The 137,960-nt window shown below is 42.7% G+C and overlaps 6 protein-coding genes across 16 annotated transcripts; 1 reads left to right on the top strand and 5 right to left on the bottom strand.

Moving 5' to 3' along the window:
* Window positions 1-2,105: 2,105 nt before the first annotated feature.
* On the bottom strand, window positions 2,106-19,349 carry adam19b (ADAM metallopeptidase domain 19b). 2 transcript variants are annotated; one of them, XM_085290154.1, is made up of 23 exons: window positions 19,061-19,349; window positions 18,712-18,824; window positions 17,129-17,199; window positions 10,882-10,960; window positions 10,615-10,691; window positions 8,554-8,755; window positions 8,409-8,474; window positions 7,986-8,057; window positions 7,723-7,889; window positions 7,511-7,595; window positions 7,250-7,389; window positions 6,952-7,129; window positions 6,775-6,864; window positions 6,452-6,647; window positions 5,313-5,421; window positions 4,993-5,209; window positions 4,683-4,760; window positions 4,184-4,292; window positions 3,950-4,079; window positions 3,767-3,869; window positions 3,338-3,664; window positions 3,160-3,251; window positions 2,106-3,059 (listed from the first exon to the last, which is right to left on the bottom strand). In XM_085290154.1, the coding sequence occupies exons 1-23, from the start codon at window positions 19,194-19,196 to the stop codon at window positions 3,053-3,055; spliced, it is 2,844 nt and encodes a 947-aa protein (XP_085146280.1). In that variant the 5' UTR covers window positions 19,197-19,349; the 3' UTR covers window positions 2,106-3,052. The 2 variants fall into 2 exon arrangements, with proteins under 2 accessions (XP_085146280.1, XP_085146282.1); XM_085290156.1 differs by lacking the exon at window positions 17,129-17,199 and having other exon boundaries at window positions 2,107-3,059; window positions 19,061-19,196.
* Window positions 19,350-23,417: 4,068 nt separating this feature from the next.
* Window positions 23,418-29,248, bottom strand: thg1l (tRNA-histidine guanylyltransferase 1-like). Of its 5 annotated transcripts, none has more exons than XM_085290140.1 (7): window positions 29,118-29,248; window positions 28,180-28,377; window positions 27,916-28,092; window positions 27,649-27,818; window positions 27,477-27,565; window positions 25,701-25,808; window positions 23,418-23,761 (listed from the first exon to the last, which is right to left on the bottom strand). In XM_085290140.1, exons 2-7 carry the CDS (start codon window positions 28,365-28,367, stop codon window positions 23,600-23,602), a joined length of 894 nt encoding a protein of 297 aa, XP_085146266.1. In that variant the 5' UTR covers window positions 28,368-28,377; window positions 29,118-29,248; the 3' UTR covers window positions 23,418-23,599. The 5 variants fall into 5 exon arrangements, with proteins under 5 accessions (XP_085146266.1, XP_085146271.1, XP_085146252.1 ...); XM_085290145.1 differs by having other exon boundaries at window positions 28,180-28,293; window positions 29,118-29,246; XM_085290126.1 differs by lacking the exon at window positions 29,118-29,248 and adding an exon at window positions 28,597-28,650.
* On the top strand, window positions 28,899-30,996 carry lsm11 (LSM11, U7 small nuclear RNA associated). The gene is made up of 4 exons (XM_085290117.1): window positions 28,899-29,399; window positions 29,851-29,990; window positions 30,065-30,148; window positions 30,467-30,996. The coding sequence occupies exons 1-4, from the start codon at window positions 28,946-28,948 to the stop codon at window positions 30,791-30,793; spliced, it is 1,005 nt and encodes a 334-aa protein (XP_085146243.1). The 5' UTR covers window positions 28,899-28,945; the 3' UTR covers window positions 30,794-30,996.
* A 2,118-nt stretch (window positions 30,997-33,114) lies between these two features.
* On the bottom strand, window positions 33,115-45,202 carry clint1a (clathrin interactor 1a). 2 transcript variants are annotated; one of them, XM_085290109.1, is made up of 12 exons: window positions 44,996-45,202; window positions 41,134-41,238; window positions 40,327-40,423; window positions 39,784-39,892; window positions 39,257-39,421; window positions 38,937-39,111; window positions 38,539-38,755; window positions 38,318-38,408; window positions 37,693-37,752; window positions 36,812-37,116; window positions 35,616-35,826; window positions 33,115-35,509 (listed from the first exon to the last, which is right to left on the bottom strand). In XM_085290109.1, the coding sequence occupies exons 1-12, from the start codon at window positions 45,034-45,036 to the stop codon at window positions 35,166-35,168; spliced, it is 1,920 nt and encodes a 639-aa protein (XP_085146235.1). In that variant the 5' UTR covers window positions 45,037-45,202; the 3' UTR covers window positions 33,115-35,165. The 2 variants fall into 2 exon arrangements, with proteins under 2 accessions (XP_085146235.1, XP_085146227.1); XM_085290101.1 differs by having other exon boundaries at window positions 36,812-37,119; window positions 44,996-45,201.
* A 14,616-nt stretch (window positions 45,203-59,818) lies between these two features.
* On the bottom strand, window positions 59,819-62,805 carry LOC146582026 (uncharacterized). The gene has a single exon (XM_085290089.1). It carries the CDS (start codon window positions 62,687-62,689, stop codon window positions 61,994-61,996), a length of 696 nt encoding a protein of 231 aa, XP_085146215.1. The 5' UTR covers window positions 62,690-62,805; the 3' UTR covers window positions 59,819-61,993.
* Window positions 62,806-76,465: 13,660 nt separating this feature from the next.
* LOC146582025 (transcription factor COE1-like) lies at window positions 76,466-132,023 on the bottom strand. 5 transcript variants are annotated; one of them, XM_085290011.1, is made up of 17 exons: window positions 131,099-132,022; window positions 130,020-130,176; window positions 128,708-128,771; window positions 127,948-128,003; window positions 126,539-126,612; window positions 125,022-125,090; window positions 102,408-102,489; window positions 100,376-100,517; window positions 97,875-98,005; window positions 95,783-95,909; window positions 88,668-88,756; window positions 85,241-85,306; window positions 84,499-84,661; window positions 82,779-82,958; window positions 80,989-81,186; window positions 80,678-80,746; window positions 76,466-79,484 (listed from the first exon to the last, which is right to left on the bottom strand). In XM_085290011.1, exons 1-16 carry the CDS (start codon window positions 131,230-131,232, stop codon window positions 80,679-80,681), a joined length of 1,800 nt encoding a protein of 599 aa, XP_085146137.1. In that variant the 5' UTR covers window positions 131,233-132,022; the 3' UTR covers window positions 76,466-79,484; window position 80,678. The 5 variants fall into 5 exon arrangements, with proteins under 5 accessions (XP_085146137.1, XP_085146128.1, XP_085146145.1 ...); XM_085290002.1 differs by having other exon boundaries at window positions 76,466-79,481; XM_085290019.1 differs by lacking the exon at window positions 80,678-80,746.
* Window positions 132,024-137,960: the final 5,937 nt, after the last annotated feature.

Here is a 137,960-nt window from a genome sequence, read left to right as displayed (position 1 = left end):
TTTTCTTCCATGAGAGAATGGAGACACTTACTGCATGCAATGAAGAGACTGGCTGTAAACGCGTGCTGATGTGAAGTGACTGCCATTGTCATAGCACAAATTAGCCTCTCGGCGATAATAACCCACATTTCTGTTACACAATGGATAACCACAAAGAAACGGTTTGCGTTCACTCTGATATCAGTGTGCTGATCTACGGTCTTACACCGCATAAACCAAGAGGCAGCTCAACATTATGCTGCAGTGGGGGAAACTGCGATTGCCTCCCAGTGTCTGCTCCTTTATTTCACAAACTGTAATATTTGATAAACTCAGGTGTTACTAATGACATTAATAAAGATTCTCATCTAGGTATAGAGCCTTCATTAATTTGATTAGTAGTACCTGTGTTTGCCTGTTAGTGTATGCCATTTTTGGCATTAAATAGTTCATCCTGAATTCAGCCTATTTACTTTTGAAAGAAAGTAAGCAATAAAAAAGCATCGGTGTGTCAGTGTTGAATAATAAATGTGAAATAGCTTGATAACAGAGTCAGGACAAAGAGGAATTTTCAGGCCGACTGGCGAAAAGTGAATTTTTGTGTGTGTTAAATGATCAACATGACAAGTGGCAAAACAACTTGGGTTTAATGAGGTCATTATACAAGGCAGGGGAGCATCCAGCAGGAGAGATCCTCTCTTTACTGGCCTCCTGGCTGTGTCCCTCTCCCACTGTGAGGGGAGGCGGGGGTGTCACCCCCGCGTTTCATCCCACAGCCAATCATCATCTCTAATAAATGAACCTCCACAGGAAGTGACATGGTAGCGAACACTAATTACGCTCAGCAGGGGAGGCTGGCTGCAATTAAGCCACATGCTAAAACCTTTGCCTACCAATGCCTGTGGAAGATCACCTGGCTCTTCAGTCCACAGAGAGTCAACTACTGTGTATGTGTCTATATGTGTGTGCATGCGATAGGCTGTCTTTGTGTTGGAGATAGATTGGTTTGGGGGGTCTGGCCCTGGTATTTAATGGTCTTTTAATTAGAATAAATCAAAGCGCTTTCATCTCAGTGAATGATGCAGAGATCTAAAGGGCAGGTAGACACCTTTCAGCATTTCTAGCCCTACTAAGAGGGGATGCCATTTACACTTATACAAACACTGGTGACAGGTGAGTGACAGGAAAGCAGAGGGAAATGTACAAAAAACAGTTCAACTCCAATTTAGCACAGTGGATTGTCTCAGCACAGAACTGGTAAGGGAGACGGGGGTAAAAAGAGCCTTTTTCTTTTTTAACTCGTGATATCCAAGATACGGGAAAATGAGTAAGTTGTACAATGAAAATGTGCTGCTGTACAATGTAAACTGGACTGTTGACTCAATTTGCCCCACAGCATTTGCCTCAAATGATCTCTAAATAACAAACATAAAAATATTTGAGACCTGGATACAGTTGCTTTGATGGAGCTGCCAAAAACAGTTAAAAAAATAAGTTCATTATATTTCATGGCTGTCAGTGCACAGAACATGGATAAACGTAGCCACTGGCTCATCTTATTCCACTCTGCTCCTACTACCAAGTTGTTTTCAGGAAGAACAGGATGTGAAAAATCAAACATGGACGACTATTTTTAGTGTAATATGTTCAAAAAACATCCTTCTATGAGGAGAACACGCGACGACAGCATTGAGATTAGACTAAATGAGTTAACTGGTAGTCGGGTGGTCATCAGTTCCCCAAAGAAATACTAATGATGATCCCTTCACTGTAAGACTATAAGCCTTGGCTGTGAAGTTTCTATTTTGGTCATGTGATAATGTGTCAGTGTTGATTCCAGCATGTTGTGCTGCCACCTGGTGGCCAAAGTATGAATGTAAACGCTAAAATTAAGAGTTTATTTTTCTTCTGCAAATGCAGTCTGAACCACTTTAAGAGAATTGTGAACAGGGTGAATAAAGGTGTTTCCAGTTTACTGTAAGAATGCACAGGAAAATAATTTACAATCCCTCAGAGTTGCTATTTATTGAAGTTTTCTATGATGCAGTCATGTTCAAATCTATGGTTTAAAAGTACCTCTAGAGCTGTTTTTGTACATAGCACTTACAATGGCAGCTGTATTGGCGAAAGCTAGGAAGAAAAAGCTGAAAAAACAACAACCTGTTAAAATGTTCAATATCTTTTTATTTACCCATGTGTTCATTTGAATTTCAGTTTCAGACACAGTGTTACACAAGCCCTGTGTTTGCATAGGTCTGATAATGAGGTAAAACATGGGAGTTGGCATTCTGCATTTCCCTTTTACAGATTACAATTCCCCAAGCAGTCACAATATGACACAATATTTAGAAGCACCTAACAGTAATGCCAAATTATTACTGCTCCAAAGCCTGCGGTTACACGACCACCTTTTAAACCCTTCAGGGCATGAGAACTCAAAAAGACAATTAAAAAAAATTAAATTAAAGAAATTAAAAACTAAAGAAATGGAAAAAAGTCCCTCACAGCTCCTGCTACATATCAGACATGCACTTTTCACCATAAGAATAAACTTACAGGCATGCAGGTCTTTCTCTGGTTACTATCAGTCCAGTTAAAACCCATTATTATTCACAGATAAGAACTTCATTACTGGCATCTTTTCTTAATATAAGACATCCCTTTATGGCTAATTCGCTTTGAGAGGCATCACGTTTGGTACAATGGTTTCTCTGTAAACATTCATTTCTCATTGATTTTGTGAATAAATACTTCTTCATTTATAATTCTACCAACATAAGTAAAAGAAACTAAACGCGGTTCAATTCAGAGCTCTAGCTTCAAAGTTGATAAAGCAGACACATGTAATACACAAAGCACTCATTGTTAAGCCTAAATCTTAGGCTTAAAACATCTCTACTTTATAACTTGCTGTAATTATATAATTTTCCACATATTGCACACCAGTGTACAGCGTCAAGTATTCCTCGCTTATCACCTTTTTTACGACCTGGCACCGCACTGAAAATATATTGTGAGGCAGTCTGTCACTGGATGTAAGCAGTGGTCCCCAATGCCTCCCTGAGCTTGTAGATTAGGCTCTAGAGAGAAGAAGTGCAAGAAAATTTTAATAAAATATAGGACGGTATTAAGATCTGTTTATTCCTACAGAGAGACATTTGAGAACACAAGACCACTTACCTGTTTGGCATTTTCTGTCCAGCAGATGGAGCCAAACCAGGTTTTCCTCGTTGCAAGGCATTGGTGGTAACCTGTGGGCCTTTCACAGGGTCCTGCAAGACAAACGAGACGTTCAGCATTTATTTCACTGTTGCAAAAGTACACACTTTACTTATTAATGCAGAAGAGAAGGATTTACCCCTGATTGTTTTTTGATAGGGCAAGGCGGTGGAGGTCTGTTTGGGGGGTTTGGTCTATTTTTGGGTACTGCTGAAAGCTGTGACGAGTTTTTGGCATCCAGGGAGCGTAAAGGTGGAGGTCTTGTAGGCAGTGCAGAAGCCTGGTTGGGTTTCTGTCCTGGAGGGACAGGGGGAGTGCAGCCCTGAGGAGAGATCACTCTCTGGGGCTGTGGTGTCTGCTTTCGCTGCTCTCCTGCACACATTGGTACAGGGGGAGGCTTCCCTGCAGGATATACAATACCATTCCTGGGTAGAGGTGGGGCAGACGGGCTCGGATGCGGAGAAGGCTTCCCATGTGGAAAAGCACAAAGATGACAAGTATTTTCAACATTTTTTATGGTATTACATGACAGACATTACTTAGGTGGTCAAAGAGTGGGCTTATTTACCGAATTCTTTAGCAAGAATGTTGGGTTGGCATGACCGTTGGCACGACTTTCCGGATTAAGAGGCTTGACGTCAGGTGGCTCGGAAGTGTGGATTTCATTCATTCTGGATGTTCGCACAACACAAAGGAAAAACGTTATCTGCAAAGTACGTTTTTAGTGTTTAGCAACTTCAGAACTACATACTTTGGCACTGGTGGTGGAGCAGAAGGCTTCAGCGAGGGGAGCTTATGTCTGCCGAAGCGCCAAAAAGCAAAAACAGCCAAACCCACCAAGAGAAGCAGAAAGGAAGTAAGGAGGGCTGTACCAACGCTTCCTGTTGGAATATAAAATAGACAAGAGTCAGAAAATAAACAAACACCAAAAAAATTGTTTTAACTTTAATTAACTGCACATAAATGATTGGTGCATGGGTCTCACTGCGGTTGATGACAGGCCCGCTGTCCACACTGCCCCCTGATCCTTTCTGGTCGCAGAGAGGAGGAGCCCAGCCTGGATCACAGTGGCAGTTACGGTTGTTGTTGCACAGCTGGTAAGAGAATAAGTCACATTTTTTATGACTGAAGGAGAATCAGGGACAGGAAGTCAATGTTTTGTAACAAAATGTAGTAAAAAGGCTCTGCCGAAAAAAATTGTATAGTTTATGGAACATTTTACAGAGGTGACCATATTGCTGCATAATACAGCCGTGGTTTCCCATAAGTAAGATGCCTGAATGCCAAACCCTTACTTGTTTATGATATGTTTTTTTTATATTGTTGTGTTGCTACTTTTAATTAAGCAAAGGATCTGGACCGTTCCTGCAGCGCTGCTTAGGGCTGCCAGCTTTCAGTAATTGTAGGCTAGCTGCCAAATCTTTCTCAGAAGTCCAGAGAAATCCATCAAACCAGCATCTCTTCTGCGACACACTGAAACTTACTCCGTGTCCGTGGCACTTGGCGTTGCATTCCCCCGCTCTGAGAAAAGATGCATTGCGGCATAATCCGTTAAAGCAAATCTGTTCAAACAAAAGAAGCGTGAGGAGGAGCATTAGAGAAGCGCTTCGAGACAGGTTGCTTATCCCCTTTCAGGTGAAAACTGAAATCACAGATGATCCATTTTCTCTGTCTGATCGAAACAGTTTTGTCTGCTTTGTTTGTGACTTAAGATCGGGTGAAAAAAAAGTAGTACTGGTACATGCTCTTTACTACTACTGCAAACTCTGTTTAGTACATTTTCATAACTCTCACCAAGTCTTCGCCGCACTTGGTGCCCGTCATGACCAGACCTGGATCCAAAGTGTCACCCTGTGCCTCCTTTTCCTCCTTGTCAAGCTTGTACACATGTGTCCCCTTGCACATGATTCTTTTGTAGCCCTCAGTAACCGTGGTTTCTATGACAACCGCATTTTGCTCAATAGGCTTGGAGGCTGAAGCCAAACACTGGATTTTCCCACATTTAGCATTCCTGTAAACAGAACCCCCCACCCAAAACAACAAAGTTAGACTTCAGTTGAGGGAGAAGTAAATGAAAGTGTGATTAGTTTGTTGCTGAACGTTTTGGTTTTCACCTGTCACTACAGCTCCTGTAATTCCCAGACTCATCTTTGCCACAATTCCCATACATATTGCCAGCTTCATTTACCCTCTTAAAGCACAGGTCAGGGGCCGGACGACCATCTGTGGTTTAACAAAAAACAACAACAAAAAAATGCACAGAAACATATTTAAAAGTGTGAGCTCACGCAAACACAATAACACACATGCAGGCATACAGTCAGGTTGTGTTATTTGACCGTCTGATGAAGACCAGATGGCATCCCTTACTGTTCAATGTGGCTCCTGTGGTACTACAAAGGCTCTGTCACCACATGAACATGGACACTGTCCAATAACAATCCCTAGTCCTGTGACCCATCAAGGACTCATCTTTAAATACACTGAGCCTGACTGGATATTTATCTCTTTAACATTCATTTCTTTAATTAAAAAAAGTCCAGAAACTTGGTATGACTCAAACCCCTCAAAGCCCTACGGATGAAAAGAAAAGAGATATTATTTGTGCAGTCACTTCCTTAAAAAGTAGTGAGCTATTGTTCCTGTGGTTTTGGTATTTAAAATAATACCAAGACCATTTTAAAGTTCAAAGCATGAGTGCATGCACCTTCAAACCATGTACAGTTTGTAAAATTTGACTGTTTCAGTTTTATTTTTGTTAAGTTATTGTTCACTAAAAATACTGATTTAAAGTTAGTCTATAAGATATATGTATATAAACTTTAATAATCCTTTAATAATAAAGACCATTTTTAGAAGCAAAACCACCTTTAGCAGAAATAAGTTGAAGTAGTTATTTTCAGTATGAGTTCATCAGTTTCAACATTTTGTGGAGGAGTTTTGGACGACTCTTTGTTACAATGTTGCTTCCGTTCACTGAGGTTTGTTTGAATTTGTTTATGCAAAATTCTCTTAAGTTCCCACCACATTTCATTCGGACTGAGTTCTGGACTTTGCCTGGACTATTCCAACACCTTGATTACTTTCTTGATTGTAGGATTATGTTAAAACACACCTGCATGTTCCAGACCAGCAAACTGCCAAAACCTCTGCTTTTATGAGGTGCTGAGACTTGTTGATGATCAATTAACCAAGTGCGTTTAAGTGAGGATAAACAGCAGTTAGCTATAGATGGAGAGTCCGCTTTACCCACCTTTTCCCCAAAGTGAGCGACACTGTTGCTCAAGGGTCAGACACATGCCGGTGTAACAATAGGCCTTCCCGCCTGCACATGATGTGCCATCTACTAAATAAAAATCTGCAGGACAAGACTCTGTTTTGCCATCACAGAACTCAGGAAGATCACATGACCCCGAGAGAGCACGGCACAGCACACCCGGGCTCTTCAGCTTCACAGTGAAAGACAAAAGAGTAATGACATAAATAAAGTTAGAAGAGTAGAACATTTATTCTGTACTAGTGAGAATAAGGGTTGGTGATTTCCCATTTAAATAGTATGTACACTAATAAATGTACCTTGCAGTTCTGACAGCAGACTCCGTGGGCACACTCAGCTCCAGCTTTCAGGGTACAGTTGTTGGCATTACAGCATGGACTTGTGCACTCCTGGGCAAAACGTGTTGTAGAGTTATGAAGCCTGGCAAAACCATCAAAAGAAAAACCTGCAGTGCATACACAGAAACACCCACTGACCTCTTCTTCTCCACAGTCGCATTCTTCTCCGTCTTCCAGGTAACCGTTACCACAGCGATGCCCTCCATACATTGTCCTGGTGTTGGGCAGGTTAAAGAGACACTTTCCTCCTCCAGAGCTCAGGTAGCTCTTCAGCTCCTTTATGTTGCAATCATTAAACACTCGAGGAAAAGGATCCCTGAGCACGAGGTAAGGAAGAAATCAGGTTCAATTTTTTCTTTCATATTCTATCATTTATCCCCTTTCTCCTGGTTTAATGAATGCAATTTTTTGTATTGTGGCAAGCTGAATTTCATACCCAGTAGCAGCAGCCATGATACAGCCTCCGTCTTCTGCTTTCGCCTGGCAACAACCTGGAATGTCGTGGCTCATACCAAAGTTGTGTCCCATCTCGTGCGCCATCGTGGCAGCAACGCCGACTGATAAATCTGAGTGGTCCTGTTCGACACAGCACGAGAATTTTAAGATCAGCAGAAATCAACGTGTGATTCTTTGACTTGATGCATGCTGATGTAGCGTAGCATCATCAAATTTAAATCTAAACACACTCGTCCCTCACCATGTTTACTCCGCCGGACTGGTATTCGGAGCACATGGCTTTGAGAGGTGCCAGCCCGATGGTCGTGCCCCGGAATGACTTCCCCCTGGAGACAAAAGAGAGCACTTGAAATTAGTTCCAAGTCAAGAGCATCCCGCTGGACTGCAACCGGTGTTTATTACTGTCTTGCGCAATGATTATGAAATGTACTAGAGTGAATGAGAAACACTGACGTGACCAACTGAGCATTGTCGTTGGGGAGACTGCGTAGCTGTTTCTGTCTCCAAGACAGGAACGCTGCCAGGGTGCTGTGCGGGTTATCGGAGACGCTGATCATGTCCTGGCTGGTCCACACCTCCAGACCAATTAGTGCCACACGGATATTTAAAGCTTTGTAGTACTATCGGTGTCGGCATAAGGAATAAAAATAGGCATGTTAAACTCCAGTATCTGGGGTTTTTTTCTTTTTTTTTTCTGGTTTCAAATCAGATGTTACCTTGTCAACTAGGTTGGCTGCTTCCACTAATTTCTGTTTCGTCTTGTCAAGATCAGAGTTGTGCTTCTCAAACTGCAACGACCATAAACCACAATGAACACACAGAAATAGAAACTCAACGTCTACACATCTGTTAAAATATCTTTCCCATAAAGGGTACATCTCACACTTGAAATAAAACAGGAAGTGAACCTTTTTTTTTTTTTGCAAGCGTTCTCCACAATTGGGTTTACCTGCAACTGCATGAAGTGGGAAGCTATACATAATGCAAACTTTACAGGTCATAAATAATAATGATGGCACACACCTAATCCCACATACGAAAAGCCACACTCCCCGCTACCACATCTTAATGGTTCACTGCAAACCCCCCCCCCAGTGTGGTTGCAAAAGTCACCCAATCTGAGTACACTGTTTTCTCACCTCAGTCTTGTCTGCAACTATGAGCAGCTCTACGTACTTCATATTCTGACTCACTTCCCTTTTTTCCTGACGAGAAAGACAACATAATCATGTTTTAATAAATCTCAAAGAATGTCATCGATGAGGTTACTGCTACTGAGCTCACCCTCAAACCCTGTGGTGACATCATTCCCTTGATAAAGTCATTAAGCCCCTCCTCATGCTCCACTTTGCCATGGTGATGCTGGCAGTGACCCCCGGGGAGACGAACACTCTCGGCTCGGAACACAGCGTGCCGATCAGCATCCGTAGAAACGGGAAGAGGCTCTATCAGGTAGCTGATGCTCGTGTTCAGGGAAATTAGTCCCCTAGGAGGGAAAAACAGTCATATTCAGAAAATCAGCGATGTCTTAATATTTGTGCGACAGAAGGTCACGCTTCTCTCTTTCTCCGTTGTTGTGTAAATAAAGATCAGCTGACATAAACAATCCTCTTCAAAAAGCCACTGATCATAACAGACACCTATACTCAAACACACACGAGTGCATGCAGAGCAGCGGGCCGTGCAGCTGCAGAAAACATCTGGAGAAGTCAGACGCCCACACGTCAACATCCCTTTATGCTGTATTTGCATTCCCTTGCAGAATCTACATTAGCAGGAAGATGTTATTCGCTCATCCTCCAGATGCAGAACATTAACCCAGAAAGAAATCACACACGCACGACTAAGATGTTTGTCAGCCCTCACTAGTTCCCCCTCTGCTGCCTGCCTCTCCTCTCTCTCTCTCTCTGAGTGTCTCCAGCAGGAAGCAGCAGCTGCTCTGGAGGTGCATCAGGAGAACACACAAGATCTCCAGTACCGAGCTGTACTCAATGAACCAGCACTGAAGCCAGTGACCTAATAAACTTGGAGACTACATCGGACAGTACACAGGGCTGTTTCCTGTAACATTATTTATTGAGGCACAGCTTGATCACAAGCTGAAGAAAGTCAAATTCATACATCTTTTACTCCCACTGCCCAGCTGTCGAATTCTCAGCACGTCTCTCAGCACGTATATAAAACAGAAATACGTACATGTTTTAGACAGGAAGTTTGAGAAACTTGTTTCTAGCAGGGTTTTTTTAAAAGCAAGCAACTTATTGCTACTATAGATAAGCAAATGAATGAGCTGAGCAACCAGCTGATCAATATAATCTCTGCACAATCTAGTCGGTATCAAACAATTTCCTGTTTGTATAAGCACAGCTCTTTCCCCTGCCATCACGTCTTTTAGCTCTTACCTCTGCTTTTTCAGAAAATGTTGACTTTACAGAAACATCCTCTTTTTTGTCCTTTCAGCTCTTTTCCTTGCCGGATAAATTTAAAGATTTTATCTATGGATGGAACATGTAGCTTTAAATGGTGTTTTTTCAAACAAACTTGAGAAACTTTTCTCTTACTCTGAGCCATCTACATCCATCCATACTTGAGTTGGACTTAAATATATGTTACTGTAAAGTTTTATTACTTTTTATATTCTAAATCTGTTCGGATGCATGGTTTCCCCTGTCTTAAATCAACTTAATTTGACTTATATGGCGCCAAATCAGAACAATAAACACCTCAAAAATGCTGCCTTAATACAGAGCAAATTCCAACAATCAGATGACACTGTACGAGCAAGCACTTGGTGACAGTGGGAAGGAAAAACTCCCTTTTAACAGGAAGAAACCTCTGCTCCAACCAGAATCAGAGAGGGGAAAACAGAGATTAATTATAAATAATGATACCTAATGATTAAATGCACACGGAGTAAAAAGAGGTGACTGAAGAAGAAACAGTGCATCATGGGAAGCCGAACAGCGCAGGCCTGTTGGAGCATAACTAAGCAAGGGTTTAAAGTCACATGTTCCAGCCCTAACTATATGCTTTGTAAAAATGAAAATGAAACTTTTAAGCCTAATCTTAAATATAGAGAGACTGTCTGTCTCCTGAATCCAAACTGGGAGCCAGTTCCACAGACAAGGGGCCTAAAAGCTGAAGGCTCTGGATCCCATTCTACTTTTTTTACCCTAAGAACCTCAAGTAAGCCTGCAGTCTGAGAGCAAAGTGCTCTAATTGGGTGATACGATACTATGAGTTCCTAAAGATAGGATGGGACTGATAATTCAAGACCAATGTAATTTAATGAAAGGCTTGCTCATTGGAGGGATTTAATGAATAATAAGAAATATTTTTTATTACCTGAGCCCTGAACAAGTGCTGACAGCAACGCTGGAGCCTTCCATGCCCTGAACCTCGCCATGGTAGAAACAGTGTCCCTGAAAAACAACATTTTCATTCATCACACACTGACCTTTTAATGTAAACAGAAGTAGTAGTATTTATGCCAAAACCTGTCACTAACTGTTTATTACCCTCCTCCCACTTGACTTGATCAACTACACTGATGTTTATCAGCTAAGACTCCCCTCCGCAGCCTAAGAGCATGAAACTATCTCGCAGACTCACAGTGCTGGGTCGAGAAGAGGACTTGCGCGCTCCATTGGGTGTGTACCATATTTCCTGATATCCAGGGGCCAACAGCTGCCTGGGTAAAAAAAAACAAATTCAGGGACAACAAAATATTCTGTATTTTGTGACAGTAATACAGTCTATGGAAACAACAATATTGTGAAAAGACGGTGAAATACAAAACTGCAGGAAGCTGAGAGGTTAGCAGAGGACAGACTCTCTGCAACAGCCCACAGCTCGTAAAACATTCACTCTAACACAGGCGCTCCCCAAAAAAAAAAAAGTGCTTTAAAGATTTAAACAAAGAGCCTATTGGTGACAAGAGAGCGCACAGGAGAATGTGGGAAACTGTAATCAAAGCCATATGTACCGTCCCCCAGTGATCCTTTTTACTTCTTGGCGAGTACTAGTCTATTGCTGAAGCAAGAGATGATAACTTCCCTATGCTGACAGCTTCAGTTGTTGGCATGTCCTGACTGCATTTGTTTGACAGATGGATTATTTACAAGTGCTCTTGAGCTTCTTTGCTATTTTTCAGGCTGTGAAGCAGAAACATGCATATGCATGACACCGAAAGCTTTCTTTGGATAAAGTATCATAATCCTCTTATTTTCTATTTATCTGTATCAGCACAATTAAGTCCAATGTTTATTGCAAACCATTCTTCCTGTTTTCAGTCAACTTTAAACTTTAAGTCATCTTCATCTTCTCCTCAGGCCAACTCAGCAACTGGCTGTAACTGCAGAGAAACTCAAGCACATCTACTGATGTTGTTTCCTGAAGCATTAAACTGCAGGAGTTTGACTCAAACAGACCAAAGATCTTAAAGATTTCCTTATTATCATTGCTTCTTCATTTATTTTTTAATCTGGTGGCTTTTAAGGGAAATAGAAAAATAAAAATGTAATCTTCTTGTAAATATGCCTCAGCCAAATTTGATTTCTTAAGTTAAATGAGAAGATCCTTATCACTGCCATATATTTCAATGAGGAACAAATGATTAAACTGCTGGAAATTATGTTCTGCCCAAAGGCAGGAAAAGACCATCTACCTCCCAGTCCAAAACCTTGGATCGGTATTGTACCTAAGGGATGTTTCTGAGTCACTTGATTTAGCCCTACCTATACCTATAAGCTTTATCGAGGATAAGAATGGCTTCTAATCTGACTATCTGACCAGGAAGGCAAATTAGCACAGATCCACCAGTGTTAAACTCATTGAAAGGATGATGCAAATTTTCTTTTTCATCCCTGTTCGATGCCAAGAAGGAAACAAGCCTCTTAAGACAATGACAGCCTGCTGATGAGAATTTGAAATAAAACAAGCAAAGACACAAAATGACTACTTTTAACAGATTAGGACTCACAGGAAGAAGGGGCTGGCTAACCACATAGACCAATAGGAACTCTAAAGGGGGACCTCAAAACGATCGGTGGGACGTATGATGTCAGCATGAACAGGGTCATGTTGTGATTTGAGCTAAATGTCATTTATATCTGTAATTCCACAAGTTTTCCAGCTTCCCTAACTTCCTGAAGACATTTCCCATCATCCTCTGTGTCAACTGTAGGCCAATTTTGTGGCAATTAATGACATTAGATGACTGAACTTTAGCCTGCTGCTGTTCCACAGTCATTTCTTCCATAATGGAACCACACAAGTACTCCACTTCTGTTCTCCCTTATCCTTAACTTGACAGTCAGCTGCAGTTTCTGAGCTGAATCTTGCTATTCCTTGGGGACTCATTTTAATGAAAGTTTTAATGAAAAGTCTAATCCCAGCAATGTATTTGTAAGTTACTTTGGTATCGTTGATGGTAGTCTATGCTTAAGAAATAGAAAAGACTTAAAACATGGCAAAATAACAACTAAAAATCTCACAATATGCTGCACGGTAGACAGATTTAGGACCCAATATTTGTGATGTTACATCTGATGTTGAAGCCCCGAGGCCTGTGTCGAGCAAAGGGGGCGTGTCCAAATGAAGCCTGTGTCGAGGCCCGTATCGTTCTGCAGCACGTGACCATTATGGGTCCACAAATTTGGGGGCATTTTACATAATATCTCCCAATAACAACATACATCTTCTCAAATCGATCTCAGAGCAGACGGTACAGAGGCTTCTGTGATATTACCTCTGCCTTGTGGTGAAGCAATTGGAAAGATTCAACACATTCATGGTGATTTATCACACCATGACTAACTACTGTGCAGGACTCCAGAGACAGTGGCTGAACTCAAAATAAGGAAATTCATCACTGGAATGCGCAAAAAAATTCAAAACAAAGCTGGGCTCCAGCCAAAAGGAAGTGAAATACACATGAGGTAATTAGGGAACCATTATACAGCTGAGGAAAATGAAACACGGGTGAACAGAATCTAAGTAACAAGACAAGGGGACCCAAAACTGAACACAATACACACAAGACTGGGACTGGCAAAATAAGACAGGAAGTAACAAAACATGAATACGCCTACACTGACGGAAACTTAGCTGGACACATGAGCACAGGGGAGGCTGATAAAAATAACAGGTGACAAAACCAAAATGCCCAAAATACTAATCGATAATACACTAGACTAGAACTTAATCATAACCACAAACATAGAACTCCAGAAATCTATAATTACAAGAACACTGAAAAACTCTTAACTGGGGACAAAAAACAATGAACTCAAAAGACAGAGTCAATGACTGAGCAATCGTGACATAAAAGTTGACTCTACAGCACTTCTAACTGTAAGATCTAAGGTGTGCATTAATGATGAGCGAGTTACAACCACAGAAACCAGAGAATAACAACCTGCGGGTGTGTCTGAGTTTCATTTCTAATCACCAACGTCTCCAGAAGTTGGAGCTCAGTGAGAGAAAGAAATGAAAATACTATACAGGGTTCAAGTAAATGGACAACCTGCAGGGTGGTGAAACATATTAGAATAACTGAAATAGAAAGATAAATATCACTTAGTTAGTCATTTGAAATTGAAATTAAATGAAATACTGCAGATAATTAAAAACTTTTACACCCTTTATTAAATCAGTAATAATTTGGCCAGATATGCAATTTAATGGCACCACAAAGCCCTGAGTCAACTGCCGTGAAACTCTCCAGCAACACTTTTGGAATACCCCAAAGCTTTATGTATTCTGCTGAATACTGTGACAGCTTTCAAGTAGAGACTGGAATAAAAAAAAAAAGCTTTGTCCAATGGCGGTCAGCAGCAGCGACTGGATGTCATCCAGCGCTTGGACAGATGCTGTGATTGAGGAGCCTGGCGATGCCTGAATCACGGCGGTCTGGCAGTGAAGCTGAGACAAAGGCCTGGTTCAGCCTCAAGAGGAGAAAGAAGGGATGGGGGAAGAGTAATGCTAATGTACTTGAGAGATAAAGAAGGGGGGAGCGAGAGGGAATTTGGGGTAATGCTTTAAGGGTCAGTGGGTCACATTCTCTCATAGTATCAGATGACATCACCACATAGAGCTGGAAGACGGGGAGGAGGGGGAAGGCTGATGCAAAGTCAAATTACCTCTCAGCAACAGATGATGAAGAGGCTTTTATTGCAGATGGAGGCTAACGTTCTGTGTGTGCGGAGCCTTGGTTGAACACACACACACAGGCTAACACAGAGGCCTAGATTAATGCATCTAAGCAAACAGGACGGCTGTGAAACTAAACATAGGCACAAGGGAAACAAGGACAAGCAAATCCATGAACCCACTCTCTGTTCAACAGACCTGCAATCCATCAGATCTGCGCTTTCAAGTCATGTTTGTGTTCTTTTTGGGGGTGCACAAATGTGTCTGCGAGTGTCGTCTGTCTGCGTGTGGCCGCAGACGCCCAAGCCTGACCGCAGGGAACATGTGGGAATGTATATTTGGATTAAAGCCCTGGGGGGATATCAGACGAGGTGAGAGAAGGGGGGAGAGAAGGAGAAAGAACGGGGTGCACATTTTTTAAGTTGGCCAGTGGAAAGACATATAAGGTGTGGGCATGATGGCAAGGGACAAGAGGGGAAAGGAAGGAGAGGAGAAACAGTATAGTGTGATCTTCCCATGAGAGTGCTTAATTCAGATTAATGCACTTAAGGGTGTGCAGGAAGGACATTAAAGAGGAGAACAGAGAAAGTCAGGCGGAGGAGGAAGCAAGAGTGTCGGCACATTCTGAACCAGAACTGACCAGAGAATCTGCTTTCCTCTTCTCATGACTTTCAACACCTCAAGCTCATCGTTCAGTTTCTTACTGTTTCCTGCCTCGCTCACTCTGTTTTTACATCCTTTTCCTGCTACCTGAGTCAGCACTCACTATGGCCCCTGCCTTGCTCTTAACTGAATTAACCCTCTGCTGGTGCACTACAGTCTTTCATTAAGATAAAAGCTCAGGCAGCCGCTTATACACAACCACACCAGTGAAGTATAAATGCTAAAGAGCCACACAGATACACACACATTCAAAAACATGACCAGGGAGGACAGAAATGGATTGAGTGTTGACTCGAGCCATGGGGAGGGGGCTGATGCCCACATAAACTCACAGTTATGCTTTCCCCTAAGATTTGAAGTGATTTAAGGAGGACAGCTGGAGCTCTCACATCGTTTTTTTTTTTTTTTTTTAAATTGAATTGAATTCTTGTCCGGTTTTAGGTGCAATGAGGACATAAGGGAGTAACCAGGACACAGGGTGGACACTGGTAGCATTTTCTCTGGCTTGTCTCCAAAATCAGACATTAATCTCCCTTGGCATAAACTGCTTTCTGCCTTAGCCCTGACTCAAGTCTCACATTAGACCAGCAAAGGATAAACAGAAACAGGGTAGGCTAATCCAGAATAGCATTCTCTGTGGGGCAACAGAGTTGGTGGGCAACACTGCTGAGCCTCAGCTAAACAATGAATCTACAAAAGAAGCTGCAAGCTTTCTTTGAACCTGCAGCACCGCTCATGCAGCGCACTGTACAGGAAATATGAGCTGAGGTGAATTGAAGCCTCGTTTTTTGTTTGTTGTTTTAACGAATGTTAAACTGTCTTCTGACTTCAATACCTACATCCACATAAGCAAAAACAGCAGACAATGGTTGCCTGGATGCATGGATGGAATATTTGCATCATTTGTTCAGCTCAATATAGCTCTCAGACACAGTACATTAAAGAATCAAAACATTCGGTTTTATACTAAAGTGTGTGCATCACAGGATACACTGCTTCAGTAACTAAATCCAGCTTTTCAGAAAAAAGTAAATATCTTTACAGAAATCTCCGTAACTCTGACTGCGGCAGAAAAAAACTGTTATGAGTTAATCCATTCTCACAGCTTCTCTGTTGCACAAAAAATGAGAAGTTTCACAAAAGAACACAAGTTTCACAATATTTTTTCCTGTCCTGAGTACCGAGCGGGGATTGTAGTTCCTCTTTCTTAGGAAAAAATTGTAACATATTTTATTTGCACCATTCAACACCTTGTTGAAGGGTTTTGTGGCGTATCTTCTTCAGTTACTCTCTTATCACACATGCGCAGGCGAAATACCTCACTCAGGAGGAAATGTAAGTGAGTGACCACCTGCTGGGTTTGGAGAACAGGGGGCAAGATCCCCTCAGGGGGCAGTCAGTCAGACACGGTGGAGTCGGGGCTTGTTAGTATTTGTGTGCCTACGAGTCAATGAATGACAGAGACGGTATGCAATCGAGGGTAAAAACGGACTTCATTCCTAATATTCCTAAAAGCTTCCCGGTCCACTTGTGCGCTGGCTCGAATCCAAAAGTGATAAACCGCAGCTCCGTTGTTACCACTGATATCTCAATGTTGCAACCCCCCCCCCCCCCAAACTAGTACACAGTCTATTAAACAGATGAGACACCAAGCTCCCTTCCTATTACCAATCCATTGTTATTGGACAGGAACCGCTCCATCAGATTAGAGGGCGTTAGATGCAGAGGCACAGTCCTCACTTCCTGATTGCCTCATCATGCCCTGGTTGAACGGATCGGGTGTCATCCCTCCAGTGTCCAAAAACCATCAGCCTGCTTTCCTCTGCTCATCCCCCTTCTCAGCACCCCCTCAAGGGGCGCTGACCTTATAAATGCGTCTATGTGACAGTTAACATCTGGCCAAATAAACAGAGGTATGGAAAGGGCATGTTGTGGAAGTCAAAGGAACAATGTCGATGAGTGATTTCATCGGCTCCTCTAAACTACTGCTTTACTGATTTTGCATGGAAAGATAAGGCTGGTGTTGAAAACTCAAGTTACTCACTCATTTTTCTCTAATAGTAGTCTGAGCTCCTGGCCCTCAGTTGTGATGAGAACCTGTGCCTCTGCTGGATGCTGGAAGCAAAACATTAAATGCATACTAATCAGTGAGAAGAAGTGACAGTGCCAAGGAAGTATTTCCCCTTTTCCTGATTTCTTAGTTGTTGGATTTTTGGTTTTGTTTTTTGCATATTTGTCACACTTGTATGTTTCAAATCATGAATTAATTGTGATTCAACACATGTTCTGGAAAGCTGAGTTCAATTTTATTAGCCACACTCTATAAGCCCCAATTACTGCTAGTACCTGTCTGAAAGAATGAAGTAGGCTAAAAGATCTCAAAAAGCAACAAACTGTAATCTAAAGAAACAGAGTCACTGACATTTATCAGTCTGGAAAGGGTTGCAAAGCCATTTCTAAGGCTTTAGGACTCCAGTGAATCATGGTGAGAGACATTGTATGGGTGAAATGGAGAAAACTTTGAAGTGGTGAACTTTCCCAGGAGTGACCAGCCTCCCGAATTTACCCCAAAAGCGCATACTTGACTCATCCAGGAGATCACAAAAGACCCCACAACAACATCTAAAGAACTGCAAGCCTCATTTTCCACAGTTAAGGTCAGCGATTATGATTTAACAATAAGAACTGGGTAAAACGGCACAATGGGGGAGTTCCAAACTGAAAACCACTGCCGACCACAAAGAACACAAAGGCTCGTCTCACTTTTGCCAAAGAATATTATAATGATCACCAAGACTTGTGGGAAAACATTCTGTGGACTGATGAGACAAAAGCAGAACTTTTTGGGAGGTTTGAGTCCAGTTACATCTGGTATGAAACTAACGCAGTAATTCATATTTCATAAAAAGAACATCACAGCAACCAGTCAAGCGTGGTGGTGGTAGTAGTGTGATGGTCTGGGGCTGCTTTGCTGCTTCGGGACGACTGCCCTCATTGATGGAACCATGAATTCTTTTCGCTACCAGAAAATCCTGAAGGAGGACGATCAGCCATCAGTTCGTGCCTTGAAGCTCAAACACACTCGAGTTATGCAGAAGGACACTCTACAAAACACTAGCAAGTCCACCTCTGAATGCCTAAAACAACTAAATGGTGGTTTTGGCGTGGGCTAGTTAAAGTCTGGACTTAAATTAGATGGATATGCTTTGACATGACCCTCCAATCTGGCTGAAATAAAACAATTCTGCAAAGTTGAGTGGGCAAAATTCCTCCACAGTGATGTTATTGCAAACGCTTGATTGCAGTTCTTGCAATCTGATGGTGCCACAACTAGTTATTAGTTTTAGGACCAGGTGGGCTTTGACAGCTTTATCTCTCAATAAGCGATCGTTTAAAATCATTTAAAACCTGCTTTTTTATTTACTCTGGTTATCTTTGCCTGATCCCTTTGTTGGATCTGAAACATTTAAGAGTGAGAAATATGCAAAAAATATAAGAACTCAAGAAGGGGGCAAGCACTTTTTCACAGCAGTGGTTTACACAAAGGTTTTATATGAAAGCTGGATGTGTGTCAGTGCGTCTAAAGCATTTTGTTAGTCAGAAGGACAAAGAGCTAGACAAATTCACCTCTTTGTTGTCAGACCTCTTGTGTCTGAGAGGATGCAGCCATATGGGATAAGTAATCTCATAACTCTCCACGTTCTCAAGGATGCTTTCCAGCGAAGCCTGTTTGGTGTCTCCTGATTAGAAACACATGGAACGGAGGGAAAGGTTGAAAATACCACAGAATAAGAGTTAGCGTCTTTTCTTTGCTGCTAGTTAAGAAACAACACTGGAGATCCACGTTGTCGTCTACATAACCGACACACACCTGATGCAACCATTTAAACAGGAATGCATCCCTGCGCAAAACAACAGTCGTCTATTCAAAGCAGGCATCCAGATTCTAGTCGTGCCGGGGAACACTTGGACTCACCATTGTAAACAGCGGCTTCAGACACAGCAGCAGTGACGGTACAGTAGAGGACAACTATGAGGCACACACACACACAGCACCGCGCGGCATAGGGAGGTGGTGATGGTGGTGGTGGAGGACGCGCTCCTGGACGCATTCTAAAAACAAACGGCTCCGGGTGAAGTCGCTCAGCAGAGGCATAAATGTGCGGTGATCCGGCCCGGTTGCTTCACATCACAGAGGCAAACCGTGAGATGCTGGCACACCATTTTGCCTAACCACTCCCCTTCGACAGACAGAGAGGACGATGAGCCGAGACGAGGCAGACTAGCAGCCAGGAACAAACGAGCGAGAAGGAAATCACGATCACAGCGCTTTTTTAAGTGAAAATCTATAAACGGGATTATTTAAAAAATATATCAATTTAGCGCATTTAATTTATTCTAGAAGTCTTGAAATGGTTATTTTAGCACTATTTGCACCACTTCAAAGGATATCCTACTGTACTTCCACAAATTTGAAAGACAAAGCCGTGGCAAAACTGACAGAAATACCAGATCATGTTTAATTCAACTCTGATTGATTTATATAGCCCCAAATCACAATAACACTTATATTGTAAGGTTACCCTAAAATAGTACAGAAAAGACCCCGACAATCAGACGACCCCTACGAGTAAGCACTTGGCGACGGTGGGAAGGAAAAACTTCATTTTAACACGAAGAAACCTTTACCAGAACCACGCCAGCCATCTGCGCCACCAGTTAAAGGTAAAAGGAGGAAGACAGGACAAAAGACATTAATAAGAATGTACTTCCCATTATTTGACTACTATTTTCATTTCTCACTTTCTTTTCCACCAAAACAATTTTTAATGGAGGCTTTCTGTTGTTCTCTTTTTATAACATGCTTATCCATTGCAGTGTCTCTCAGAACAAGTTATGGACCTTTAATGCCACCATAGGCTAGACAATGGACTGTTGCATTCATGTTATACATTGAAAATATATAAATGAAAAGATAAGTGTACATTAGCTGTGCTATATATGTTTTTCATAATTATTTAGAATAATTATGAACAATTATTATGAAATAATTAAAATTGGTAATGTACTTAGACTCCAATTTAAGACATTCCTGATGACATCACTAGGACATCTGCAGAGTCATGTTAGTTTCAAATGTAAAGCTTTTTGACAGCTGCTAAAGATTAAAAGCTACTGTCTACAACAGGGCTGTCAAATGTAAGGCCCGGGGACCAGAATCTCTGGACTGCTTTGGAAAATGTAAAGGAGGGTATAAATTTTGAACTTTTAACTGTATTTTCATAAGTTTTACAGCTTTTCCTACTAATGAAGACCTCTCTGATTACCATTCATACTACACCAAAGTAATTAGGTAATAAATAAACCATTAAATGACAAAAGTTAGATTTTTTTCACTATGCAATACAGAAATTTCTTTTGTTTTTCAGTTAATTAAAAAAAAAGCTTTCAGTGTTATAAGTAAAGGATAGTCTGGACAATGAGCTACTAGACCTTTTGAAAAATGCCATAAAATACCCACATGGGTCCAGTGGCTGTGTGTGTTTTCCTTTTTAAATGACCTAATGACTGTGTTTTAAATTTAGTTGGCGTTATCACACACCATCTGGCCATTTTACCAGTAGCTTAGTAACCTTATCAGAACTGAAGGACTAACCAAAAAAAAAAACCAAATAAACACAAGCTTACAATTTAGGTCACTCCTGAATTTATTGTCTAACTTAGTAGACCTGCGAGTAAATGTTTGGCATTGCATATGCTGTCTTTAAATAACTGCACCACTTGTTCTAACATGTTCTGCTATCTGAACTTTCTAGGCCACACGCTGAACCACTGGACGGACTGTTTGCCAATGACTCAGGCAGGCAGATTATATATGTTATTAAAGTAACATACAGTATAATATAGTATATGCTGATATTTTAATTACTATATAACTGTATCTGTATATAATTGTTCATGAAGTCATTCTAGATAATGACCGCTGTATATTTGAAACAAAAAGGCCTCCGTATTAGAATTTGCTCCACATCTGTGCTTAGAAAGTTAAATTCTAATTACATAAAATACAGTACAGCTAAATGCTTTTAACAAGGTCACAGAACCAAAAATATCAACTGCAACCGAGTCCACCTAAAGTAACAACATACAGTAGGCTCCTACTAGTTTACAGTGGGGCAAAAAAGTATTTAGTCAGCCACCGATTGTGCAAGTTCCCCCACCTAAAATGATGACAGAGGTCAGTAATTTGCACCAGAGGTACACTTCAACTGTGAGAGACAGAATGTGAAAAAAAAATCCATGAATCCACATGGTAGGATTTGTAAAGAATTTATTCGTAAATCAGGGTGGAAAATAAGTATTTGGTCAATAACAAAAATACAACTCAATACTTTGTAACATAACCTTTGTTGGCAATAACAGAGGTCAAACGTTTACTATAGGTCTTTACCAGGTTTGCACACACAGTAGCTGGTATTTTGGCCCAGTCCTCCATGCAGATCTTCTCGAGAGCAGTGATGTTTTGGGGCTGTCGCCGAGCAACACGGACTTTCAACTCCCGCCACAGATTTTCTATGGGGTTGAGGTCTGGAGACTGGCTAGGCCACTCCAGGACTTTCAAATGCTTCTTACGGAGCCACTCCTTTGTTGCCCGGGCGGTGTGTTTTGGATCATTGTCATGTTGGAAGACCCAGCCTCGTTTCATCTTCAAGGTTCTCACTGATGGAAGGAGGTTTTGGCTCAAAATCTCACGATACATGGCCCCATTCATTCTGTCCTTAACACGGATCAGTCGTCCTGTCCCCTTGGCAGAAAAACAGCCCCATAGCATGATGTTTCCACCCCCATGCTTCACAGTAGGTATGGTGTTCTTGGGATGCGACTCAGTATTCTTCGTTCTCCAAACACGACGAGTTGAGTTTATACCAAAAAGTTCTACTTTGGTTTCATCTGACCACATGACATTCTCCCAATCCTCTGCTGTATCATCCATGTGCTCTCTGGCAAACTTCAGACGGGCCTGGACATGCACTGGCTTCAGCAGCGGAACACGTCTGGCACTGCGGGATTTGATTCCCTGCCGTTGTAGTGTGTTACTGATGGTGACCTTTGTTACTTTGGTCCCAGCTCTCTGCAGGTCATTCACCAGGTCCCCCCGTGTGGTTCTGGGATCTTTGCTCACCGTTCTCATGATCATTTTGACCCCACGGGATGAGATCTTGCGTGGAGCCCCAGATCGAGGGAGATTATCAGTGGTCTTGTATGTCTTCCATTTTCTGATGATTGCTCCCACAGTTGATTTTTTCACACCAAGCTGCTTGCCTATTGTAGATTCACTCTTCCCAGTCTGGTGCAGGTCTACAATACTTTTCCTGGTGTCCTTCGAAAGCTCTTTGGTCTTGGCCATGGCGGAGTTTGGAGTCTGACTGTTTGAGGCTGTGGACAGGTGTCTTTCATACAGATGATGAGTTCAAACAGGTGCCATTCATACAGGTAACGAGTGGGGGACAGAAAAGCTTCTTACAGAAGACGTTACAGGTCTGTGAGAGCCAGAGATTTTCCTTGTTTGAGGTGACCAAATACTTATTTTCCACCCTAATTTACGAATAAATTCTTTACAAATCCTACCATGTGGATTCATGGATTTTTTTTTCACATTCTGTCTCTCACAGTTGAAGTGTACCTCTGGTGCAAATTACTGACCTCTGTCATCATTTTAAGTGGGGGAACTTGCACAATCGGTGGCTGACTAAATACTTTTTTGCCCCACTGTAGGCTTCCAGCAGCCATTCATACTGAGCCGGTCATTTATAAGTGTGATGATAACTACCCCACAGCGCACATGTCAAGGATAAAGTGTATGCAGGGTGTGTGAGGTATTCTTAGCTCCGATGACAGTGCAGCCCATTCACGTCTCTAAATGGTAAGCTGGCTTCAAGACAAGGCCGTGAGTTCCTGTCAAGGTATTGATTTCTGCTTTACTCTGCTTATTTCTTTTCTTACTGGACACTGCAAGGGAATGCTTTGCAGAAGTAGTATTAAAACTCAAGGATTAGAATTTTAAGGTAAAATAGATTTGACACATGCTGAATACCCCTGAGTAATAAGAGCAGGAGACCAAGAGAAAATATGTCAAACGTACTGAAAGATCAAGTGTTGGTAGTATTCTAAATGTCATTCATGGTATCAGATGAGGGCATATTTTAGGAAAGGCAACCTTAGGAGAGCCACATGCAGGAGTAAATAGATATCACACTATTAAAACACTCACATCTGCTTTTCTTTAAACATGACAGACATCATTATGCAGTCAAAGAAGGGAAGTTCCAACATATTAGGAACATTTTTATATATGAAAGTAAGAATACATTGGATCTTCATGGGTAACATGTCATTTGACACAAAGTCAATATAAAGCTGTAGCTCTGGAGTGGCTGCTTAAAAGGGTCCGCTTCCGACCACCTCCGAGGTCAGATGCGTTCAGAGTTGTTCTCCTTCAACAGGAAAGGTTCGGTTAGCAGTTGTCATCCTCCAGGATGTCTGGGTGCTCCTCCCAGAACTGCTCTCCTATAAGGTCACAATGGTAGGCCTCTACCCTCCTCCTGCTACGTGTGACGGGCATGTCCTTTTCCTCCCCATTTGGCAGCTTTGTGCGTTTAATGACAGTCTCATCTCGCTAGATAAGACAAATGAGAAAATTGATTAATATAAGTAGTTCAACATTTGGAGAATAGATAAGCAGTACATAATCAATCAGTCCGGTACCTAAACCCTGTAAAATTATTTTGTGGGATTTGGTTTTGAGTGCATTTAAAAAAAACCCCTCAGAGGAGCTGGTGCAGTGTGATGCAACCTAACTTAAATTTCTATGAAACCAGCGTTTCCTGCAGTTAGTGTCAGGACTACATCCAGTGCCACAGCAAGTTGCAGCCTGACACACTACACATTACAGTGATTTATACTTTGTTATTTATTTATACATTTGATCCTATGAAAATCTCTTCTTTCCTTTTCTTTGTTTTTGTGTGAGTTTAAATTTCCCTTTCACAACCAAGGAGCATCTAACTGCATAAATAAATGTCCTATTAAAGGAATTGCTACTATTACATGAAAAGGAAATTTCTAAAAATGGCTTCTTGCTATGTTAGTGGCAGAACTCTTTTCTCTTACACTCCATCCACAATGTGAGGTCATGTGCAATAAAAAAAGTGTATGCAGCTGCTGACATTTCTCTTTCATGTACAACAACAGAAATACCAATAAAGGGGAAAAAAGGCAGTGTGGTGATTTTAATGTTTCAATCTCAGACTTCACTGCTTCTAACAAGAAGAAAAACAGACACCATTTGAAAAAGCGAGCCGTTAGTGTGCTTAAACATGCAAAAACAACCACAGACTATATAAATATGGTCACACCCATGGCCCACTGGTTTGTGGACTACTGTTTTGAGTTTGAGAGAGAGGCATTTTGACTGGTGTTATAAATCCTGATCTAACTAGCGAGGGGTGGATGTGACGGAGAAGAAAACTGATGTTGCACCATACAATAGCAATCTATCAACCATAAGGCAGCCATTCTAAAATGCATACCCTGCTTTAACATCTATTTCACAGGAAATTTGGGAATAACTTAAAAAAATAAATAAAACAATGTGTATGTTAAGGTAGGACTTTCAAAGTTTCAAAAGGTGCGACTTTTACTTTGAAGGCTAATCTTCCCCCTATCCAATTTGCGTCACACTTTCTCAAGTTATTACTGTTACGCTAGTAGTTAGCAAAAGCTTGTGGACAAACAGGAAGAACCGCAGGCAACCTTGGAAACCTGCTAGCAACCAAAGCAATCACTATGAGCTTTTGGGTGCAGCATCTTCTTTGCAAATATTTCACCAAGGAAGATCCAGCAACCTCCAGGTACTCCACTGCCAACCAGTAGAAGAATACACATGTTTCCCTACTGGTCCAATATGGCAGACAAATCTTAAGCAATGTCTACGTGATGTGAATGAGAAACCTCATAACAAGGGAATTGATTTATGCAAGCACAAGAGTTGATCCTGCTGGCTATTTAAAAGAATTCAGGTTTTTAGGCATTTTTTTAAACCTTGGATTCAATTTCTGGACAACAACAAACTTCTATGTACAGGTTCTGACGTCACCTCAAACTGTTAAAAGGTTTTGCCCTAACTTTTTGACACAGAATTTGGTGCATTGCCGCAGGTGGAGCAATTCGTCTGGTTAATTCCAACAAAAAACTCTGACATATTAACTAGGTACTGAACCCCCATGCAGACTGAGTCCAATTTCTTACAGGGACAAGTGGCGTTCATGCACATTAGATTAAGCAATAATAGATTTCGTGCCATGGATGTCCAGGGCTGCACATGTACCGCACTGATTGGATCAGCGTGTCCCTGCACTTCACTGAGAGGCATACCTAACCTGATGAATGGAGGTGGGTGGACTGATCAAAATATCAATAGTATTGACACAAATGCCTGTATCGGTATCGGACTGATAATTGCGTGATAGGATCTATACTTTGTTTCTATCCTTTGAGTTTAGTAGATAGCCCACGGAATAGGGGAATAGATTTAAAACCCTTCTTGAGCACCTCACCTTTTCCCAGATGAGGGTGGTACCTTTCTTGTGGACGGCAGATTCATTGTTGTAGTTGATACCAAATTCTGTGAAGAGGATCTCATTTTTATCTCCAGCCAATGTTCCCTGAAAAAGGCAGAAATACTGTGAGACATCCAAACTTAGGTGTGTAGCTACACAATCCCTCACATGGTCTTTAGATAGTACAGTTTTATAAACAGCTACAACAAAAGCATGACAGGAACACCACCGCCCACCAAACCGCTGGTTATATATAGTGGCTGTTTCTTTTACTTTGGAATTAAAACTAGAAGAAAATCAACAAGAAATAAATAGTAAACCACTCTGTCATTTTTTTGTTATTATTTGTTGTTGTTATTATTACATAGGAATTATGAACCATGAATGTTGGATAAGGTATAAATAAATAACTCATGCTGCCTAAACATCCACCCAAAACCCATCAGCTGGTTCCAGACAGCCCCCACAAGAATGAGGTGATTTCCAGAGGACAGCTGCGTCAGTCTGTAGCAGCTGTCATAGCTAGTGACAGACCTGTTCCTGTACACACTATTTTAATGCACAGTAATAAATTGTTCACAATGACGTAGCTGAAAGCTTACATCTTTTAAATAACCTCTTTGTTTACTCGGATGAAATATCAGAAATAGTACCTTGAAACTTATCAGCCCCTAAAGCCAAGTGTTGTGTAAGTATATAAGTGATATTATTAAATGGAGAAGATGTTTGTTTTGTTTTTAAACTGAAATTATACTGATAGATGAATTTTTACAATTAAGACATTCTTAGCTAACGAATCAACCAATTTATTCATTTTCACAGTCCGGGTAGGTAAACTTATATATTTGGGTTTATTACTTTTTGCCAGGTCATGTAAGTTTGTGTTGATGGATAGCTCTACTTGTTTGTTATTGTGGTCTTGGCTCACTCATTTTATACTCTGATTTTTGGGAAATCTGTTGTTCAATAAATATAACACTAATACATAACTAAGAAGTTGTTCTTATGGCTACTTGGGACTCAGGGGAAGGGGATGCCTTTTTCATATTGTGCCAACTGGGGGCTCATCGCCTGTTTCCTCGCTTTTTGGTGGTCTGGTGAGTTATTTGTTTCTGGTTGGCAGTTTTCTATAGCGTGTGGGGAAATAATGGAAATAATCCCTTTCCTAATAGTTTTGGGACCTCACCTTCCTTCTAGGAAATGTTAAAAGGGCAGATTTGCTTACTGTGGCTAATTCACAATATTCAATACCCTAAATTAACCTTTTAATTTACAAGTAATAGATAATACATAACTATATCAGCACCAGCCATCACTGCCACTAGCTTGTTCCTGATGCTGTTTAGGAGACCAGATACTCGTAGTTGAAAAGCTTTATACCTACCATAACGTATCTGTAGCCAGAAAGAAAAAAATCACCAAGTATGGCAATCAATTATCCTTTATATGGCACATTTTGAGAGATGTGAGCATTCACTGTTGTTTTTTTCTGACACATGATCAGCTGATATGGATCTACAAAACATGCTGCTGGAATCTATTGGTAGGTAGAAGCCAGTGTGTCATTTGGGACATGGTACACTTTGAATACTGTGTGGATGACCTTGACTATAAGCGACAGTCTTTAACATATCGATGCTTACAACCTTAAATATGTGGGCATTACCTTAATATGATTTTTTGATGATACCTTTTTCAAATACTTATATCTGTTAATAAGCACTTGCAGCTGCCAATTTACACTCAAAAATACATTAATCAATTGTGTTTCACCTTTAAGCGATCCTCTGCCTGTGTTGTGCTGAGTCCTTTTCTTTGCACTAACATCCAAAACACTGTGTTGTACAAATTATTTATGTGACCTTAAAGAAACAGAGACACAATGTGACATATTTCCACCACGCCAAATGTGTGATTTACCATTCAGAGCATCATTTGCACTTACAGTCTGCCTGCCTCCAGCTAAGGTAGTCTCTAAGGTTACGATTGCTAGGATATAGGACCACCCGTCCGTCAAATCCCGGAGGGTACAGGAGGGGCTGATTCTCAAAAAACTCCTTCCAGTAAAACACGTACGAGGAGGAGAACTGGGAGGCCACGTGGGTCATGAGCTTACTGTAAGGAAAAGAGGGGACAAAATGAAGTCAGATAAAATGCTAGAAGATGTCTGTGTGAAAATTATGTTATTCAACATTATGTAAAACATCAGCACCTGGCTCTTCTTTTGAACCAGGTAGAAGACCGGTTGAAAACAAAGCTGAACTCATCACTTTGGCCATAGGCAACAACAATATCCTCCAGTTCTTCCATGACAGAGCGTGCACTCCTTGTCATCAGCCCCAAGGCCCTGTCGTCATTGGGCTTTGCAAACTTGTGCTGCTCTGCAAACCTGAAACACATAATGCATTAAGACGCCAAAACAACAATTTGGATTCAAATAGCTCCTGGTGTTTTAGCGCAAATGAAGAATACTCACTTGTGAAAATTGCGACCATCCAGTCTCACGACAATGTAGCAGTTCCGCAGACAGGTGTCATCTGTTTCGAAGTTGCGCACATACTCAAACTTACTTTTGGCCATGTTACTGGATCTGGAGAAAAGACGGACCGAAGGTGTAAGAGAACAGCACGAAACACCAAATCTGCTCGCTGTACTAATTAGCATTGGGATGATCCTGAAGAGAAAGCACAAGGAGCGAAAATTATATGTCAACAGTGGGAAAATATTCAGTCAAAACGGACAACTACTATGATATAAAAAACTAAATTCAATAACTTCAAATGATGGAAAGTGTTATTATTAAAATGATCTGTGTTATACGTATGTCAGTTCTCTATTTAGAGAATATATAAACTAAATATATCTAAATAATAAGAATAATTCTCTTCCGCACATTCAAACACGTTGGTTTGTATACGGTCCGCCCAGAAATTGTGTCGTAGAGGAACTACAATCACCCGGAACACAAATTTTCGGAGCTACGGTAGACTTAAAATAAAACGCAAATAATTTCCCGTTTCTTCAGCCACCTTAAAAATAATGCTTCAATTTTCAATTTTTTTGGATGCTTTGCGGAATTTTTTTTTAAGTTTTAAAGATTTTACGAAAGTAATTTGCTTTCTAGCGCCATCTTGTGCCTAAATAGAAACTAAACTAGATACTGTACATCTAGGAGGCTATGGGACTTGTAGTCCAGTTGATAAACACGACAAAATACCCAGAATTCCTCGGTTGTTTTGAACATGGAGGAGAGGGAAAAAAGAAGTGTAAATTCAGACAGTAAGGAGACGTTGTCAGCACCCTGCTCCAGCCCGGCCTCGGCGCCGGAGGCTGGCAGTAAAGCCGAGGACGATGGCGCAGATAAACTGGACGTCTGCTCGGATAAATTTGATCCACTCTTGGCCTTGTACTCACCGACAGTGCAGCTTCCCATCCCAAACATCAAGTGCTTCAACAACGTGGCCGAGTACGAGAGCTTTCTGAAGGGCGGCCGCGGGAGAGCTAAACCGGAGAACGTGGAGAAAAGGCAGCGTAAGGCGATGAAAGGCGTGATTGACCTGGAGCGCATCGAGAGGCTGAAGAAACTCATGGTGAACAACCCGGTATCTGAGTCAGAGGAGGGAGAAAGCAGCAGCGGCACGACGCGGAGGAAGAGGAGGCAGAAACCTGTGAAAAATGTCCTGACGAGAATGCCCCGTAGGTTCAACACTCATCATGTAATGTGTTGGAGACCTAGTCCCGCCTGGGCAGTTTCACTGAGCCGCTTTAAACTTTAGGAGGGACTAGAATACGCTATTTGTATTTATTAGAATACACTAAGAACTGACAGACTACCCCAAATAAACCGACAAATAAAATAAAATGTCCCAGTAAAATAGGACTACTGGAGTAATAAAAGACGCAGAATGGCTTGGTTGGCAGGTTCCTAGTTGTGGTTTACGTATAACCCCTTTGCCCCCAATAAAATGAAAACCACATTACAACATTACACACACACACATATATATATTTCATTTTTAAAATATTTTATTCATAATTTTAGCATTACTTGTTACTTTAAAGAAGCATCAGTTTTAGCTGAATTCCCTGTATCATTTATCATAATAGGCAGAAGCAGCTGTGCGACCTGCTTGTCTTGTGTTTTCAGTGTGTAAAGGCAGTCCTCTGGGGGAGCTGTACCGCTGCGTGGAGGAGAGGATAAGAGTCAAAGTTCACGTCAGGACTTTCAAAGGTCTGAGGGGAGTGTGCTCTGGCTTTGTCGTGGCCTTCGACAAGTTCTGGAACATGGTCAGTGATCTCATGTGGCATTCTTGAACTACGCAAATTTCGTATCTTAATCGTTGGTTATCTCTCGCTGTCAGGCGATGGTGGATGTGGATGAAACGTACAGAGAGCCTCTGTTTGGAGAGGCTTTCTATCATGAGAAAGCCCTCACCACTACACGGGTAATGGATGAGTTTTCATTCTATACATATATATATATATATATATATATATATATATATATATACACACACACACATGAGTAAAATTTTGTCCTTCGATTTTCTAAGGAAAGCTAGAAACATTTAGTTTCTAATGACTACTTCATAATAACAGCTATCTGTGCTTTGCTGATTAAATGCTTGCAAGCAAGCTGACAGTAGTATTGCTGGCTTAAATTGTAAAGGTCTTTTTACATATACATATAGAGCACACGGAGCGCTTTTATGTGGTTCAGTTGGATGAAAATCTTAAGAATGATCAAATCTTTGTATCTGCAGCTTTTTGAGAAGCTAAGTCTCCAGGAAACCTCTGAATGTGCTGAGTCGGTGAAGAAGCAGCCTGCAGATTCTCCCAAAGAGACTCCAGAAAGTCGTTCTTCTTCTCCTGCCGTTGGTGTGAGAGGAGACAGCAGGACAGCAGACTCAGATCTGTCAGGAGCTGCTGAAACCGAAAAGGATGCAAACAAAACACTGCTCGTGGTCCAAAGTCCACAGGCTCGCCAGAAGAAAGAAACCAAGACGTACGGCAAGGTCCATACGCGCCACATCAACCAGCTGTTCATCCGTGGCGAGAATGTCATCCTGGTTAACCCCCAGCCGCTCTGATTTTCACTCTTACATTGATCCCGGGCAACAATGCAGGGTTTTTTGGAGCATTCTGCGCTAACTAGTACTGACAAATTCTAGAGATTCAGATGGATCACAGACTGATGATTTCTATCATATTGATATGGAGGTTTGTCTTTGCCCACCAGAGAAATGATTTTGCTTTTGATAAATAAAAGCTTTCCAGTTGTAATTACAGAAAAGTGTGTTTGTGTGTGTTTTGTTTTTGCCTGTTTAGTTTATTTGACACCCTGTAAAGGAAACCCAGTGAAATGGCTGTCTCCCAGCAGGTGGCACCATAAACACACCAGAGCCATCGAACAGGCCATTGTCATCTCAAAGAGCTTGTCCCTTTATGTTGCATTTCCCCGCTAGTTTGAATGGGAATGACAGCGCAGTCTCAGCGGACTTCATAAATGCATTATGAATAATTGAGTTTGTGAAGCTCGAGATTGCAGATGGCACTCAAAAGCTGTCATTTGTCTTGACGTCTTAGATTGCTTTTACTCTTTAATGGGCACATTACCCATAAAAGCACGATTTACTGCATCTCTTAGAAGTTGTAAAGATGTTGCATTTTTTTTTTCCTTTTTAAATGACAGAGGTTAGTTTTGGATGATGAGTGGCACAGAACGACCGTCGCTGCAATGTTTCTGGGTCTGCGTCAGATTTCTTTCTGCATTTCAGCGTCTCTTAATTTGTTTAGAGACTGACCCTCTTTCCATATATTTTATGTCATAAGTGGGGCATGTTCTATGAGTAAGGTGAGCTTTTATTCATTTACTGTATATAACGTTACTTTTCATATAATGTATCAGAATATTATTAGTGTAGCCCATTTAAAAGGCCTCTCCAGAGAGGGAAAAAATGGGGTCAATTGTTTAATGCAAGCTGTGTTTGTCACAAAAGTGTGTTCCAACAATCCCTGATGCAGTGTGAGCAGAGCACAGTACTGATTGTGTGGTCTAATTGTGGCAACAACTGCAACATCTGTCTCTTGTGTGTGTTATACCAGAGTAATGAGGCCATCACTTGCACTGGGAGAGACTATAAATTTGACAAATAAAAGAATCCAGCGCTTCCTTAACTGTAACACCAAAAGGATTTTGTTGCATTCCTTAAGTCCCGATAGTCTGAAAGTGCAAAAGGTTCAAAGCATGTGTTGAGCTCAGGAGCTGCAGCTGGCTCGTTGCTTTCTTGATTTATTCTCTTGTGTTCTATAATCAGTGTTTTTTCAGCCTGGGCTACCTTTGCAGGACCCGGCGGGTAAATTGGAATTAGCTCAACTTATCAGAAAACAGAAGTAGTTAATTAAAGACCTACGTGGACCACAACTGGTTTCACAAGAAAAGTTACTTAATCAGCAATAATGGACAAGCTGAATGATCAAAAAGTGATAAACTCACTGGCTAAAATTAGAGCTAGAGTTATAACTGTTAAGTTTGGATTAACAATTGAAATACAGTCCTGTGCAAAAGTCTTGAGTCACCTCATTTCTTTATATATTGCTAAGAAACCTGGAAACAGGTTTATTCAAACGTGCAAACATACAGGGTTACAATATGCAAGGCAAATCAGAGTTTGCACAATTATAACAAGCGTTAAGGTAAATATTTGGTATGACCACTTCTACGCTTCAGAGGACTGCTTGCATAAGAGTTCAGACTTCTTTAGTTTTTAAGGACATGACTTTCAGATACTGTTAATCTATAGTTTAGTTCCACTCCTTTTGTCCTCCACTTGAGCAGTTTTCTCATTTTAAAATTTTTAAGGACACACTATGCTGCGATATGTCAGGTTTTCACCTATAGATCTGTGAAAATAACCTTGTTGGTGCAAAAAATAAATTCTCAAACTGTGTTTAAAAATTTAATTTTATACTGATTATTTGTGAAGTTGCTTGTTGACCACAAGAGGCAAAAATAACATTCCTCTGAAAATGGTCAGGTACTGGACTGAAAAGGAGTTGAAAAGCAGAAAAGCGTCCAGAGAAAAACTTTGAAAGACCTTTTTAAACATTATATCAGTGTTATAAGAGATCCATAATAAAGATTTGAAGTGGTACAGGAGTCCTTGTGACTGGCCGGCAAAAAGATAAAATGCTGGGGGATCTACCTGAGCTATAATGCATCTGGCAGCGCGTAACTTTTCTCTTTGATTTACAGACGGCCTTTTGAACACCGTCTCGTTACTGGCACAAATTAAACTCCCATCAAGTAAATGTAATTTCCAAGCCAAGTGCAGATGCTTCACTTTTGCTGCTTGAAGCAGTTTTGAATGAGGCTAATGACACAACACACCAAATAACACACACCATTAGCAAATTTCAATCAACTGTTTAATGTTGTAGATAAAGAATCTTGATGTGTAAATCAAATCAAAATGGGAATAATGCAAAATTTCATTTTCTAGAAGGATTTCCATGATCTTACATTTGCATATACTAGTGTTTCAACAATCCCATTTTTGAGAGGACCAAGAGGATTTAAAGTAGAAAAGAAAATGCGTAAAACAAACCTCTACGGATATATATATGTATATAATAGAAAAAAAAAACAAAACTAAAAACAGCAAACAGATTTTGGTCATTTTAATGCTTCAGACACCGATGCAAGGCTACTATGTGTTAGTGTGCTCAGCCTTATGAGCCCTTGAGAGGAGGGTTGAGAGTAGAAAAACACAACTTAAATCCTCCTGAGGCTGCAGAATCCACCGCCTTCTCCTGTGGTCAGTGAATTATTTATCTCAGCGTCGACACACCAAAAATGTCAGGCAGTCAAGATTCAATTTTGATTATCTATCACTCATCACAAGGATCAGGAGGCAACCACCGGCAGGCACTTGAACCACTGAAGTGCAATGTTGTGTACATCTATAGCATAACGAAACTGGCATACAGCTGGATGGGACTGTTCATGATGTGCTACCCGATGACACAAATGCAATCCAACCAACATGCTGATCTGAAACACGGCAGGTTAGTGCTTCCTCTCACACAATCGTCTGTACCTGATAAGTCACTAAACACACAGACTCGGACTGATGGTGGCTATGACAGAAAATCTTTTCAGGACTCCTGCTCCTGCTTTAATGTGCAACATTAATCAACATGGAAGGTGTCGTGTACCAAAATGCACTGATGAACATCTAACAGACAGCTGCATTTTACAATCTTAACAGTCTGAATCAACACTTGAGGTTTGAATGAATTTATCTTGGTGTCTTGTAGCTCTGAAGTTCTCACTGGCCTTAATAGATTGAAAACAAAAACAAACAAACAAGAAAAAAAAAGTTGAATCAGATGAACAAACAGAACTAGTGAAACAACTGCATCCGCCATCTGTACAGACAGTACACTTGGCTTGAGGCACAGGCATATTTGTACCAAGCACAAAAACTCCATCCTCGCAGCTATTTTCAACACTGCAGTCACATTGTCGCCTTCAAAGAGGTTGACTGAAGAGAAAAGGCAAAGGTCTTTCAGGCACTCTACTCCTGTATAAGGCTTTTCTACCTACTGATTATCTCATTTGGATGCTAACTGATTATAATTATCAGAAGAAAAATATAGCTATATACCAATAAGAAAGGCAAATTCATGGTCTTGCAGGTGCAACTCCTCAAATTCAATTGATAGCGTTCACTGCAAATAATTAATTACTCCAGCTGCAGGCACATTTGAAGTCTGGATACTTATGTACAAAGAGAAGGTGTCAATGTGCTTTGTTATAGTTCTTAATTCATATCAGATTTGGTCTACATGATACAATTCTTCACATTGTCACTGCCTCTCATATATGAGCTTCATAACTTATTGTTAGGGCTTCAGATTTCTATTTACACGTTGAAGGAAGAACGATGACATTAAAGAAAGAGGTAACCTGACATCCTTCAATGTTTGTTAGGAAGTTAAAATGGCAGATCAAGCTATCGAAATTCATGATTCATCAAGTTATCGACATTATATAGCAAAAGGAAAAAAGGAAAACAAACGCAGCTAGTTGTGTTTTTTTGCAATTCTGGTGATTTCATTTGATTGAGGTTATAAAGCAAATCCCCCTGACATTCTCTCAGTGGCACTTTCTTCTTTCTGCTCACTGATATACAACTAACCTACAAGGCACACCATCATCAGAGTGCCTGACCATGAACCCAGACCTGACAGATCATTCGTTCAAATGCACGCACACACTCATTCACTTAGATCCAAATCATATTACTATAAAAAAGAGATTGCAGGGTGTTGGTATTATGATAGTTGACATTATTGACATTCAAGTACTCTTTGTTTGCAGCTCTTAACAATCCTTCACCAGTGGACGGAGAGGGAGACTGCCACTGCTCCTCTTATAATCTTTGCTCTCCAGTTCCATCACTTTCCAAAATTTCCAAAGTCAGCAAAAGCATCTTGTTTGGGCTGCTGGGCCATCGCAGGGTTCATCCCCATCCCCATCCCACCAGGCATCCCCATGGTCATACCTCCCTGTGGCATCCCCATGTTCATCCCACCTTGATGCATCCCCATGTTCATCCCACCTTGATGCATCCCCATGTTCATCCCCATTCCCATCATGCCCTGATTGGGGGCCATGCCCATTCCCATCCCCATGCCAGCACCAGGGTGCATCATGGGATTAACAGGAGGTCGGGCAGCTGTAGGTCCCAGACTCATATTGGAAAATCCCTGGGAGAGCATGTTGCCGGGTGCCTGGTTGCCTGGAAATAACAAAAGAGAAATTCAAATTTTAAAAAGACTTAAGCCAGAACCTGGACTGTGAGGTTGTTGCCATTCATGTCAGATCTGAAGTACTAATCCTCTCACCTTGTTGGAGAGTGTTGAGACTGGGCTGGGCCTGTTTGGGGGGCTGCATTCCAGGGCCTAGGAAGTCCAGGCTGATGTTAACAGAGTGATCTGACCAGGTGGATGGAAGGGATGCTTTGGCTCCTGCACCTTGAGATGACACTCCCTGCTGAACAAGCTGGAGAGACTGCATGGGCTGTGGTTGAAGAGGACCCCCCATTGTCTGGAGGGGCTGGCACAGATAAACAAGCAGGCAAAATGTTAGAAAAAGAGCTCATTTGTGCCAAATTCATAAAAAAATTGAGATGCAGTTTTTACTTCATTATTCAAGCCTCTAAACCTTTAGCATGACCCACTTAACCTCGACAGAGGGAAATCTACCCGAGTCTCTTTCTTAACTCAATAAAAACATATCATTTAAAATAAATAGACGAAATGGAAGAGGTGAATGTCTTCCCCCCCTTTAAAGTAGGTCAACACCCTTTTTACATGAAGATACAGTCAACATATGTGAACTTTCCTTGGACTTTTAATGTTTTTGTGACTCAAATCTCATTTTTCTCATTCGGTGTCAGTAAAATGAGGAGTGGGTGGTTATGGAAAGGTCTCAGGGGAAGATGAGCATCTGGAGTGGCTGCACATTAACTCTCCACCATCCCGCTTGTCCTTTGTCTTTCAATCACATGAAGTATGTCTCCATCACACAAGGAGGTCAAGGTGCAATGTTAAAAAGTGGGAGTAAGAGGATAAATGGAAGTATTTGACCCTTAGTGATAATAGTTATCTAGCTTGTCACATCTGGAATTAATCTATTATAAACAGCATGTGAAAGAAATTTTGCACAGCATTTGAATTTGTAGGCCAAGAGCAAACAAGCATGTGGTACGATAAAAGGTACACATTTTGAATTCACAAAAACATGCTTAATTCAGATTCAGCATTGACAAGATCTAAAAATATTGCTGAGGAAAATCCAGATCTAATCACTCGAACTTACTATTGGAGCTAGCAATGTCTCATATCTCATGCTATGCTTTATATACCACACACTAATCCATATCTCTAGCTCTGTATCCATGAAGCCTAAGAGTCTGTGACCCAAGAGATTTTGATTCCACCTGTATTCTATTTACACCCGATAGGACTCTTGTAATGATGTGTAGAACAATCAATAATTTAACAAGGATGTGTGTATGAATGAGTGCAATCATGCATACCTGTGACTTAGACTGGGGTAGGACCGTGGTGCTCACACTCTGTGTGTTGCTCATGCTAAAGCTGAGGCTCTGAGAGGAGGTGAGAGACTGTGTTGGCCCCATCAAGTCAAACAGGTTTGCTGAGGCAAGACCAGAGCCTGAAGCTGGGGCCGGGGCAGCAGTTGGGGTGGCAACAGAAGGACCTGCATTCATGGGTGCAAAAAGGTCATTTCCACTCATGTTGCCAGTCTGAGCAGATGCTGGCATCTGACCTCCAGGAAAAGCATTCCATTCTCCAAAGTCTCCATTGGGGTTAGAGGGTTGTGCTGCTGCAACAAGAAAGGCAGAAAAACAACAAAAACAAAAAACAGACAGCTGCATGAGTGTCTTTATTTGCCATCGAAACAGTGATATTTGTACTGTGAGCCGTGCAAATATATGATTCAGCAAAATCACAAATCTGAGCCTGACAGTAAACAATAGAAAGCTAAAGAGGTTATGTTTTTGAGGACATTCTCAGTGACCACTGATGGCTCTTTTTAAATTTTTATTGAACTGGCCTGGCCTAATGTCTCTCTCCCTCTCTCAGTCTCTCTCATCTTTCTCCACCCCCACCAACTTCTTCCTCTGTCCCCATCTCCTTGTCATCCATAACAGGAGTTGATGTGTGTCTGTTCTTATTATGCAGAGCAGGTAGCAGGCTCCATATGGCCAGGGCTCCCTCCCAGAATCCCTCTGAATATTCTAGTGGTATGGTTGCAACAGGACAGCATAGACATGCACACACACACACACACACACACACACCAACAACACACACACACACACCAACAACACACACACACACACCAACAACACACACACACACACACACACACACTCCAAAAACTTTTAAAACCAACCCGAGGACAGTCCAGCAGAGGCAGCAGGTGAGGAGAAGTCGGCAAATCCACCGATCAGGCCTGCATTGAGAAACAGAAATAAATTTAAAACAAGTGAGCTCCAGGTGTCATTCCACCATAGTTAGCATTCCCTTAGTGTCAGAAGTGTAGGAGGGAGGGGAGGGGGAAGCAGTGAATAGGTGGAGGGGACCAAACATCTGTTCAGTGCTTCTGCCCTCTCCATTCCCTAGGGACTCCTCCAAAAACATCTGGTGCACTTAGTTCCTATACATCAACTCCCTCCTCCTGCTGTCCCCAAAAAATGGGAAGCTGCTATCAGCAGCTGGGCACCACACTTTCAGTAGAGTCTAGTGTGTTCGTGCAGCTACTCTGGAGTTTTTTTCTTTGTGGTACTGTAACGCTGAACTAAAACGGTTAGTCCTGGATTTACTGGTATGTCACAATTGCAGTGACTGGAAGGTATTTTTCATTTTGGGCAGAGACCATCAGTTTCTTTAAGGATCCTGTCCAATTTGTCTACTGGAATTTTTTTTTTTTTTTACTGATAATAGTCTCATCAATCTTCTCATAAGACAGGTTATAAGTGTGCTTCACAAAAGGTTTCTCAAACTTAGTGACATTATACCTGTGGCAGCAGGCTGACTAGGTGTTGTGTCCACCATCAGTAGATCAGCAAGGGCAGCATTGGTTGGCTGAGGGGCTGCGGCTGGCTGCATCTGGAATTAAAACAAACAACCAAAAAAATAAAATAAGAAAGCTAAAAACTCAAGATTCAGAGTAAACATAACCAGCCTCATATCAATAAAATCTTCTCTCATTTCATTTGTTGAAGAGCGCTATTGCTACCTGTTTGGCGGTGGTATCTGGGCTCTTGTCTCCTGTGTAATGGGCTGCGGCCCCAAGGTCTACTTTCTTGGATGGCCCTCCTCTCTTCCGTGTTGCTGTCGTCTCTGTTGCTTGGACAATCTGTAGACTTTTTGTGGTAACAGTCTCCTCTTCATCTTTGAACTCTTTTCTTTGCTGGCCATTTTGAGATGATCGACCCCTGTCCTCCTCGTTGTCACTAGGGACAAAAACAACATGAGAGGTAAGGTGACCAGACACAATCATTGTACACATTCTACCCATCAAGAAACACACAAAGCTCTGTGATCACATCTTCAAATGTCTTTGTCCTAAATAGCAACAAGAAACTTTCCTTTTGTGTTTAGTTTCCTTGCATCAGATCGGAGGCTGTATCCTACCTGAATCGATCTGGTGAGTCGTCTCTGTCCTTCTTTCTAAACTTGTTTATGGTGTCATCAATGGTGGTGCCAATTTTGTCACTGATTTCCCCCAGCTTATCACTGAAGGGGAATGGCCCTTTTTTCTCCCAGTCATCATCCCACTTTCTATCACCAGAGTCATACCTGTCCCCCGCTATTAGTGGAAAAAGAGAAGCAAACATGAGTTGGACATCATAGGATATCAGGTTATACTTCCGCACCAAAAAGTAATCACATCAGTTCCAGCTGCTCTTTTCCCAACACCTCTATTTACAAAATGTGCACATCTGTGGACTTACAGTAGCCTCTGTGTCCCATGCTGTCAGAGGATACACCAATGTATTTGTCTTTATTCTTCTTTGCCTTTTTCCGTTCTTCCCTAAGCCTGTCATCATCCTGAACAAACTCCACCATCTCCTTCACCTTCTGACGTACATTCACACCTTGGTCCTTCCCATTCTCATCTAAGGGTAGCAATTTAAGGAGAAAGAATAACAAAACTGATTAAATTACAACAGTAATACACAAAATCCAGACACAGACAAAGAATAATAATTATTGTGTCCTTCCTTCTAAACAAAGTCTAAAATACACACATGGTTTGGGCCACTGAAAGCAGCTTTACAGTAGTATGCTAAGAGTTTCTGGACTAAGCACTGCTTAGGGCCTCCTTCCTCCTTCCATTCATTGCAGCCCACATTAAAGCTGTTGTTGATACAGAACTTTTCACCTCATTACAACAACATTCAGCAAACAAAATGTCTAGCCATCTAAGATCTAAATTAAAAAAAAAAGAAAAAAAAAGAAGACCAGAATGATACCTTACCTACAAAATGGTAGCTTTCTAGTGATCTCAAGTCATACAGATGTTCTCTGGCACTAGTCACAACCCTTTCAGACCCGTTCCTGATGAGATGGGCTAGCAGTAATAGAGACTGAAGGGAAGGGGGGAAGAAAAAAACAAAATGGGAAATTAAAAAAAAGATTTAAGATTTTATTTTTAACTTCAAGTTTGGAGTTAACCCAGTTTGTTCAAGTTGTGATTCTTGTGTCAGACTTTCGTTTACTCTCAATCACAGTGTTTCAAACAATGTGGTTTGTCTTCACATCTCTTGCTGAGTGAAATCCATCAGTAGGTTATTTGTAAAAAAGCTTAACCCAATCTTAAAGTTCTTGCTGATACCCGATTATTGCTAAAAGTAAGGAGAAAGGCCTTTAAAGTTAAATCAAATCTATTAATTTTAGTTTAGCAAGTCCAAAGTGTTCCACAGAATGAAAAATGTTCTCAGCACTTAGGTCTTCAAGCCTTGTTTCACAATTAATGCAAGAACATGCGTTTGTGTCATTTTACAACAGCACTGAGGCAGACCTTGTAGACTCTCCTCCAGTTCTTTTTGTTGTCCCGCAGCATGCGGGCCCACAGCATGTTCATCACCTCTGGGAACTGTTCATACATGAAGGTGGCTCTGTTTATAAAAAAAACGGAGGGGTGGGGGGGGAATTAGACTTTTTACTTTCATGTTAAAAAAAAAAAAAAAAAAAAAAAGCATATCTGCAATTAAGCATATCTGTGTATGCATAGTTGCATAAGAAGAAAGCATGAACAGTAAAAGCCAGATGAACTCAAACACTGATGTCCACTTTGAATATGATAAATAATCAACAATGAACACCTGGGGGTTTAATATTCTCATTGTTTGCAGTTCTGTGCAGGAAAAGACTTGAGGTCAAACGGGACGCTTGAACATCAAAAACCATTTTTTGTAAAAACAGCTTCTAAATGAGTCATTAGAAACTTCTGTGTCACTCATAACTTCGGGGCTCATACGTTTTTGACAAAGCTTTCTGCACTTAAAGAAAGTCACGTAAGACACATCAGAGGTAGTTCACGGGAGTTCTTAGACATTCAGATGCAGGTAATTTACAGCTTAACTTTTAAACTATAATTGTTTATGGTTGTTTATTCAGAAACGTTCTGCTGACTTTCAAAGAAGCCCTGTTTCCTGTTTTGATGAGCGAGGAGGCTTAAAATCCAGTAAGAGCTGGATTTGTCATAGAAGCCTGATCTTTAAAAATAATGTTCATGGAAATGCAGATAAAGGGATGTAAGGTTTTCTTTTTATTTACAGTGGGTGCTTTTCAGTAAAACATAAATGAAATAAACAACAAACCTTACCTAGAAATTTCACTCATCAGCTGTCCTGATGGTCCCCAGGGGTCATCATTGGTGGCTTCTCTCACCTTAGACTCCACCTCGGAGTAGTTCATCACCACATTGGTTCTATAATAACAAACAAAAACAAACTTCAATTATAATACATTTTATTTGTCATTTCTGCTCAAAGTATGCACCTGCACCTCAGCCCAGCAAGACCAACATGAATGACAGTACAAAAATCATATAAAATCAGAGACTTAAAGATGCTTAAGCCAACCACAAGTGCCCTTTTAAAGGCTAAAAGAACAAAAGGATCACGTGTTTTCTATAACTCCTTGTCAAAACCTAAAACAGCTTACCACACAGGCAAATGCACAATGCGTTCAGTGTAAACACATACATGCAGGCTAAAATGGCGATGAATAAAACAAGAGTTGCTGACTGATTTTGAGCTCTAGTTAGAAACTAGTACAACAGGAATCAGAGACTCAAATGGGAAGAAATCAAAACAATGAATCTCTCTAAGCATTTCAGGCTAAAATCTGTGTTCCAAATATATAGGACTTCGTATATTATAAAAGACTAAAGAAGTAAAAAACGCAATCACAATCAGTACAGAACTAACAAAGGCTAATCAAACTCTGCCTTATATTTATCCAGGATTAGAGTCTACAAATCTTGTTTCTACTTAAAAATATAGCCAGCATTCTGTAAGGGAAAGAAAAAAATATCACGTCTTAGCTTCAGTGTGTATAAGGGTTCCACCAAGATCTTGAAAAAAGCAAAGGACTTTATAAAGTTTTTCTTTACCTTTTTTTATAAAGTTCATTTCTGCTTCTGTAATTTCTATTTACATCACCTGCTGTGCATTATTTGACAATTGTGTCCTTGTGTTTTTTAATTGAGATTTTGCATCTTTATTTGACTAATCGCCGTTTGTGTAAGGGGATTTAATTTAACATGTCATTTGGCATCTATTCAGTCATAACTGGATAAACTGGTTATCCCTTAATGCAGTGTTTGCATTAAGGGAAGCAGTATAGCCACTATCCCAAATTGTATATGCAACGTAAAACTGAGCCACAACCTGAGACCTTATTCAGATTTAGAGTATTAACTTGTTTGTTACAGAACCGCAGAACTATGATCAATAATCATACAGGCATCATCTTTAAAATAAGTAAGCAGGCCCTGCTGCAACTTTAGCAATAAAATGTGGCAAGGCAAATAAGCAATTTGAAATTTCTACAACCTCCTCCTTCACTACTGCCACATCAGCAATAAACAGCACAGCGCCTGACAGAGCAACACTGATTTGATGCCATATTGTTAACAAGGATACACCCTCTCTGTGGTTTTCAGGCAGACTGCATTGCTAAAAGTTGCAGGGTATGGTTACAACTCTGACAACATACTCTCTTTTGTAAAATGTGGCTTAAGCCATGAAAAGTATTTGAAAATTACCACGCCAGAGTCCTTTCACAGCTAATTAAAATAAGCCTCTGGGCCCAACCATGGATCACAGTCAACATTTGCTGAAAAGTCCCAGACAGACATTCAAACATTCTATATCCAAGAGTTTTCAAAGGATTCTGGTTACTCCATGTGTAGTTATAACTTTATATATCCAGAATTTCTCTAGCTAGTTAGGGAAAATGCTAACCTGCCATGCATGAATGACAGACAAAAAATAAAAGGCACTGATGCAACTGCTTATCTTCACACAGAGGTTGCTGCTGTTCTAGATATCAGCTAGATAAAACGGAAGCTGTGATACTCTCAGTGACACACAATCACACATATTTCCGCTGCTATACTGCTGAAGCATTTCCCTTGCTCTTCATTGCAACTGCACTTTAGTTCTTATATTAATGTTAACTTTACTCATTACAAAAGTTAAAAAAATAAGAAAAACAAATCAGCATTTTACTCATTATATTTAACAAAAAAAAATGCACATAAAACCCTCTGATTAATCAGAGGAAGAATGCAACAATCAGTCTTAATGACTCAGCATTTATTGACACTTTATGAAAACAAGTCAACAAGTTCCCAATTTGAAAGGTCTCAAGACACGAGCTCTTACACCACCCAGTATTTCAAATAAAGCCAGATTAGAATGAAGGCGCACTCATTCAGGCATAAAAATAATCTCTCTTTTAGTCTGTCAATTCAAATTGCTTTATATTATAAGTTAAAATAAAAATGGTGCAGATGCATCAGAAAATAAATATATGCAACAATATACAGTATTTATACAATACTGCAGGATAGTGTGATCTATATAACATTAAGTTTAGTAAATAATTTACATGCTTCTGTGTGTGTGTGTGTGTGTGTGTGTGTGTGTGTGTGTGTGTGTAGATGAATGAATGTCTGGCACGTCATGACCATTGTTTTTACAAGTTGCGGCATCTTTATACATCTATGCCTCGTCTCCTTTATCTCAACTGAAACTTAAGTTCTTTCAAATGTGGAATTACTGAGTTAAATTTTGTAAAGTAAATATTTCCTTCTTTGTCTGACTCGCTCCAACAAAAGCAAAACATGCTGCAGAAGGTCACACACAGAGGGGAGTCAAGTGCATCCACAGGATTGCATTCTTGGATAGACTTAACACACTATTGTCTGACTGTGCACAATAAGCCACTAAGCCCTTGAAGGAACAAAAAATAAAAATACATTTTTAAGAAAATCGTGCAATAGCCTACAAAAGCTTCAGAGTACAGTCATCAGCTGAAAATAAACCAGCAGCCAAAGGAGAACAAATGTGCTGAACAAAGGTGTTGGCTTGCTCTTTGATAAAGCTAGGTAATAAATTACTGCCATGGAAGCTTTGACCAACACTCCCATCAAACTATGCAAAAATGCACCGGAAGCAAACAAAAGAGAGAGAGGGAGAAAGCTTGACATCCACCAACAAGTTAAAAAACCCAGCAGATGACTGATCACTCATTAATAAATACTCTGTAGTGGCTCTTTTAAGTAGAAAAATAAATAAAAACATAAAGCACCCTCAATAACAGTAAAGCCAACTCAAATAACAACTGTCGTAAGTTGTGGTCAAACTTCTTAACACACACTTACGTTTACTGGGAACTAGTTGCCACCAACATGATTGTAAGCCAAAAGTGTAAAGGTAGTTGTTTTTTAAGGGTGTGTTTTTATTTTAAAACTAACACGATGTGTTAATTTATGTATTTATGTGTATGCTAGCGTGACGCTGGTGGAAAATCTACAACAATCTAGACAATTGTTGTATTGTAACTTAACGACGAACAATTTAACTTACAACTCAAGGGCTCTCGTGCAACTACCACAACGTCGTGTGTAACTTAGCTACAAGTGTCAAGACGATCGTAAAGCACTTCTACCTTAAATTAATTAATTAAAAATGTATTTCCAGGCAGTAGCAGCTAAACAGGGGTTGGACGACAAGTCTGTTTCACATAACTCCAAAAACACCCATTGTTTAATTATTCAGCCTGGGAGCTGTCAAACTAGCTTAGCTGGCTAGCCTGGTCAGCTAGCTACCCACCCAGTCAACAGGCTACATAATTAGCTTGTTAGCCAAGCAGGTTAGCATGCGCTTTCGGAGAAAACGAACAAATGTCAAGCGCAGTCACACCATATCCTTTTAGTTACAGTTTAGCTGAACGACAAGGCAAGAAGAACTGTAAGAAAAACAAGACACCCACACTTAAAACAAGAAGTATGGTGTTTGTAAAAGTCAGTTAACTAATTCGCTAGTAGCATACAGGCTAGCTAACTTGTAAAGAATGACGTGACGTCAAAGTTTTGGGTACGTGTCTCTTTCAAACAGGTAAACTACAAGCACAAATAACTCGTTACAGCCGTACTGTGATAAGAAGATACTCACGCTTTGTCAACCAACTCCCTAACTTTCCACATGTTCAGCATGTTGGCTCTGAGAAAGGGGGCTTAACGCCTCGGCAAAAGCCTTTACTCCAAACGAACACCGACACCAAACCTTGAACTCTGGAAAGTAAACTATTCTTCACCTCGCTTTCAAGACAGGAGGCGCAAACGCACCAGCAAGCAGACAGGAAAGGTTACTATGGGAAATGCCCGTGCAACGTCATCAAAACTGCGTAAAGCAGGATTGGAGTTGTAGTTTATAGCATGTATTCGGACACCACCTTGATACATGATTACATTAACCTTTATATAAAGTTAGAGAAAGAGCTTTCGCAAATTATTCACATCTATTAATGACTATGGGGATATTTAAATAATGGAAAAAAACGTTCTAGGACGTAGACATATTTTTAGAATAAGGACCTCTCACTGAATTTGAGAAATTGTTAAATTAAACAGTAAAGTTAAAAAACAAAACATAACAAGTAAAACATACTAAGACCCTATATAAAGTACTTATAGTAATTCTGATTTACGCAATAGATTAGTGATGTCAAACATAAGGTCCAGGGGCCAGAATTGGGCCAACAAATCAGCCAGAATTCTGCTGATATTCTCTTTGAAAAAGAGAATATATATAGATATACATTTTAGACTTTTAACTGTATTTTCACAACTTTTACAGCTTTTTCTACTAATAAAGACCTACCCCATAATCACCATTCATACTACACCAAAGTAATTAAGTAACAGAAAAACAATTAAATAACAATTCTTACCCATCAGCTGTAACAAGCCTGACAGGGTATTGTTGTCAGCCAGGTGGGTGGAGTGGACGCCAAAATTTGTGAATGTGATAACTTGAGAACAAGGTGATGTAGAAATTCGTACCAAAGGCGCATCTAATAAAGCTTGCGGACAAGTTTGACTCCCAGTGAAGGTCAGAGATCAGGTTTTCTGAAAAATTTCTGAATGCCATAACTCAAGAAGGAAGTCACCTAGGATTTTCACATTCATACCATAGGTGCATCTACTAAAAGTCTTCGGCAAATTTGAATCCTGGTGATCTTGAGCTCAAGGTCAAGGCCACTGGTAAAGTTTTCTGAAAATCTTGTGAATATGATAACTCAGTAAAAAAGTCACCTTTGATGTTCAAATTGATAACATATCTGCATCTACTAGGAGCCTGAGGGGTCGCACTGGAAGCCAGCAGTATTTTTCGATCTACTATAGAAATGTTTATGGGGGGGTTTTCTGAGTCACACACATTTTTTTTGTGAATTAACAAAAACTTTAATAATTACAGGGCAGTCTGAGCAATGAGCTACCAGAACTCCTTTTTAAAAACACATTTATTTTTTACAGTTTAAGCCCAAAGAATCATGCTAACAGATTTCCTTGTTGCTACAGCAGCATTTCTTTATCATGTATAAGAACTGTCCAAACTGTATAGGTATACTTCTTTACATTGACTGAAAGTGGGCTGTATAAAATTAGTTTGACATTCCTGCTATAAAGATGTGTTCTTCTATATCACTTGTGCTTTCAGCTTATAGTCATTAAGGTTCACAGGAAGTTGAGACAAGATGCATTATGCTGCATTAGGCCAGTGTTGCCATAGTAGTGACAAAAGGTTTTTTTTTTCCTATTAGAGAGCACTGAGAACTAAACAATTTCAGTTCCTTAAAAAAACAAACTCAAAAACAAACATGAAGATAAAACTGGATGTAAGAGATCTTTGAATATATTGTTCAGCATTAGATATTTTATGCTATCACACATCTCCAAAATACAATGTTATACTGTCTAGAGTTACCATTTCTATAACACGTTTTCCTCAGTTTGTTATTTCATAGCAAAATTCTTTGGCTTTGACTTCACACAGCTTCCTGCACTATTGGAATGGGTGCTCTTCTTTGTCCAGATGAACTCCAGCTTCCCCCAAACTATGGGCTGCATCACAGACAGCGGGTCACCACCCCATGTGTTCACCATCCCTCCTCATCTGGCATTCAGGCATGCTACAGTGACCCAGTGATGCTGTGTGACAGGCCAGGCAGGGCACTGGCTGTTTGTGTCAATCCAGATCAATCACTCCCTCTTCTGGACGGACAACGTCATCAACGTGCAGAAAGGTCACGGAGTGTACTCAAACCAGGCCTTATGTGGAGTGCAGGGAGGTCAGCATAGCAAGTGAACACCCTTGAAAGACTGTGTATTATATTTAATAGACACGGTTGGCTCATGAGTTACCCGTATATGTATTCCAGAGGGTCATTTTTATTTGGGATGAATTAAATGATTGGCAGTAGTCATTTTATCTGAAACATCTTTTTTTTTCTTGATTCTCCAGTGACTGGGCGTGTGCAAAAAGTGTTAAGCCTCTTTGTCGTATTGATTGATATTCCACGGGGCAAGATAAACCCACTCATGCCCCGCAATCGACAGGGCTTCTATTCTCTAATGATACATGTAAATATGGCCCACTGCTTACACTTCTATAGGAAAGCAGAAAGAAACAACACAATAGCCAAAATACAACCCATTTGAGAAAAAAAAACAAGAAACAGCACTTAACGGCCCAGAATGCACTGCACCCAAGGGAAAAACCTCAATTACTGTTACACGTCCGAAAAAGGAGAACTCTAGGAGAAGTGATTGCTGAGATGGAAATGGCTGTGTGTATGTTTGTGCATGTGTTGAGTGTGTTTTTGTTTGTGTGTGTGTGACTGCGTGTAGGGTGTGGTGGGAAAGGGATGGCTAGAAAGGCACTCAGTAAAAAGATCTTTCAGAAACACTTTGCCTTGGTGACGTTGACACGAGCTGTTGATTGACGTGGACTTCTCGACAGAAACCAGGGCTATCAAACTATCTGGCTCGCATTAGGAATGGCACGGTCCTCGGGGAGGGGCCTAAGTGGTAAATGATGTTGCTCGAGACATTCTCTGTCAACAACTGGTGTGTATTTGCGTTTGTGCGAGTGCTGAGGATGGCAAAGTATTCAATCAAAGCTTTGATTGAAAAAGCCCTGTGTCCTTAAAGATCAGAATCCCGTATGAAGGGGTGAATGTGAGTGTTTGAGAATTTTGTTGTGAAAACAGTGCAATGCTGTGCGGCACAGGGAGGGGAAAAGGTGCTGGCAGAAGACTTAATTGTAAAAGTATAATCTTGAGCATTATTCAGGGCTGAGAGGTGATGCCAAAGAAAGCTTTGCGCAGTCTCAAAGTTCAAAAAAGAAAGGAAAAAAAACATATTTTGCAAGAATCTGTGTAGACATTCTTTCTTTGGATATGTTAAAAAAAAAAAAGAAAAAAAGAAAAAAGAAAGGAAACCCTTTCTTGATATTTCATATTTTGTAACCATGTCTTCTATTCATCATCTTGCTCCTCAGTTGATCATCAATTTGGTCTACTGAGACCAAGTTGTCACTAACGACTTGTGAGTTTTAGGAGATGAAATACTGGGGAAGACAAACACATGGTAATGGTAAAGCAAGCAGCACTAGGGGGCACTCTGACTTTTCTGGTACTGGAGAATGCTTGTGTGTTGCACACGGGTGAGTGTGCTCAGCGCTGTTCAAGTGTGTGCGTGCATATGTGTGTGTGTCAGTCGGTGCAACCACTGGGAGTCAAGGCTGTGTGTTTACATGGCTGAAGTTCCCATGACAAATGTGGTCAGAGCATCATCTTGAACTGGGAATGCGCGCAGAAAAACTTGCACAGCTCTGCCATTATTCTTCCTTCTCAAACATGTGCTTCCAATCTGCCGAAACACTTGGCGCTCTTTTTCTTTTGCTGTTTTACAGTGTCATTATAAAACAATGTTCTTTGTTTTGCACATTAGCAATGAATTAGTGATCCTGCCCATCTCTGTGCCCCGTGGAAGAGTTTCTGATCTGTGGAGTCGCTTGGCTTGGGGCCCGGCTTTCCTCCTGTCACTGCGAGGGTTCTTTTGCTGCTGTTATATTTCAGGCTGTTATTGTTGGCCCTCTTGCAGCCCCGGTAAGATCTTTAGTCCTTTTTCCCAAGCGATATAACCCCCACACACATCACACAGTATCTGACCCCTGTCTGCATGACACATGACAGGTCCACAGTGGTGTTCATGTGTGTGTGTGTGTGTGGGTATGTGAGCAAGGAATGATGGGTGTGCGCTTTTATGTGGGTCTTTGCTTTCATGTAAATGTGTTGTAAATATGTGTGCCTTTCATAGATATGTTATGCAAGTGCACAGAGCGTATCTGGCACAGTGTGTAGGTATTGAATATGCTTAAACAATGAGGCCGCTTGTCACATGTTCAAAGTCGTACAGACAACCCGCTGTGATCTCAAGCCACACTCGCAGATGTTCCTAATGGGACGAGAGTAGCATTCGCATTCCTGCGGATAACCAGTCTGTTTATTTTTCTCTCTAAACCGGAGTGGATTGCCACTTTCTCTGGTGAGAAAAAGGATAGAAGATGATAAAAAATAAATAAATACAAGGAGGCTGATGAGAAGGCTCCCACCGCAGTTTAGACCTCCAAAGCCAACTTGTCAGTCCTGCTAAACCAGCATAACCTCAGCAGTGGTGATTTAAGGGTGACAGTAATGCAGGGTGTAATGGAAGTTGATGCCAGTGTGCAATTGTGTGCGAGTTAAAACCGCTGTTGTCTTATTCTCTCTGCAAGAATAAGTGAGCTAGGCGTAATTGTGAGGGGGTTATGTTTATGAGTCAGGGGTGTTAGAGTCGATCGTGTTGCTTTAAACACGGGCAGGAAAGCATTCGTGCACACATACGCACGCAGACACACACAGAGTGAAACCCACACAGGTATGCTCGAGTCCTGAGAGCATCTGCTCCTTTACAGCCAGATTGAATTAGCAATTACAGAGAGTAAAAAACAGAACAAAACATCTGGAGCAGTAAGCAGCAGAGGTTATAAATCTGAGAGGGGAGGTGGGGTGGTGAGGTGTATGAAAATGAGCCAAAGTGAGAGTCTCAAGGACAGTGGCTCTGATTGGGCCATTAACATGCCAGTGGTGTCAAAAAGGACCCGAGGCAATGGGAGAAATGGGACAGAGCAGAGGGCTTTAGAGGGCATAAAGAACACCAGTGAAAGGAGAGGTAGAGCGTGCAGAGGAGAGCAAGAGGCAAGGCCTACTGTAGAGGATTGAGATACAGTAAAGACAGCATATCTGAGGTTGTTTTGCCTCTTGAACCTTTAACCAGGAATCGACTCGGACAAGGAGAGAGGAATCTGTGGAACTGATGGGGGAAGTTGTGGAAAAAACAGACCTAGGGGGAGTTTTGAAAGCTGTGTAAAAGTATAAAAGAATTAAGAAACGGGGGCTGGAGATCACCCCCTTTTTGCCAAACCATAATTAGACATGTTTGGGCAATGAAAATGTTGGGTGGGTGTTCATAAATGTATTTTAACAATTATATGCAGTTTGGTTTAAGTCCATATAAATGTGGGGTTGGAAAACTGCAGTGCCATTACCACATCTGTTTTTGCTATTATTGGCACAATAAATTACGTAGGCAATTTGTTTGCGCTGTTGTTAGAGTAATAGAATCAAATTATCCCATGTTAGGGAAATGATTATGTACGAAGCGGAACCCATCAGGGATTCACAAGGCAATCAGTGAGGTAAGACAGAGCTGAAATGTTGGCGCTCTGCACATCAACTCTTCCAGGTCCAATACGTCATTTGAAAGCCACAGTACCTGTAGTGCTCGCAGTAAATCTCCTGCACAGCATCAGTCCAGCGGAGCTACGCGAATCAGCGAGATAGAAGGCCAAGTCCTAATTGAAGGAGCTTGACACACGTGAAACGAGGAGTGTTTGGGATGAAGGACAATATCAAACGAGCCTTATCAATTCATATGCCGCGGGAGCAGTGTTTACATTCCCTCTCGGTTGGTGAAGCACTGGGTGGATGTTTCAAATAGGTCAAGGTTACAATGAAAACAAAAGTTAGTCGATTAGCAGTCGAGGTGCAACATTCCTAATTTGTATGCTAATCTGGCGGATCATCATATCATGTAGGTACTGCCTGCGATTCTACATCTGCACGCACTCATTTAATTATCCAAACACAATTCACAAAAGTCATTGGAAACAAACCAAACCAAAATAAAATAATTTGCATATATTTAAAAGAGCAGATAAACTCCCTTGGGGTTGGTTAATATTTCAGAGGCATAATAATAATATGCAAAATCATTCACATTTCATCCAGCACCAAAACAAAGTGGCTTTGTCGATGTAATTAGGGTGTTTTAGAGTTGAATCACCCTGGCAAATGACCATGTTTTTCTCTCTGGGAGACCAGTGTGTGAATGTATCTAAGCCCCCCCCCCCCTTCCCAAATATATGTGTTTGTGTGCGAGTGTGCGTTTGCACGTTGTATTGTCAACGCTCCTCTGTGCGCACGCAGTCTTAGAAAAGGATTGATTAAAGAGAGAGTGTCTGTCTCAGAGCAGTTAATGAGGTTTAGTCCCATGAGCTGCGAGGTTTGGGTGTGTTTGAGTGCACGCACATGTGTGTTTGCGTGTGCACATGTAGACCTAGTGGAAGACGTTGTTAATTGGCTAAGACTTACTTTCAGCAGGGGGATAGTCAAGGGCACAGTGCCTCCACATTTGTGGAGTGCCATTTGTAGAACACAATGATACATTCTCTTTCTATATTCGCTTTTTTTTTTTTTTTTTGAGGGAGTGATTAGTCAGGAGCATGAAAAATATGATTACAACGAAACCTGGAATTTTTTATGCTTGTATTTCGTTTAAATTTCCAGATTAAAAAAAATCTCTTTAAAAAAAGTAAAGAAAAGAAACTGACAGAAGAAATGATATTTGCTGTTTGATCTGAAGAAGGAAGAAGGAAAGTCATTTACTTTACTCTCTGGGGACATGCAGAAGAAGAAGAAAAAGAAGAGGAGAGGAAGAAGGAGAAGAATAAAAGGAAGAAAAAAGAAGCAGAAGAGGACGAAAAAGAAGAAGGAAGAGGCAAATAAAAAATAAATAAAAAATATATAAAAAAGAAAAAAAAACAGACATGGAGAGAGGTAAAGGAAGAGAGATATTCCACAAAGCACAAGATGGATACAATCTCACCTGCTCTGGTCTCCACGCAGACCTGTCCGTCTACATGTATATACAGACCTGTATGTTCTTTTGCAGTGCTACACACAGCTCGTCTCAAACAGCAGGAAGCATCTACGCTTTCATGTGGAGCACAGCCCAAAGTAGAGCAAGATCACAATGTGTGTGCATTTCTGTGTATATGTGTGTGCGCATGCATGCATGCACGCATGTGTGTGTGTGTGTGTGTGAAATCCAGGCTTTTCCCCCCTTGGGACCTGCACAAACACACTTCCCATCTTCCCTTTGAGTTCCACATTCAAAGGTTCCACTCGTTCAACTGTCAATCATTCTCTCAGCCAATCAAGGCCCTCGTTCTCAGTCTGTTTATAGATCAAGGGTGGTTTAAGCGTATGTATGTGATGTGACTGGAATTTTTACCATGACTAATACTAATACTGTAAATATTCATTTTTTTTCTGCACATCACCCGTGGTGTCAATCAAAATCAACGCTATTGTGCCTATACTGTGAGGGCACTGAAAGTCTACAACAATGTTTATGACTGCAAGGTCCTGGACCAGGTGTTGGTGCTAGAGTTAGTTTCGAAAATGCATAATGGGATCTGGACCAAAGAAGGAAAAGGTCCTAAAGTTGGATAAATGTAAGAAAATAAGTTCACTGATAGGTTTAGAAAGAAACAGACATTTCTTTTAAAAGTGTGTGTGCATATGCGTGTATTTGTGTTATCAAAAGAGATTCAGCATCGTATAGATGTGTTATAGGGTTATCGCAACCCAGATATGTCACGCCTAATTAAGTGGCTAAGAGTACAGGAAAAAAAGGGGTGAAAAAAACCTACAAATTGCTGTGAAATGTACATTTAGAATAGATCTGTAAGTGTGAGTAGACTGCATCACACAGCATCTGGTCCTCATGCTATAAGAAACTGAGAAGAAAAGAGGATGAGACAAGCAAACAGACGGAGCATCAGGTGACAGCAGGCGTTATCAGACCTCACCTCTGATTACTGTCTATTATGAGGCAACAATAGTTTCCTGTGGGGCATGCTAACGACCTGAGTGTATCAGCAACGTGGGAAATTAACCCAGAGTCTGCTTTATGTCAGGAGGGAAACGGACAAAAGCGGAGTGTGAGAACAAAGAGTCATTCCCATACCTGTTATTTATTGACAGGCAGCTGCCATATGTCCATCTTCACCTACACTGTGTGTGAATGAATGGTGGTTAGGATTGAGATTAAGCCGCCAACAGAGGGCAGCAGAGGGCTTCAGAGCCAACATATCCCTCAGAGGCCAGGCCAAAGAAGCTCTGCTTCATGGTGAATCAGACTGTTTAGATCTGCATGCCATCTCCAAAATGTCCACTAAACAGTCATTTTACATGAAATGCAAATGATTTAGTTAGTATTTGCATGTAAAGCAACGATAAAACCACCTCAGAGCTGCCACGGTGAGATACTTGTTTGTTTTTGTCAACTTTTTTATTTTTTTCCCCAGCTGAAATAAGGTGGGAGTGAGGTTTGAACTGCGGGGCACTGGTAATGGCGGAGCGAGTGTTCTCCAGCACGTCTCAGCGAGAAACTAGCTCGATCTATTCACACTACATGCAGAGCCGTGGCCTCCAGGCTTGAGTTCCTGCTTCGGTAATGACTCTGTTCCCCTGTGGAATGTAGAACATTGTCTTTCCTCAAATGAGGGAAGCACACAGTCTCTTTGCACACATGCGCACACACAAACACGCACACAAGCATGCGCTTCAATATGCATGAAACACAAGCTTGTAAACATATACAGGCAAAACAGTGCACACTTGCATGTAAGTATACATAAAAATGCATACTTGCACCCACACATGGCCCCCACCCGCCTGTCTCCCTGTTTCCAGAAACATTGATTGGACCTCTTCTCTCAGGTTTGCTTGTCTCTTCCATGGTCAATCAGCGGGTTTATACACCACATTGTGTGGCAGCCTGTATTGCTCTTTCTCCCTCTTCGTTACCGATCAGAGAAAATCCCACTCTAAGCAGGCGCAATGCACATTCATACAATTTTAATGACTCTTAAATTAACCATCATATTTTTTTTGCTCCACTCCTTCACTGACTAAATCGCTTAATATGCATCAACGCTGGCCTCACTTGTGGGCTTGGCGTGACATTTTTATAATTCCTTAGCACAGGCATTGTGTTTATTTATGAGTGTGTAGGCTTTTTTGGCTGATAAATGGCACAATTAAACAGTGCTCAGACACTCGAGCAGGCGTTTCAGGCTGCTGACAGATTTTTAGTGTCCTCTTCTTTGGCTAACGATGAAAGTAAATAATGTCTTAACGAGGTTGCTGGAGCAGTTGTTTGAGGATTCATTTTATCTTTTACATTCGCTTTGAGCAGGAGTGGTTGAACACAACACAAAAGCAAGGTTCACAGCCTAGATTTTACGCTTTGAACATGATTTAGTAGCTTGTTAACAAATTCCTTTACAATTATTACCAAGGTTACAAATGGGAATTGAAATCATTTTTGGATTTTTTAGGACTGTTTTTGGAGTAAGCAGACTGATGACATTATTCATGCCGTCTTCCAGTGACTACAGACCCAACTACTATTTTTGCTGTATTTTTCAGCTTTAAATATCACTTTTCATTTGCATAAATGATAGGACAGCAGGGTCAAATAAGACATACAACAGCAATGTTAAGCTGCAGTACGCCAGGCGCCATGGAACTTGAATCTTCCGACTTCCTGTATGCATTATTCAAGGGCTTCTATTGGCTGCTGTGGGTTTAGTGATGAAAGCAGCCTGACGCAATAGTCGGCAACAGTGTTTTACAGTATTGTTTTACAAACTATTGTAAGGCAGGGTTAGAACAAGGGAGAATATTAGCCAGGCCCTGGGAGGAGGGAAGCTTTATGAGCCCTCTGAGGCTGGTTGGGGAGCGCCGGGGCTCCTGTGCAGTTAAGCAGTAGGCTACAGCTCTACAAGCTGCCCCTACATTTACAGAATGCCCTTGGACGGAGGATGTGTGCGAAAGGAAAAAAGTGTGGGGCATGCATGCTCATGGGCTAATGAGTGCATGTGTTAATGCCTGTGTGTGTTTGTGTGCACATGTGAATGTGCACGGACGAGATGTTGTTGGGTTGAGTCAGTCTCCAGAGGGAAAGAGAAGGACAAATGCTCCTTAAAAATAGCCCCTGGGCAGCTGGTGTACACAGTCTATCAGCAGTCCGTCCCTGGGGCCAAGGAGGGAGGGAGGGGGAGATGGAGAGAGAGAGATGGGATAGATGTAAGAGAGAGAGAAGAAATGTGGAAAATAGGGTTGAATATGAGTGGAATGCAAAAAGAGAAAGAAATATTTTTTTATTATATATATATATAATGGTAAAAAAAATAAACTCTCCACTCAAAAAGGGAAGAAGATAGTAACCCCCCCCCAAAAAACAAAAAAACAAAAAACAAAAACAAGAAGTAAAAGTCAAGAAGAAAGAGGAAACACACTGATAGTCAGCAGAAAAGAGAAGGTAAAAGATGAAGAGTGGCTCCCAGTCCTAGTTGTGAATGCTCTAGAGGTCACAGTGGAGGGATAGGGTTTTAGAGAGAGCAGATTTGTCCCCAGACGTCTTTAGTTACTAATATACCAGAGAGTGGTGCGCTAAATCGCTCCCAGTCGGCAGGAATAGAGATCTTTGAGACCCACTGAGACCCTTTATGGAAATAACTCTACCCCATTTGCTCTCAATAACTCACCGTAGCAGTGTACGTGTGCACGCCGGTAGGTGTGGGTGGTGTGTATTTGAATCGAAGGTGCTCATTGAGCATTTGCGTGCGTAATTTTAATGGACATGCACATAATGGATAGATGGTTTTTACAACTGTTCAATCTACTGGGAGCAACAAAGTCATCAAGCCATTAGATATTTATGGCATTGGAATGGATTCTTTTGGCTGCACTGTGTGTGTTTTTTTGTGATCGCAGATATGGCATTAGTGCATACCAGAAAAATTAGATTTAAACCCAGCAATAAGAAAAAGATTCTCAGAAGGAATTTTTGGGAGAATATAGTTTGCAGCATGTAACTGGAAGGGTTCGTGGGTGTATTTTTAACTTTAAATGAGAAATAAAGAGCTGGAAGTCATTCTATAGATGCCTGAAGGATCTCACACTCTCACAGTATCATCAACACACCAATTAGAGCCACAGACTGGGAAAGGATCAATGCGATTCCGAGTGTGTGTGTGTGTGGGTGGGTGGATGGTGTGTGTGTGTGTGCACAGATAGATGTGTTTCGTTAGTTCCTTCACTGAGCTAATTGAGCTGTTTCTCCTCAACAGTTGGGAGCTCTTAGGCTGCGGACAGATGCCCTTGGGCACAAGGTGTGTGTGTGTGTTTGTATGGGTTTGTGTGGATCTGTGTATTTGCCACAGTGAGCATGTGTTCCATCCTGCCATAGTGATTGCAAAAGTTTGTTGCTGCATGCCAAAATGAAAACTTGTGTGTGATATGTGTGTGTGTGGCATGCAGGCTGTTGGTCTGTCAGTGGCGTATTTAGCGGTCTCCAGGCATCATTAGTACTCTGACTGTCACATCAGCCAGTCTTAGTTGAGCTCTTTATAAACCTTTGTTTGGAATACTCCGGCCACATGTGCGCCACTGCGACTGATGAGCCCTGAGCGGGTGCTGATGGAGGGTGCGTGTGTGTGTGCGTGGAAGCGGGGTGGTGATGGAGCAAAGCCGTCCTGACAGAGATGTTACCCAGCAGTGGGATCCTGTGGCCCCCGCCCCCTCTCTTTGTACACATATACACACAGGAATTCTCACACACACTACCATCACCTACTCAAAAAACCTGGCTTCCAATGCCACCATTAGGGTCATGTTTAACTTGAAAGATAAGGATATACTTTGTTTATTCCAGGAAAAGGACAGTTGACCATTCCTCACATACAGGAAATACGGCTAATATGCAATCCGCACGGGGCAGCAATATTCAGGTTATGCCACAGCAGTGCTGGAAAAGTAATTTTATTTATATGTAAAGGGCAAATTAATTTGGTATTTTTTCTATGTTTTTCTGAATATAGACATTTCAAGTTGCAGCACACTTTTAAATGCACTTTTAGATATAATCATAAAAGCATTACATTGAGGCTAACAATCTATTTGAAAATGTTAAAATTCACAAGTCAAAAGACTCGGCGGGTCTCTGTTCATCAGCTTCTGCAGGTGGTGCCAGATCCAGCAATTTGAACAACTTTCTGAAACAGACGAGCCCACATCCGTTCTCACGTTACTGAGCAATTGACAGGGTATGAGGAGGCATGAAAGTAAAAGCAAGCATAGTATTTCTCTCTCATTCTTATTTTTCACAACTTACTTTTTGTGTGTGTGTCTCTGCAACTTCGTAAATTGCAGACACAGAGAGAGAGAGACTTCTTCACATCACCCATAACGAGCCACACAAAGTCCCATCTTTGAATGTGGCTGCACGAAATAGGTACATTTTTGGCTCTGAGTGTTGTTGGAAAATACATTATAGTACATCTGAATTAGTTTCAAGAAAACCACATCGTTATTGTTGGCATTATTTTATATATTTTTTTTCTTTTCCATGAAAAGACTTTAATCTGTCTCTCAATACTTTCCATCACAACTTCTCTGCTTTGCCTATGGTTTTCAAAGCAAATTTCTTTCTTTCTAAGAGTTAAGATATTAATTTTTACTGTCATACAGCTGACTAATATATTTTCTTATAAAGCAAACATGGCCACTGTAGCGTTTGCACGAGTTGTCTAAAATGGAGTTAAACAGTGCATTTGTTGAAGACTATTTTCATCTTTGGATAAGGCATCTTTGATCTTTTGTGTTGAGGTGGCTTCTTCTTTGACATATATGGATATGGATAGAGGTTCTTATCCAGAAATATCACCTTTTATTTGTGCCAAGCAGATCCTCTGTTAGTGTGACCAAAAATCTTTGACCTTTATTCATAAATGTCTGTTCTTAGCCTGGATTCTTCATCTCATGTTCTTTTTCAGACAGTAAAAGTTTTCTCCTGGCTTTTGTGCTATGTAAAATAGATTAGTGTAATCTCTGTCTGACTGTAGCCACCTTCACAGTTGCAAAAGTTATCTCCTGTGGCTCCTGTGATGACATGCAGGCTCATTGGGCTTGAAATCTGTGTAGCTTTTTTCCCCATCATTTGATTGTGTATGCCAACTGCATACACATATGTAATAGAATAAATTTTAAAAATCAGCAGAATTGATTGATTGATTGAATCTTTATTTTGAACATGTTGAAAAAGTATAAAAAAAAAATAGAATTAAAAGAGACAAATGAACAAAGCAAACAAAAGGAAAACGAGCAACCACAACTCCAAATAACGTCCATGTTCAAAAAGGAGCAGGAAGAAGCATAAGCTTATTTAATCCCACCCCTTTTCCACTATCTAGTATCAATAGACTACAGAAATACCTCCTTGCAATTACATTATATGTTATGTGTAATTTTTTTTTTAAATATATACACATATATGTTTCTATCTATCCATACATACGTATATACACACATACGCACATATACACATTTTCAATAACCCCATTAACACCTCAAGGATACACAGCCTACAATTATATATATATATATATATATATATATATATATATATATATATATATATATATATATATATATATATATATATATATACCCATACCAACAAACCCGTGCATGCGCACACACATGAAAATATTAGACAAGAACACCCTATCAAATCTCTACCATTTCCCTGTACCCTGTAAAAACCATATCCTTAAACCGCTTTTTAAACTGCGCCATGCTTGGACATTGCTTCATATCTTTACTTAGTCTGTTCCACAGCTTCACTCCACACACAGAGATGCAAAAACTTTTTAATGTTGTACGGATACAAGGATGTTTTAAATTTAATTCCCCCCTCAAATTGTATCCCCGTTCCCTTTTAGAAAACATTTTTAAAATATTGTCAGGAAGCAGGTTATTTATTGCTTTATATATAATTTGTGCTGTGAGAAAATGAACCAGATCTGTGAATTTTAGAATTTTTGATTTTAAGAATAGTGGATTTGTATGATCTCTGTAACCAGTTTTATGGATTATCCTTATGGCCCTTTTTTGTAATATAAAGATTGATGATAGCGAACATTTCTAAGTATTGCCCCAAACCTCTGCACAGTAATTCAAATACGGTGCAATCAGGGAACAATAGAGAATGTGGAGTGATTTGTGGTCCAGAATGTGTTTTACTTTACTCAAGATTGAGACACTTCTTGAAATTTTGTTATGTATATGATTTATATGAGACTTCCAGTTTAATTTATCATCTATAATCACACCAAGAAACTTATGTTCAAGTACTCTTTCAATTTCCACACCATCTACATGAATCTGCACTTGTGCATTTCTAAGGGAATTCCCAAATAAGATAATTTTAGTTTTACTTAGATTTAGCGATAGTTTGTTCCTGTTAAACCATTTTTTAATTTTGCACATTTCTGAAGTAATTGTATCCAGCAGCTCCTTTAGATTCCCCCCAGAACAAAAAATATTTGTGTCATCTGCAAATAATACTAATTTTAATATATCAGATGCCTTACAAATATCATTTATATAAATAATAAATAATTTTGGACCCAGTACAGAGCCTTGTGGAACACCACAAGCAATGTCCAAGCATGATGAGGAATGGACACCCAGCTTCACAAATTGTTTCCGGTCACTTAAATAATTTTTCACCCATTGCAGTACAACCCCCCTAATCCCATACCGTTCCAGTTTATTAATTAATATGTCATGATTGATTGTGTCGAATGCTTTCTTGAGATCCAGAAATACTCCAGCTGCATACTGTTTCTGATCTATAGCATTCGTAATCTCCTCAATTGATTCGATTAATGCCAGAGATGTTGATCTTTTTGATCTGAATCCATATTGACTGTCAGAGAGTAATTTATATTTATCTAAGAATTTGTCTAATCGTTTATTAAACAGGTTTTCTAGGATTTTGGAGAATTGTGGTAGTAAAGAAACAGGCCTGTAATTTGTGAAGTGGCGTTTATCCCCGGTTTTATACAGCGGCACAACTTTAGCTATTTTCATTTTGTTTGGCACTTTTCCCGTCTGAAATGATAAGTTGCAAATATATGTTAGAGGTCCTACAATTCCTTCAATGACCTTCTTGACGATTTTCATGTCAATATCATTACAATCAGTAGATGTTTTATATTTACACATGTGTACAATGTCAATTATTTCTTTTTCCTCCACTGATGTGAGGAACATTGAGTTAGGGTTCCTATCAATCAGGTTTTCACTACATTCTACTGATGGCAGTGACTCAGGAATTTGTTCTGCCAGTTTTGGTCCAATATTTACAAAATAATGATTAAAGCTGTTGACCTTATCAGCAGTGTTTTCCATAATATTGCCATTATCGATAAAGTATTGTGGATAACTTTGTTGTCCAGAATTATTTTTAATGATACCGTTTAAAACATCCCATATTCCTTTCATATTATGTTTATTGTTGTTCAATATTTTACTATAATACTCCTTTCTACATACACGTATAATATTGGTCAACTTATTTTTGTATTTTTTATATTTATTTTCAGCATCTTTTGTTCTTTGTTTTAGGTATTCCCTATAGAGTGTATTTTTCTTTTTACATGCATTTTGTAAACCCTTAGTGAGCTATGGTCTATCTGAATATTTGTGCTTTCTGTTGTATTTTATTGTTGGACAGTTTTTATCGTACAACTCCATGAATATTCTTAAAAATATGCCATATGCAATATCAATATCAGCTTCTTTGTACACATTGTCCCAGTCCTGATTTAATAGATCGTTCTTAAATGCAGTCATAGTTTCTTCCGTCCTTACACGTCTGTATCTCAGTTGTTCTTCATGCTGATTTTTCTTATAATTAGTGTCATAAACTGCAAAAACTGGTAGGTGATCACTGATGTCATTAATTAATAATCCGCTCACAATGTTGTTTTCCATATTGTTAGTGAAAATATTGTCAAATAAGGTGGCACAATGTGGTGTAATTCTGCTAGGCCTGGTTATTTTAGGATGTAAACTCAAACTGTACATAGTGTTTAGGAATTCGTCGCTCATTTTATGCTTTTTTGGATTCAACAGGTCAATATTAAAATCACCACAGATAAACATAACTTTTTGATTTGTTTTAGAGAATATTTCCTCTATGAAGTCATTAAATACTTGAATACTAGAGCCAGGTGTTCTATATATACAGCTAATTATTACATTTTTTTCTTTTTCCTTATAAATTTCAATTGTTATACATTCTAGTAAATTGTCAATTACAGTTGTCATACTTTCTACCACCTTGTAGTTTAGGTTTTTATCCACATACACAGCTACTCCCCCTCCACTCTTGTTCCTTCTATTTACAAAATTCACTTCATATCCCTCCAGTCCAAAGTCCATTCCTTTCTCCGCATTGATCCATGTTTCAGAAATGGCAATAATTCCAAATGGATTTGTCAACTCATTTAGATATTCCTTTATATTGTTGAAGTTGGCATACAGACTTCTGCTATTAAAATGGATTATTGATAATTTATTTTCCGTGTTGATGGTGTGCTTAAACTGTTCATCAGTGAAGTAGCAGCAGTTACAGCTGATGTTGTAGAAGAAATTATTTTCCGGGTCTATATCCTTTTCTAAGTCTAGAACATTATGGTCTGTGTATCGAAATGTTCTCAGTTCCAGATTATCATAAAGAGAATTCCAATGAGTTATGTTGATATTGTTGCCGGATGCAGATGAAGTTCTTTTGGACTGTGCCATGTGTTGTGTTGTGTGTCACGTCACATGTGTATTCATACCTCCAGAGTAAGTTGACCTCAGTATTTGTCCAGCTCTTCCATATTTCTGATGACCAACACTTTGGCTTGTTCCGGTGTTCCATTGAGTTTAATGAATACTTTGCAGTTGGTGGTCCATGTATTTTGAATTTTTCCCTGTTTCTTCAAGTAACGTGCTTTCCTGGCAATGTCCGCATTTCTTTTTATCAGATGTTCGTTCATGAAGACATCGGATCCTTTCAGTTTCTTTCCTTGTTTTAACAGTGCTGTTTTCTGTTTTCTGTTTGCAAATCTCACAATGATGGCTGGTTTGTCACTGTCATTTTTTCGGGGTAGAGGGTGGCAAGCCTCAATGTTGTTATAATCCACTTCCACACCTTTGGACCGTAGAAAGGTAACCACTTGATGCTCCGTGGAGTTGACATCTTCCTCTCCTGGCCCTCCTACATTGTCAGTGGCGACCGCCCGGGCGTATGACCGGGGTTTGATGCGAAGCCCCGTGATGATAACATCGTTCATCCGGGTGTACTGCTCCAAATCCGCCACTCTGTTCTCCAGGTACGCCAGCCGCCGATCCTTCTCGGCATTCTGGATGCGGAGAGCCTTAACTTCCTCGACCAGGTCCAGGATGGCTTTCTGCTGCAGTTTGACAGTAGAAATCTCCTCTGTCATAAACTCCAGCGACTTCTTAATATCGTCTCCTTCCTCGGCTGACAGAACTTTTTTCGGGCCCATGCTGAGAGACGCTCTTGTAGCTTTGCCGTGACGACCGGCTAGCTAGTTGATGCTAGCGTCCTTCCTCTCACTCACCGCTACGGTTCAAAAACATCCACTTATGAGTTTTCGAGAGGTCGCAAATGACGAGCCACCACAGGTTTAGTGCGCTGATCTTCAAAAAAGTCTCGAAAGTTAGAAAGACGTCCTTTAACCCATTCACCCAGTGAAGCAGTGGGTGAATTTTCGACTTAAATGACACTTTGTACACTTCTTTTGTTTTGACACGAAAACATAGTTCCTTATTTTACCAGTGAAACTGACTAGTCAGAATTAAATCAAAGAAATGTCTGTATTCGTCACAATAAAGAAAAAATGCCACCCAGTCCAACAGTGTGGCCCATTATTGTCTTATTGATCATTTCTGTTTGCGTGGGACAGCGGAATAAACAGTGTTGATTACACAGACCAATACTGTTACTACAGTTCATTGCAATGTGGAATTCAGTAGTGCATCACTTCAGTGTGAAAAGGACTTTAATGAGTGCTTTATTTTTAATACTCAATTGCATTTTGCTGCAACCACTTCTGCACTTTTATCAGCATGCTTTGAAAATGCAGGACTTTAAATTGTGTAGAGCAGAGCATTAAACTGTAGTGCTGCGAGCAATTAAAGGATCTGCCTTCTTGCGATAAAAATGTACGAGACATGTAAGCAGCCGTGGAATCAACAAGTAGCCGATGTTATTTCCACGGAAACTTCTCTGCCGCATAGCTGGTGCTAGTCGTCTCTCCTCACTGCGGCAGCTGCCTGTGATGGTTATCTCTCATTCATTTTTAAACAAACACAAACGCGCACACACGCACACACACGCGCACGCGCACACGCCCACACCCAACGCACGTTTGCACGGTTGCACACGTTTGCGCACACGAACGCGATTGTTCTTCTTCTCCCTCTTTCTTTTTTCGAGAACACAACTTCCAGCTTAACTTCCAGCAGAAGTGTGCCACTCCCTAGTCCTTCAGCACAAGTCATCACTTTGAGCTGCTCGGGAATACAGTCTAACTTTCTAGTACAAGACTAGTCGTTGAGTTTTTCTCCAGGGAGCACTGCTATATACCTTATACTCACTTTACAGGACTTCCATATCAGTGGAAGGCATCTCTCTGTGAAAGAACTGAGGTAGGAGTTGGGATAAAGCTATTTGATGTTTTGTAGCAAACGTATCTGAGGTAATGGATACTGTGTGAAAGGGTACGGCTGCGTGAGTGAAGTGACAAAGTTAGTTTGGGCCTTACAGATTTTTTTAAAATCCCCCCGGATCGCTCAAACTGCCCCCTTGTACACTCACCGCTCTACTGATTGTGTGTGTTTATGTGTCAGATGATCGGTACCTGGGCTAACAGAGAGGAGTCCCTCCGGTCCTTCTGTGGAGCTTCTCGGGTCTGGTCAGTTAACCTCCATCTCTCTCTTTGATCGCTACGGCTCAGACGACCCTCAGGGAAAACACAGCACACTCAAACCTGGATCAGACTTGTGTTAGCAGAGACGCACACACACACACACACACATATCCACAGCAGACAAGCAGATTGACAGAAGAAAAACTTGTGCATATGCCAATGCATACACCCCCCCTCAACCAAACACACACACATACACTTTGCCGCACAGTCAGACCAAGGGGTAATGCTATACAGCCAGTGTCAGTGAGAGCAGGGTACTTAAGGTGCTATTACACTCCCATTACCTCTACTCTCATGTGCAATCAGAGAGAGGTGATGGCCTGTATTCTGGCAACACACACCCTGTTTCTCCTTCTGACAGCTGTGTGGACAGAAGCCGGAGGCGCTGGGCTGCAGGATCCTAAGTAAGGTAAAGTGAGAAGATTTAATCTGATGGGTGGGTGTCGAATCTAGTAGGTAGGAGAGAAGGAACGCACCGGGTAGCAGCGGGGCTAAAGTGGATAAAGCTGATACTCCGGTTTGCAGATGATCATGACGGATATGCAGAGTTTCATGTGTTTGTGAGTCTCTTGTAATGAAAGGCATGAAAAGAAAACATCTTCAACCCCACCACCCCCACCCGCCCCCATTTTATACCTGTTTTTTGTGCCCTCTCTCTCTATCTTTCTCACACACACACACGCGCACACACACACACACACACACACACACACACACACACACACTCTCTCTCTCTCTCTCTCTCTCTCAGCTGGCCCCAGATAGTTTTGCTCTTCCCCCAACTCCTCTGGGACCTCTTCTCTGTGTCGTTAATCAGAGCTCCTCAGCTCAGCTTCTCTCTCTCTTTCCCTCTCCTTTTTTCTTTCTTTCCAACCAACACACACACTTGTTCGTGCACAGAGACACACACACATACACGCAGCCTTACAGTCTATCCCCCCACCCCTTCCCCCGTGCATCCTCAGCCCCATCCATCATAAAACAGCAGTGGGAAGGTGGGGTTGTGTGTAAGTGCAAGTGTGTGAAAGTATGCGCTTCAGGTTGTGCGTGCGTGTGTGTTGGCTCATACGTGTGCACACTATAGGCACACATCTCAGCAAAAATGAATTGAGACTTTACAAGAAGAAAAGCAATTAGGCCAGGGCTTTGCCCTATCATTCACTGGCTAATGTATCAGAAGCTGAGTGAATATTATTAACGGACGGGGAGGGTTAGGCTGTGTGGGTTTTACAGCCAGAAGGTAGGACAAGAAAAGACTAATGATTGTGATGAAGTAACCCTGAGTTGAAGGGTTTTAATCACTCGCAGGCTTTGTGGCTTCACAGTTGACATGCTCTTTATGATAACTGCACGGCTCCCAGCTCCCAGTCTCTGCCATCCACCAAACGCTAGTGGGAAAGAATCAAATGAGCCATTATCGAACACGGGCAAGGCATGGCTGAGTACAATGAAACAAGATTACTCATTCATCAGGACGTGTGACTGAGAGCCGTTGAGATGAGGGAGCATAGAGAAAACAATTCATGAGTTGGAAAAATGGCAAAAAGAAAAAAGTACCATGAACAGAGGACAAAGAGACAAGAGGAGGAAGAGGGCACGGGAGACAAAAAGTGCATATGAAGAGAGAGGGGTGAGTGAGGTGGAGCACTGATGGACAGAGTCAAGAAGGAGCAGGCAGAGGAGTGAGAGTAGGTGAAGGAGCAGCGTTGGGTCAATGATGCATAGAGGCAAACCATTTGCACCTCAGCAGCAACTGAGCAGAGTGCTCTTGACTTCTCTGTGTGTGTGTGTGTGTGTGTGTGTGTGTGTGTGTGTGTGTGTGTGTGTGTGTGTGTGTGTGCGTGCGTGCGTGCGTGTGTGTGTGTGTGTGTGTGTGACATGGGTCGGGGGAAACTGGGTTCAGATCTAGGATAGGTCATGCTGTAATGGTGCCTTTTTTAACAGCATTTCTGTTTCACATCTCCACCAACGCTCTTAAATGTCATGCATTTTAAAAAGTCGGGTCTCCGCGGGTCACGCTGACATTGATGTGTGTGCTTTCTTCAAACAGGAACCTTCCTCTCTGTGATTTAAAGCAACATCTTGCGCTCTCTAGTTACGTTTGTTGACATCACTCAGCTCTTAACAGCAAATGTGATATGATAACTCAATCAGGCAAGTCGCTAAATATTGAGATAAGCCCATAGTGACCCTGAAGAAAAAATATGAGGCCAATCTGTTCCAGCTTGTTTCTGTGTTACAGTCACAATTACTGGAGATTACAGCCAAATCACTTCCACATGGACTCGATGAAAACTTTACAATCTCTCCCACAATACACGATGAGGTGACTTTGTTTGGACTTAAACCAATAGAGGAAAGCAGAGAAGGGCTGCAGGAAGTAAAGTGGAGAGAGCCTTAGAGCGCTGATGAGAGGGGGGTGGGGGTGGAGATTTGAGGAATAGGTGGAGGACTTTTGCAAAGAGCTTATTTTTGAACCATCATGCAACCTTCAGTTTCTCTCCCAAGAATTTCTGTTCCAAAATCTGTCAAATTGGAAACAAATGTTGCGGGTGAGACCGCACGAAGATAAAAAACATTCTTGTTGTTTCACAATCCACCACCAGAAAAAGAGCTGGCTCAGAGGATGAATAAAAGAATGAGCAAGCAAAGTAAAAAAAAAAAAAAAAAAAAAATCAAAATCAGCTTCAACATCACAGCAAGCAGAAGAGTGCTCCAAGACATACCCTTTAAAAATATATTTGTATTTAAAAAGAAAACAGAGAGGCACAATGAGGGACTGCACAGAAATTACAGGGGGTCGGAAAAGTATCTTTTTGTACTTTGATGGAGACCAAGAGTCATAACTCTAAGGGATGTATGGGATCGTTTTTTTTTCTCATTCTACTTACATTTACTGTTTATTTTATCCTTGTCTTGGGAGAGTCTTCAAGAAGATACACATTAAATGGCCCTTGAGTGTATTTAGCCATATGCCATGACTAATCATAATTGTAACAGACATTTTTCATTGCACTCCTAGAACAATATGAGATCCATGATGGTTCAGTATGGAGTGCTAATTGTTTCCAAATATGCAGTGCTCCATATGCTGCATGATCACCATTTTGATTATGTAGCACAAGGGAAGTAGCTGTCAACTAATTTTCAGCCAGTGATGACAAGCAGGGTGCACCCAAATGCACAATTCTACAGACTAGGTTAGAATTTGCAATTTGTATGAAGTAAAAGCACATGGAAAGGGACATGGCTGATCAGTTTCATTTGGCAAGCAAAACCAAAAAGAGCAAGCAGAGGCAAAAACCAGGAGACAAAACAGGGGCAAGTACATGGAAAGATTAGATGATCTCACAGAGGACATGGGGGGAAAAACTTATATACACGGAGAAGACAATTAGATGAAGGTAAAGAACATCAGATGGATGCAAGTACTCCTGGTACTAGAATAAGAGACAAGAATGAGTAACCAAATAAATATAAACAAAATATGCAAGGACAATACACAAAGCAAGCCTTAACTTAAGAATTCTGATGGGTTCTCTCTTATGCCCTTTCCAATAGATACTTACCAGTTTTCAATTTTTTTTGCAGCACTGAGATCAACAAGTTTTTCTACTGCCTGCTTGAGTTTTTCTTTAAAAAACTTCACACATCCTTCTCCGTCATGATTCCTTCCACCTTGTTGAGATTTCCAGTTCCAGATGGACAGAAGCATCCCCACAGCATAATACTCCCACCACCGTGTTCCACGGTGGGGATGGTGTTTTTGGGTTGTACGTCACTCCCTTCTTTTTCCAAACATAAGCAGCAACTCTGTGGCACAAAAAGTTGTAGTTTTGTCTCATCTGACCAGAGGACACAATTCCAGCATCCATAATGATTCTCCGGGTTGTCCTTAGCATACTTCAATCGGCCTGAAAGTGTCTTTTCTGCAAAAGTTAAAATATTTATTAGGGTGCAACCTCTCAGTGCATTGGTGTGCACGCTTCTAGTAATTGCCTTCTTTGAGACAGTTCCCAGCTTGGCTAAGTCATTCACTAGTGCCTTGGCACTTGTTATGGAGTCTTTAGATATATCCTTCACTAGCTTTTGTTCCACAGTCTTTGAAATCTTTCACTTCCTACCTCAGGTTTGAGTGAGGAGTGAGAAGTGAGAAGCCACACAGTACAGAATACTGTGTGGCTTCTAACTCCAGTTCTTGACACTCGCTGCGATAACTTTGTACATCCATCTCCTGCTTGGAGAGCATCAACAATTCTTTTTCTGAAGTCTAATCTGATTTCTTGCTTTCTCATGTTACAGCTCAAACTCTTGCTGGAATTTTTACACTGTGTGTAAATTGGAAGATAAACCTCTGTTTTAACATGATTTTACAAGGTATGAGCATTACAAAGTTAAAGCACATCACTGCTCATAGTATGTTTAGGAGTGTTATGTTGAAATTCCCTTGCGCTGTTAAAAAAGCATTTGGAAAGATTTTTGACAGAAACTTTAAATTACATAAGGGGTCTAATAATTCTGTCCCTCTCTATACCTATGAAGAATTCAACCACCAACGGTTTAGTGTTTGATTTAGCTGTGTTAAGGCTAGGAACACCTAATTTAAGACATACGTGAAACGATTTTGGTGAAATATTGTGATAGTGACTTTTCCGGTGTGAAAAAGCCCCCCCCCCCCAAAAAAAAATAAAAATCTACAAGGTGTAATCAAGGGGATCAGTGATGTGTGAAGAGATTTAACTGATAAAGGTACACTACCCAGACAGCAGAGTGATGTAATGCTGAAATATAACTGCTGTGTGGGTAGTGGTAGCCGCTATGAGCAGAAATATGTGCTTACCAATTGAGAAGAGGTCGTTTCTTGTTTGCTTAGCAGTGCTCTATGTTCCAACTGTCTCTGGGTGACCCACACACACAGCGACTCTAGCATTAATGTAGCGTTCTCAGCAGTAAGACATCAGGGTAACGTCACTAATCACTGGTTGTTCTCTGTCTTAATGAGCTGACATTAAGTAGCATGAACTTTGTTTTCTCGCTGAAAAGATGTAGCATCGATGTAGCTTACCGCTGCTTTAGCCACGTCCTACTGCACTCCAAGCAATGTTCGTAAGACGCACTTGTATCTCGCCCAAACCGTGGTCTATTGTATGTTTTAAAATGTATCAAGCATTTCTATTTCCTACTAAATAGAATAAAGTGACCCACCAGTGACCACCCGGTCAGCTGGTGGGTAACAGGCATCTCTGAAAATGTTAGAGCACTTATGTGATGTCTTGATGAATCAAGCAGATATTAGAAGTTTACACAGCACCACTCTCGCATGAAAATATCTGAAAAGTTTATTTTGTGACCCAGAAAGAGTAATATTTCAAACTCTGCCACTCTGTGTTCCTCCGCCACTGCCTTGTTTGAGTTTTGGACGAAATGGATTCTGGGATATTGCATTTCGTCATTTCGAGCTGATTGGAGACCAAAACAGCCAATCAGATTTTTCAGTCAGTCTGTGATTGGCTGGTTTTGTGGCACAAATATAACGGTATACATAAAGAGTTGAGCGCGCATGGGCAGAAATGTTGAGAGCGCGAGCAACACATTGCGGGCGAGCGCAAATATAAAAACTGAGCGAGAGGGGCTGCTATTGTGTGTGTGTATGGATAATAGCAAACACTGAAAAACATTTTCTGCATGCAGGAATGAATTTTGTTCACTCATATTCAGCTTTTCTTTGCTCAAAATAAATTTCTCCTCAAAATGCAACACTTACACCTGCAAACTTTTTTTTACGCGCGCTCAGAATAGTGGCACAAAAATAACGCCATAGTTTTTGGCATTACGTTATCCACCTACACTACTCATGCCCCAAACAATCTCCAAGCTACCCCATTGCATCCTGGGTGGGGTCAGAAAAGCGGAGGCAAGCAACGCAGCCTTGACTTCTTGCCAACAAGCAAGCTACATTAGCACTACCGAATCTCTCGCTATGTGGGTCACACAAAGAGGTAGAACATAGGCAAAGCTAAATGACCTCTTCCCAGTGAACAAACACACGTCTCCGCTACATAGTGGCTACCTCAACCCACACAGTATATATATACAGCAAGTTGCTGCGCTGTGCTTTATTCTGTAACGCTGACATTATGGTGATGGAGGGTGCAGTCTGGGTAAGTAAAATAAATTTTCTATCTTAAAAAAACAAGTTTTAAAGTTGGTCGTAGTACCTGATACCAGTGCTGTTTGTCCATGTCTCAGGATAACTGTTTGTTTTAATATTTTAGTGGTAGCTGCATTTTTTTCTTTCTTTAAAAAAAGTTTTTATTTTAGAAAACTCTTTCCAACTTTACCAAAGACTGCAACTCCCTGTTTCAAACATTAGACAACTCCATTATTTATTTTGGTGTTTTAAAATCTTGCTCTTTAATCTTTGCTGTCTTTGCTGCAAGGAGAGAAAGTGGTGAAAATAAAAGCTAAGATTGCAAGCTATTTTGTTTTGAATCTAAACGGTCTGTTCATAATAGAGTTTGAGGGGTCATGCAAACTGAGCGAGTTTTCCAGAAGAAAGAGCAAAATGAAAGGGCACTGGGAGATGTTCCCAAAACACGGAAGAAACCAGAGACGACGAGTGAGTGTTAACCGATCTGAATGTAGCCTCAAGGAGCTAGCTAAATCTGGTAAGCAGCCTTCTTTCTACACATCCCCTGATTTTTGATGTTTTCATTTTCACATTTGAGAAGCTTGGGAATTTATCAAAGTTTAAGCAGCTCTGTCAAAAAATACCAAATTATATATATATATATATTTTTTTTTTTCCCAACCAATATGTAGAAGTATTCCACAAGACCTCTGAACACACATTAAAAATGGAAAAGCACCATTTTAACTTTTACATATACCTGTTGTAATCATTGCAAATAATGTTGCTATACAATTTTGAGATATTAGAAATAGTTAAGCATTTTTCTCTTACTTGAGAGGAGGATCCAAAAGAAAATTAAAAGTAGCAGCAACAGTGGTGGGCCTGGGCTTTTCACAAAGTGAAACATAAAGATCACCCCTCTCCTGACTCGAGTCGTTTTTGAATTGTCTCAAAGTCAGTGAAAGGAAGGGGGCAATTGTTTAAGTCATTTCTCGTTTTCCTCTTTTCCTCCATAACGTGATCTTGTTGAAATGTCCTCTTTGTCCACAGCAGCTCCTTGGTAAAACAATCCACGGTAAAGTCAGAGCGTGTGGTCGTTAACTTCCCCTGGCATAGCAGCCTTGCTTTTATAGGTGGCAAAAGCTACTAATCCTTCAGTCCAATATTTACTTAGTCCAAGTTATGCTTTCCTGGACCCTAGCTATGCATCTCTCCTGCTCCCTGCTTATATATTCTTGGCCCTTGATGTATTCCTGGCTCAGGAAACAACTTTTAGTGCCCCGCAAGGGCTGAGTGAGAATTGACAGTGTGTGCCAGAGTGAGAGCGAGAGGTAGGGGGCCTGTTTTAGTTCCACTGTGTTTGTAAGGTCACTCAGAGTACATCTGTATGGAGTGGGAACTCACTCGCTTTCACTGTCACAACCACTCACAACAGCCATCTGTAATGCTGTTATGTGGAGCACTGTGTCCCTTTGTCCCTTAAACACGCGCACGCACACACATGCGGCACGCAACCGCGCAAGAGGGCACGCGCGTGTAAGCAGGCACACATTCGAACCCGAGCTCGCACTCTGGCGACGTAGCCTTTCACACGACAACAAATGAACCAGTGCAAACACACATTAACATAATGCTAAGCTGTAATTGCGAGAGCATGTGTTTCTAATGAATAAGTTGTTTTAGGGGTTTTATTCCGCTCAGGCTGTCAAACAATTCGCCCGTGTTTTGAAATATAATTGTGGGGACTGTAAGAGTTTCGAAACCAAACCAAAACATTGCCGCGATCCCGGTTTCTAATGTTTCTAATTTGTTAAAATATGCTGAGTGAATGACAAAAGTAGAAGTCGGACCTGCCAAGAAAAACATATCAGAGGCTGGGCCATGTGGAAATACAGAGACTCTTTTAGAAACATGATCAATGTAACCTTTGTTACAGGAAGGGGAGGGAGAGAGAGAGAGAAGACGTGGAGAGGAGTGTGGGAGGCGAGGAGACAACATACAGAAACAGTAGGTTCACGCTTGTGTACATGTTTATTTATCACCATTGCCACAGTACTGTGCATATAGTTGGGACAAGCTCAGAAATTAAAGTGGACAGTCTCGTTGTGCGTATGTGCCACATACTGATGCGAGCGCTTTCCTGTGGTGAACAGATGATTTTCCGTGTGGACAGGATATGTTAGAAGGTCGTTTTCACAATGCAGAGAGGAAGAAGAGAGAGGAATTTGAGTGTTTACAGATGGAAAGTATATCTTCTACTTCTCATTTATGCTTCTTCAGTTCCAGTCCGAGGAGGAGGAGGGGGAAAGGATGTGTATCCCTCCCTCCTCATCCCACACTTCTTACCCAAAACTAACATACAGCCTGGAAGTGGGCTGAAGAGTGGATGTATAAGTGTGTGTGTTGGTAAAGTGGGGAGAGCAAATTTCATATGGCTGCAGAGCATCTTTTTTTTTCTCTTTTTCCCCCCCTGCTGCTCCCTGCTTCTCTTTCGCTCTCCTCTCCTCCTCACGTATCTGTTCCTCCGAAGAATAACATACAAACCCTCTGTGAAAGGATTCATGGTTTATTAAACCAGAGGTCCTTTTCCTGTTTCAACACTGAGAAGAAAAAATAAATACCACAGTTTGTTTTCTCTCCCTCTAGCTTAGTCCTCTATCTATCTCTCTATCTATTTTCATACATTTTTCCCCTTCTACCTTCCTGGTTGTGTCCATCAATCTTTAAACTTTGCTTTGAGAATATTTTACCCTGAACTTTCCGTGCTCTGGTGACGTGTCTACTTCTTGTTTCGAGTCTTTTTCATCTCCTGGGCACCAATCAGCCACACGGACCATTAAAGTGGAGTGTGTGACCGCTGAATGGGTCCCACTAGTTTACACCCCGTGTCTGCTCAGTCACTGTGGGTGTGTTACAATGAGGACAGACTAGGATAACTCAGGGTAATGTATTGTCCTGGCCGTGCACCCTGACAGTTCCCCCTGCCAGTGCCTGGTCATTCATTACTGCTAATTTGACATGTTTACGGACCCCCCTCCTAACATTACATACTTAAGGCAATCGACTGACCTTAAATGGAAACACCTACAGCCGCGCGGCGTATCAATACCAGATGAGGATGTTTGTATCTGTGTGCTGGGTGTGTGTGTGTGTGTGTACCTGTGATGCAGCCAGTGCATCAATACTGAGTTAGCGGTTAATCTCAAGGAGCAGGTAAGTTATGTCTGCAGAGACAGGCTCCAGCATTACCTGAGTAAGTGTCCTTAATGCAGCTAAGAGGTGAACAATTCAGAATAATGCAGGAAGTTTGTGTGTGTTTAAGGTAGGAGGGAAGGGAGGGAGGTGTGTGTTTGAGTGTGTGTGAAGGGAAAGGTGAGAGATTAGACCTCTAAGAGGCCATATCTGTTTTGATTTCAATCACACTCTCTCTAATTTCCCCTCTCTGTTTGTGTTTTTTTACACATTCAGCACTTAAATACAGTGTTTTGTCATTAAACGGCCAATCTTGCGTTCGTCTCTCACTGATACACAACATTAATCACCAATTAGCTTGTCCTGTGACTGGCCACCTCTCTCATTACAATATGATAGAATATAATGGTACTTAATGATGCTTAGGAAACATAATTAAATGAGTGAGCTGTAGAACATGTGGAAGAACCACGGTGCATCAATCAAAGACGACCCTGTCAATCCAGCGCTCGCCAAATGTGTGCGCCTGGAAAAACAGAGGGGTGTGTGTGGCGTGCCGAAACCGCTGGCCTCTATCATGACCTCATTAGGGAGAAATGAAGGGTGGACGTGTCCCCATCACAAGATACCATTGGTGCTTCAAAGTGTGAATGACATTAACGTGTGACTGTCTATGCGTGTGGGTGAATGTCAGCTGGTCTATCTATCTGACTGCACTGGAACAGATGAGGGGGGTGTACAAAAAAAAAAGGGCCATCTCTCTGAGGTATCTGTTTCTAGCTCTAATTAGCATGTGAATAAATGGAATAAATAATCTATATTATTTATGGATTTGCTTTTATCATTAATCAACATAACAAAAAGCTCGTCTAATGCGCTCGCTGTAGTCGCCACTGTACTGTCAGCTGGAGGGGGGAGAAAGAGGGAGAGGGAAAGCAGGAGGAGGAGGGTGGTGGTGGTGTTGGAGGGGCAAATAGCTTATCTTTTGTTTTGGTTTTTTGGTTTTTTTTTTTTTTCATTTTAGTAGAACAATAAAGATAAGTGTTCTACATGCTTGCTTAACACACACAGTTCGCCGGCCTCCTCCCCTCTTCCCTCTCTGTGTGCCGCCAGTGGTGAAATCCATCTCTCTATCTCTATCTCTCTAACATCCATTACATACCCCAGCCCCTCACCTCCCTACTCATTAGGCCAACGCACAGTAAATTAGCAGCAGCAATTACAGGGAATATAAAGCACGGGCTCTGCTGGGCTCCCTCTGACAGGTACCACACAGATCATAGACAGACACCCACAGTCATCGGGATAATTACTGTGGGAAACGACCACACACCCTCGCAAGCGGGCGCGCAAAACCCGACTGTGAGTACACACTTGTTCGAGGTGTGCTCAAATATGGCAGGCGTGTTCGTGCGCATGCAGGAAGGTGCGCACACGCTCAGTAAGTAAGGCCGGGGATGGCTCTCGCTTCCCGTTGCCTCTCTGCGTCTTTCAATGATGTCCATTGTGACTATTTTCCAACACAGAATATTATTAATATTCATCCCTCCTCTCCTTGTGTTTTGTTCGCTGTCTAAGCCTTGCCTCCATTCTGAATATCCCCCTACACACACACTCACATCCTCTCTCCTTTCTATTTCTTTCCTTTCCTCTTCTTTATCCGAGATCCCCATGGGGACTCCTGTTTTTCTTTCAAATACATCTCTCCGCTCTTCCTCCCTTCATGTGTCCATGCAGGGAGGAGAATGAGAAAAAAGAAGGAGGTGGAGTAGGAGAGCGAGGAATGTGTGCATTAATATATTTCATTAGGGTACTAGTAGCACAGAAGCTCCTGAACAGCACCTCTCTTGATGTGCGAGGGCTCTGCCGGCTCTATCCAGTGGAGTAGTTCTCCAGGAATAGCGTCTTTAATGTTACGTCTCCAGAGGGCTGAGGTCTGCTGGCTCCACGCTGCCCTCGGCCTCCCACTCCTATTGTCCTCCTCCCACACTGACCAGTCTATCTGGGGCCTGAAACGCAGCTGGAAATAAAGAGCAAAATGCGTTCACCTTTTGTCTATGTGTATTTATGATTTATGAGTGTGTGCGTGTTTCAGTGTGTGTAGGTGTGTATATGTGCTGCACTGCAAGCTACATTTAGGGGAAGCCGAATCCCTCGGTGCAACGCGGCATTGGTGCTCGGCTTGCTAATCAAAAACATTAGGCTCCAGGATTCATTTTCCTCGGGACTAAGTGTGCAACCTCCATAATTCAATATCCCACCTCTTACTGCTAAATCATGCACGCCGCCACCCACTTTACTGTTTGTCAGCAAACTATCAACTCTGTTATTAGACTTAGTAGAGAGAGGAAAAAAAGACTGTGTGTTGTTATGAACCTTTAGGCAATTAGGGAGGCAAACACTCACAAGCGCACGCAGTGTTTACGAGCCCTTATTTCATCAGTACTTCCAGGTCGTCTTGCTTTCCCCCCTCACCGCCCCTTGGTGTTGCGGAAGCCTCCAGTTACCGAGGAGACCCTGGAATACTTTGAGGTCAGCAGAATCCTGGGATCCGCTGTTTTCACGAGCTAATCCAATCGCAGCCTTCTAAATTAGATATGCAAAAAATAAAAAAGAAATTAATTTTCTGCTGATGACCGGGTATGCAAATGATGACTCAATTATGGTGGGCTGGTGCCTTTGCAATTAATAACCTTGGAATCATCATTAACTAATATGTTTAGGAGGAAACTTGTCAGGCTAACCATGTTCACCATGCCATCAGTAATGCATTAATGAATTAGATTCATTAGAGAAAGGAGCCGAGCAGGGGAAAGGATGCAGGCCTGTTTCTGACCTGTGGAATAAGCCGTAGCCGTTCCTCCTCTATTCTTAGTCAGCTGCCTGTCAGCTAATTGGAGAAGGCATTTTCAGTGAAAAAAAAAAAAAGCCCAGAGAAAACCGGTAACATAAAATAAATCAGGAATGAGGCATATTTTGAAATAAAAGGACACCTGACAAAGTCACAGACAAGAGGTAACTTTAATTCAACATTGTGAGATTCCAAAAGTTATCTTACAGCTCAATTTTCATCAAAAACAATAACAATCTATACAGTAGATTTTTTTTCTTCCCTTATATCATAGAGCTGTTCAGTGTATTTGCAGTCAAAGACAAACAGAGGAAAAAATAGACACCAGCTATTTGGTTTGCATCTTCTTCTTTTTTTGTTGTTTGTTACCTAAATACAAAAACTTTGTCACCCATTACTGATACTCATATTTGGGATGGAACTTTTGCTTACAAAGATGCCATTGTATGACAACAGACCTCTGTAGTTCATTTGAAACAGATATGCTGCGGCCCCTCCCGCCCTGGCCCAGACCGGCACAGGCACACAAGTGCCTGAAAAACACTCGTCTGTCAGCAGGCGCCTCTGTTAAAACTGTCCTTTCTACCCCCTTAACAAAACCAGGCTCTAGAAAAGAAAAAGCAGAGAGAGAAAAAGCCCTATTCTCTGTCCAGCAACAGCTTGAAGACACACGGCAGACACGAAAAAAAAGAAAAAAAAAAGACTACAGAAATGTCTGATGGGCCAAGGAGCTCCCTTTTGTGGTTCATCACGTGTTCTTTTTAGTCTTGTTTAGCTTGAAATGAAGCTGTATTGTCCAAAGGCCAATACAGACGGTGAAGGACTGGGGGCTGGGTTGACTGTCGGATACTGGAGTCAGACCTACGACTCTGTGTAGAGATTAAAATTGTGCTGTGGCAGCGCTTGTCTTCACTGTGCGCCCCTCTGTACTACAATAAAAACAGCCATGTGCTGTCGTACTGTTGTGATCCTGTGGTTGATGAGAAATGTCACTATCATGCTGCCAAAATCATTAAAAAAAAGCTACATAATTGCTACAAAAAGTGTTTCTCCGAACGTGCAGGAAGCACAGCTGAGAAAGGCCGCTCCAACTTGTCCTTCAAAGCGTGCCATTGCTGCAGTATTATAGTACATCGGGGTGTGTGTGTGATTGTTGAATTATGGCTCTTTGTATTCTAGTCTGGCTTTACCACCAAACAGAGTGGGTTTGTGCTTTGTCCCCAAGTTCTCATGAATTCCTCTGTGGCAACAGACAATTGTGGTGAGGGTAGAAAAACTGTACACATGATTGAATGAAGAATGGGTTTGCATTGTTAAGGCATCTAGACTGCTGGTAAAGATTACAGTGACAGAAATAAAAGAAAGAGTATATAGATACAGTATGTAAGCAGGCATAAATAACATAGGGAAGAACAGAGGAGGAGGAGGAAGAGGAGGGAGGCAAAAAAGAGGAACACAAAGAAAGAAAAACAGAGCAATTTGTTTGTTCTCTTGGTTTTCCACACACATAAAGAAAGAGTCACTCAAGAGAAGAACCCATGCATATTATCAGTTCAAGAACAGTATCAATCTGAAAGCCTCAGAGTTCAAACAAAAAGATATAGATTTACAGTATATATTAATGTGTGTTTATATTCTTAAAAAATCTACTTCAACGAAATACTCTGAATAGGATGCTACTTTTTTTGCCGTACAATAAACATTTTCATAAGGAAAAAAAAAAGATTTTTTTATTAACTTACAAATAATACAAAAATAGACAATGGCATGTTTTGAATCAACAAACAGAAGCATGGCATACTGATGCAAAACAACATACAAAAAACAAAAAGGAACAAAGATTTTAAAAAAAAGTCACATTTAAATAGTGAGAGACAACAGCAAATAATGAAACGAAACACTGCGAAAAGTGTTCACTTACTGTATTAAACTTACACAACACAACTAAACGAGGGTGAGAGTCAATGTACAAATACAAGGGATAAATACATTATTTATAGGGTATTTTACAGGGATCCCCTTTTTGTATCCAAACCCATGTTTCTCATGTTTAGCAAATGAGATATTGACAAGACGCAGTAAATCTATCTTCTGTACTGAGAAGCTGCCTTAAGACATTTAATGTTTACATTTCAAACTAGAGCTATCGCAAAAAAAAGAGTAAAGAAGTGAAAAAAACCCCAAAATGAACATTTTTTTTATATATACAAAAATATATCACATATATCACGCATTTATTCTAATTTGATATTTGCTAGGCTCCTTCAGTTACAGTGCTGGCTGGACGCACACACATCCTCTGGCTTTTCAAGTCTTCACTAAAAACCTCGTCAGTTTTGGCTAAATTCTCATCGTCACCTTGTCTTCACATGTCAAGCAGAAAAAGCATATTGCAAACAGCTCTATCCTCACAGTTTTATTAAAATTCAAACAAACCAACCAAAATGAGAGAGAGAGAGATTTAAAAAAATAAAATAAAATAAAAGCAAGGCGTGATGTTTAAACAGCTTGGGGCAGTTTTGCTAGACAATTTTTAAGATTTATTGGAAAATTAGCAGCAAAATCAATGGTTGATTTTCTATTTTTTTCTGTGTTGCTGAACTTTTTTTTCCCTTCTCCATTTGGCCACTGTGTCGCTCTGCGGTTTTAGAGAGGCGGAAACAGTAAGGAAAGCTCCTTTGTTTGTGACTGAAGTTATTGTAAACTTCATGGCCAAACCAACACTTCGCTGTTGTTTGTGCGAGTTATGGATTGCAAGGCGGCGTGGGGGCCTCCAGTAATCAAACCCAAACCTTACAGGCATAAACACAAAGATAAATAAATGCTCTTTTCATGAGGTCAGTGTCACACTGTGGGCAAACTATCAGTCTCTATACACTCCATCCAACATGGTGTCAGAGAAGCTACACTATTTCAACCAAGAGGGAAATAACATCACAAAAGGTTCATATTGTCCCCTTTTTCTTTCTCTCCTATCGCCTTCAGATGAAATCCCAATGGAAAGGCCTGAGTTTAACAGAGTCCTGCGTCTTTATCTTGACTTCCTTCACTTTAGCTCTGGAGCATAACAGAGACTCACCAGACTGTCTTTTTTTTCCTCTCAACATTCCCAAATCTCCAGCTATCCCAGATCCTCTACATGGGTGGAACGATCATCCCGGGAATCGCTGCTTTGTGGGAAAAGAGGGGGAGGTAGAAGGAGTGAATGGGAGATTGAGGGGTAAAGAAAGAGAGAGAAAGGTCAGTCATGTGATTGCTGGGTTTCATCTGTCATCACAACAGTCACATAACAGCAATGTGCTCCAGCATCTGGCGAACAAAGACGACTCTCCCTCATTATCTCTTCATTCCGAGGCCCCAGGAATCAAAACATTTCCCTCCGCCGCTGCCGCTGACTTATCCGCGCATCGACAACATTGTTCAGCTTCTCACAGGCCTCCTAAACAGCTTCATGCAAGAGCTGCCGCTGTTAATTGTTAACAGCTACATGGTGCAAGCCTATTATGTGCATTATGGAGAATGACTCAAACGAGAGGGTGGGGAGAGTATGAACTGATGTGGAATGACAGAGGTGATGAAAATTAGGCTCAAACATGGAAATGAAATCCATGAGATATACTCACATCTTTACCTCCGTATAGCACCAACTATTGCACCTCCGCCTCCCCACAAGCCACCTCCCCCCATCACTCCTTCCCTCTATCCTGTTTTTTTTTCTTACACAGAAACCATCACAGATATAAATTTTTCATATAACATATTGGCTCCTTATTGATTTCCCCCACTCTTCAATCCACTAATTCCCAGGTTATTTCCTAAGTGTCTCCCACTTGTTGGGATTAACAGAATGGTGTGTGCATGTGTGTGTGTGTGTGTGTGCGCGTGTCAGTGTGATCAGAGCATAGTGGCCATTGGCCCTTAGGTCACAGTGGTCAGAGCTCATCAACGCCGACGAAGGAAGTGAGGAAGTGCTTAGCTTGGGGCTCTGATAAAGATTCCCATCCATCATTTCTCTCTCTCAGGATCTCAGCACCATACAACATCCTGCCCAGACGAACAGACCCCGTGCCGCATTCGATGGAAATGAGAGAACAGAGTGACCCGTGGTGGCATAACGACCTCCCTTCACACCCTCCCCCCGCAGACGCACCAACTAGAGGACGGGCAGGAAGCAGGAAGTGAAAACAGGAAATATAACACATATGGGGTAGCATGATGACTATCTGACAAGTCAAGAGTGACAAATAAAAACAGAAACGAGAAGGAAGGGCAGGGCAGGATGGTGCAAATGAGCGGTCTGGGATAGCGTGGAGTGGAAAGCCAAAACAGAGAAAGAGAAAAATGAAAGCGAGGAGTAACATACTTCAGGAGAAGGCCAGGCCCTGCAGAGAGCTGGCTGATGAGTACTTGCTAGAGTCCACAAAAGACTGATCTACGGTGAGGAAGGAGAGTGGAGGGAGGGCCAAGAAAGGGGGGGAAAAAAGGAGTGGAGGAAGAAAAAGGAAAATCGAAGGAGTAAAAGTGAGACGTTATCATAGGAGGTGAGGAAAAGCAGGATTAAAGCTTGAGGGTGAACAATTCCTAGCAAATATTTTTACTAAAACTTTTTACTGTGCTCATACTGCAAATTTCAAATTCATCAGCAAGTTAGCGTGAGGCTACTTAGCGGCTTACCTTGCAGGCTGTTAGCATTAGCGCTGGTGCACGTGGGAGGAGGGGAATTCTGGGGTCGGACAACGGGGGCAAATGCGCTCTTCTGCTTGACGGCTGCAGACACCATGTTAGCTGGAGAGAAGGAGAAGATGCCAGAGGAGCTGCTGCAGTTGGAGGGCAGGCTGGTCGACGACGCCATCGTCGGGCTGGACGGGACGACTGAGGGAAAGAGAGAGAGATGGGCAGGAGAGGGTGTTTTAGGAAGGGGCGTCATAGGTGTATGTCAGGGAAGAAGGACAGGAAGGGACGACGATGGCAGAAAGGGGGTTAGAGAGAGGGCCGAGGGCAGAGGACAGGCAGATGGGACGAACAGAAGGGGACTGGTCAATGGATGATGGCAGGAGGGGTGACATGTTGTTTTCAGATCAACTGGCTCAGACTTGTTTTGCTACCTGTTGTGCTGTTAAGCAATTATTTGGCAAAGAGATTTTCCATATCTTACACAAAAATGTGTTTAGTTGGAAAATGCTGAAAATGGCCTGAGGTCGTTTTTTCCCCCTTCTGATCAATCTGTTTTGATGACTCATCCTGTGCTCAGGGGATGATAAACATCTCCTCAGCAACTTTAGGTACTGTAACCTGTAATTTGTTTTCAGGGCAACTTACAAACAAAGCTCCCACACATCTACTTTATCACAGATATTTATGCTAGAGGTTTTAACCAACAAGGTTTAAAAAATTAGAATACATAAGCAATATGCTTGCCCACTGGCTCTTTGCATTTTAACTGCACATTAGGCATCATTCACCACCTTAAAAGCACTCTAAACAGTTGTTAACCATATGTCATGTAATTTAAGGGCTAGATGTGGATTTGTACTTTTGGGACATCCCCTCTGGAACGGTGGATTGAAGATTTCAAATGCAAGATAGAGAAACTTTTTGAACATATTCATATCTAAAAGAGCTTCTCAGTGCTTCTGAAATGAAATCAAAAGCTTTGTACAAGATAGCCGTTAGCTGGATTTACTGTGGCCACTGTAATTCACCCTCATGAGAGGCACACACAGCCAAATGACCCAACTCTTCACAATCCAAATCATGTCCTCTGACATCATCCCATCCATCCACTTCTCTCGGGTTTGTCTTTTGTCTGCTAATACACTAAGAGCATTTCCCCCTTCAGTGATTTTACAATCAGCTGAGCCGTATTTCACCTGCCCTGTGATATCTGCCTCTGCCTTTATTGTTGTTATTATCCAACACTTAGCTTTTATGGCTCTTCCTGACAAATCCTTGCAATAAAGTCATAATCCATTTATGAAGGGGCCTAACTAATCAATTAATGAAAATTGGACCTACAAAGGCAGGCCGAGGGGCCATTGATTGAAAGTGTCTGTGTGGGGCCGATGAGCCTGTTAAAATACTTGTTAACACCCAGGAATCAAAGAGCTGAAATGGAATTGCTTCTCTAGCAATTAGTTTATTGATTTAATCAAGAGTCTTTAATGTAGAGGGTGAGTGTGTGTGAGCAGAGGTGGTGTGTGTGTGTGTGTGTGTGCACGTGTGTGTCGAGGAGGTGTTGGGACGTGCTAGGTGATCTCCTCCCCTGGCCAATAAAGCGGGGATTTGTGTTTGACTCTGCTCTTAAAGAAACAGATGAGCCAGCTGAACTGAAATACTTTCTCCTGTCGTGTCGATTCTTGTTTCCTGCCGTGCTTCTCAGTTCCTCTCAGAGATGTCTTCTGTCATTTACAAAATGCTGATCCCCACCCAAACTTTCAGCTCTAGTATGCACTGTATTTACTCACTAGCATAGGGCGAGTTGCCTGCAGATCCATTGAGGAAGTTGGGTGAGGTGCCCAAGGTTGCCATGCCAGAGTTAGCGTAGCCATTCATGCTAGTGGAGACAGAGCTGTAGCTACTCTGCTGGGGAGTAGAGCTGGGGACATAACCATGAGGGGACACACTGCTTGTACTCCTACTGAAACCTAAAGACAGAGAAAGAAAGGGGGATGGAGAGTGTTAGAGGTATAGCAGATGGCAGGCATACCAAAACAAGAAAGCCTACATGCAGCTGCTGCCAAATGCTCCTTTTTTCATACTAATGGACATAGCATTACAAGCCAGAAGAAATGTTTTGCTTTTTCTTAGAAAAATCTTAGACAGCATATGGGAGAGAAAAAAGCAATGAACAGAGTGGAGGAAGAATGATATGAGAGGGATATAGCCGCACCCCTCCTCCAACGCCTGAAACAAGAGGACTATCACCCTGCTGGCTCCTCTTCAGAATTAGATATATTGATAAGGCAATTAACGGTAAAAGGCCTTGGCGGCTCTCTTGTAATTTACAAAGAATGAAGCTAGTATTTCTGACAGGACCTTTCATGCTTTACAGGGGCAGTGAACAGAAGGAGAACAATGTAAAATGGAAGACTATAAATACACACTGATCAGCTACAACACTAAAACCGCTGACGGGCAAAGTGAAAATCATTGTTTCACTGCAGTGTTTTGCTGTGAAGCCTCGGGTACTGCCATTCATGTGACGTGGTAACGCCCACCTGCACATTGCCCTGCACGACGGTGTGCCCTGCCTGCACATGAATGGTGCCCAATCTGTTCACCCGGCCTTCAAACTCTACAGGATTCAGGAACATCCCTCATACACGGATGCATCACTCCACATCACAAACTGCCAACATCCCAGTACCAGACACTACAGGGCACCCATGGGTCAGAGCTGCTTTGAAGACACAAAGTGAGCCTACACAATATCTATACAATATACAACATGATAACATAGGTGGGGGAAAAATGGCTGGAACTGAACATCTGAAATTTCCACTCTCTAGTGTGGGGATGTCAAAACGGATTTTACTGAGGTGATTCTGGCTCCCGGGTTTTATGTTTGACACCCCTGCTCTAGTGTAACAAAGGCTACTCATCACAAGTATTGTCTCACTTCTTCATCACTCTGCTCCTCCCTGATTAAGTTTACATTTTCATCTAATATGAGGGTGAAACAAACGATAGGTTAAAAATGTTTCCGGATGAAAATGAAGGGCAGAGGAAGCGCCTTGGAATTATTGAGATGCATCCAGAGGCTGGTCCATCCACTCTCCTCTGGTTCCCCCGATACATGTGATGAATCACCACTGACTGCACCCACATCTCTCTCTGTCAGACAGGGGCCGACCCCAGTCTAATATACACACCCCTAGGACCCACTCATATTTCTCCATCGTACTCCATCCACGGCTTTCTTTTTCTCCATTCTTCACTCTCTCACCATCTTTCTTTCAAGTTTTCCCCGTTTCTTACTGTCACCTCTCCTCCTCCTGTCCTCCTTTTTCACACTTTCTTATTTGCTCCATGCTCTTAAATCACTATCTCTAAATTTCCCACATGAAAAATAAAATGCCAGTTGCCCCCACCCTGCTGTCATCCCTAAATGGACAACAGCAAATAAACATTTTTTCCTTTTCCCATGACAATAGGCCAGAATTGTTTCCTGGTGTGTTTGCTCACCCTGATTGGCTGTTTGTGCCACCTCTGACCCGGTGAAAGAGTTTACTGCCATCATGCCAGCATGAACAGAGCTGCTGCCAAGACTGGCTAGCTGGTTGTGCCCTCTTGGGACTGTTGTATAGAGGGCCTCCGCGATATCCGCTGCTCGTTTCAGAATCATCTCCTGACGATGAGGAAGGAACAAAAAAAAAAAAAAAGAGTGGTGGTCAGTAACAGAGAAGAAAAGAGAAGAGAAGAGGGAAAATATACCCTTGATGTTGGCTTTGTAGCCTGATAAGAATGCTAGATCTCCACTCAAGATACTGCACATGTAAATCTAGCAGAGCTGAGTGGTTTTTATCAGTTGTCGCTGGGAGTGGTGGGATTGGTTCAGTAAATGGAGGAAAGGCTCATTAAACAGACACATCAGATCTTTAGCCTGCCTCTTCCTCCCTGTTTTGGGTTTCCATTCTTCCTCCTTCAGACTCAAGCCTTAATGCCACTCCTCCTCTTCAACTGCCTTCTGCATTCCCTCTAATCTCATCTCCACCCTCTGCATTGATAAAAAGCTCTAACATAGTCTAGCGTGCATGTTTGTGGGTCCCAGATCTTGCGCGAACACGGCAGGGTGCTACATCGCCAGCAGAGATAAGCGCCTTTGATGCTGCCACTTGGCCCGAACCACAAACAAATAATAATGTCTAATAAGAGATATTGCTGTTTGTGTTTTTGTCTGTGTGTGTGTGTGTAAGAGAGAGTTTACCTGGTTATTGTGAGGCATCCCGTACAAGGCCTCCACCAGATCTGCCGCTCTCTTTAAAATCACCTCCTGCAATCAAGCGCAGACAGAGGAAGGGGGATTGATCACAAGTGTGGCGGCTCAAAGAGTTCAGTCACTTTTATTACATTTCACTCCTTGCATTATGCTGTGAATGCAGAACAGAGAGAGTGTGAGGGAGAGGAAAGGGGTAGACAGAGGAAGGGAGAGGAAGAGAAATGGGCCCATCCCAGCACTTTGTTACTAGCTGGGCAGTTTGGGAGAGCAGAGGGAAGATACTGTTATCTGTGAATAAAACATGAGCCTATATCTCTCTATCAGTCAACTATCTTCCACATCTTCTCACTCTCTCTCTCTCCTCTGTCGCTGATGGATCACGAACCCGCCGCACATGATCACGCATCAATCTCATTTAACACAACATATCATCAGGTTGACGGCTATACAACTCTCCTCGTCAGCCGGGACACACCCGTCTCCTGCCCTGTATTAACCCTGGTAATGATCCGAGTGAATAGCCCTGTATCCACTTTGTGTGATAAATGTAGAACATCATTGCTCAGGTGAAAACCGCCGAGTGGAATTTCCCACATCAAACATTTATCCTAACGCAGCTTCTCCGCACTCATTTTCCACCGCTTACAACCCTTTCCCTCCTCTCTCTGTCTCTATTCTTTTTTCCTCCCTGAGTGTATGAGTGTGTGACTCCAGGCAGTCTTTATATATATATGTGTGTGTGTGTGTGTGTGTGTGTGTGTGTGTGTGTGTGTGTGTGTGTGTGTGTGTGTGTGATGTCGACACCTACAGTCCTACAAAACCCTTTTTAAAAGTTAATGTGCCGGGGCCAGGATATATGCTGGAGGCGCGACAACCAGAAAATTGCAGCCCCCTCCCCTCCAACCTTCTCCTCGTTTCTTTCTCTTCCACTCGCGCACACTCACGCTGTGCGTTATACTCTCCTGAGTGTATCCCTCGCTGTGAACAAGCCCCGGAGCATGTGTGCTCTCTGTTCCGTGACACGCCGCCTTTCAATCAGACCTCATATTGCACACACACGCAAACACACACGAGTGTAACCGCACACGCAGCCATGCACATGTGGAGGCTGTCGAGCACGCCCAGGACATGACGAGAGGGTCAGCAAAGCAATAAAGATTGTAGAGCGCTGTCCGAGGTGCTAAATTCACTCAATAATGGGAGCGCTGCCTCTGTGTTAACCTCCCATTACTAGCACTATCTGGGGGAGGCAGAAAAGGAGGCGAGGGGAGGAGGAGGGTGAGAGCTGAGAAGAGGGGAGACCAGAAAGGAGGCCTGTTTGAGGTGATTGAGAGATGTAGAGGCCCTAGGAAGGTAAGTGGTTCTTTAGTATGTATGCACTGCTCCTCGCTTCCTTCTCTCTGCTTTTCCTCGACGCCCCATGCCTCCCAGGGATTGCTAGATAGTTAGATGGATGGATGAAGGAAAAAGAGAGGAGGAGGAAAAGAAAGCGGGGGAGGAGGGGAAATGAAGGAAGTGCGAGGCATTAGGACATGAACAGATCTGCAGTTGGAGTGTAACGGTGTTCCGGGAGCACTCGTGCAACATCAGTCTCGTTATTTAATTTTTTTTTTGCCCCTCTCTGCACCAGCCATTCTGCTCGTTCTCCTTAGGTCTATTATGTGCGTGCATCTCCTCATTTATAATTCACTCTCCCCTCACCTGAGCCTCCGAACTACTTTCACTTGCCCCCCCCCCCCTTTAATCACTCTCTCATGCTCCTGTGCCCTGTCTGTACCTATCAGTCTCTCGTTAGCGAAGGGATCTGTCCAGTAGCTAAACGCGATTAGGCAGCGCTCCAGAGTCATTCTGATAAACAGATAAATGTGGTTAGCGCCATGCTGCCTCCTTAGCCCTGCTGCTGTAAGGGGAGACCATTTCCTGGGCGCAGGGTCTCTTCCCGTAAAGTCAGGCCCACAGAGACGTCAACAGGAAGGGGAACCTGATCCAGAGCAGAGCCTGGCCTCGTCTGGCAGGGCGGTCACTCATTAGCCAGCCCCAGACCCCCAGCCACACCGCAGCCTTAGCTAAACACCCTGCAGTCTGGCTACCCAGCAGTCCCCGCTCAGTCTGACTGCCTGACTATTCTACAGCACAGTATGGGGCTGTTTTCAGCTGGATCACTGGATCATTATCGCAACATACAGAGATAGAACAGGGGTTGGTATATATCCTGCCTATTCTCTGCACGCTGTATGTGTATTGGGGGTGGGGCGGGTTCGTCAAAGTGCCAATATATTGGAATATATTATAGTCCCAGTCAGTTGAATCTAGTTTAAAGACCCACCAAAGAACAGCCACACAGAGGCTTGTGCCAAGGTAGCTTTGAATGGACATTTGTAGCTCAAGAAGTTGCCAGCATATGCCCCTCTCCTGCCCCTCTCTAATGATTGAGGCCAACAGTTGAGAGAGAAGCGTGGTCAACAAACTGTTATTACCTCAATAAAGGCACAAATCAATAGAGCTGAAATGAACAACCAGGCCTGCCAGCTACCGCTGTTCATTTAGAAGTGAAAGAGACACCGCCAAGCGAGGGAGAAAGAGGAGGCGAGGAAAAGAGATGGATGGATACAAAGATATTTGGAGAGATACGGGGGGTTGATAGGCTAAAGACCAGAACTCACCGGGACAACTCTTGTATCCACCAGACATGACACACAGTGAGGACAAGTGATTTCTCTATCTTCCTTCTGCATCTACCTGTGCTCTCCATCTCTGCCTGGTGGTGACTTCCCTCCACTGAGTGTGTGTGTGCGTGCACATGAAGGCATAGAGAAGTCTGTGTGCATTTCTGTGTGTGTGTGTGTGCTGCATTGTGGATAAGTGTGTGTGTTGGAAGTAATAAAGTCCACCCGGGGTTGACTTCGATCCACTGACCCAGCAGGAGGTAAGACTGGACAGCTATGATGGATCACCTAACCTGCTTCTGCCTCTCTCTTCCTCTCTCTCTCCCCTCAACCTCCTTTCCTCTCTCTCTCTCTCTCCCTCTCTTTTCCTCTCTCCATCTATCCCCTTTCCTCTTCCCACTTTGCCAGTCCAAATGACCTTATACTCAGTGGAAGGATGAATAGAGTCGCTTGTGCATTCATTGCACAAATAAAGTGTTTGTTTGAACAGAAAATGACCATGAACATGTGGTTAAATGTTTATGTGCATAGTGCATAGTGTCATGTATGGCCTACTGTCTATAGCGCATGGTTTGTTCCTCTGTCTAAGAGGTCATGCTGTCCTTGTGCCATGTATATCCTACGTACTATGAAACTCAAGAGGTTTTCAATACATCTTTGTACCAGTGTTACCAAGACAGATTCTTGTGAATTTATTGTGCTTGGCAACTAGTGTGAGCAGACACATGAGAGGAGCAGAGGCACTGTACCTTAGGTAATCTCTCTTGATCTCCAGGGTGTCTGGGAATGACCTTCTGTAACCTCTGGAAGCCGTAGTCTATGGTTGGCTCGTTCAGCGCTGAGCAGGAAGTGGAGGGAAGCAGGCAGAGAGAGAAAAAAAACATTTACAGCTTGATCCTTAATGATGAAAACACCTAATGTTCAAAAGCACCAGAGAAGGTACGGCGGGAGAAGCAAGTGACAGCAGACATAACTGAATCCATGAATATTTCAACATTAAACTAACCACGCTGAAAAATGTGGGTTTTCTCTATTAGGTCTGGTGTGTGTCTTTGTTTGCCTGTGATGTAATGAATCTCTCTCTGTCGCCCGCTTTGGTGGTTAATAAAAAGACTGTCAGGAATCAGGGAAAGTGAATGTGTGTGTGTGTCCTGTGGTCTTGCGTTGATCAGCGACTAATATAAGCAATTACAGAGCTTGGTTCCAATATAACAAAGGCTTGATCGCTCCAGGGAACAAGCTAAACACACACACACACACACACACACACACACACACACACACACACACACACACACACACACACACACACACACAGTCAGATCATCCAGGCAGCAGGGAGAAAGCACTCTCTGCATGCTGTGGTCGTGCTTCGGTAATTGAATATGAGAAGGTTTACCATGAATATTTAAACATTAGAATAAATACAATGAAGATCTGAGGCTTATAGTACAAACACTTCAGAGGAGGATTGTTGGATAAGTGCTCTCTCCACATAATTCATTCCTAATGTACTGTCTCTCCCTCTCCTGTCTTTGCGGGCTGCCTCGGGGAGTCAGGGCACAGTCTTGACAACTTTCCTGCGCTACAGCCTTTAAGACGCTGCTTCCGGACAGAGTTTGAAACAGTAAATGTGCGCTTGTATGGAAGAAAAAGAAAAGGCGCCATTGCACGTGAGAATCGCCTGTATGCGTCTGTGCCGTCCGTCTGTTTCCCCTGTGGGTCGCAGCTTGGACGTTTCCTGGGGGCTGATGCCCTGCTCGCCTCACATCTGAGCAGCCAGGCTGACTAGGCGGCCCCCAGAAAAAAGGCCCCTAGAGGCTATGAGTACAAGCTGTCCTGCTGGACCTCCAGTGACTTCACCACGGCTCCTCCTGAGCCCGCCCGCTCAAACACACGGACCGAAAAAAACAGCGTGCAGGAGCGAGAATGGGTGATGCTCTGTTTTGGCAACACAAATGTATTTGGACAGCTCTCCCAGTGGAGTGTTCCAGCGATCCATAAGAGTGAATGAAAGGAAAGGTGAATAGCTAGAAGCAAAGACAGCAAAGAGATGGAAAAGTCGAAGTAGAGATGCCAGAGGCTGGCTCAGCTTACAGAGAATGACACACATTACAGGGCCAGCTGGTTTGCTGATAAAATAAGCCAAAACAATGAGGCGATCACATGCAACAAATAAAGTATGAATTATTTCCGAGGACAAATATTTGACATTACTTCCCTATTCTCTGATCTCTCTAAAGCTTTAAGGAGGATTTGCCCTGGATTAGGCCTTCAGTCTGAGGAAGGGATTGTTCCGACAACATCCTCTCTTTCGTCTCAGAGGCTTTTGTTTTTATGATGAATTTTTTATCAGTTCCCCACAATGTGCCAAATGAGCCTCGAGTGAACAATAGCATAAAAACCCAAGACATACATAGATACCCCTATTACAAATAAAGAGACAATTTTGGTAATTGAGAGAGGAAGTGATATTGTCTCTGCTCGTTTTCAAGGACCATAAACCAGAAGACGAGTATGTGGGGGACAAAGCACATCACTAACTATCTGCCTGTGCCTCTTTGGGGATTGTCTTATTTTTTTTATGCCCTTATATCCATGCTCAATATCTCACATTTTACACCAAGAATTAATGCTAGAAGAAGAAAAAAAAAGAAAAAACAACTTTCCAAGTTGGAAAGAGGAGTGGTGCGCTGCTGCCCTCCAGGATTCCAAGCACACTCTCCTATTCAGGTATATTTATAATCCTTAGCTGTCGCTCTCCAGAAGAGCAAATCAAAGCCAGTAAAACATAACTGCCATAAATAAATGAATAGATGAGCAACAGCTCTGGACTGGAGGGATTCACCTAGCAATCACCCACATCAGATCAGATCAATGCTCATGGAAATTTCATGAAGCCTAGAATCCACATCGCTTCATATTTCACTATAATAACCCACAGAGCCGCAGGGGGAGTGTGTACGAAGGGGTGGGTGGGTGGGGGTTTCGGATGGATGTTTGGGGTGCAAAGAGTAGAAGGTCGAGTGGGGAGGGGGGGGGGGGGATCAGGGATAATTGAGAGGTCAGAAGAGTGGAGTTGTCCTGGAAACACAGAGCAGGAGGAGGGGAGAACAACAGCCAGCGTCCAGTTGCCCTGTCTTCTTCTCCTTCTGTGTCACAACACTGTGAGTGTGAGGAGGTGAGTGGGTAGTGTACTTGCAGGGTTAGGTAATTGGCTCTGAGGCTTGATGTTAACACCTTAACAGGCCCTCAGACAGCGGGTAAGGAGCTGATCATATCACAACCTTCTGTTTCTCTCTCTCTCCTCCTCGCTCCTTACTCCTTCGTCTCCCCCTTCCCTCGTCTCCCCCCACCCCTGCCCGCACAGCTCCCCCCCGTCCTTCCCTCCCCTCTGCAGTCTCCAGTGCTCAGGTGTGATCTCATAACCGCTGCCTGGCGATCGATGCCGCCAGTGGCAGGGGGTTCAATAGCCCTGAATTACGGCTTCATTTCTGCTCACCCCCACCACGCCCCACCCTCTTCACACACACACACACACACACATGAGAGCTCCCCGTCCCCCCACCTCCAACACCACCTCTCTCACACATACACGCACAGCACCCCCACCAACTACTCACAATCCAGATCAATACCTTACAATCTAATTTTTATCCATTTTTCCATAAACCCTGAGATTGCGTTTATTTGCAGAATCCGACAAGCTAAATAAAGCAACGCTTGAACATGTCAGGGAGACTAATGCATGGCTGGAAATTCATACACAGAAAACAGATGAGTAGAGCTTTTTGCTCCTAAAGGAGAGGAGAGGCTGAGTCTGAGAGAGGGCTGGAAGGAGGGAAAGAATGTGTGTGTGTGTTTGTGTGTGTGTGTGTGCAGAGAGATTCTACAAATCAATGGAGGTGTGGATACTACTACAACCTAAGCTCTAATTATCTGTCGCAAAAAAAAAAAAGAAGTGCATGTCGACAGTTAACAATACCTGACAGCATGGCTTCTCGCTGGGAGAATGCAAATTCTGAAAAATCCAGATGAAAAGTGTGCGCTTGAATTAAGATATAAGAAAACACGAGAAATCATTTCCTCCGGTGAGCGCCGCTCATTTCGGCGGGGAACAAAATAATCTACATTCGAAATTCATTTACATCATCATCATGGAGCAGATGCTCCCGTAATAAGAACGGAGCATGCTAAAGAGGCAAGACAAGCCACATGGTGCAGAAAATTAATCTCAATCTCAAATAGAGGTGTGAATTTCCTCGCAGTTAAGACTGCGTGCCGTAAACGGGAATGTATGCAGCTATCTCAGCTGGCCTTGTCTCCAGCTGTAGACCAGCCGTTTTAATCAACAGCAGGCATCCCGCCCAGGCTCAATAAAAGACAGCATTCACAAACAGGAGCAAGACAAGTAATTGACCAGCTCGTGGCTGCACCCCACTTTTATTGCCAGATGACTTCGTGCCACATTCGTGCATCTGTGTGATGTGCGAACGTGCTCATGCGTGCGGCGATCCACGTGTGTATATGAATGTAGACTACGTCTGTCTATGTTAATGTTAAGTTTGTTTATGCAGCAACATGTGCGGGAGATTTTCCCGCTGATTATCATGCACGCGTCTCCAAAATTATGATATCAACACAACCAGGATCACATATACTTAGGAATTTAAAGCACTCTGGTGATTTGTAATTAAAGCAGTGCTTCTCAGTGTGCATCACCAGCAGATTTCACCACAGTTCGGGACAGTTTAATTAGAGCTAGCACTAACTTTAAACTGCAGACTCTTGTTTGCAGCACTTACCTGTGTCACACTTTTACAATACAGTGTCTGCACTGTATAAAATGAGAGACAACTGACAGTCCTAAAACTAATTTGGAACACACAGGCAGGCGTGCAGAGACGGAGAGAGATGGCAGCAGCAGCTGGTTTAAATTCTGCTCTTGACTTTTGTCTTTTCTCCCCCCCTCACTGTTCCCGCGCCTCTTTGCCGCAACTGAGTGATGTTTCCTACACACCTAATCTGCACTGAGCGCTGAAAAACTACCCCTAATGTTTGTGCGTGCGCGGATGCGTGTCACCGTGCGCGGTGCCAGCCTTAATGTGAGCCAGCAGAGCCTTTTAATATCAGCAGAAGCTGTAGTGGAAGCACTAAGCAGACAAGGCTGCATACTGAGGAGGGAGGGATTGCCTTTTGAACGACAAGGGTGATTCATCAACTCCCCCAATCTATGGCCGGCATCCTTGTGTCGCACAAACACACACACATGAGTACAGGTACACACACATAGGCCGCACTGGTTGGGTATTATCATTTTATGTTGCATGGCAAAAAGAAAAGAGAGAGCTTCCTTGATGAATGTTACAAAGACAGCAATCTAGTAAAAGGTGATACACAACCAAACATGGAGATGCATTTGTACAGGGGGGGTGGGGGGGTTGACCTGATAATGAGAGAGAGGGAGAGAGAGCAGAGGAAAGTGAGGGAGATTAGGGAAAGCTCTCAGCCCCAAAGGTGGGTAAGGCAGAGGGCAGAGAGAGGAACAGAAGGGGGATAAGGGGATAAAAAGACAGAGGAAGAGCAGGGAATTAAAAAAAACATTCTTCTATTCTTATCAGTGGATAGCTTAATTGCCTTTGATGAGTCTAATTGGAGCTTTCTGAAGTCTAATGGCACAGGAGTCCTCAGAGACGGCAGAGGACACATTACTGTAATAGCTTCTCTTCGAATTTTCTCTGCACCAAAAGTTCTCGTCTCTTCTTTTTTTTTCATTTTGGTGGTGGCTGGTTCTAGAGTATCGATAATGATGCAGAGAAGGGCGGAGGGGATAAACCTATAGGTAGGGCTATGTGGGTAGGTTTGTGTGTGTGTGTCGGGTATGTTTGCAAAGCAGCAGTAGCAGCAGTATCGGGTATGTGTTGACTTAATTAGGTCTGTGAGCTGCTCGCTTTCCTCTCCTCAGCAGAAGTTGATTAGCAATGCCAGCTGTCCCCAATGTAATTCAGAGCGTGCATGTGTGTGTGATCGCGCATGCACATGTAATATAGGAGTATATGCATGTCTGTGAGTGTGGGGATGTGTTGATGTGTGTGTATGTGCCGGCTGCCAGCTGCCACGCAGCGCTGCCAATCCTCCATGATTAGTACCCACTGGCAACTGGGCTCAAACTGGTGCCAAACAGACCCAGGAGGGCAACATGGCCCATGGTAATCCTCCATCCCTCGCTCCCATCTTTCTCCTCTCTCCTCTTTCTCATCCACCTCTCTCTCTCTCTCCACTCACATCGATTGCTTTTCTGCTCCAAATGCCCTGCTCATCCTCCCCTTCTTTTTTTTTCTTTTTTCCCGCCGCTAAATGTGAGCAGGTTTCCTCCTCACTGGGAGAAAGTAAAATGACAAAAACCTATATTTGAGACGTACAATTGCCCACGGGGGTGGCTGGAATGAAGTGTGTGAAAAGTAGAACTGGGGTCTGTGCCTCGACACACTTGACTCTGTCACCGCCAGCTCTTGGCACGCGGCACCGTGGCGCATGCGCTCGGCACCCAGCGGATGACCTCTTGCTACCTCTCACCTGTTGAGATTCTTCTATGCGCCTCCACGGAAGCCGAGCATGGAGGGACAGAAAGCGGGGAAAGAATGAATTTGTTCAAAGAAGCCGAGTTTTGAATAAGTGAATGTGACAAGGTGAAAGATTGGAGGACTAGGAAGCGATAGGGCGTTTATGCATGCGGTTGCCACATGTCTGGCACATTAAAAGGCTGCGTATACACATATGCACACCTACACACACTTATACAAACACACACACGCATAGCTCTATGGGTTTGGCAGAGTGTGGGCTGTTGGACAGCTCTGGCATGGCAAAGGCTGCCCACCCATCTGCCCTGTGTCTTAGTAATGCAGTTACTTGTCAGCGTGCATGTGTGCGCTTGGACTATGTTCACACTTACGTGCAAACAAACACAGGCATCCTATTGCAGTCTTCCCCACAAGAACACAAAACACAGTCATAGCTGTGACGCATAGGAACACACAAGATGCAGGAAACGCTAGCAATGTGACGCACGCGCGCTTTCTCTCAGTTGTGATTTTGTCAAATGTTGGTAATTCCAGCCGGGGCTTACGGCCTAAGTCTATCAGTGGTTGAGATTACAGACAGATTTATGTGATTCACAGTCTCCCAGAGGACCTGTGGCCTTGCATTGGTTAATCACAGCTTCACATTCACTCTCTCTGTGCCGCTCTTCTCGCGGCGCCTTTTTCACTCTGCACCAGCGTGCTCTGATGTAACACTCGAGCTATTCATGCCCCTGTGCTGACCATCAAAAAAATAAAGTAAATAAATAAATAAATATCACACACTCCACACGGACCTCTTCCTTTCTGAATCGCGTCTTCGACAGGGTCAATTCTCAATAATCCCACCAATCAAAAGGTTAATCCTCCTCCTGACCTTCACCTGCTTCATAAAAGAGGGCAGATGCTTTTCCTCCTCTGATCAGCAGGCTTTTTCCACTGAATTATTGAGTTCTGTTATTGAATTTTAAGTTGCTTAGCATGCACATTTTTCACCAGAAACCGTCCAGAGAAATGACAGCTTATAAACTGAAAGACAAAACTTTAGGAATACAGATATATATATATATATATATATATATATATATATATATATATATATATGTATACATATATATATATATGTATATAACAATAAAGTGAGATTTTTATAAAACTTCAAGTCAGCGTGTGAAGATTTTGATGTGCTTATAGCTGTCAATTTCTTCTACATGAGTTGTATGTAGAATTGAGAGAAACTGGGAGAAAAGCCAGCAGATTGGTAAATGTTAGTGTAAAGGTACCTGTGTAGATGAAGCGTCCAGGTGTGCCTTTGCAGAACTGTTTGGATTTGTAGGAGAGTGTGACTTCCACCACCCCGGGGATGTGTCTGGGTGGAGTCTGGACGCGGATGGCATGGGGGGTGATGAGCTACAGGAAAAGTAGAAAGGCCAGGCAGATTAATGTGATGATACTTCATATCTAAACATGTGCACCGGTGGGGGTGGGGGTATTCTCGGCTCATCTCGGACCTTTCCTCTGCAGCTTTGACTTTTTTTCTTTGTATAATCGGCCTGAAAATGATGCGCTTGGCTACGAGCCCTCAGGTGGCCTCGTAGCCTAAGGCAATGTCACTGTGAGGCTTGGGATGGTTATCGGTGCTGACATGGACTCTGTAAGAGGGGTTCAAAAGCAGTTATCTGTTTATGAATAAAACACACTTTTCCTCTGCGTACGCCTATTGAACAATGCGAGTTAATGTATAATGCGCCTGCCCCTGTCTCCGTGTCTGTCAGCTGAAGCTGCCGTTAGTCACATTAAAGCACAATTGTGTCTTAAACAGGCTCACTTAGTGCAGCTGATGAGCCCGCTCGCCACGCACGTGTGTTCACGCTGAAGGGTCTTTGAAGGAAAACGGTAACAAGACAAAACACAGATGAGACCTCGCTGAGTGCTTGTTTCCTGCACGCTGTAGTGAACGAGCACTCAAAACTAGCAGTGCTCAAAAGCTATCACTGCTGCTGCCAGCGCTTTGTGTATGTGCGCATGTATGTGTGCATCTGTGTGTGTGTTGTTCTAGCTGTCCTTTTCATTGCTCACTTAGCTAGGCTTTCATTCTAGCATTGTTTGGCCCCACTCACCTCTCAGCGAGATAATATAGGAGCTTTTTATAGAATTATTCCTTTACTAAAGAGAAAGCTGTTTAGCTGCACTGCTCACTGACCTTCAATTTCACACATAGACTCCATTTACATTTTAGTCATGTAGCAGATGCTCCTTACAAAGGGATTCATACTGTACGATGTGAATATATTTCAAGACGGAAGATAGCAACGTATTAAAAGACAGGAAGAGAGGTGAATAGCAATATGACAGAAGTGAGAGCTGACAGAGAGAAATGCAACAATAGGCTTCTATTGAGATTGTTAAGTATTTCTAATATGCATTTATAGCCCTGCAAACAGTTATTTCTTATAGTATCATTTATTAATCATGACTGCTATTTCAATTAAAAAGCATTTCCAAAAATGCTGGTACTTTGTGTGAAATGCAAACAAAAACAGAATGCTGTGCTTTCCCATTCATTTAAACCCTATAATAATGTAGGAATTGCATAAACATGTGATATGATTTGTTGGAACTAAAAGGATTTACTTTGCTTTGTTGAAAAAAAATCTCAAATTTTAGATTTTTTTAACACCAGCAACACGTTTTAGAAAAGTTGGGATAGGGACATGTTTACCAATGTGTTGCATCACCTTTTCTTTTAACAACACGATGCAAGTGTTTGGGAACCGAGTAGTTGTGAAAGCCAAATGTTGTCCTGTTCTCGCTTGATGCAGGACTTCAGATGATCAGCACTGCTGAACATGACTCAACAACGACATATGCTTTGTTCTGTTCAAATAAAGGAAAATCGTTTTTTAAGGGTTCTGGTTTTTATCCGACAACAGCGTCACACACTGATCCATGTTTTCCTCCAGGTGATTTTTATTTATGTATTTGCCCAGCTTTTCCATATGCTGGAAACAACTTAACATGCCTCATTTTCAACATTTGATGTAGTTTTGGTGAATTTAAATAAGGCTATTTGCAGATGGTTGCTCTCTGTTTAGTAATAGTGATTTCATGCAGTGTGGGTAACAAGGGTTTATCTGATTATATTATTTGTCCATAAAATAATTACAACATTATCAAAAGTGTGATGCTACAGTGTTACAAGTTTTTTTTGGCACTTTTAAATCACAATTATGTATTTAATCTAATGTAAAAATAATGGTTCCCAAATGAAGCATTTAAAAGACTGTTTGCCCACACTGGCTATATAAGAAGTGTACCAAGCCAATAAAAATAAAACAAACAAAACAACACAAATATGACTAAATTGTGACTAACCTCACTCCAGACCAGCATTGTCCCAAAGATGACCTGTAGGCCGTCAAAGAAGTTGTCCCCGATGATGATGACTGTTGCGCCCCCTGTGGTCCAGCCTTCACTAGGGCTGATGGCTTTGATGCTGGGGGTTGCTGGAAAAAAAAGAAAAAATATATATATAACAGATTAACTGCTATCCTAATGAAAGCCTAGAAGGTCTTTTGCTATTGGCAGCATGCATAGTCCTCTCTACTTTCCATCTCTCCCTCTCTTTAACACACATGCGCACACACATACACATATATCACCTATCGCCTCTCTCCCAGGGGTCGGGGGGCGAGTGAGGAATACTAATCAGAGTGATTATATTCGCCCCGTTATTAAACATCACCCCTGCCCCGCGTGTGAGGGTAGCGGCGGTGCACTTGTTTTATGACACGTGGCAAAGCGTGCGGGCGTGTAAATGTCAGGTGTGCTCAGTGTCTGATCAAAGGCCATGCGACCGGGGAACACAGCAGAGCCAACAGTAGCTCTGCCCTCTGAATACACTGCCTTCATTAGCCAAACACTTAGCTCTTGCTCAGCTGCCTGTTTCATATATCTGTGTAGTAGCCAGTGTCTCAGAGCACGACCACATGGACTCCTTCCAGCTTCTGCCCGGTACATTTGTAATGGGTTTTTCTAAGCTCCCAGTGTTTTCCTTCTAAGCATATTCTTCGCATCTTATGGGACAAAGTACGTGGGACCACAACAATAAACAGCATTTTCAATAACTGCCATTCAGTGTGCTTTTTGACCTTATCTCTTGGTGTTATGATTGCTGGGTGTGATTGAAGAAAAGAACAGCATTGGGAAAATACATGTTTATACAAGCTAAATCTCCTCTCCTTAACAGATATGCAGCTTGTCAGACATGCTGTAATTCTGTAAAGCGGCATAATCCACTTTAGACTAGGCTGACTTTTTTCCCTGCAGCCTAGCCTTTGCTCTTTGCCTGACTCCCTGTTCTGTTGATCCTCCCCAACAAGCTGGAATGATATTTAGCCCCCCGATACGCCTGCAAAGATCAGCGTTCACCAAGCAGCAATCTGTGGCCGTAATCATGGCCTAAGATGCCTCCTTTTCACAGCCGCTGATATTATGTGCGCTCGATGTGCATGTGTGTGTTTATGTGTGTATCTGTGTGTGTGTGGATTAACCAGATGGTGGAACGTGAATCCATGTGATAGGATTATACTTTGGGGTGTTCCTCGGTGCCATCTGTTCAACTCTATGCACTGCTCATCTATTACCGCCTGAAATGGGCCCCAAAGTTGCGCATCCTGCACACAAACTGAACCCACACCAGAAAGGGGGTGGGGGGGTGGGGGGAATGGGAAACTACTGTCCTCTTTTTAATGAAAAAAATTATTTCTCTATTCTTTACACTGTTGGGCACTTTCCCCCCATTCTTTCATCACATTTACATTTCTCCCTGTAACCTGTTCTGTTCCTTTTACTCCTCTTGTTCCTCCTTTTTAACTCCCATCACCGGGAAAACTGAAAATCAGAGGGGAAGAAATTCCCAAACAAATCTCTATAACACGAGAAACATCTGTTGGTGTCCTGTGTGGACTCTTCTTTATGTGCAAGATCCAAGCCTCGCTGACGTCTCCAATATGTCTCATCTTTGTGAACTTTTCTAATCATCTGTGAGACCAGTCGCAGGGACAAGTGGTCCACCTTGCCTCTGGAGAATAGTCATTAGAAAGACTTAACCATAACATTCAATCTTAATGCAATCTACTATAGGCCATCATGTAAATCCCCGCTTATTTTTTTGTCATTATCATCCCTGAGGTTGACTTTCCTCAAAGAAAAAAAAATATGTTTCTCTTATTCAATGTCTGGGAAATCGAAATGAGAAAATAACTGGATTAGGGACTTGGGAATCAGTGCAGGCTCCTAAATCATGTGCACATGTCATTATGAAGTATTAAAGGTTTGGGTTTGACTGTGCATGCGGGGGTGTGTATGTATGTGTGTGCAAGGGGCTTTTCAGTATGTGTATGGGTGTGTTTGAAAACCTGAGGGATGGGGAGTGATGGAGGGCTGGAGGATAAAAGCAGGTCTCCGAGGAAATAAAGCCAGTGTTGGCTTTAAGCAGAACAGACCTCATAAGACACATAGTGCTTATGCGAGGCAGAGTAGAAGGCCCAGAGGCAGAGACCTGAGGGGAGCAAGCCACAAGGGAGAGACAAGAGACTCACTAGCTACCACTCACTCCTCTCTTAGCTCGAGTTAGAAACCCTACAAGAGAGGAAAGTGAGAATCCAGGAGGAAACAGGAGAGCGATAAGAAAGAAAGGAGGTTGGAGGGGAGTGGAGTGGGAGACAGAGGAAGGGTTGAGTGTGGAGCCAGACAGGGGGGAAGGGGTTGAGAGAGGGAGGGAGAGGAGTGGAGTCATAGAGAGAGAAATAAAGTGAAGGAGACAAAGAAAGATGGGGAAGAGAGCCGAGGTGTTTTGTTCTCGCTTTAAATACCGTGTTCCAGGTAGGATGGCGTTCCTTCTGACGGGTCCAGCCTCCGAGCTCGGCGCCCGTGTTTTGAGTTATTGTGCACAAACATGTTGTCGGAGACGGCCAGAACGTGACCCTCCACGCTCACCGTAGTCGACACAACCACCTGAGAAAAAGGAAAACCAAAAGAAAGTGAGAAACAAGGTGTTAAAAACAACAACCAGCACCCTGTTGTGGCTGCTTACAAATCTTCAGTAATTGAACGCTGTCGTGATTACGCCGGACAAGCATTAGGAGTTCTTGCAAAATGCTATGTGGATTAACTTACTTTCACACTGAAGTAAACATGTTTATACTTCTTTTGTTATATCTACAATTTACCAAACACTTCATGAAGACTGGTTGATATATTTTCTAGGAATAAATGGGTTTTAACATATGAATCACTATTTTTGTAAAGTATATACATTTATTTTAAACATGTAAAAGAATAAAGCACAACTGACATGTATGAATATTAAAAAACCCAAATATATTAATCATCTGTATATAAGTAAGTCAAGTTTTATGCTTGAACGTGAGTAGGAAGAAGTATAAACTTATATGACCCTACTGCTCCTTCCTGTCTAATGAATGACAGCAATATCTTACTTTCACATGACCTGCCAGTCACCTGCGCTATACATACGTGTACCCTGAGATTCACTCCCACCCACACGCACACACGCTTACACACATTACATAATCTTTAACCTACGTTTAACAAATACTCCTATTTACATTATAATATTTATTCGTATAGTCTCACACGTTCATGGCTTTTAGGACTTGTTTTTTTTATGAACAGTATGTTTTACACTTTTTAAGTTTTACTTCTATTATTTGTTGTCCCAGAGGGGTTAATTTGACATTATTTTGCTTGCTTTACCATATCTGTGGTGCTTGTTTAGTAAAAAAAAAAACCCACTTTGGTCACTTAAGAAAATAGCTGGGAACACACAGTATGTGTTGGTGATGTATTAGCAAACCATAGCCTACATTTGCCTACTTACACATCCTGTAGATGTGGAGCACTCTCCTTTTAGCTATGGTTTGGTCTCCACCAACCTCTGAGAGAAATGGCATGCTCTTTAGCTGCTAAATACCTCTCTACCTTTGCCAGCAGCTCTCTGCACTGGACACATGACACCAATGATCCGTAATAGAAATTCATAGGAGAATTCCTTGAATGCATATATGGGGGTTGTTCACATCTGGACATCTATTAGCCAGTTTAGATGCACAAATGCACGTGCAAAGTATTTTGTATTTTTATTATAACATGAAGAGTTAAAGTGTAACTTGTTAGGAAAACTTTTAAAAATCGATTCTGATTCACTGGTGATTCTACACATGCAACACTTATGTCCCTTTGAAATTAAAGTTATTGCTATTTCCTCATTCACTTAGAGAGGGGCTTCAAAATAACCACCAAATTTGTTGCCAAGATGGCTGCCAGTGGCGAGCCTTTCTTCCAGAAGGAACAGGAAGTGTGTGCACAGTGGATTCTCAGAGCTTTTTCCCTTAAAGGAGCCAGTGGCTGCCACCAAAAACAAAGCTGTGAGAGCAGTAGGAGTCATCCAAACCTGTAGAGTTGTCAAAGCAAAGAGCAGAAAGATGCTTTGAAGAGCTTTCAAATAGAAAGCTGGGTTTATCATTCCTAACGGGTTCACATCTACTTATCGTTTCATGAGGCATTTTGCAGCTTTGTTTGTGGCGTTTTCATATGTGGGTTTAGAACTGAACGTTCTTTTGTTGTGATGCTTTTCTCTGAGTCCTCAGGACATTTGTTTATTAATTCTTTTGTAACTTTCGAACATTTATGCTCTGTGGCTTCTGGACATTTTTACTAGAAAGAGATCTTTTGAATTCTTTCTGTTATTCTTTGAAGGGAAGGAGATTCTGCTGTGGTTGTGTGTGTAGCCTTAAAAGAAAGAAGAAGAAGAAGAAACAGACAGAAGTGTTACTCCTGTCCACTATAAACACTGAGCTAGGCATTCAGACAGTTATGTATCACCTGAAAACGCCTCATGTCTCGAGGGTTCCCTGCATTCTTCAGGCAGTTCTGGTTACACTTCAGGAAGAACTTGAGGAAGAACCTGCACGTGCAAGAGAAACAAACAGCAAGAGAACCGAATGAGCTGTTGCAACAGCACCTGTGAGTCACTGAAACAGTGCGAGCTCCCTTCAATAAAACACACAACACAAATAAAACAAATAAAAGAGCAGTGGCAGACAAGGATCATACACTATCCCACCATCATCCATCAGTTGTTTATGACAAAGGCACTTTTCTATGTAAAAACAGCTCCGGGATATTGAGTAAGATGCTACCTTGTATATCCATCTCTTGGAGCTGCTGTCACAGCTTGCCATAAACTCACCAGGGCAGACGCAGAACCCCCCCCACCCCCCACAGCTGCACAGCCGTGTGACGGAGGTTGTGCTGTAGCTACTCTGCAGCATAGTGTTGTCATTCCTGCCTCTCTCAATCTCAGTGTGAGAGACCACATCAACAGCACCTGCCATGCATTATTAATAGGCTGAGATGGCAAGTATGGCTACCCGCATCAATACTTAATGAAGGAGGGAGGGAGGGGAAGGAGAACGGGGGAGAGAGGGAGGGTCGGAGGAGTAAAGGGGAGAGTTGTGGGGGTGGGCTGAAAAGCAGGAAGGGGGACGGCTGACAATTTATTCCCTAGCCCCACCTCAAGGCTCGAAGCCTGACAACTTCTTCTTTAACTGAACCTACACCACTGTACGTCTCGTCACTCTCCCTTCTGCGCTGTCTGTCTGTCTTAAAAAACAACAACAACAACGAAAACACACAAAAAACACCAAAATCAAATGAGCCGCGAAAATAAACAGCGCCGTGTACAAATAAACAGGAACCCTCAAAAGGGGAAAAATGAAACTACAACACACGCCACCACCACCACCGACCCCCCCCCCCCCCAATCCCCCCCCCCCCCCCCCCCACTTCCCTTTGAGGTAGCTCAAAGAAGTGCTGACAGCTGAAACTGCTTACAATACAGATCTCGACCAGCCAGTGAGAGAATCACTCCTTTGCTCAGCTTTTCTTTCATATGTCTTATTTTCTCCCCTCTGTTCATTTGTTATGGCTAGGATTCTGCACTGGGCAGCGCGTTTGGAGCCAACCGCCTCAGATATAATCATGCACGAGTGAGCGCATCACACACACACACGTGCGGGCACACACAGACACACATACAGAAACATGTCAAGAGAAACACTGTAAGTAGCAGCGTGCCTTGGACAATTGCTTCATCTAGGGATACGAAAAAAAAAGAGAGAGAGAAAGGAGCAAAGAAGATAAATGGACAAGCTGGAGTTATGTCTCATTCCAAGGGCCAGCCTACTGCTGTGTGCATTATAAGCATCTGATGTAACACAAGAACTCGTGAATTTATCCCTGACAACTTTTAAATGCGTGACAGCTGGTTAGTGGTAGATGCTCCTCTTGAAGCAAAAGAAGAAGAAGAAAAAAAGACTCTTATATGCTCTCAATAACAAACTGTCTTTCTCTGATGCTCTGTTTTATTCTTTGGCTTTGTTTGTGCTCTGATTTACAGTCTCGCTGGCTCGAGCGGCCAAATCGAAATGAGAAGGGGATGGGAGAAAAAGAGGGGAAAAAACAGAGGAGGCAGAAAGTGAGAGGAGAAACTGATAGAAACATAGACAGAGAGACGAGTAGACAGTATGTGAAATCTGAAAGGAGAGACAGACCACCCTCCTGTATATTTTAGAAGCTGTAGGCCAATATCTCAATAATTCATGAAGCAGAGAGATGGAGTCCCCCCCCCCCCCTTTTTTTTTTTACAGTGGCTGTTAGACCCCACAGACTGAGGGTCTCCCAACTTTCTTGTCTCCTCGAGGTCAGGGAGCAGCCTCACAGACAGCTGTGGCCTACCTCCACTTGTCCAACATACTCCACCTTCCTAGCTGCGCCTCCTGTTTAATTCATCGATTCTACGCTTTCTTCAACTGCCCTCCTCCTCCTCCTCTTGCTCCGCTATTCATGACAGATAGATGATGGATAAGTGGAAGGAGAAAAGTTAGGGTCAGCCGAGTCAGAGGTGACCAAATCAGAGGGTTAAATATTAGAGTTTGGAGGAGGGGGTTGGGTTGCTCCTGAAACATAGCGAGAGAAAGTCAGCACGCCTCATATGCTGCTCTATATGTCAGCATGCGGATCTCCCACAACCGCGCATCATCTGATTCATTATTTACATGACTTAAGGTGTCTCGAGTCAGCCGTGTGGAAACATTACAAAACTGCAGCGAGCTGGTTCCTCTGTGCTCCATCTCGTCTCCCAGGGAGAGCCGAGGGGACTGGAATCACCACTGGCACACATTTACATGGATCAACAGAGTGTGGGTGTGTGCTGTAGGAGTGGGGGGGTGGATATGCATTAGCAAGGAGATTACCATACGGATTTATGGATAATCTGATTGACAGCTGACCGGTAAATATGGACAGATAGCCTGTAATTCTCTCATTTGCTCGATTCAGCTCCCTATTATACTGTTTTCTTTGCTTTTGATCAATAGGGGACCCATTTGATGTTTAACAATTGTTGCTTCTCACTCTCTCCATGCACATGGCGGCGTGTGAGAGTAGTTTGGTCCAAGAAAATGGGAACACCAAGCAAAATAATCATGGTCACATTACATCTTATCAGGCTCAGGACCTACAGAGTCAGTCCTACCAAAGTCAGTATCTTTAATTCTTTACTTTTTTTTACTATAGGGAGACGTAGGGGAATGTAGTTGTATAAGATTTATAGAAAATAATGAAACGAATAAGCTGAACGCCGAAAAGCACTTGGATAACCTGACAACTTATTTGTGTGTGTGTTTGGGGATTTTGCCTCCTTACTTCTGTATTTATATTCCTCAGGCCAGCATATGATGTTTTTTTAAGTCTTATACATAGTAAATGTAAAAATAAAACAGCATCTTCTCTGAAGACATCAATTTTCAGTTGCTTTACACGCACCCTTGTCTCCCGCGCACGGTCGTGCTTCAATTACAGCCTCCCTCTACCTTGTTTGTATTTGAAACTCTTGTGGTTTTCAGCTGTTTTACTGTGCAGACTCCACAGCTACAAATATTACCAGTGCAAATTGCTGCGCCGGCTGGATTAAATGAAATAAAACCATTTTGCTTTCACGTAATTACCCCCCCCTCCAAATCTAGAAATGGCTGTGGAAGTGAATTTGTGAAAATAACTGCTTGGCCTCTTGAAGCCTCATGGCATAAATTTGTAAAAGCAGAAAAAAAAAACCCTGAACGAATAAACACACGCAGCCAGTCGGCGTAGTAATTTAATGATCTCACACTTTCATCATATCATAAGGGGCATTATTTGTCACTTTGGAGCAATTAAACACAAACTCACCCTCTGCCCATAAAAAACAAAACAAGGAAAAGCAATTATAACACAACTTTTAAGTAATCCCTGTAGCATCTAAATATTATTACTGTGGTGATAAAGATTGTCTAAGTGATTAGCTAACAGCAATGAAGCCTCCGAGGGACAATGCTGTTATATTTTCTAATAATTTTGCCACATTAGCCACAAATGAGGTAAAGAGTTGTTTTCCTTGTCAAATCTAACACAGATAACTTTGGAACTCTGGGTTTTTTATCTTCCTCCGCAGCTTTGGTTTATTTATCTTTTCCACCTTTTGTTGGACATCTCTCTGCCATTTCTTTCTCCCTCACCCCTCCTCATGCTGCTCTCTCGCTCTCTCTCTCTGTTTTGTTCTGATGCTGATGCGCTGTAAAAATGGCTGCGGGTGATACCATAACTCAGCCCTCTCCTCTCCCTCCATCCATTTCTGCTGTACAGATCATCTCCAGAAGAAAAGCCCCTGTGTCTGGCTCCTAATATGCTTCATGAGGTGTGTAATTCACTGTGCTCCGGAGGGGAGCCATTTGTCTCCGGGGTTAACTAAGTGACACAACAGCACTTCCCCATGCCTGTTACCACTGTGGGACATGTTGAACTAATCTAGGCAGGTAGAAGGATGGAAGTTCCTGCACTTCAGCAATTAAGCATTAAGATTTGCTCAGGAAATCAATCCTAATGAAGTCAGAGGCAGATTCAAATTAAGTGTAAATATTTGTAAGCAAATATAATGTTACAGCACAAAAAAACAAGAAAAAAATATTAAAGGAGCAATAAATAGGCGACCAAACTAAAAGCGAAGTCCGGCGCTCTCACGGAATCAAATATCTTCTTCAACTCCTGTTTTGTATATTTTCTTTTCCTCCCCTCGTGTTTCATTTCTCATTTTCTTTCTTTCCTCTGCAACTCTTTCTTGCACTCTTTCCGCCATGCATCACTGACACTTCAACCGAGAGCCTGACTGGCTTGTTTTTGTGGTGACCTGTCTCCCTGCCTGCAGTATATGTTTAAGCATGGAGGCACACACACGCACGCGCGTGCACACATACACACACTAATTTAGGGAGATTTATGAGGGGGGCCTTGCACCAGGAGCCATGCAGGCTGACCCCAGGGGTGTAGTGCAGAGGAAGGGGGGGTGGCACTGGGTGGAGGAGGCGGCCTGGCTCCACGGGGTTGGGGGGACATTAATAATCCAGAACCAGGTCTGTCTCTGGGCCTGGCCCTCAGTCTCGGACACCAGCCTGTAATAGTCTGCAATGGCCCACTTTAGATAGACAGTGACAGAAACACCCGGTGCAAGATAAAGTGATGTGACTTGACTAAAAAGAGAAAATATTTAACTAAATATGTAAAAAAAATAATACTGAACACAAAAACTTTGAAGTAAATGGACAAAGAGAGGCCATTTTTCTCTGTCTCGTTCCCAAACACGCACACGCACTTCATTCCTTTGGAGTGCTACTCCTCAAAGTAGTGGTGGGCACCTCTATACTGCCCTCATGTCTATCTTAAGTGTCATGATTTATTCAAATAGAACATCTCACTGCGCTGAAAAATTCATTTCGAGCTCACTCCACGCATCGTCCCATCCTCCTCTTTATCTGCTCGATGTGTGTGCACGTCATGCCGGTTGAATTTGCCCTGTCGTTAAATATTTCTCAGAACAAATGGACCCAGGAGGAGGGAGACGACGGGTCAGGGAGCGTGGGGGGATCCACGCTGTGCCTTTGCCGCTTGGGGAGAGGCTCTGCTTGGGGAAAGATCTCTCCTCGCTTCCCCCTGGATCCGGAGCTCAAGTCCCAGCTTGGGGACAGAAGTCCCAGAGACACTTAACCAATTGTGTTTCATCCATTTCATCCGAAAAAGATCATTCAAAATTCAGCTGAGAAGTTGTGCGCCGAGCGCTTTGACACAAGGAAATGAGAGCCTTCCTGATGACGGAGAAAAGAGCGCCCGGTTCGACAACTTGTAGCCGGATAAGATCGCTACCTGTGGGCTGGCTTTACGCCACAACCACCCACAGAAAAATGCAACCAAATAAACATCTGTGCATGTGTGTGTGTATGTGCGTCTGTGTATCAAAGCCATGATGAATAGCAGGCTGTCTAGGTGATGGACAATCTTGGCAGGCGGCACTGATTGAAACACTTCCTCTGTCGGGCCTGGCCCATTAATCTGATGGAGACAGAGACAAAGAGAGAAAGAGAGGCTCCAGGCCCCCAACCACGGGAGTAATGAAGGGTCCTGGTCCCTCTCACCTCACCGCTGTCCTGCCATGCTGGGACGCGTTGCTACGCTGTCCAGCCCAAACCTTGCCCTCGTGGGACTGACCAGTGAATAATGGCCCTGTCATCAGCCTGGGTTGACACCGCCACACAGCCGAAGGGTGTGTGTGACCGCATGCATGCATGCGCGCACGTGTGTGTGTGTGCGTGTGTGTGAGACCGGGCCCTTCAGCCTGCTTTGTGTACCTCCCCGTGCAGTCATTTACCTTAACTGTTCTCCCCTCTGCCTTACTTAAAGACTGATGCATTCATATTGAATACTGTTGATTTAAGCACATGTTAAACTTAATGCATAATGCATCGACTATATATAGCTTGATAAAGAGCACTGTGTCAACCCTGGACCGGCCCCATACATTGTGGGGATGAATGTGCCGCTCGCAAAAGTTCTTTCTTTTTGTTCCATTTAAACACCACATTAAATCATAACTGTGACTGTGACTGTACACAGGCTCAAGGTTATGTTTCTAAATGCAGCAGGATCAGAAATCAGAAACATAATTAGTGTGCCATGTTTGTTCTCGGGTGAAAAGTTGTTTCCTCCAATGGGTCTTGAGGGAGGAATGTGGAAACAGGGAGCGGGGTGAGACCGAGAAAATGCAAGACAGAGAAAGAGTGTGTGACGGAGGGAGACTGATACTGAACACAGATGTGTGTGTGTGTGTGTGTGTGTGTGCAAATACGTGTGCACGTGTATGTTTTGGCCTTGCAGCCTTCTGTGTTTATCAAACATATTACAGCTCCTTCTAGACTCCTCACCTGCACACCCCCAGCCTGCTACATATGGCCCACCAATCACAAAATAAGGAATCATGCATACATTAGCATAGCTAATCGCCTACCCTCTCCATTTAATATGCAAATTTCCTGAAACATTACTGAATGCCGTCTGTTCTAAATGAATAAATTTGAATCGCAATTAGAATAATCCTTTATAATTAATGAAAACTGTCAATTTTGGTTCATAAGTAATTTGATTAAAGTGGTGATGGGACACTTATGAAGTTCACCGGGCTGCAAGGGGTGCGAGCATACATTCACACGTGCGCTCAAACACACGTACATACACACATGCGAAGTATAAGATGACCAATGTTAGGGCTGTGTTATTGATGAAGATGATTAATAAAGTTTTAAGAAGGTGGATGCCACACACAAACACACACACTGAAAGAAGAGCAACTTCTTTCTTTTATCATGGTGGTGATGAAACAACAGATCAATCACGTCTTTCTGCTGCCTGACAGAGAAGGAAAAGTGAGGGAGTGATTGAAGAGGTTTCCTGGCCTTGTGGTGCTGTGTCAGTGGCCTGTCTGTCCGGTGGGAGACACTGATGGACTGTCGAAGCAGAGAGAGAGAGAGAGAGAGAGAGCTGCACACACACTCTCTCTCACACACACATACATGCCAAGTCATTACAGAGGGCTGAAAAGCTTTCCTTATGTTTCTAACAGTAGGATGGGCTTTTGCCAGTATCAGTACCATGTACGAAGACCATATAGCTAACGATGAGGGCAATGTGCATGTTTGTGTGTGTGTGTGTGTCTGTCTTCATCAAACCATTCTTCAGCTGAAACTCTTTCATGCTGTCCCGCAAGCAAATAATGATGCCACTTAAATTAGTCTCGACTGTGCTTCCAGTTGTAAGGTACATGGTGAGTACGCTCGTGTTTGTGCACCAACTTGAACGCGGGCGTGCACGCGAGTGTGCTTGCATGGCTTCAGCCCAATAATAATGGTCCAGATAGTGTAGAGCCTCGCAGACTAATTAGCCAAATCACTGAGAAAATAGCAGCCTGCTAATTAATGGGTATTATGGCATTTCAGAAGTCACTACTCTAATTGGGAGGGGAACTGAGCCTCAGATTTCCATACTGCAGTAATACCGACTTTATCCATCGATCTATCTGTCCGTCTGTCTACCTACTTGGCATGCTTGCTTTTAAACACAATCCTCCACGTGCATACAGGAAAAATAATTATCCTGCACGGGCTCAGATTTTCAGATGTACATGTGCACATCATGTGTGTGCACACAGTTGAGTTTTTTCAGTTCTGCTATAACATCAAGGAGGCGATGATGACTACATGGCCCATTTGTGTGACCTCTGACCTTTTTACCTTTTGAATTTATTCTATTAAATATCTGTATATCACTTTGAGAGCAGACGGGGGATTGCTTGATGCAGGCAAAATGGTCAGTAATATAATCCATCTGAATAATTCTCTTTTTTATATTGTGCATGTGAATGTCTCCAGCCGGCCCTCTGATACACATGCACGCATGCATATCCCCTATAGATTCCTTTTAACCCTATCAGACGGTGAGACAATCAAAATAGATTTGCATTCAAATGCCACATGCTCGGTATCAAATATCAAATCAAGCTTGAGTCACTGAGACAGGCAGACAGTCACCTCCTCCCTGCTGCCTCCGCCCTCCCTCCAGCACCTGCTCCTTTCTCCTCTCGGGGTCCCAGGGACTCCCATTCTCCCCCGGATGAGCTCTATCGAGGAGTGACAAGCTGTGGCTAGGGCTTGATTGACAGTCTGTTGATGCTTCTTTTTTTTTCCATCACACACCCTTCTTTCTCTACACACACACACACACACACACACACACACACACACACACACACACACACACACACACACACACACACACAATCTCGATTCGCCTCCATCACCTCCCCCTGCTGGTGTACTGGTCTGGGTGTCTGTGATAGCCCCTGGGCTAGTGCCCTGCAGGCTGCACACCACTATACATACAAATCACAGCATGTCAGCCTTGTGAATGGGCCCATTTTGACTTTGTCCTTGTAAAGTCAGGCCCCCCTTGAAGCAGGCTGTATCTGTATCCTGCCTCTTTCTTTACTTTCTCTCTCACTCTTACACGCACACAGGCAGATGCATGATGGAAGTTGCACAAAAAGGAGCGAGCGGGAGCTTAGTGCATGCACGCATAAGCACAGGCATGCACAGAAATGCGCACAGAGTCGGGGAAAGGCACATCTAAATGCGGTGGTAATGGGCGGCACCGCACAGGAGTAGGATATAAATACATCAACAACAACACAACCTCACAGACAGGCCAACACTCCATAACAGCCAAGTCCCGGGGCCTAATCTCACACACTCAGCTAGTACACCTGGTTAATGTTAAGAGGGCAGTTATAGTCAATTACATTCCCATATAATGCATAAACCTCCACCCTGCCAGTGCCAGGAGAATAATTGAAAACAGGCGCAGAATGCAACTGGGCCCAGTCAAAAAGTCAACTTCCCACCCCCCTGACTTTGCTGACTTTGACTAGTGCTATATGTGCTGTCTTCCTATGCCATATTTTGGGGTCCTAGGGGGCAAATAAGGGGAATAAAGGGGTGGGGTTGCCATTTGGATATGTACAATGAAAGACCAAGAGGATATGGAGTCATATGAGGTAGTGGAGAAGAGGACAAAAGGAGCAGGAAAAGGAAGATGGTGAGGGCTTTGTACCCCAGGTGAGGTCCAGGGAAGGGGCAGTTAGGGTCGCAGTGAGAAGGTGGTGTACGGGTGGTGAAGTTCCATGCGGATGGAGTGGGGGGAGAGTTGAGGAGGGGTGGGGGACAGCGGTTGTAAGTAGGAGTTTGAGACTGACAGGTGACATTACCCTGCGTCATGGCTGGACGGACAGAGGGACAGAGGGCGCGATGGTTATCCAAGCAGAGAAATGTCACTGTCCAGACACCGCTGTGACACGCAGACACACACACACATACACACACACACACGAGCACACAAAGATCCAGGACAAAGCAGTCTGGAGTCTTTGAGAGTGAAAAAAAGGCTGGCTACAGTGGGCAAAGATGAAGAGATTACATCCTCTCCATTTAAAAAAGGAGATTAGAAAAAAAAGAGACAAAACGGGAGAAAAGGCTAAGAGTTACTGACTATAATATTACAACGATCATGCATTTATTCCAGTTGTTTGCTTTCTAACACAAACTTCCCTTCCTTTTGTGAAGCTGGTTCTTCACATTTTTTTGTCCCTTTTCAATCTGTTCTCTCCTGTTTTTCATTAAAGCCTAACCTAATTTTTTGGCAAAGCTTATAAAGTGTCCATATTGCTGCTCATTCGACCTCATTGATTTAGTGTTTGGTTAAATATTCACGACTGTGGATGCAATTAACATGCTGTTAATGAATAATTGATCGCATCTTAAGCGGCCATAAAACTCATGCATATTAATTATTGAAACAGGAAATATGGAAAAAAAACAGCCTTTCTTGTTTTGCCTCAATCAAGCTTCTTTCATTTTTTTTAAAGTCAGGAAGGCGTATTGAGAGTGTTTGTGGTAGAGAAGTGCCTCTTAGGAGTGTGTGCTTGCGCCTGTGTGTGTATGGGAAACAGAACGCGCTGTGAACACTATGCAAATGCCTCCCATAAACACAGCTTTAACAGCCCTTATATGCATTTAAGCTGCCTCTGAGTACATCTATTTCGCTCATACATACAGTACATCTCGCATGCATGTGTGTGTGTGTATCTGTATGCTGTGCAGCTCAGTGTGATGTGGATTACGGTGCAGGTTGAATGTTGTGTTGACAGCCTCGGTGTGACAGAGGCAGTAGCTGCCTGTTACAAGAGGTGAGTGTTTACCACGAGCAAACAGAACAAAAAAACCCCCAATAAAACAAATCTAGTGAACATGTGAGGCCTTGTCAATGAAACGCCGGAGATCAGTCGACCAGCAGTGAGCTTCCCGCACCCTCAATGTCTCTGATAGTTTGCCATTACAGCCTGATGTTACCCCTGGCGCCTCCCCTTGGATCCCGGTGGGTGGAGAACAGTTGTGTGGAGAGGAAGACGTGGGTGGCAATCAGCCGCCTGGTACGTGGCTCACCTGTGGTCAGGTAAATGGTTGACTCCCTTCCCAGTGAGCATGTGCGCATGAGAGCGAAACTGTGCATTTGTGTGAGTTTACACTCAGTTTCGGGGGGTTAAATTCATTAGTTGTACATGCTGCGCTCCGAAACCACTCTAAAATGCCTCGACATGAAAAATACACAGCCGCACACTACAGGAAACACCAATTTACATCAGTGGTTGTTATTTATTTAGCACACAAAAAGCTCTTGGAGGTGTATATGTGAGTGTATGTGTGTGTTACCCCCTCTCTATCTTACGCTCTCTAACTAACTACTTGGCGATGTTGGTGCCTGGGAGCTAAAAAGTGACAAGCCGTCAATTGTGTTCCAATATTAACCCCCCTCTCAATGTCTTTATGCCCATCTCCTTCTCTGTGATGTCGGCTTGATCAAAGCAGCAGCACTTTGGTAAAAATAACTGGGGAGAGTGAGATGGAGGACACCACACTGCTCGCAGACTGATGAACGACGGCCAGTCTTGCAGCAAAACAATGTCACGTCCTCTTTTTCTTTGTCTCTCCTCCCCAGTCTACCTCATTATCCCATTCGCTCTCTGTTTCTGTAAGACAAACATGAGGCTCTTCAGTCCCCCTCTTTATGCAGCTGAGCGGCTTGGCGGTATTTCGCGTGTTGTGGAGAGGGTGAAGCGCATGATAAAGCTTTTTATATGACGAGGAACGGGCGGCAGTCACTGACGTTCTTGCTATTCGAAAAGAGAGATTGAAAGACGGGTTGGGTGCAGGATACAAGAAAGAGGCAGACCACCGGTGAGACAGAATGTGATCGAAAGATGCTCCGTGTCTGCGTTTCATCTCATCTTAGCAGGTTCAGCTAGCGGTGAGATTCCTCAAACGTACCTTCACTCATCAGCAATGGGGAATGGGGGAGGGGGTGGAGGGGAGGGGTGGGGTGGGGTGGGGTTGGTAGAGAAAGGGACGGAGACAGAAAGAAGAAGAAAAGGGAAAAAGTATAAGCATACACACACACATGCATACAAAGAGAGAGAGTGAGTGAGAAGGAGAAATACGAGGTGGATCTCTGTGTGGCTAATTCTCTGGGTGTGGGAAAGCAGAGCACCTAACACAGGTTGGCCTGGTTTCAGTAATGAGTTTGATTCTTCTCTCTGCCTCCTCAGTCTCACTAGGGACCAAGACTGCATAATAACATCCTTCACACACACACACACACAGACTCTCTCACTCTCTCTCTCTCTCTCTCACACACACGCGCAGCCACAAACAGGTCTATGGGGAGCTAATTATTCTCACCTGTGTTAATTATTGCTGTAAGCCAATCAGTGGACTCTGTGCTAATTAGGCAGTGTTAGGTCTGATTAGTGTTTTGCAGAAGGCCCACTCAAACTGTTATCTACCACACTAGTCCCCTCAGGCGAGACAGGGGAGAGGAGGACAGGTGGATGCTTGCCCTATGTGTATACGAGAGTGTGTGTGTGTCTGTGTGTGCTCATCCTTAATGATAAATAACTGAAGGACATCTTAAATTCACAATAAAAGAAAGTCTTATCAGTTTCTTTTCTTTTTCAAAACCAAACTTCTGTTAAACAAAACAAGGCGTGCCATCAATTCAACTAGTCTCAGCATTCTCGGTTAATTGGCCTTGGTTTGGGTGGGGGTGTCATTTCTTTTATCTGGACAAACAGTTTGCGTACCCTTTTAGTTAATGAGGGCTGATCCAGGATCAGTTCTCTCACTAATGGCTCAGTTTTAGCTAGGTTAACCTCTTGAATTGATCCGTATGTCACACATGCATGACACGGGGAGTGCTGTGTATGAGCGTGTGGTAGAAAAACAGTCTCCAAAAAAAAAAAAAAAAAGTGAGAGAGAAAAAAGGGTGTGATAAAGGTATAAATGGAGCAGTGGGTGGATGACCTCTCAGATGAGGAGAATGAAAAGGAGAAAAAGGGAGAAAAGAGGAGAAAGGATGAGAAGAGGAGAGAGAAAAAAGAGGAGGAGGGAAGAAAGAGGGAGAAGGAGGCTGGAGGAAACCTTCCTCTTATGACACGATTGATTTTCTTTCAGAGGCTTGAGCCTGTCACTACTGAACACTTGGTCCCCCAGTCCTCCATGCACACTCAAACACACACACACACACACACACACACACACACACACACACACACACACACACACACAGACATGCACTTATGCACAAACTCTGTGCCCTGACCTCCACGTGTGCCTGCTGGTCCATACTGGGTCTAATGACACCGTGGCCTCCCACAGATCAATAGTAAGCTGTCACTCAGCTGGCAAGCACACACATACACGCACACACATGCACGCACACACAACGACGCACACACCTATACACACACACAAAAGCAGCCGGACAGATGCAGACGCACATACACTCATGCAGCTTGGGGTGTGCGTTTGCACATTTGTGTATGCTGGAAGCCATGTTTTCTACAACCTCAGCAAATGCCCTCCTTCCCCCCTTTACCAACACCCCCAAGCCCACCATACACACACACACACACACACACACACACACACACTGGACCAAAGCCATATTCTCTCTCCTCAGCTGTTTTCTCACCCTCCTACTCCCTAACACAGAGAGTCTGAGTCCTGATGTAATATTGATGAATGAGTATGGAGGCTGTATAAAAACTGATAGTCCCTGTGATTGTTAAATTATAAATTGTCATCGATTTCCCGTCCCTGCCCACATATGCACACATGCATATGTGTCCACGCAAAAACACACGTATTAAAACAGTCACACAATTGCATTTGCCCATGCAGGGAGGGAAGAAAGAAAGTGCCCCCCACCTCCTCTTGACTTACTACACGTCATTCACCACGATCTCTTCCTGTTTCTTTTCTCCATTCCACCCCCTCCACCACCCCCCTTCATTCTCTCTCTCTTCTCCTCCTCAACAATCTCAAGCACCCATCCGCCTCTCTCCATACACATCTCAAGTGCCACTTAGAAAACCAGACTGGGGTTTGAGCCAAACTCTCCTCTTGGTGGTTCAGTGTTTGTATGGCTCTGTGTGTGCGCATGTATGTGTGTGTGTGTGTGTGAGACTTTTAGTGTCTTGGAGTCAAGAGGAGCGCAGAATAAAGACCTTCATTTCCCTTTAATTTCGGCACAAACTCGATAATTTATGCCTGACTAAAAATCTGTTAAAGCTGCGACGAACTCTGGTTAAAAAACATTTGTTTGTCTCTGTTAAATCACTAATTATAGCCTGGCACAACACGGGGCAGATGCGGGCTAATTCACCATTAGGCCGTTTGGTGTTTATTAAACTTTTATAATGTGATCACTCTGATAACGGCACAATTGTTTCCCTGGGCGTGTGTGATTATAGTGTACCCCTCTGTCCCCTTGTAATGTCTCCCATTGAGCGTGCGTGTGTCCGTGTATATGTGTGAATGAGTGTGTGTGTGCGTACGTGTCTTGGAGCTCGCGGAGCGGTGTTTTCCATTTCTCATTAGAGTGGCACAGACTCCTGCTGCAGGGTCAATGGAGAGGGGGGAGAGAATGGTGTGTGGATGTGTGTGTGTGTATCTGTTTGAAGGGGAGTGGGGTGGTAATGAGTGCAGGAACATAATACTACGGCGTCCATTAATGCTCTGAGGCAGTGACATTAGGCATACTTAACTAATAGAGCCAGTCTCTGCAATTACCCACTGTTATCTCTGCAGCTTTAGAGGGGAACCGGCTTTAATAAATGTTTGTAGTAATGTGATAAATGCCAGGTTTGCTCATTTGTAATCTACACTGCGGGACAAGGGGAAGCGGGTGGATCTAATTGTTTTCCTCCAGATTTGAGAATGAGGTTGAGTTCAGAGAAGTCCTCTGCAGTGGAAGAAGAAGAAGAAGAAAAGTCTTCCCTTTTTCAGAATATATTTCTCCAGGTATACGCCTCCCTCTCTGTTGTCTGTCTATCTGTCTCACTCTCAGCCTCTCAGTGGGGTACTATTACAACCGTCCTCCTGTCAAACAGAGAAAAGCATCCCATACCTGACGCTCACCGTCGCGTCCCTGCCTCTTCTTTTCTCTCTCCTCTTATCTCTCTTTGATCCGGGCCCACATCAGAGGTGCTGGCGTGATCGTGTGTGTAAACATCTTGTCATGCTAACATGGGCGTCATGACAGAAGAGAGATGCGCTTCATTAACGGCACGCTTGTAAGTTTGTCTTTGTGTTTGAACGTGCCTGTGTAGGCTATACGTCTCTTCATAGGTGTGTGCGTGTGAGGGAGCGTGTGTCATATTTACTCAGGTCAATGGAGGAAATACAGACGAATCTGATAAAGTGCTTTTATTTTATCTTTTTCTTTCTTTTTGTAAAAACGTGACCTAATTTAAGTCCTCTTCAGCTCTACAAAACTAAACTTGGCGCCTTATCTGTTTCTCTCGAAGGCTCCTCCAAACTCCTCTCTGAAAAGCTACCTCGACAGAATAGCTGTAAATTAACAAGCAAGTAATTGCCTGCTAAGACAAAAAAATATAAAAAATTTTTGCCAGTCACACCTCACACACCCCTTCATTCTTTTGGCAGTAAATCTTGTCTGTTTGTGCGAAGACAATAGCCAGAGGAAGAGGGAGGCAGGGAGGGAGCGGTGTCGCGCGAGGGGAAAAAAGAGAAGGTACGGCAAAGAGAGAGAGAGAGGCAGAAGAGAAAGCGGCACTGTTAATTGTTTTCCAGAGAAAAAGGTTGCAAAGGTCTGTGTGTTTGAACTGAATGTCACCTCATGTAAATCACAGCTCCTGTGTTTGGGGAAGCCAATAACTGGGGGGATAATTAGCGCGCAGTCTCTCCTGCAGCCGAGGAGCAGATCGAGGAGGAACGCGTTTGCCGAGGAAGAAGCGTTCAAAAAGCGAGGAAAATTCCAAGTGTGATTAACCGAAAAGCTTCCAGAGTTAAATCTGGAGTTCTGAGTGGGAGGACCAAAGAGAAAAAGACACATAGGCAGAGGGGCAGACAGACAGGGAGAGAGATGGAAGATAGGGGAGACACATGGATGGAGAAGAGCAGAGGGAGCAACACAGATTCCAGAAGGAGACGCAGAAGCAAACGAAACAAGTGAACATTTCTCCGAGTGAGGTCAAGCCACTCAGTAAACAAGCAAACAACGATAGAGGCGCGCACAGAAGAGAGGGGGGGTGAAGGCGGTGTAAAACAACAAAGTGCCTCAGTCGATTGCCTACGCCTTACTTTGTCTCCCCACATGAGTTACATAAACACAAACAAAGGCCTTTAAATCCAGCTCTGCTTTTTGAGGTGGAACAGTGACATGTGCTTAGGTCTCATTTGTTGTTGATTAATGCAAAGTTAAAAAGAAAAGAATATATTAGGAATGTAAGAATATATCATCCCTTTGATCGAACTGAGCTGTTGACCATAATTGTCTGCACACTGACGTCCACTGCTTTACATTTAATTATGGCAGAGATGCTACTTTGAAGATTTCCTTTTGTCTCTTAACATCGCAGCTCAAATTAGTCAAGCTCAGTGTCACAGAACTCATATATAAGAGCAGATATGAAGAGGTTTAACTGGGAGAGGATGACATAGTAACTAAATAGCCTTTGGTTGCTTTTTCTTCTTCTTCTTTTTATGGTTTTGAAAACGCTGGACCTAAAAGCAAATCTTGCGCAGAATAATCAGAAGATGACTTTTAATATTGTAACTTTGTCGCAGGATCCCAAGGCCGATATCACAGAGCACATCTCCCCCCACCCCCCCCACCCCCCAATCTCCCACATGGCGTGCAGGTTTTCCTTCCATTGTGACATGTGAAACTGAGAGCACCGCTCGCAGCGCCTGGCCAGCGATCCATTCTTCCTGGACAGATTGATGGGAAACAATCAACAGAATATACATCTTGCTCGGGCACAGCGTGTCACAAGCGCTCATCCTGGACACCTGGACTTACATCCTGGGCAACGGCGCTGAGGTAAAACACCAGAGGAGGGACTACTGGCTGATAGGAAGTGAAACATCAGGAGGGTTGGGGAGGTGTATGGAGCTGGCATGAGACATACTGTCTGTGTCCTCACTTAGCATAAACAATCAGTAAACAATGAATCATCAGTGAGGGCTGCGATCGGGGCAGCTTGAAGCTACACTGCTTGATGACACACTGGCTCAGCCTGCTACGAAAGGATGCCCGAGTATCCTTCACTGAGAGGAGCTGGTGTGTCTATTCAATTAAGAGCAGCAACACGGGCAGCTGTGTATCACATTGGCTGTGAGAGAGCACTTAGTGGGTTGCGCACATCAGAGCACGGGGAAAACAAAGCCTCTCACACACTAACACACACAGCTTTGCACGTCCAAATGTATAGCATCACACTTGGAGGGGCACGCGCACACACATGCTCTTCACGCCTCATTTGAAAAGCAAATTGAGCGCATCTTCTAGGGCGAATCATGGACTAAATCCTGGAAAACGTTACTCTTTCCTCACTTGCAGTACACCACACACACACTCGCACATGAGGTCCTTTGCATGTGCAAATATATCTTCCTTCTATTTCACTCCCGTTCTATCCCTATCTCTCTAACCTGCAATTTCCAACACCAAAAAATGTCTTAAATAGCTCTCAGAGAAGTAGGACGCTACTCATTTGGGTCAGTTCTGGCCAGCCAAACCCCTCCATTCTGGGACAGAACAAACACTGACACAAAGGCAGAGGGAACAGCCAAGGAGAGCAGCCAGGTCAAGCGGGGAATGTCAAGCAGTAATGACAAAGCAGTGTGGAGAGAAAATAGAGCTTACAACGGTGCTATGTGGCTCCGGCCAAAAATCAAACAAAAAAATCCCAAAACCCTGGTGTTGTGAAACTATGAACTTTTCACTGTTATGACATTTGTAAATTATGTTTTATATGGACTAATAAACTGGCTGTTACCTTCATTCAGCAGGGGGGAGAGAATCAGCTTAAATACCTATAAAGTGGGATTGCAGCTCAGTTTTAGTTTATTGGGGGAAATAATTAAGCAAACAAAAACACACAAACACACACATGCCCACAAAAAGCATTAATAAAATAATGTGTTCAACATGTACCTAATTGTTTCCTTTCCACAAAACGAACTTATCCAGGGTTAATTTGATACGAAGTAACTCACCCCCCCCAGAACAATTCCCAGGCATAAACTCTGAGAATTGCGTGGTAATTTATCGCAAATAAAAGTGAGACAGCTTTTGGGGGGAGGTTGTAGGTTTGTATGAGAGAGAAAGTGGCAGCGCTGTTTTAGAGGCTCCTCGACCTCCAAACTCCCTGCTGTCAATCAGTGTAGCTGCCCGTACCCTGGGGACATGCTTTCCTCCAATGCAAGGGGGGGGGAGAACACAAGCAAACAGATGCAAAAAGCTGCAGGTCAGTGTACATCTGTGCATGCTATATTTCTGAACGCCTGTGGATTCCTTGCAACTGGGCATGCGCATGCCTGCATGTGCACTTGGGCTGGAGGCAGCTCAGGCAGCTCTGCAAGGCCGTTAGCACCTGAGGTAGGGGAGTTCTGCTTGCATATCGATGAGCCGGCAACTTCGCCTCTTTGCCCCCGAGCCCCGTTCAAACAACCAGATCCAGCTAAGGGCCAGTACTTTTCAAAGCCTCCCATAGCATCCTGCTTAAGACTGCACAAAAAAGAAAATGCACATTACCCCCCCCCCCCCCCCCCCCCCCCAAAAAAAAAAATAAAAAAATAAAGAAAGGCAACAAATCAAGCCAAGGCGAGATCATAAAAGTTATGATGGAAACAAAAAAAGTCGCTGGGGAGACAGTGCAAGACAACTTGAACGTGCAAGTGTCACTCCCAGGGTGTTTCTAGTTTCTCTTTCCCTCCTAGAGAAATGCCAAACTACTGATAGGTGGTCAGATGGACAACAGAAAACCAGCTGTGAGAAAAAAAAGGGAAAGAAAAAAAGAATCACAATCTTGCATAAAATAAAACTGACCCAAGATGTGGAAAAGAAAAGCAAATGATAAAGACCTTCAGGTGTCAGCGTGTACAGTGAGAGGATCACTGCGGTGCAAGTGTGAGCCTTCACCTTCTCACTAACACAGTCATGGATATGAAAATGAAACTAAGCTACGGGGACGGAAGGCACTGCCAGTAAACCGCATTAGCATCAAATGCAAATGAGAAGGGGGCTAATGGCTGGACAGGTGCAGACTGGGCCTCTAAATGACACACACACACACACACACACACATATTTGCAGGCACACGCACACACACACACACAAATGAGATGGATGAATTAAACATGGGTGGGCTCTGCTTGGGGGGCTGGCAGGGCTGACATAAAGTCAATGACATACATTATTCACTAGTGCACGTTAGCCCAGCCAAGGCAACACATGACCTCTCACCCCAGGAAGTGCATCCAAACATAACAACCAAAACAATAAGGGGGTTCCCTGCTTGCAAGAGAGGGACCTGAGATAAACTAGCCATACATGAGCCTGGAAAAATGATGTGTTTAAAAAAACGCTGACCCGATGTTTATTTGTGTTTTATTTTAAGCAAAGGTGTAGACCCGACACAGCTGATAGGTGAACCAAAACCTGGTTCACAAGTGCTAACTACCCACCGTGAAGCTGAGGAGTCAGCCTGTTCCACTGGCTCAGAGAACAGGAAGCTGTCGGCCATGACATCACCCTCCCCGGGAGGAGCACTTCCTGCCCGACATTCTTCACTCAAGACACACACACACTTGTCAGGAAATGGCCTCTATCAAAACACACACTTGCTCCTGGGGAAATAACCAACACTGATGCGGATACACAAGCACAGACACGCATGCGAGGAAATGGGCCACATCAACAGCGGGCTGCAGGAGTGTGTGCAAAGGCAAACACACCAACACACCCTCAAAAAAAGAAAAGAAAAAACAGCAATAAACCTGAAATAACATTGTCTGTACATGTAAACTTGACACCGCTTTGTGCCCGTCCTGGCATTGCAAACGGAAGAGGGATTGCGGGCTACGCATGATAACCAGTGGATTCTTATCGCTGGTCACAGAGTGTTTCTATCCCACCCCTCCAGAGAGGCTCTCCCAGCCTCGGGGACACCCTGCAGCAGGCCTATGGGAGCTGGATGAGCAGGAAAGGGCTACAGGACACAGGTGGTAAGAGGCAGGAGAGGACACATGGTGCTGGAGGGATTGCCATACCCCCTCCACTGCAAATAGGGCTGACACATTTGTCCACAATTATACCAAGTGCATATACTAAAATAGTTCAGTGAGAAGACAAACATAAGACTCAGAGAGAGGGAGGGAGAGAAAAAAAGCTTTACATGGGTGAGAGGGAAATGTGTTTGTGATTTGGGGCCCATCAGGGCACGTGATAGAGCGATCATACACTGTGGCTGAATAAGATTAGCCCCATGCTAACCGAGAGTGATGGGGAGAAGTGGAAGTGGAGGTTTAGGGGTTAAGGGCTCCCCCTCATATTATCCTGATTCTGTAAGAGGCTAAAGTGGACCACACATGTTTCCCTGGGGAGCAGAAGCACAGGAGCATCACACCTTTCAGATGCTTCTCCTGCCCAGTGTCAAGCACAGACTCAATGTGTCATGTCAAGGTCTGACTGAATTTCCAAGAACTCGCTGCTACTGAGGTTAAATACATAAAATATGGCACGAGTTGCTTTCTTCTTCTTCTTCTTCTCCTTCCTCAGCGCTGATCCACATCAGACAGCAGAGAGAGAGATGACAACGCGAGCCACGATAGTCCTAAATCAAAACAGCCAAGAAAGCGGTACAGATTGGCGTCGCGTTAAAGCGACTCCTGCCTAAACAAATACGCTTCTTAACAAAGCATCTGAAGCATATTGCTCCTCGTAGATGCTTTAAAGCCCAAACAAATTCTCTTTTCAACAGAGGGGGTGGGTGGGGACGAGATAAAGAAAGGGCTGAGACTCTCCCGGTGAGCGAGTACAGTACCCAAAAGCGTTGCCAATCCACACTGTACCAGATTTGTTCTCCTAACAATCAAATAAGTTTCTCATTAGCTGACTTTATTTTTCCTCATTCCCGTGGTTTTGCTGCAGTGGCCTGTTTCTCCAATCTTAACGAGAGAGAGCTAATTAGGCAATCAGACCCATTACTCTTCCAGAAGAGTTAGAGCTAGCCCAGCTAATTAGGGCTGTAAAATCTAATCATCTCTGAGAAACAGCAGAGGGCTAACGAGCCCTTATTTAACGAACTAAATAACTTCAAGGGTGGAGAGGGGCTGCTGATGGTATTTCTTTATGAATTTGAAGGAGGGGAGCTCATGGTAATTGAGTCAGTTTCAGCCTCACAGTTGTTTGTTTGTTTATGAATCCCTGATTATTACAATTGCCAAGAATATATTGGTACTAAATGAGCAAACGTATAAACCCTCCTCTGCTTAATCCCCTTTGCCCCCCCCCCCCCCTCTTTTAAAAACTAGCTACCCCCCCAACCTTTCCTAACTGCTCTCCTCTCACCTGACCTATTTTGCTGTCCAGAAAGAGTGCTCGCTGGAGAGGAAAACAGAGATATTGCTGTTGTTTTCTCTCCCCCTGTTCTAATTTGTTGTTCGTTAATGCTGCCCTCACACCTGAGCCATCAGGCGTCGGGGGAATACCGCCAGCGAGCGACCACAACACATGCTCAGTGTTGGAAAAGCTGTTGGCGGGAGGATCAGGCCGCTTCACTTAAGGCTGGTCGTGCTCAAACCGCGGCAAACCCAAAGAAAAAGTTTTCACATGGCGTCCGTGAAGACGGAGCAACGGAGCGTGCAGATGAGAAATTCAACAAGTATGCACACATGAAAAACAAAAATCAGAAATATGGCACAGAGTGATGGGCAGGCGTGTTGTCTGAGGCCACGTGGTGGGGTGCAGCTGTCTCAGGGAGCGCTGAGGTGAGGCCTTCTGCTTCAGTGGAGCGGAACAAGGGTGGCGCATGCACACACACAAACTTGAACACACATAAATATATATATTTATATATATGTACACACACACTCGCACAGGTAAAAAAGTAGCTTTCCACAGAGCAGCAGTGAGAACGGGACAGCTGTGTTCATCAGATAGCACAGGTCACTGCCTCATTAACACTCACACAAATACACTCAAATGTGACAAATTCAAATCAGACATCAGATAGACTACAATCTGCCTCATTTTACCCAATGACGCAGTGGCTAGGACATAGTTGAATATCAGAAAATACATTCCAAATTCCTTCATGGAAAGTCTCTTCAGCTCTCTTTAAGTCCTGATCAGAACCGCCTTAAATCTGCACGAACGAGAACAGCTCGAGTACGAGCAAAATACCTTCCCTCGTCCTCCCGCGTGCCACACGCACACACATGGCAGAGGCCGGACAGTAAATCTCTCTGACTATAAATCCTGCAAGCTGCTGCATCAGTCAGAGGTAGTTTATGACAGCAGAAGAAAGGCAAAAGACTGTGAGTGTGTAAAAAAAAACAACCCAGCTAACAATAGCCATCCACGAGTGAGATTTATACACAGAAATACACACACCAGAGCGTAGTAGCTGTAACCCTAACTGCTCATCAGCTAAGTCATCAGCACGACCACACAAACGCTGTTTGACCACACTTGAAGCAGAGCTCGACTGCTCCGTGATTGCTCCTCCACTTCACGCACGCAAACACACTAACACAAACATACAGCTGGAATATAATTTACTGCCGTTTCACACTTTCTGCTTACACAGACAATTATGGCTGCTCAAAACCCCCCAGAAAACAACCTGTGGCTGCTTTATTAGGCCTGCAGGTTGCAATTTCTCAGCCAAATCACATGTCAAAGACCCCTTCCAACTGCTTTCTTTCGCTAAAAATTTAAATGGCTTCTCGTCATGCTTTGTATGTTCTGCCATTATTTACTGCTCCTGTACTTGGCCCACAGCGCTTGTTTCACACACCCCTCCACAGTTATACCTGCTGCACTTGTGTTTGCGGTGACAGCGCATCATCGTGCCGGGGTCAAAGGGCAAAGTTTGCTTACCTGTCGATGATGACAGGGTCTGATGGGGTCTCGTTCCTGTTGCCACAACTCTTCTTATCGCAGCATCGACTGCAGGGGATGGGGATGAGACAAAAAAAAGGATGGGGGGTTAGTCACCTGGATGCAAACAGCAGCGAGAGCAAGATAAGGTGCAGCATTAAGGGGAGAAGAAAGCAGATGAGCATATAGGAGAGGGATGTGGGAGTAAAGGGGGCGTGAGACTTTTGTGGAGTTCAAGAGGAAGCATGGGTTGGATTTCTGTTTAGCTTGTCAAGGTAAGACTGGGGCTTTTGCACTACAGTAGGCGAGATCAGCCGGGCGATTTTTAGGCAAAGTTTGGAGGAGAACGGGAACGAGCTTGAATGGGACTGGATAAAAACTTGAATTAGCCTCCAGGGCTCAGGTTAGCTCCATTTCTGTCAGACATCACAAAACCAGACATCTTATGTTCTCTATTTTTCCTCAGTGCTCGTCCCCTCCCTCTATCCCGCCTCTCTCCCTCTCTCTCTCGCTTGTTCTTTCTCTCTCTCAGAAGTGGGTCACAGAGTGGTCCCACTGGACCTGGAGAGTAGTGCATGCCGGGTAGAAGGGGGTTGCATACTGATGTGACGAGTCCTTTCTGAATCATTTGACTGCACCGCTATGTAACAGCGTGTTGTGTGTCGTCGACACCCCCCCTTCTGTATTCCCCCCCAAAAAGTATCATTGCGTCTACCTTTCTCTCTCTTGTCTGCTCACCTGAGCCTTTGCATGTCTGTGTGTACCTGTGTCTGACTACATGTGTGCATCTACTGTATCTGTGTGTGTGTGTGGGAGGAGATGAAGAAAGACATCGAAGCAAGTGAGAGAAGGCTGGAGAGAGACTGACCCTCCCCCTGCTTTCTCAAGTCCCCCAGGACAAGAGGACTGGAGAGCCAGATCAGATTTCTGATCTCGACCGTTTCCTGCAGCATATGAAAACAAGTGGTCTAAATTGCCTTGTGTGATAACCAGGAAGTGTCTACACTTTGCCACTAGCCATTTTTCTCCATGCAACTCTTACATGTTCTTCTAGATGGCTGGTTTTGTAAGAGACAATCGCACGCTGTGTGATGCCTTTATTGATTGTGAATGCATGCAACGAGACTGTGAGAGTCCTCCCAGCTTACTACTTTTGACTGAGTGTGTGTGTGTCTTTATTTTATGTGTAATTTGAGTCTGTCTCCCTCTGCACATAGCTCACTGTCAGGACACAGCAAACTGCATGTATTACACAAACTGAGGAGGATGGGTTTGAGTAATGAGCTTTTCCTTGTCCTAATTAGCTGAACATGAGAGGGATGCACACGCGCACATACACACCGACACATACACGCACAACAGAAATAGGCCAGGGCCCGTCTCCCCAACCCACTTTGAGGAAAATGATAAGATTTCTATTGCAATTTAGCAGCGCTCCTCATGTCCTTGCCCCCTCTTTACACCAACAAAGACATCTTCGGAGTGAGAAATGTGGTATAAAATGCTTTGCGTTTTACCTGCACATGATCTCATGGGTCAGCAGCACCCGACACATCTCTGGATTTTTGTCCTGGCCCTCATAAACAATGGCCTAAAGAAAGGGGAGGGGGAAAGATAACAGAAAGTTAAAATGATTGTAGTTTACATTTTTTCAGTGGTGTATTAAGAGAAAAAAAAAGTCAAACTACGATGCAGGGGGCAAGTAAAAAACAGAAAGATGTGTGTGCATGTGTGTGTGTCTTTCATCTGGGAGTAGTGTTTGTCTATCTGGCAAATCTGTGTATCGTGGGAATCCAGTCCTCCTGAACAGGAACTCTCTGTTCTGACAGAGACAGTAAGAGCAAAATTGTTGGTGTGTGTGTACTACTGCTCGTGCATATGTGTTTGTGCATGCACGTATGTTTATACGTGGTGTACAGTGAGCAGTTGGACTGCCAGACTGGAGTATAGTGCACCATCTGGTCCATACAGCACAGCGTCCAAAAATCTAGTCTGGTTACCCCTCCAACCCCACTCAACATGCTCTCCAGGGCTGTGATCGCCCTGCACACACACACACAAACACAATCTCACACACACTCACACACGCGTGCGGGCGCCGATAAACATGCAAACACACACGCTCTCGCACAAACAACATCTCCTCCTACTCTTTTCAATCTCAGACAAACTCTCTTCAAGCCTAATGGCACCAGAGGAAGAATTGGCAAAACAAAAGACCTGATATCAAAACAGCGCTGAAGAGGCTCACTTTCTTCGTTGTCTAATTCATCCGAGCGGTGAAATCCCTCAGTAGTGCGCCAGCCCACATGAGCTGCTCTGTATTTCTTTGTGCGATTGAATTGGCAATAACACACTCTGGGATAGTTTGTTCTGTTTCACATTGAGGAAATGAGGGTCAAGGTCCTCAAAGAGTGAGCTGGCATGCATCACTGTCTCTCTCAAACACTAACACATCGCCACGACCGAGAGATTCACACACTCACAATCACACACACACACACACACACACACACACACACACACACACACACACACATTCATGTGAACACACACTTATATATTGCCTGTTAAAAACACACACACACACACACACACACACACACACACACACACACACACACACACCCTCACTAGCTGCTGTGCAGAGGTAGAATATGAGGACACATGTCCTCTACTTTTCTGGGCCTCTGTAAATGTATTCCACAGGTAAGACAGGTCGTTTATCAAGCAGGCTGTGCTGTGCTGAAGTTGAGGGTCCCAGACACAGGCATGCATGGGGGGGGGGGCAAGAGGAGGGGGTTGGTGGCTGGGTTTGGGTGGCTGGGGGGGGGGGGGGGGGGGTCAACAGTCAGATCAACAGAGCCAGCAAACCATTGTAGAGTTCATTTTTTGTTGTTTTTTAGTCTAAGGAAGCACGTCTTACCTGTTTAGTCATAGAGTCAATGAGACGAACATACAAGTCCTGCTCCGTCCTGATCCCTGCACACACACACGTTAAAAAGTCAAAGCGTTTACGGGCTGGGGAATCTCTCTGAGCACAAAATGTATTCTTTCTGGTTTCCCCTGCGAGCCACTTCATGGAAACGATGAGTCTAAACTGTTAATAATGACTTTCAGTATTTGTTGCACGCTGTCAGTTTGGTTGGAACTTGAAAATTCAATTTGCTGTCTTTACTGTGTTGATTTTATCTGCATAAATATTTAGTATCAACTTAAGACTGAAAATAAGCACAGCAGGAGTCTACTAAAACATAATCAATACAACTTAATTGTTCAACGAAGGAAGGAAGACTTTTAAAAAAAAAGTTTAAAAGGAAGACGTTTTATTTTGCAGCTTGGAGTTTTTTACTCCTAAAGAGAAATACACTGCGTTTATTGGTAGAAGCAAATGAAACAGCAATAAATAAATACATAAATAATACAAATAATAATTAAAAAACATGCTTTTGTTTTTTCATTTATGAGTAATAATGCAATAATTTAAAAATATCTGAAGTTATCATCTTTCATGTTGCCTGAAAGCTAATAAATCCATAGAAGAAAACTATAAAACCTCTAAACCGAAGCTCAACCAAGTGACCACCTAAAACATTTATTTCCAGAGTTTTCTCACTTGCGTTTGACGTTTCATTGACACGCTGCTTCTGTTATTGCTCCATAAAAATTATGGAAACCAAACTCACCGTTACTGTAGAGGAGCTGAAGTCTATAATGGATCCCATTGTTGGTCTTTTCCCCCGTCATTTCCTATGAAAATTAAACCAGACCCGGTAAAAGCAAGCAGACAAGCGAGCCACCTCGTCCTGGTACTTCGACTGCATGTCTACAACTTGATATATATATATATATATATATATATATATATATATATATATATATATATATATATATATATATATATATATATATATATATATATATATATATATATTTTACATCAGCGAAATATCATAACTTCATATCTACAGTGAAATTAAGTTTTCATTTCTCTCTCACCTCTTCGTATCGAGTTTGCAGAGAAGAGTTAGAAAAATAAAAAAAAAGGAATCCGTAACTTTTAATGAGGCTATTTGACAAAGAATAAGAAACCCAACTTCTTAATAATTAATTGTTTTTTTGTTTTTTGTTTTTTTAAAACACTGTTTTTTAAATTTGTTTTTAAGCTTTGTAACCTAAACTATTCTACCGTTCTCCCACAGCTTCATTTTATTTTATTTCCTATTTTTAAAATGATACAACTTCCTACACATTTATTATCTCCCCCCAACACGACAACGCGCAATGTGTAACGTCTTCTTATTGGGCAGCACAAAAACATTTGACTATAATTAATTATAAAGAAGTCGTTGTTAAATGCTAATAAATGCAGCACTTATTAATAAGTAAAACATTTTCCTATATCGATGTGACTTCAAAGACTAATATTGAAAGTTCCCTTTTTAAAGAAAATTTAAAAAAACATGTGAAAATGAAGAAGCTTGTCAGGAGAGCACCTGCAGGAATGGGCTGCATGCTGTGCTGAGCTGTCACAGAATATAAAAGTCAATATGGTTCTCGGTAGATGAGCGCAAAAGTTGCTGTAAATATGTGTAATATTCATTATTTTGCAGCTATGAAGAAAGTCAGAGTAATGACAAATATAATCAGAAGTCTGAAAGTATTATATTTTTTTAGGAACCCACGTCTAAAAATCACATCAGGAAAGCCTTCGGGAGTAATAATCCCTGCTGTGTGCGTTTGGTAATTTATCACTTTGACTATATTGTCAGGCGTCAGTCGATGCTTCGCTGCAATTTAAACATTGTACTCTTTCCTTTGAATATTTTATTACAGGCAGTGAGACGATGAAAATAAATAATAAGGCATGTATATATATATATATATATATATATATATATATATATATATATATATATATATATATATATATATATATATATGTGTGTGTGTGTGTGTGTGTGTGTGTGTGTTTGTATATTTAATTTGCAAACTCACCTTTTCCTTCTCTACAAAGTCGACGAAAGTGGTTCTCTCTATTTCCACAGGCTGACCCTGTCTGTCGTACAAAGCCAGGACGAAGTGGAAGAAGTTGGACTTGCGGAGGTTGGAGGGCGGCTGTTTCTCGAAGTGTGCCCGAGCGAGACCCACTCCGCTGCGGACACAAGCACAGACCAACTAGCATCCAAAACGACGGGCATTGAAAAAATATATATACATAAAAATAAAAAAAAAGAATAAAATGAAGAAAATAGAATCACAGCACGACAGAAACCTGCCCTCAGATTCAACCTCATCGCTGGCAAAATTCGTCTCTGTGCAGTTGAATAAAAAAGCTGCAGTTTCATCAACAATAATTACAGAAATATGGCTAAATGTTAAAGCGTAAAGTTAAATTGCTTCGACGTACTATTTAATATTAACGTCATAATTTGGACACATCAGTTGCTCTCTCGATGGTAGGCCTGTCGTCCATGTTAGCGTCATTACTTTCTACTGCAGCTTTAATGAAATCAAATTCACTTTCTTTGATTTTGTGGGAAAACTGCGAAATTGTAGACCTGAAAAATATAATTCTATATGCACATAAGCTACTCGGTTTTATCACAACAAAATCACAACTACTACTAATAATATGAATAATAAAGGAGGAGTAAACAACAAAGTGAGCTGAAAAGTCTAAGCAAAACTCAGCGCTCACTTTTTCAAACTAAAGTTATGCTGAGGGAACATTTAAACCCCGCTCGCCCTGGAGTTTTAGTCACTGTTACAGCCCCTTCTTCCTGAAATCCGTTAAATAAAAAACTTCGAGGCACATACAATATTTTAGTAAGTCGGACTTTGAGCTAAAAAAAAAGAAAAAAGAAAGAGAAAAATGAGGGGAAAGGGGCTTGAAATGCCTGGAGGGGGAGCGGTGATTATCCCACAACTGCGTCCTCTGGGGACTCGTGCTGCCCCAAGTGATGCAGCCGCTCTCCCGTCTTTAACACCGCAGATCTGAGCGGCTTTTCTCCCCCCCATATCCCCGGTCTCCACGCCCCGCAGTCAGCGCACCGCCAAGGCCGCCTTGGGCTCACCTCTGGGCGGCTGTGTTGGCGTCCAGCACCCCGGCGCCCTGCATCCATGTCCGAACCGCGTTCATCCCGGCCACCATGGGCTCTTCTTTCATACTACTCCCACTCCTCTGGATGCTCTCGTGGATGCCAAACATCAAAACGCACCTTCACACTGTCTCTATCTCTCACTCACTCTCTCCCCCCTCTCTCTCTCCTCCTCTCCTCGGCTCCCTCCTTTCACTCTCTCTCTTCTTCTTCTTCTTTTCCCCTCCTGCCTCCCCTCCTCTTGCTTGTCTGTTTGATCGCGCTGTCAGAACGAGCAAAGTAGCGTGGTCTGTTTCACTCGGCGTTTAGTTGCGGCGTGTTTCTCAAAGTAAACAAAAGATGCGACATGTGGAAGGGAAAAAAAAAGAAAGAAAGAATAAAGGGAGGCCGGGAGCTGTCAGCATCCGAGGTTAGCTGCACCTCGTGTCAGCGACTCCAGAAGGAAAACGGAGTGGGGAAGCAGCAGCTGTGTGAAGATGAACAGCGTGAGAAACGATGAAAGAGGGGGGAAGCGCAGGATGAGAGGCTGCACTGAGTTGGCGACAGTCCCCGGGATCAAGGTGCAGCTGACATAAACGCGAGCAAAAATGTCAGTTTCCCCCTCTTTCTCTCTCTTTTCTTTTTTTTCTTTGCAAACAAACAGTCCAAAGAGAAAACGAAAAACGAGGAGATGAAAACGCGTTTCGCTTTCCTTAGCTCCGTTTCCTTATTTACAAAGTCTTCCCCTCCTGTCTCTCTCAGCTCAGATGAATGAAACGGAAGATTACGCGCAATTAAGCGGCAGTCCCGGGCAGCAGCGGCTCAACTCCTCCTCATCTCCCGCTCGGGTGATTTGCGCTCTTTTTCCTTCCCTGAGGAATCACTTTGGACCATCTCTGGGATGCCAAACAGGAGAGAGGACTAGTAGGTGAAGGAGGCGTGGTCTGCACGCAAAGGGGAGGACTAGTAGGTGAAGGAGGCGTGGTCTGCACGCCTCAAACATAGTTAATAACGCGGACAATCATCTGTCCACCAACCCGACCACCACTTTGCCCGCCCGCCTGCCTTCTGTCCCCGCCTCGCTCCGCGCACTGTCCCGCCCCAGCCACTTAGCCTGAAGCTTTGCGCGCGCTCTCCCTCTCTCTCTGTGCGTGCGTGATGTGTGCGTGTTAAATCTTTTTTGTGTTTAGTGTTTAGAGCTGACAGTTAATATGTTCATGGCAATCAAACACCAGCTCCAGGGAGGAAGTTAGTTTGATCCATATAGTTTTCCGTCTGTGAGCAAAGAGAAGAGCAAGAGAAACTGCACGCCACGAAATATCCCCGCATCCATCTGCAAAAAGCCCAAACAGATTCTGATTAAATGTTCTAATGAGGATCATATACAAACATTTTTTTCGTTTTTGTCTCGTTATTATGTGACAAAGCATGCACTAGTGGAGTGAAACAATCCGAGAAGCACTCACCATCTGCGCGCAGATTTATGCGTATATGTCTCAGATTAATTCAACATCAAACAACCAAAAAACCAATATTTTAATTGTCCACATTCTGCACGCGTGTGCTGTGGAGAAAAAGGACTTTATTCAAACATTTATTTGTATTTTTTTTTTAAACTGAAGCTCCGTCTTGTTGTTTTCACACGAGATTCGGAATCAACTGCACGGAGAAGTCCAAGTGTTCATTCAGAGTATCAACTCCGGCAGATTATGGGCTTAACAAAGTTTCAGCGCACCAAAGGAAAAAAAGAAAAAAGAAAAAACAGAGCCTGGCAGCCGCTGCGCACAATTTTGTGTTACAGCCCGGTGGTTTGAAATTAGCTTTGATTAGATGCATTACATAAATCTTGCGGGACTAAATGCTGAATCCAACATAAATATGAGGATTACAGCTAAACTGTTCTGCGTCCTGCTGCCCAAAAAGAAATTTGCAGTCACTCAAAAGCAACTGCTCACAAACAATAACAGCACAAAAAAAGAGATGAAGAAAAAAAGTGTGACAAAAAATTTGCATGGTTGCTCACGGAGCCATGAAACTGCGCGGTGAGCCCACATGCATGAAGACCGGACGAACAAATCCAGCAGCTCTAGCAGGAAATGAGGATGCTGCTGCAGCTCTCCCCACTTTGCTCGCCAGTCCTGGTTTTCCTCCGATCATTAGAGTCATTTCTAAATTGTCAAATTGAATTGTCCGGGGGAGGCATCTGCTCACTAAGTACTGTTTGCTTAATTATAATGAAATGGAAAGGATGAAAGAGTCGTTTGGTTTTGTTGTTTTTATCAGGAGGCTATATCTGAAAATTAAGATTTTATCAAAAAACGGCTCAAATGAAAGAGTCTGACACGTTGATGCTGGCGGTTGCGGGCTCAGGGAAAAAAGCTCACGTATAATTAAAACAAAATACAGACTATTTGGAATTATGAGGTTATATATTTTGGCACTCTAATAACCCCAAACAAGTTTTACTTTGTTTTTAACTATTACTTTTTGAGTGACCTTTCGGCATAATAAGCGACCAGCAAACCGCCGAGAAATGCCATAAACGGTCAAGGTTAGACACCAAACCCGCGGCAATCATCTCATCATTTTCTGTAGCTGTTTATTTATGTCTCCTGCTGTGGGAGGAGAAATATGAGCACCCTACCACGTGAGTACACGACACAATAAATAGTGATAAAAAAGTCTCTCACGATTTTTTTTTTTTTTTTTGCGCACACACACACACACACACACACACACACACGCACGCACAAGTTCATATCTATCCTTCAGCACATTTGTTTGATTGTGGCTCCCTCAAAGTGATCTGTCTGCCTTGGTCGGCATGCAGGCCCGCGCGAACACCGGAGGCCTCCGGGGTGGCGTATATTTATATCCCCAAACACCAACGCACACGGTTACCCCAAATATCACTGTCCCAGTATCCAAAAACAGGCATGTCAGTCTGGGCCCCGATCTCCCAGCCATGCTAATACCGCGATTTACTAACTCCTTGGCACCCGGACGTAAGGTTTGCAAAATATCTCAGGTCCTTACTCGCAAACAGGAATGCGCACGCCATTTAAATGATGTAAAGGTGCGTCTGCATATGTGTGTGCGTATAGGACACTTGACGAGGACTCATGTTCAAGTGTCCACATATGGGAAGGCTATTAAAATTCCCTGCGTGATTTAGACGTTTTGAAGTAACTGATGAGAAAGGAGTTGTAGGCGCTGCAGTCCGTCTCTTGTACAGCCAGATGTTCCTGTAAATCAAAAAGGTTGGGCTGATGATAATAATGGCCTGATTGAACGGAAGACTCGTAAAAATCACTAGTTGTAAAATCAGGGCATATGCTTATGAGAGCGGAGCGTATGTCTTACAATATGCTCTCCAGTCGACATAAAGTGGACAAATATAGGTGTTTGCCTTTTAAAACGTGTCAAGCCACCAGTAGACTCGATCCATTTTAATATCAGCATAAAACATGAAAGGAAAAAACAAGTATAATTGTTGTTCCTAAAGTGCTTTTATAGCGTCAGCAAATATTGACTAGAAATTTAATAAACTGCTGTGATGAAAAATGAGTGCTGTACATTTTTCAGTCCTTTAGGCTACATATCTCTAGCAATCCCCAGTCTCGTTTCATTTCAGGTCAAGACCTATGAAAAGCACACGTATCAGGTGCAATGTTGCCATCTAGTGGGGTAAAAAAGACATCACACGACGCAAGAGGGCCATCAAGTCTCAGCAGCACTTGCATAGCATGTCCATGTGGCTGCATTTCTGTACCATGATTGTCATAGTCAGGAAATGAGTGGATAAGGTCAGTAAGACGGCAGCGATGAATGAAAGTAATTCTAATCTAATCTAATCTAATCCCGTTGTGTATTTAAACCAAGTGTTTAAAAGTTAAACTGTTCAAAATATAGAAAGAAACAATATTTTTATGTGCACACAATATACACTCAGTGTACCAAAACATGACCTTGGCCTTGAAATATCACCCCCCCCCCCCCCCCCCCCCCCAATTGCTATTGATGGGCTCAGTAAGGATGACCTTGTCTTATAGAAGTCATAATCATTCCTCATTTTGCTTATAGAAACCCATTTCTTCCGTGGATATGTTGACCACAGTGTAAACCCCACAGAGACAATTTAAGCAATTTTTAATTTTTTTTAAAGACTAGGCGTAAGTGACACATCACATCACACATCACATGTATACACATAAATACATGTATATAAAAATGTCAAAAGTAGAACTAAGTGGAAGCAAAGAACAGTGACTCTGTAGTGGGTATCAGGCTGTGCCCTTCATGTTTTCCGACAGGTGAGACAATTATTTAAACTGCATATAAATCAAACTCTACCAGCTCTGCACAAGAATCCATCCATACACTGAAACTGAGACAGAAACTATCTTTACTTGGTTTAGAAGAAACTGTAAGAAACTGACTATGTCAGAACCAAGTATTCTATTTGTCTTTAGTCACAACCAACAGTATTGTATTTACCGTACTGACAGCTGTGAAACATACAAATTGATTTCATTCATGCCCTTTGACCTACATTAATCAGAGACACACTGTATGCTGTTCCAGTCAGACCACGTGGCTAATGTAACACGTGATGCATTCAGCATTGTGGTTAGATTGGAGCTGAGGTCATGTTCGCTGCAAATGTTATAATTCCTCACAGACGTCTCCTTTAAATTACACCTACTATAAACTAAAGCTGAAAACACAAGATTGTTTCGATGATATATTGAAGTCCAGTGTGCAGATTTGATATTTTGTTCTTTATGCAAGTCAATTAAAATCTTTGGTTTGTGGTCTGACTAGATTAGAAAGATGTCAGTGGTAAGATGTCAGCGTTAGCGTGGGTAAATCACAATTAGCCTTTGTTTTTAATAATTTTCTGATGGTTTACATCAATCAAAGAATAACTAATGGATTAACTGCCAGTAAAAGTGTTATTGCAACCAGTGAGGATCTAATTTAATCACTTATCAAAAGATCATGTCATAGCATTCATAAAGTCTCATTTGACCTCAGAGGCCTATCTACTATAACCCTAAGATACCGATTTAGTGTTTTTAAAGAAGCTTTTTAAAGAAGATTTCCACTTTTAAAAATGAAAAATTTAAGATAAATCATAGTATTCTTTTACTTTTTCATAAGCATAAAAGTTGAAACATTTCTCAAAAATGTAACAAATACTCTCTGTCACATGCAGACAACTAAAACGTAGATCAGGACTGTCATATCTTTTTTTTTTGTTTGGTATTTCGCCCCGAAAGTCATTATGTCACTTAACCTCTTCTGCTTTTTTAAGATGGGGGAAGTGAACAGAGCAGCCACCACAGCTTCGCGACAGCTACCACGGCCTCGCGACAAACAACCATAACCTACAGACCAATGCACACAAGAGTCGCTTATGATTCACTAGGTCTGATGTTGTTTATTTGGACTTTTCTTGCATGTGACATGGAAATTTGGTCCTAAATGATACTTCATTAACAATTAGACTGGAGTTTCAGGTTGTTAGGACCCTTCACACACACACACACACACACACACACACACACACACACACACACACACACACACACACACACACACACACACACCAATACCAGTAAACATTAATTTAGTGAACTGCTGAACTGAACGTTTTAGAGCCACAAGACACTAAAGTGTGTTTGCGTGCCCTTTTCATTGTATAACGGGGATTAAATAAGCTAAAAGCTATTTTTTTAACATCAACATTTGACATACAAACATATTTACAGTGGGGCAAAAAAGTATTTAGTCAGCCACCGATTGTGCAAGTTCCCCCGCTTAAAATGATGACAGAGGTCAGTAATGTGCACCAGAGGTACACTTCAACTGTGAGAGACAGAATGTGAAAAAAAAATCCATGAATCCACATGGTAGGATTTGTAAAGAATTTATTCATAAATTAGGGTGGAAAATAAGTATTTGGTCACCTCAAACAAGGAAAATCTCTGGCTCTCACAGACCTGTAACGTCTTCTGTAAGACGCTTTTCTGTCCCCCACTCGTTACCTGTATGAATGGCACCTGTTTGAACTCATCATCTGTATAAAAGACACCTGTCCACAGCCTCAAACAGTCAGACTCCAAACTCCGCCATGGCCAAGACCAAAGAGCTTTCGAAGGACACCAGGAAAAGTATTGTAGACCTGCATCAGACTGGGAAGAGTGAATCTACAATAGGCAAGCAGCTTGGTGTGAAAAAAATCAACTGTGGGAGCAATCATCAGAAAATGGAAGACATACAAGACCACTGATAATCTCCCTCGATCTGGGGCTCCACGCAAGATCTCATCCCGTGGGGTCAAAATGATCATGAGAACGGTGAGCAAAGATCCCAGAACCACACGGGGGGACCTGGTGAATGACCTGCAGAGAGCTGGGACCAAAGTAACAAAGGTCACCATCAGTAACACACTACAACGGCAGGGAATCAAATCCCGCAGTGCCAGACGTGTTCCGCTGCTGAAACCAGTGCATGTCCAGGCCCGTCTGAAGTTTGCCAGAGAGCACATGGATGATACAGCAGAGGATTGGGAGAATGTCATGTGGTCAGATGAAACCAAAGTAGAACTTTTTGGTATAAACTCAACTCGTCGTGTTTGGAGGACGAAGAATACTGAGTTGCATCCCAAGAACACCATACCTACTGTGAAGCATGGGGGTGGAAACATCATGCTATGGGGCTGTTTTTCTGCCAAGGGGACAGGACGACTGATCCGTGTTAAGGACAGAATGAATGGGGCCATGTATCGTGAGATTTTGAGCCAAAACCTCCTTCCATCAGTGAGAACTTTGAAGATGAAACGAGGCTGGGTCTT

The sequence above is a fragment of the Mchenga conophoros genome, linkage group LG2, assembly GCF_057382185.1.
Source record: "Mchenga conophoros isolate Kocher_MC1m ecotype Shallow Benthic linkage group LG2, M_conophoros_male_GT1.1, whole genome shotgun sequence".
NCBI lineage: Eukaryota > Metazoa > Chordata > Actinopteri > Cichliformes > Cichlidae > Mchenga > Mchenga conophoros.
Note: the sequence above shows the minus strand (reverse complement) of the source record. Positions and strands in the feature narration are given on the sequence as shown.

Bases quoted from the DNA above. Each gene is read 5' to 3' on its own strand.
- adam19b (XM_085290154.1), bottom strand. From the start codon at position 19,196: ATGCGTCCAGGAGCGCGTCCTCCACCACCACCATCACCACCTCCCTAT. The intron at 4,761-4,992 runs GTGAGAGTTATG...TTGTTTGAACAG, and splicing joins CCAAGTGCGGCGAAGACTTG to ATTTGCTTTAACGGATTATG. The intron at 4,080-4,183 runs GTGAGACCCATG...ATATTCCAACAG, and splicing joins CGGGCCTGTCATCAACCGCA to GAAGCGTTGGTACAGCCCTC.
- thg1l (XM_085290126.1), bottom strand. The intron at 27,819-27,915 runs GTGCTGATGTTT...TTTTCCTTACAG, and splicing joins TGGTTCAAAAGAAGAGCCAG to TAAGCTCATGACCCACGTGG. The intron at 25,809-27,476 runs GTGAAACACAAT...TGCCTTTTTCAG, and splicing joins AGGCAGAGGATCGCTTAAAG to GGAACATTGGCTGGAGATAA.
- lsm11 (XM_085290117.1), top strand. From the start codon at position 28,946: ATGGAGGAGAGGGAAAAAAGAAGTGTAAATTCAGACAGTAAGGAGACG. The intron at 29,991-30,064 runs GTCAGTGATCTC...TCTCGCTGTCAG, and splicing joins TCGACAAGTTCTGGAACATG to GCGATGGTGGATGTGGATGA. The intron at 30,149-30,466 runs GTAATGGATGAG...TTGTATCTGCAG, and splicing joins AAGCCCTCACCACTACACGG to CTTTTTGAGAAGCTAAGTCT.
- clint1a (XM_085290101.1), bottom strand. From the start codon at position 45,036: ATGCTGAACATGTGGAAAGTTAGGGAGTTGGTTGACAAAGC. The intron at 39,422-39,783 runs GTAAGGTATCAT...TGCTACCCTTAG, and splicing joins AGAAAGCTACCATTTTGTAG to ATGAGAATGGGAAGGACCAA. The intron at 35,827-36,811 runs GTATGCATGATT...TATCTGTGCCAG, and splicing joins TACCCCAGTCTAAGTCACAG to CCCCTCCAGACAATGGGGGG.
- LOC146582026 (XM_085290089.1), bottom strand. From the start codon at position 62,689: ATGGGCCCGAAAAAAGTTCTGTCAGCCGAGGAAGGAGACGATATTAAG.
- LOC146582025 (XM_085290011.1), bottom strand. From the start codon at position 131,232: ATGTTTGGCATCCACGAGAGCATCCAGAGGAGTGGGAGTAGTATGAAA. The intron at 102,490-125,021 runs GTAAGCAAACTT...TTGCACGTGCAG, and splicing joins GACCCTGTCATCATCGACAG to GTTCTTCCTCAAGTTCTTCC. The intron at 80,747-80,988 runs GTAAGCCGCTAA...TCCTCACCGTAG, and splicing joins TAATGCTAACAGCCTGCAAG to ATCAGTCTTTTGTGGACTCT.